Raw genomic sequence first — 118,595 nt, forward strand, 5'->3', positions numbered from 1 at the left:
CCGCCGAAAATGTGTTTCTTGTTGGTTTAATAACCGTTGTTATCCAACATTGTGGCAAATGTATTATATCAGGGTTCGAGTTATGTAGGAGCCAATGGGAGCTAAGCTCCCATAAGGAACTGCAGTCAAGCCAGCCTCCACTCGGGAAAACCTAGTCAAGCCAGCCCGCACGTGATATTGTGGTGCGCGAATATCCTACGGTAGAGTCCTGGAAACACTGCCTTCAAAATAAAAGCACTTACTCGGTCAATAACATATACACCAAAATAACATACCAAACATATTCAATTAACAAATATGTACTATATAATGTGATCAATAATTATTTAAAACAAACTACGTAAAACTACCACATTATAAATGAGTAAATTTAAAACTTAAGGAGTTTTAAAATAAAAGACCTTTGAAATATCTATTGTATATATGAGCTATCATCCCTCTGTTTTTAGATGAGAATAAAACAAAAACTGTCCAGTATCAAAGACTCATCTCACTCCAGGGTGATAGCAGGACACCCCACCTATAGTCACTCAGACAAAATCGGGACATTCTGATGTAGAATAATAATAAATAAAGTTCAAAAAAAAAAAAGGTCAAAATAAAAGACCTTTGAAGTCTCATATATGAAAACAGGGATGATAGCTCATACAATAGAGATTTCAAAGATCTTTTATTTTGAAACTGTACATCAGAATGTCCTGATTTTTTCTGAGTGACTAGATGGGGTGTCCTGCTATCACCCTGGAGTGAGATGAGTCTTTGATACTGGACAGTTTTTGTTTTATTATCATCTAAACACAGAGGGATGATAGCTCATATATGAGACTTCAAAGGTCTTTTATTTTGAAACTGTACATCAGAATGTCATGATATTTTCTAAGTGACTAGATGGGATGTCCTGCTATCACCCTGGAGTGATATGAGTCTTTTATACTGGACAGTTTTTGTTTTATTCTCATCTAAAAACAGAGGGATGATAGCTCATACAATAGATATTTCAAAGGTCTTTTATTTTTAAACTCCTTAAGTTTTCATCAAATCCCCCTCCTCGACTCCTCGACTCCTCGGTCCTCCGGTAGTGACCCGGAAATGAATTTCAGTGCGCCATGTTGAAGGACATCTCATTTCTCTCAATGCACTTCGAGGACCGAGCATCGAGCGTCAAGGAGGCTCTCTGGAGGACCTATAACCGAGGATACACTGATGGGTCCTCCACAGTCCTCCACAGCTCCTTCGTGGATGCATTTCCGGCAACAGAGCTGTTTCAAAGAGTCGTGATGCTCGGCTGGACTTATCTCAGCCAATGACAGCTCTGCATGCATCCCCTGGATATTATTTTATAGAGAGGCGAAGTCCCTCCCTTTCCGGGAGCCTCCATGGGACCCCGGAAGCGTAAAATTATACATTGAAGTCAATGGAGAGAGAAAGGTTATCTTTTGATCCCGTTTGAATTGTGCCACGAATGACACATATGATGTTTGTCAATTTAAAAGAATATTTTGCAAGTCAAAAAAATTAAAATGTGTCGTAAAACTGTGAAGTTACACATTTTTTTGTGTGAAACCGCTCAGTGAACTACAGGTCTCTTGGTCTCGCACAATACGCGTCACCATCACAAAGACGGCCGTCACGTTAGCAAATTTCACCTGTTTCTTTCAGAATGAGAATAAAAGTATAAAATGAGGTGAAAATCACTACAAGTCTGGGCACGTTGAGAGCTGTACATACACGAAAGGGGAGTTAGTCGGTTCTGTAAGAGCAGCGGGACCGGCTTTACAAGGTTTCGGTGAGTAATATGAGTGCAATGTGTAACGTTAATGTCAGCTAGCTAACATTAGCTAACAAGGTACACTAACGTGTTTTGTTTTAGTAACTAGTTTTCTCCTTAAGAACTTCGTGGTCTCTGTGTATGCTGTGGATAACATTAGTGTTCAGAAGAACAAGGTACACTCCCGTGTTTTGTTTTAGTTGCTCTTCAGATTGAAGCGGCCAGTTTTATATCGACTATAGGCCTACAGTATATTCTATACTGTATGTGTGATCTCCTTTTACATCTCGTTGTGTCATTTCAGTTTATTTGCTGTGTGTAGATTCAAGGATTTTGGTGACATGAACATGACCATCGCGGAGGCAGTCCAGTTACCATCCTTCTGTCTCCGTGAGGAGGGTGGGTCATATATCACCCATACTGGCACCAGGTCCAAGGGCAGCTGCACATCACAGACCGGAGTCTCTGCTACTTTGTTGTGTGGACCACGAAGGAGGCGATCATCATCCTCATCCCCAAAGACCCTGCATGGCATGGAAATCTCCTCCTCCTGGAACAATTCTACACCCAGCATATGCTCCCTGTGTTGGCCAGTAGAGAGGAGGACATTTAAATAAACATACTCTTAACACCCTCAGACTCTGCGTTGTGTTTCGTAGGTGTGATGGGGTGTTATGCAGAGGGGAGGAAAACAGGACACAGCAGATTGGGATTGTGGTGGAGACGCTGAGCAGTTACTTAATTGTTGCATGTAATTATTATTATACTGCGTGCTTCTTAGTTATTCCATCTTTTGCTGTAACATGGATCTGTATGTAACTCTATATTTACTTGTTATCTACCACACTTCCTTCTACATCATACACCATCATTATACATGATGGTGTATATAGGATATATATATTTGTATACATTACATATCTGTAAATTGTATAATTTAATTTTTCGTATTTGGGATTGTTGGAAACGTCTTTTTGATCTCTGTCTATAAACACAAACTGAGTAAGATTGACAATAAAGTTGACTTTGAAAAATATATATATTCTTTATGAAAATAGTTGACTGTTGGAGAAATGAATCCAAATGAAACGTTGGACTGAACTACAACTACGCCTTTAAATCTCTACGGACTGTTTTTCAGTGGGATGGCAAGTTCCTATCTTTAAACATTTATTAGTTTTTTCTCAGAACAGATTTGATTTTCTGAAGTTAATTTAACTTTGCCGACCATGTAAGGTCATTATTAAAAGGTACAATCAATTTGTTTAGGGTTGACTAAAATAATGAAAAACATTCATTTGGATAATTTACTGACAGAATAAGAAACTCAATAATGCTCTACTCACCTGTTCCTTTTTATAAAGTGAAACAGTGGAAACGATAGATTTTTAGTAAACTTAAAAACAACCTTCTCCAAAAGCTATCAAGGAATATACCGAATACTTATTTTAGAACGTTATTACATATTATTTGTATATAGTTTGAATGATCCATAATTGACAGAAGCTTGTGTTTACACTGACCTGTTACTCATATATTAATGTCTTTGTAACTTCTTTAAACCACTACCTCACTCATTTCTTTCATTCATCACGGTTCAGTAAACTAAGTGACACATGAACCAGTTTAATAATTATAATAACGTAGGATTGCAACTCTTTGAAACTGTAGGTGGCTCTTAAAAGAGCCGTTGTGTTTGGGTGTGCTGGTCTCAGGTCAGTTTAAGCCCTCTCTCGCGGATGCGGCGGGCCAGCTGGAGGTCCTTGGGCATGATAGTGACCCTCTTTGCTTGGTTCATCTTACTGGGGGCAGCTACATGGATGTCGGTGCAGTCCACAGTCATTGTGCAGTTGAAGGCAGAATGGATGAAGGCAGAATGAATGTATTATTGACTCCGAATGAAGCACAACTTCATGTCATACAAAACATTGACTTTATTTGTAATTGTGTGAAAACATATGAGCATAATGATTAGCAAGCAGGACCTGCAGGAACAGAGCACGGTGATGGATGGAGCTGGGAAGAGAGAAGAATAAAGAAAACATATCAACTTCATTTTCGGATATTAAAAATTCAATTTCAAAACAAGTTGCCGCTCCTACAGTTTTCTAGTGTGTAAAGATGATTTCACATGACCTATGCACAATATCACACTCAATACATGTGTGTCTCTGGGGGGTGCATTGTGCCTTTGATGTATATAAATAATATACCATAACCAAATACGTACAGTGGAAATCAGGTTGCCAGGGCAGGTCAGTGTGCATGTTCCTCAGGGTCTCAGCAGTTACAGGTGAGGGAAAGGAAATAAAAGAGAAAAAGGTCAGTAACAACACTTTAAAGTAACACAACAGTAACACTTTGAATAATTATCCCTTCTAATAATTTTCTCTCAGTAATCACTCAACTACTGTCTTTCCAACAAACAGATTGACTCACCCTTACTGTCATCACAATGAAACACGTCCAGAAGAATCTGTCATGCAAAGCTCCCTGCCTGCCTTCGACTCTCCCTGACTGCTTCCATAGCACCCGGTGGATGGCGCAGTATAGGCTACTCTTCAAATGTTTCACGAAATACTTACCATCTACTCTTACTCTTACTTCATGTAATAAAATAATAACTTCATGGTAAGGCTACTAAAAATGATAAGGCTAAGTAATGTAATGCTAACTAACGTGCTCGCTACTCGTCGCTACTAGCTAGGTAGCTAACTTGACTATATGTTCCATCATGCACAACATGTGTATTACCTGAGATGTCTGATCCAGCGACTCCTGGTCCTTTCCTCAGACGGGAATCGATAGAACGAGGGAATAAATCTGTTATGAGATCTTCTTCTTCGCTTTAATTACGAGTCGCAACCACTTGGAGCATTATCGCCTGTGACATCACTTACGCGAGCCAGAATGGGATTTGGGATTTGTAGTCGCGTATTTTTCATAGTCTTATATTTCAACAGTTTTACGACAAAATGTGACTTTTTTGACATGGAACTTATTGTTTAAGATTGACAAACATCATATGTGTAGTTCGTGGCACAATTCAAACGGGATCAAAAGATACGTGTTCTCTCTCCATTGAATTCAATGTTAATTTTTCGCTTCCGGGGTCCCATGGGCCGGAAGTAGATGGGCGTGACTTCGCCTCTCTATTAACTGCTTTCATCGCGACGCGATGTTTACATTGAGAACAGCTGTGAGGTCCATGCAGAAATCAGAGCAGTGTGTATAATATATATCACTCGTATAACAGGCCTACTCTCTTTATTTGCTTTAGTTTAGTAGATATCTACAAACAAAGAGTCGATATTTTTCTAAAACCATTTAGTTTTTCACAATAAAATACACAACGGCTGTAGCCTGTTTTAGGAACTGTATATGCGTGAGTGTGGTCGTAGGTGTGTGTGGTACAGTGTGTGCGTATGCAGCGGACAGACAGGTCCCAGTTGGTTTGGTGTCCTCTGCTTACTTTTAAATAAAACTTTTGGCCCATAATTTATTTTTCCTCAATGTAGCGACCAGAGGGGGGGGATATATCCAGTCTCTGATAGTGTTATGTTACTATGAGAGTGCTCTGTTTGATTCTGAAATTGTTTATATTTATATAAATATACATATATATATACATATATATGTGTGTGTGTGTGTGTGTGTGTGTGTGTGTGTGTGTGTGTGTGTGTGTGTGTGTGTGTGTGTGTGTGTGTGTGTGTGTGTGTGTGTGTGTGTGTGTGTGTGTGTGTGTGTGTGTGTCCGCATCTGTAGCCTGTTATTGTCTCATTATACCGCACTGTGAATGAATCAAAGTAAATATATAAGTCATCATGAACACATCTGTCCATCAGACAGAGGGCTGCTGTGCCTCCTGTCATCATTAATGGACGTCTCTTTAAAATGACCGCTCAGAGGAGAGGAGGGCTGAAGTCGAATAGTCCATTTAGCTTAGGAACCTTCCTAAAGGAGTGAAATGACCCGGAAGTCCCTCAGTGGCAGCCATGATAAGTGCCGTTCGAATTCTCTAGAATGATGAGAATGATAGGAAAGGAGGTTTCAAACTTCCTTTATAACCTCCTTTAGCTTAGGAACCACTGGACCTCCCTAACCCACAGGAGAAGCGAAAATGCTGCCCCACAATGCCTTGCAGCCGCAGCATTTGCCGTCACTCAACAGTCGGCCGTTCACGGAAACAACCGATTATGACCGAGAAATTATATCATGAAAGTTACGGTGCTTATTAAGCTTTTTAAAACATAGGTGGTAAATTGCCAAAGTGCTTTGTTTTGAACGTTCATCAGTATTATAATCAAAAGAGAAATATGAACGTTAGTTTTCACTGAAATTATCAAATAAAGTCAACATTTCAGTCTTTACTGAGCTGTGTGGGGTTTGTTCAACTTTTAAAAGATGATTGAATGGTGATATACACAGTGATCTATGTTAAGGACTAACGTTTATAATAAATACATCTGTATTGATTTTTAGATCTTTAGTTCATACAATCATACGTCGTATTGGGATCATTTGTATTAATGTGGACCGGAGGGAGAGGGTGACGAGCATAAGTTTCACTTTCCTTTTTTATTTCAATTCCAACTTTGGTCATGAAGAATATGTTTCTCTGTTGTCTACGTTCATAAAGCAAAGCAGCAGCATCAGAGCACGGTGCAGAGTCTCTAGATGAGTTTGCAGTAGTCCCTCGTTCTTATTAAACATCCATGTTGTAGTCCGCTATAGAAAACTGTAGTTTCCATAGTTTCCCCACAGCAGCAGATGCACACAATGACGTCCGCTGGCGCATCATAAACACGTCGGATAGTGAAAGTGCATTCGGATTCTCTAAAGTACCGCAGTCTCTTCTCCTAAGTCCTTTTGAATTCTCCTATCCACTATCCCTTAACCCCGTGACGTTTCACTCAGAGGTCAAGGAATAGACGATAGGGTTAGAACTTAGGAGCTGATTTTTAAACTATCCGACTGCAGCCGAGTTCTCATTTCTCTAACCGCCTGCTGCTTCCCCTCCTCTCTCCTCGGTTCCTCTCCTCGGCTCCTCCGCTCGCATCTCCTGTGGGCGGGACTAAGTATCGAGGATAGGAGTCGAGGAGGGGAGTTAGAGAAATGAGAAAGGGCCTAGGTTTTCCCGAGTGGAGGCTGGCTTGACCGCAGTCATAAGGAGGGGTCTGAGCTCCCATGAAAGCAGTGAAATCATACATCTGTGGGGGTCGCATTGCATACAAACATTATTTTAATCACAAATAATGCATGTGTCAATGTAATGAGTAGGCTATTATTTACGTTAACGATAATGGATCAGGATATTATCGGCTTCGCTTTCCTTTTAACTGCACCAAAGGTCCGTACTGAACTTGGGAAAAGGGCGTTCAGTTACGCTGCCCCTCAAGCTTAGTTGGAACCTGCTTCAAACTGAGCTGAAACTCAGAGAGCTTGTCTCATTAAACACACTCAAAGCAACTTTAACTGACCTTGAAGCAGGCCGCATGTCTGTAAATGCTTTGGCTAAACTTGGTGTATGACTGTGTTGTGATTGTGTGTTTTTTAATTGTCTGTAACTGTAAAACTGTCTGAAACTGTGCTGTTACCATTCTTGGGCCAGGACTCTCTTGAAAAAGAGATTTTTAATCTCAATAGCCGCGTTCACACTGCGGTACTTTTCCCACAAAGGTTCATGCGAACTTAGTTCATGCAAACTCTTTAGTTCGCATGAACTAAGTACAGATCGCGTTCACACCAGTCCCTGGGGGTGGATTAGGCAAATGAAGCCGCTGACGTCACTTCTTCTTCTTCTTCTTCTGCTTTGGGTTTACTGGCAGGCCGCAACCCACTTCACGGCGTATACTGCTGCCCAAAGTCCCCGGCCGGAAGTCCCCGGAGTTGGGGACTGGCTTCAGTAGAAGCTGCTGGGAGTCCCAGCAGCTTCTACTGAAGCCTTCCGAGTAAATCGCCAGAACGCCGACACCTCCTCATCTCCACCGCTCCCATGTTTTATTTTGTGTTGCCATAAGTTAGTCTCTCTGCGTTTCTGCGATGGGCTAATGCTAATGCTAATAATGCTAATGCGAGGATAATAAAATGGCGGCTTCACAAAACTTTTTGGGAGTTTTACGGGGCGGGGTTTGCAATTCGCCCAGCCAATCAGGAATATAGCTCTTTTCTCAAAAAAGAGCCGCTCGAAAGTCCCTGCTTTCTAGCATGAACGCATGAACCTTTGTGGGAAAAGTACCGCAGTGTGAACGCGGCTATTGAGACCTATCCTGGTTAAATAAAGATAAAATAAAAAAATTAAAATTAAACGAGGTAAATAGGCTAAAAGAAAAACATGTTTTCCAAAATAACTAGCATCGTATTCTCTCTTGAATGACAATATGCCTGCACTTCACCTCCTGTGAGCGTGCTGCGCGAGCCGAGATGATGTGTTAGGGTGTGTTCACACCTAATAGTCCGCTCTCTGGTGCGCACCAGACCACAGTTTGTTACATTGTTTCATTTCCATAGAAGGTTCGGTTTGCGTTCACACTGGCAAAAACTCAAAGGGACTATAAACTTTAAACACAAGTCATGTGCACGGAAATGCTGTTCACCCATTGGTCAGACATTAAGGGGGTACAAACGCAAATCCCGGCAATTTCTAGCGAAGCCTCCGCCATGGAGCATCGGCACTTTCGGCAGGTTATTCTCATGCTGGTGTTAGTCTGGAGATCAACAGACATGATTATATAATCAAACAACGTCCGTTAAAAAACATTATTACATGGCTTTGTTGAATACTCGATTCTGATTGGTCAATTCAAAACACGTGACACGTTTTTAATCCAGAACTGACAGACCGCTGTCAAGGATTTATTGACCGTTGTTAAGGACGCTCACATCTGCACAAAGAAGTCCGTTCGATTTAACTGTAGCCTATACAGTTTGGCTGAAACTAACTGACAAGACAAGAGCGACAAGAAAACAGCGGAGAAGTAACGGGCAGAAACCTTCCTTTTTACGCAGCGGTCCATGTCAGACGGCGACACATATTCAGTTGCCAGTTACTTTGGCATCAGGGCAGGGATATCTAGATACTTTCCAAGGTTTGACATAATGAATTGTGCTACTTTTAAAGCAAGCAACGATTTTTTCAAATCTGTAATCAAAAAGCTCCTCAAAAACGCTATTGAAGCAGTTCCTGCCGTTGCTACGTTAGTTCAAACAGTAACAACGGACTATTTTTCTTAGCGGATGCATGTACATTTAAATACAACTATTTTTTAAATCAATAAAATAATTTTCTAAATCCACAAAAGCATTTCAATTAATATTGGGAGTCATGTCGTTACTTTGTTGGGAATGTGGCCATGTAATAAGCGGCATAATGTCCAGCAGCGCGGTCATTATGGGGAAAATAACACCTTCATGCCGATTTAGATCCCTCCGCTTCGCGTCGGGCTCCTGATCAGCCTGTCGGTGTTCTTTTCCATGAGAGACGTTCTGCAGAGGAGGGGCGTTTCACCGACGACAGGTGTTCTTACTTTTATGTAGCTGACGGAGAATTTTTACTTTACACGACACTGTTCAACACTTAATTCTGCTTTACTCTTTAACTAAACAACCGCGGATGTCTTGAAAGACTCTTTTGCTAAAGATTTTTGAAGATATCCGCGTTCTTGTGACACGTAAATACTGCGCTTCCTATGTTTTGGTGTGGACTGCGTTCACACCAGCAATGAACCGCTCCAGAGTTCGCAAGCAAGCGCTCCGAGACCACCTATTTTAGCGGACCAGAGTCCGGTTGTTTAGTTCACTACAGAGGTCTCGGACTGCGTTCACACCGACCCAAATGAACCGCACCAAGCGGCTAAACGCACCAGGGTTCGATTCAACCGGACTATACAAGGCAGGTGTGAACGCACCCTTATGTGCGGGGGCGGACTGGGACTACACATCAACCCGGGACTCTCGACCGGCCCACTTCGGTAGCGCCGGCCCACCGCAGACTTGTATTATCACTGGTCCCATTGTAACCACTAGCCCGGAGCATTCGTCCAAAAAAAATAATCGACTAATAATGAAGAAAATGAACACATTTGTTGCAATAGTAATGTATGCACTAACTATATTACTAGCCTACTTGTACTACAACATTTGAATCATCAGTTCTCATTTTCCTCAATTGTTCATATTTGGTTTATTAAAATAATGATATTGTGGTCATTGTTAAAATATGTCTGCTATTATGAGTATTATTATTTGTATAATGCACTTTCTGCCGTCATTAGGAGTTAGACATGTAATGGCCATGTAATTGATTTGATTAGAGCCTTCATTATTCTAAACTGCTGGGACATTTCGCCAATACCTTTATATGGTCTACTCTTCACTTACTTGTCAGCATAGGTCGGCATTGATGTACAGAGCCTACAGAAGACCTTGTTTATACTGGCATCATATTGAGAGGTGCAGTGACACGTCCTGAAACCAGGAAGTAAGCTGCTGGTTCCCTCGACAAAAAGCAGTGGGATTTCTCCACAGGGTTTTGGAAAAATAGCTGGAAATAAGGTCTGTGGAAAACAAACCTGTTTGATAAATGCACGTTTTGTTCAGCCGGATAATCTCCACATGTCTACCCTATAATTTTCGAATCATAAATCTAATCGATAGATTATAAAAGGGTTTTAGGTATAGGCGGCGTGAGGCTCAGGTTTGGGAAGGCTAAATCACTTTTTTTTACCTGACGCTGCCCGCCTCCGGCGTCTATAGAAAAGAGATCAACTCAGTGAAAGCACCCCCTGCTGAAAAATCAGAGCTCAGTGTGCGGAGTTTAAATCTATCAAGTCTATTACAGGATAAAGGAAATACAGTTTAAACTGCTGTATGCAGAGAAGACGCCAACGTGTCGCACTTATCATTCATATCACATTTAATCAGATCATCAATCATATAATATCATAGCCTATTATCTCCTTATCTGAGTCAGCTGAGCCGTATCTGGCCGTGCAACACTCACAGTGTCACATACTGTATGCAGAAGTATTATTTTAAGCAACACATTAGGCTGACGAAACACTCAACTCAAATGTAATTAAAGTCAGATCCACTCGTGTCTTAGATGGGTCAGTGATATCATAAAACTGTTACGCTTTCAAACACTTGGTAGTTTATTTATTTTTTAACCAGTTGTTCTGTATTCACCTTGCCGGTGGCTTGTATCCTGGATTATTATGTTTAAGTCATGGATGACTAATATTAGACAAATATGAACTTTAAAGTTCATATTTGTCTAATATTAGTTTACTTTTCATTAATGAAGTATGACGCTGCGCTGTCAGTACACTTGTCCTTGTTTGTGATTGGTCAAATGTTGCTAACCCCACCCCTTTCACCGCGCTCTCAGCTGGTGAGAGAAGCCCTGGCTTGATTTACCGAGTTGATATTAACCAGCGTCGAGATCTCGTTTGTTAGGGTTAGTTTAGATAACTCAAACATATCCAGGGTTTGAACTGGCTTCGTAGTACAGGGCACAGGGTGGCTTACAAATATTTGGGAAGGCTTACCCCCTAAACGCACCAGGAGCGTCTGCGCCACGCTGCGACCTCCTCCTGCGACCTCCTCCTGCGACCTAACACACCAGACGCGTTTCAAAACGTTGCGGAAGCGGAGCGTCGTGTGTGCAGCCTCGCAGTTGTTGTTGATTTTGGAATATTTCCTGGACATTTTGTACTTCTACAAGTAAGTAGGCTACGTAGTTAAATGATTTATGTTTGTGTCTGTTTAAATCGGGTTTATTGTTGTTATTTCCTATGTTGTTGTGTTGTAGACTACAGACACAGTTAATAATAATTGTAATATTCCAGTTATAAACGACATGAATCAAAGATGTGTTGCGGTATTTTAGTGGTAAAAAAATATGCATTCATCATCATAATTATTGTATATATATATAATTGACAGTGCTTGTAAACCGGAGGAGAACGCTGCAGTATTCTCCTACTTGAAAGACGGTGGTGGGGGGGAGGAGAAGGAGCCGGTTTTGGGTGCACCCGGTGCACCCCCTCAACCAGCAAAGCAGACAACAAGGTGATTTTCATCACTTCCTGCCTGCGCCGCGCTGCGCCGCTTCAAAAATAGGATTCATCCTATATTTTAGAAATTCCTTGCGGCGAGGAGCTTATGGGACGGCGCGGCGCGTCTGGTGGAACAGCACCCATTGACGAGAGTGGCCGCGATCTTTGCGAACGCCGCGGCGCAGCCGTAACGCTCGCAGACGCTCCTGGTGCGTTTAGGGGGTTAGCCTTCCCTAGCCTACAGCACCCGCCGCCCCTGGTTTTAGGACGCGTCACTGCACCACTCCATAGAAGCCAACTCCATCGATCAAGCTGGCTGAAACTTTCTCTCCCTCTTCTTCTCATGCTCCCTGTCACTCTCCTTTAACTCCTCCGGTGACTTTCTTTTATTTGAAGATTGTTTTTTGCACGGCGCTTGACCGGTTACCGCTGGTATTAAAAACATTTGGCGAATGGTTAGGTGGCGCGATAATCTGTAGTGAAGGAGCGTGCTCCCGCTCACAGGAGCCTGCTCGCGCTGCGCTCCGCAGCAAACAGCTGTTTGCTTTTCACCCAACAACGACAACCGACTCACGGAACGCTATGTTGTAGCGTTAATAAACGAAACAATGTAACTAAATTGCTAGTCAAGATACCAATACCACAGGAAACATTTTTTTTAAAGCAATATGTTTAGTGGCCCAAGCGGGCAAGTGGAAAGTACGTTATGCTTCCGGGCTATGGGGGTTATTCCCTATCTTTATTCAAGAGCGTGGTATTTAAATTTGAGAGCATACTTTATGTATTTATTTCCCTCAAACTCTGTCCTCGCACTCAAATAGTGCCCTCGCACTCAAATAGTGCCTGCTTGCACTTAGATTTGCTCTGCTTGTGCTCAAACTGTACGCTTGCACTCAGATATATTGCTGCTCAGAATTATTCTGTGCGCGCTCGAAACTTTTTCTGCTCTCAGAATTATTCTGTGCACGCTCGAAACTTTTGTGCAACAATCCTGTCAAAATCCCTCAACCAATAGGAGGCCAGGTGTCCTTGCGGGTGCGTTCGCTTTACTTATTACAGCGTCCCGTAAGGGCGGTTACTCTTTGGTTTATAAACTCCCGCCCTCCACGGCTTTATAACATAACATGTACATCACTTCGCTGTACAACTTTTTTTTTGGGGGGGGGGGGGTAAGCACAGTTAGTACATGTTTATAAAACGGACAATTCAAATCAAGCAATCTGATGTTTCTTAGTCGTGATATAATGAGCGTATATCCCGGGTATAATTGTCGTTACTTTTCACAAGTCAGTATCCCTCCGCGTCTGAGAACCGTTACAACCATATGGTTACAACTGTTACATTACATTCGTCACGAAACTAACTAACTAACAAAGCTTAAAATGGAAACATTTAAGGTCGACCTCCGGGGTGGCCTTACTATGGAGGAGTGGATTGAGAAGTGCCTATCTCCAGAAAAAAAAAGCACCTAAACGACGACAATGCTGTCTGTCTAATAGGCTATGTTCTCTAGCTGTTATTGTTGTTGCATAGCAACTGAACATCATTATTTAATAATAAAAACTATTTAAATTGGAGTGTGTATTTTTCTTTCACATTGCCAGCCATACGTGGTAACCGTTTTATAAATGCAATAGCTCACTTCAGGCCGTGATATACGAATATCTATACAATATGGTTGGTTGTCGACACTCCGCTTCGCGTCGGGCCGAACCAAGCCGTAGCATAACAGTGCTGGAGCAGAACAACAGTCTGGAGGAAGAAGTGGGCCGGTCGGAAAATTCACTAGCAATCGCCCCTCCCAGAGCTCTCTATATGGCGCTGCCCCCTCCCCCCGTTGACAATTTACTAGCGATAACGAGGGCCGGTCGAGATTCCGGGGCTGATTTTTAGTCCCAGTACGCCACTGAACGTAGCTATTATGTAAGGTGCTGGTGTATATATATATATGTATATATATATATATATATATATATATATATATACTAACTGTGATCCCCCCCCCCCCCCCCCAAAAAAAAGTTGTAAATCAAACAAGTGAAGTACATGTTATAAAGCCGTGGAGGGCTAGAGTTTATAAACCAAAGAGTAACCGCCCGACGGGACGCTGTAATAAGTAAAGCGAACGCACCCGCAAGGACACCTGGCTGAGGGATTTTGACAGGATTGTTGCACAAAAGTTTCGAGCACTCAGAATAATTCTGAGAGCAGAAAAAGTTTCGAGCGCGCACAGAATAAGTCTGAGCAGCAATATATCTGAGTGCAAACGTACAGTTTGAGCACAAGCAGAGCAAATCTAAGTGCAAGCAGGCACTATTTGAGTGCGAGGGCACTATTTGAGTACGAGGACAGAGTTTGAGGGAAATAAATACATAAAGTATGCTCTCAAATTTAAATACCACGCTCTTGAATAAAGATAAGGAATAACCCCCATACCGGGCCAGCGGGCCATTTAATGTCGAGCCCTGCCGGTTACCGGCCGGCCCACATCGTCCGACCGGCCCACTTCAGTACCGGCCCACCGGGATTCGTCCCGAACGTCCCGATTGCCAGTCCGCCCCTGGTTATGTGCGTATTGAACCTTTTCATATTTAAGTTTGTAGCAAGTAGAGGGCTGCTGCTGCTGTGTGTGTGTGTGTGTGTGTGTGTGTGTGTGTGTGTGTGTGTGTGTGTGTGTGTGTGTGTGTGTGTGTGTGTGTGTGTGTGTGTGTGTGTGTGTGTGTGCGTCTATGTGTGCGCTTGCACGCGTGCGCGCGAACCTTGTATTATATTTATATCATACAAATATGCTGTGGAAATGCAAAATACATTATACACAACCATCAGGTGGCGGTGTGGTGGAATACATCAGCATCTAGGCAGCACAGAGGATGGTACAAGCAGAAAGAGCCCATTTCAATGTTTAAGGAGGTGGGTGAACGTGCTGGTTAAGTAACTGCACAGAAAAAAAAGAAGCTTATGCAAGAAAGGTTAACAACATTACAAAAGCCGAGGAAGGCGCTGTCACTGCCCATCCTCACAATGAAGGAGGGGGCGGTTGCGTCACCGCTGTGCCGCCTCTGATTGGCTGAGCCACAGTTCCAAGGCGGGGCGAGAGGAAGGCGCTTTACGTCACAAGTGGATGTGGGCATGCGTGAGGACGAACGTCAACCCCGTGTCTTTATGAAAGGCGAAATCCTTCTGTGAGCAGCAGCTGTCTAAAGGAACCGTTTGGTGTAGGATAAGAAGAAGCTCGTCTCGGAAGAACCGGGCTAGAAGACGGTATCATCTGTTCACCGCAGTCCGCCCAGCGTTGGTTATCCTTCGGCTACAAGCTAGCTGCAGCCTCCGCCTCCTCACCGTGCAACAACACACACCACGGGGACGAGCCGAGGGACGTAAAGTTAGCCGAGAAGGGAAGTGGGCTCCGGCTTCTCTTTCATCAGGCAGGTGAGGGCAAAACGTGCCATCTTTAATCCCATTAGACACTGATATCAGACATGTGGAGGTGTTGGGAAGCCGCACATGTAGAAGCCCCGGCTCTATGCTAACCGGCGGGAGATAACGAGTAACGAGATGAGATGTTCGTTACCAGAGCGACGGGCTGTGTGACCGTGTGTGACCGTGTGTCGGTCTGTCTGCTGACGCCGGAGTGTGACCGTGAAACACAAGGCCTCATTACTCCTCAGTCGTCACCTTTACCCTATCTAAAACGACAAAATGTGGAAAAGAAAATAGTATTTTCAAAATACCTAAACAAAACATTGCTTATCTTTTTGTAGTGCGTAGCCCAACCGTCTCAAGGTTTACAACTCGACATGAGGGCTTTATTGTGACTTTGTATATGTATTATGACCTAATATAGGAATAATAATCGTGCATCACTTCAAATTCAAAGGATTTATTGTCATATGCACAGTAGCTACAGTGTAGTTATGGCAATGCACATCTAACCAGATTCAATGCAGCATTAATATATAAGACATAACCATTACAATAGTGACCAATGTGCAGGTAAATGCTTAAGAAGTAACCTGTATACATGTAAAATAAGATGAGCTAAAAACAGAATGTAAATTGAATACTGTACACCTGAATAAAGAGTAAAATAACTCGCACCAAAAGAAGCCGAACCACCAGAACTACTACACATATCTGTCACTGTGTATAGTATGTATTATTCGAGAAAATGAAAATGTCAGGTGGGTGAAGAAGTGACAATGATTACTATGGACAATTGAAGATAAATATATGAACTAATGCAGATTGTACATAAGGCAACCATAGCCAGCAGAAGAAGAAAACTGGGACGCCAGTGCTTATTTGGCCATTAGGATTTATTGGCTCCTGATAATGGGGTCGTCCTGGAAACGTGTGCGTGTGTCTGTGTCATAGGCAAACACATTATTATTGGAAGGGTAAATTGAAATGCAAAGTATAGAAGTAATTATGTCATGATGATGGATATAGACGGCGACGCTGTTTTCCAGTCCAGCTTCAACCAACTCATCGGAAGTCCAAGTAATTAAGAACACTGCTGCCAGGGGCTTGAAGAAAACTTGAAAATGTCGAGTCACTCAGAAATTCATTTCATAATCTTCTACTTGATCTTGCTCTATAAATCTCTCTCCTCTGACCTATTTTGTCATACTGGGCTGGCTTACTGGCTGCGCCAGGAGTTAGAACCAAAGCGGTTAACAGAGAATGTTGTAATCCTGCAACACAGACCTGTAACCAGCCCCGACTCCTTTTCCAATAAAGTAAAATCTAAAGAAGTTATGTTTTACAATAACTTCTCTATAACGGCTAAGAGCTTTTATTTTTTAGCTTGGCTTTTAAATAACCTTTGTCTTATCTGGATGGTGAGGTTTTCTCCTTAACTTTTGTATATCTTGTCGGTACTTTTGTAACATTTCCAAGGTTTCTTGGAGAACAATAAACATATTGAAATGCACAATAAACTACTAAAACATATTCTATAACGACAAACTTAAGTGTGACACCAATGCTTATTTTTATCCCAGTCATTAAAAACTACAGGCCTGAATAAGGCCATTATAATATTATTTCTTAAACTATTAATCTAGCTTTAGAGACCACAATTACCTTTTTTTTCTAACTTAATGGAGCCATTACAATGTTTTTTTTTTACACACTAACATTTATCTTGAGTTTTGGTCTCACAGTTGAGCAATTCTCCCACTGGCGGACATACTTTGATACTGGTGTGATGACCATCATTGCACAAACGGTTATCTTTCACTCTATCAGTTAAACTAATTAATTAACAGCCTTCTAATCTTGTAAGTGAGTTTTTAATTCATAAATCAAAATAAATGTTATCTTTACTGGGACAATAAAAGCAATGTGAAAATCTGAAAATATCTTCAGTGTATGAAAAAGGCCTGGAGTTGATGACTGCTTGAAGTGGTTGTAGTGGTTTGGCATACAGGGCTCGACGGTTGCAGCAAACAGCTAAATGTGCACCCCAAAATAGATGAATGTTAATTATGTGTTGTATTAAGAGTGATATTTAATTATTGTTGTGACCAGTCGGAACCTGATACTTAAGTTGCACGTGCATTGGTGTGATTACGGAGCCAGAAAGCAATGCACGTTTACTCGGAGAGACAGCAAGCGCATTTCGTGGCATCTGCAGGCAGTGGCAAATACTTCTATACATGACTTTATCGAACTGATCTGTACACAGGACTGATGATCTGTACACAGGGTTGGGTTGTAACGGAATACATGTAACGGCGTTACGTAATCAGAATACAAAAATCAAGTAGCCTAACTGTATTCAGCTCGCGTTACATTTGAAAAACAACTAATCTGATTGCAGTTACTTTCGTAAACCTGAAGTGAATACATTTTGGAATACTTATTGGAATTATTGGTGGAAAGGTTTCCACACAAAATGTATCCTAATATTCATTACCGGCAGAATTGTGTGCACAGCGCAGCAGCATGTCTGTGAGGCCCCAGATGAGAGAGAGAGATCTCTTTTTAAATATATTGAAAGTTAGAAACGGAGATGGTTCGATAAAACGTGCAAGATAACGTTTATGTAGCATTTCTTTATTGTCGAAATTATGACATTTCATAACGGGATCAAATCAAAGTGAATGCTGCTGCTGCTGAAGGCATGGAGCAAATATAACTGTCATTTGTCTAATTTATAAAGTAAACCTTAGCATCTCACTAGCAGTGGCAACTAGCAGTGGCAACTGCAATCAGTTACAGCTGCCCTAAGTCTTATAACACCAGTGTACACATTGCTGTGTCAATACAGATATTTATTTGTTAATTATTTGTCTTTACTAGTCATCATACACCTGATTTATCGTAGCAAGCAGTGAAAACAAGAAGCGACAATTGCCAAGGGTGTTGCAACCCTCACTCGCCAATATTTCATCATAAATATAGCACGTTTGTTTATTTTAGCAAACCATGCTCCAAGTAAAATTGAATATAAATGATAATGTATAATCTTTTTGAAAAATAGAGATCGCACATCAGTCCTGTGTACAGATCAGTTCGATAAAGTCATGCTTAACAGCGACATTTTACATAGCAGCATTTGCCACGGAAGGCGAGTGGCAGCTACAGTAAATCTTCTCTTACTCTGGCATCTTGTGGCAACTCCCGTTGAGCAGCGCCAGATGCCTCGGCAAGTTGTGGCATCGGTGGCATATGCCGGAAGTACTTGCCACAGATGCCACGGAGTAGTGGCCTCTGTGGCAGATGCCGGAAGTACTTGCCACTGCCTGCAGATGCCACAAAATGAGCCAGGCCCTACTGTGTACTCGCGTGCGCGGTGCGCTGTGTGTTTGTTTTACAAAAAATGGCGAAGCAAAGTTGTTTGATTGTGGGGTAAAAAGTTTGGCCAACTCGTCAACATCTCAAACGAATGTTCAAAGTGATTCAACTGATAAAGCGCAAGATGAACCCGAACGAAAAGCAAAGAGAAAATGTGTAAAGTCTTGGGAGGCGAAATATTATATGTACGTTCTGCTCCGTTGTGAGTTCACTTCCGGTAAAAGTTCCTTCAAAAATAAGAGTCCCGATCTTATTACTATCAAAACGAAACTTTACCATAGGAAAATATTGGCATACAAATATAATCACTTCTATAAAAAGGTAACACATTATAAATATAGTTAGACATATTAAAGGTAATGCAGCATTAATAATTAATATCTAATTCTTAACTGTGAATGGTTTTCATGTATTTAACATTAGAAATGTATTAGCCAATGACATAACCACAATCCAAGACTTCAATGCTGAAGGGCCAATGGATCTGTGGTGGGGGTGATGTTTGGTTGCCAGCCTGGCAACCACTTTTAAAAGTTAGCGTTGAGCCCTGACCATATCAACAGATGGTCGCCTGGTATTGATTAATTTTCAAATTGTACCTTTGATCAAGATTTAGTAGATTTCTTTTTCAATGCAGTTGAAAGGTGTTGATTGTTATTTGTGGCAAAACATCTATTTTCTTGCAGGGGTCTAACGGTTCACAGAATTCACGGTTCCGTACGTAACTTGGTTTGGGGGTAACGGTTCGGTATGGGTTCGGTACAACAAGAAAAAGCAAAAAAAAAGTCCCAAATGCATAACTCCAGGTTTGTTGTTTTTTTTATTTTGAACAGTAATGCAAGTTTCAGTTTAAAAATAAGGAACTCTAACATTTTGAATAATTAACTGTATTACACAGTTAAAAACAAACCACACACTCAGATGCCCATTATTATTATCTATAATGGCTGATGTCAAACAAAAAGGTTAAATAAGCTGTAAAACTAAAAAGAATGTCTTGAAAATATTACAAAATAAATAATAAAGTGTTTCAAGGGCGCATAGCCGTTCAAATATATATGCCAATAGCTTCCGTTATTTCTTTTTGTCTCTCGGCTTTCATGTTTATTGGCTTCTTAAAAACAGCATGGATAAGCTGTTGAACTGCTGTTGTCTTTTGCCGGGTTCCGGTGATTGGCAAATTTGGGTGATGCTGATATGATTTAGCATGTCCGATCCACCACTTGCACTCCATCGTTGTTGTAGTCCACAGGGAACCCGAAATGTTCCCACACAGCTGATTTTAAAAGAAGCAAGTGGGTCTTCTAGCTCCTGTGTGTTATCTGAAATCGCCATACTAAGTTTTCTTCCTTTTGTATTTTGTTCGTTTTGTTGTGTTTTCTTCTTGTTCTTCATTTGTTGTTTAAGGGCGGCTGGCAAAAAGATTTTAGGCGCAATACCGCCCCTGGATTATATATAGTGTAATGGATACTGCCCTGAGTGACAGACTTTTTTCCCACTCATAAAAAAAAAAGGCGTATTCGTCGTGTGACTGCATGTGCCAAACGTTGACATCCGAACCGTGACGGTTACCATTGCACCTCTAATGCAAATAGTTTCTGTTGCACCTGTGCCAGCTGTTTACAATGGACTCATGACTGGTAATTTTTACTGTGAAGCAAGACCAAAGTGTCTGCCAATCCCTATCCGCTTTATTTTAAATACACTGTCAGCTTGAATAAATGTTATTTCTGGATGTAAACCAAGTCAACCAGCAATATGTAATACCAGTATTCTGCACAACATTAAGCCTTAAATCTACTGTGAAAGAGCTTTTCATTCGAACTCAACATTAAGACAAAATAAAATAATATAACTTCACTTTTCCTGACTCAAAGAGTTGCTTAGCAGTTTCAGTACAAAGTACTTTTTATTATCCCGCTGAATAACTGTTAGACCTAATCAAAGAACAATAATACGTTTTATTAGTTGAGTGTGCAGACAAGGACTTTTAAGTAGCTAACAATACAGTACAATTCCAAAACAAGCATTCAAATAAATGATGCCTGGTAATTGACTCGTCACTGTGTCCGATGTAGTTTGATAAATATAGGATTTTGACCGGGCGGACCTCAGAGGTGCAGTTGTCATGTAGAACAATACATATGATCATATGTAAAGCCTTGTAGTCACACCTGATAACTCTAGGGCCCTTTCTCATTTCATCAAATCCCCCTCCTCGACTCCTCGACTCCTCGGTCCTCCGGTAGTGACCCGGAAATGAATTTTAGCGCGCCATGTTGAAGGACATCTCATTTCTCTAAATGCACTTCGAGGACCGAGCGTCGAGGAGGCTCTCTGGAGGAGCTATAACCGAGGATACACTGATGGGTCCTCCATGGTCCTCCACGGCTCCTTCATGGATGCATTTCCGGCAACAGAGATGTTTCAAAGAGTCGTGACGCACGGCCGGACTTATCTCAGCCAATGACAGCTCTGCATGCATCCCCTGGATATTATTTTATTAACTGCTTTCATCGCGACGCGATGTTTACAGTGAGAACAGCTGTGAGGTCCTGCAGAAAGTAGAGCAGTGTGTATAATATATATCACTCAGTATAACAGGCCTACATTACTCTCTGTATTTGGTGTAGTTTAGTAGATATCTACAAACAAAGAGTCGATATTTTTCTAAAACCATTTAGTGCTTCACAATAAAATACACAACGGCTGTAGCCTGTTTTAGGAACTGTATGTGCGTGTGTGGTGTAGGTGTGTGTGGTACAGTGTGTGCATAGATGCAGTGGACAGACAGGTCTCAGTTGGTTATATATCCAGTCTCTGATAGTGTTACGTTATTATGAGTGCTCTGTTTGATTCTGAAATTGTATATATTTATATAAATATTAGGGCTGTCAGTCGATTAAAATATTTAATTGCGATTAATCGCATGATTGTCCATAGTTAATCGCGATTAATCGCAAATTAATCGCACATTTTTTATCTGTTCTAAATGTACCTTAGAGGAATATTTTTCAAGTTTTTAATACTCTTATCAACATATGAGTGGACAAATATGCTTTATGCTAATGTTTATTATCATTTGAACAATGACAAATATTCTCATGAATATTAAACACAACAACCTCTGAACATTACAAATATTCGCCTCAATTCAACCTGGAACCTCTCTCATACAATACAAATGGTGTGTGCGCGTGTGTGTGTTGGATCGTTGGAGCAACTCAAGGCATATGCTCGAACGGGAGCTGCCTGGACGCTGCGATCATGTTGCTGCAATCATGAGTGTGCTGACTTCTCCTACAATGTCCCACTGTCTGACTTCCTGCATAAAGTCAAGTGCTCGGTGCAGTTGTGTGGATAGAGCGCTCCTCTGTTTTCATTTAAACAGCTCCTTATATCCGTTAGCGCAGCTAGCTAGCACCCGATGCTAACAACAACAATGCACGTAAGGTCTCTCTCTCGCTCACTCGCGCCACACAAACACACACCCTCCCGGTCCTCCCGATGGCCAGTCGGTGCCTGCCGGTGAGCGTGGAAGTGTGGTCTGCCATAAGCGGACAGCAGGAGTGGGGCTGTCAGCATCAGCTTGTAGATGGTATTTTAAACTCGATGCACTCTGAAACTACGGGGCGGCCGAGGAAAAAAAATACACATGCGTTAATCGCGTTAAAATAATTAGTGGCGTTAATTTTTTTTTTGCGTTAACGCGTTATTAACGCGTTAACTTGACAGCCCTAATAAATATATGTGTGTGTATATGTCCGCATCTGTAGCCTGTTATTGTCTCATTATACCGCACTGTGAATGAATTAAAAGTAAATATATAAGTCGTCATGAACACATCTGTCCATCAGACCGAGGGCTGCTGTGCCTCCTGTCATCATTAATGGACGTCTCTTTAAAATGACCGCTCAGAGGAGAGGAGTTCTCATTTGTCTAACCGCCTGCTGCTTCCCCTCCTCTCTCCTCGGTTCCCCTCCTCGGCTCCTCCGCTCGCATCTCCTGTGGGCGGGACTAAGTATCGAGGATAGGAGTCGAGGAGGGGAGTTCGAAAAATGAGAAAGGGCCCCGGTGGTGCCAGACTGATCAGCTGATGGTTGTAAGGGTTTGAACACAAGTTGACATTACAGCCAAATGTGGATATAAGCCATGTGTGACCACTAGTTATTTTTAGTGGTGCACGATAATTATCGGTCCGATATTAGGAATTATGATGTCATCCCGATAAACCCGAAGTAATAATAGCCCCGATAATATACAATATATTTTTTGGGTAAAAAAAAAGAAAAAGTACTGCGGTGTGGGTGGATTGGGATGAGGGGCGCTTGTTTTTAACTCGGCTCCTCCCGTTTTGCCAGTACTGTGGTATTAGTGGTTTAGGAAAAGGGGAGTTTTTCACAAATCCAGCGCTCCCTAACTCATGCCTGGCTGTGACGTAAATGGTGTGCGGCCGGGAAGCCAGGACAGTAAACAAACATGTCGTCGGTAGTATGGGACTATTTCAAAGTTTCAGAGTTAGATAGTTCGCTTGCTATTTGTATTAACGAATGCAGAAGTTCCACGAGGAGGGAAAAAGGCAACGAGCTATAATACTTCCAACCTGATTAGTCACCTGAAACATCGCCATCGCTACGATGGTGTGTTAACAGCGTACGAAGACGCCTGCGCTGCTAAACTAGCGGCAAATCCAAAGCCAGCTGCAAAGGCACCGGAGCTTTTACCTATCGACGAGGCTTTTGAAAAAGGCAAGAATTTTGCCAGATTTGTCTGGGAAAATAAATATGGTCACTTTGAAGAGTCAAAACTGTTCTTGGCTTTGTTTTGTTCATAGTAGTAATGCTCATGTCATTTGCTCACTACTAGTCTTTTTTTTTACCACCAGGGGCCTATGCTACGAAGCTGGTTCAAACTAACCTGGATATGTTTGAGTTAGCCGGTTGGCCTAATCCAAAACATACGCGCTCTCGCTAAACTGTACTACGACGCTGGTTATCAAGTGGATCGCTCAAGCCAGCCGTGTCCTATCTAGTTTGGTGCGCGTTCACATGAAAGGGGTGGTATTTGGAGCATTCGACCAATCACAAACATGGAGAAGCGCACTGACAGCGCAGCGTCATACTTCCTGAATGAAAAGTGAACTTTAATACTAGTCAAAAATGAAGAAGTTAAACTTTAAACATCCATGACTTAAACACTTTATCCAGGATAAAAGCTACATAGCTGCACCTGCACGGTGAATACAGCTGGTAAAAGAAAAAGTGTTTGAATGCGTACATTAACAGGTTTATGATATCACTGCCCCGTCTAAAACACGATCTGACTTTAATTACATTTGTCTCGAGTGTTTCGTCAACTTAATGTGTTGCTTAAAATAATACTTCTGCATACAGTATGTGACACTGAGTGTTGCACAGCCAGATACGGCTCAGCTGACTCAGATCAGGAGATATATGATACATTATGAAGTGATATGCCGCGGACTGTACTTAATGTTACTCTGATCCGGTTACTTATGTTGTGGCCGATATGTAAGTAAGCTTTCTTAACGCTAATGTTATAATAGTCAGATTGCTCTGAAGATGGGAGGTGATATTCTATTAATGTTCACGTTCACACAGTCGGTGATTTTTGCCGGCCGTCTTTCCTGCAACGGCAGCTTTTCTGTATTTCCTTTCTCCTGTAATATGACTTGATCGCTTTAAACTCCGCACACTGAGCTCTGATTGGTCAGCAGGCAGTGCTTTCACTGAGTTGATCTCTTAGCCTGCAACCTAACCTGGTCCCGACCAGGTTAGCTGCTTAGCATATATTACCATGGAGATCTAGCCTGCTAAAAAGAGAACCAGCTTCGGATGACCGGAAAGCCGGAGTTTGCCCTGAATTTAGCCGGCTAAGCGAAAATCCTGCTTCGCAGTATACCCCCCAGGTGTGCAAAAACTACAGGTACATTTAATATATATATATATATATATATATATATATATATATATTAGGGCTGTCAGTCGATTAAAATATTTAATCGCATGATTGTCCATAGTTAATCGCAAATTAATCGCACATTTTTGATCTGTTCTAAATGTACCTTAGAGGAATATTTTTCAAGTTTTTAATACTCTTATCAACATGAGTGGACAAATATGCTTTATGCTAATGTTTATTATCATTTGAACAATGACAAATATTCTCATGAATATTAAACACAACAACCTCTGAACATTACAAATATTCGCTTCAATTCAACCTGGAACCTCTCTGATACACACACGTGTGTGTGTGTGTGTGTGTGTGTGTGTGTGTGTGTGTGTGTGTGTGTGTGTGTGTGTGTGTGTGTGTGTGTGTGTGTGTGTGTGTGTGTGTGTGTGTGTGTGTGTGTGTGTGTGTGTGTGTGTGTGTGTGTGTGTGTGTGTGTGTGTGTGTGTGTGTGTGTGTGTGTGTGTGTGTGTGTGTGTGTGTGTGTGTGTGTGTGTGTGTGTGTGTGTGTGTGTGTGTGTGTGTGTGTGTGTGTGTGTGTGTGTGTGTGTGTGTGTGTGTGTGTGTGTGTGTGTGTGTGTGTGTGTGTGTGTGTCAAGGCATATGCTCTAACCGGAGCTGCCTGGACGCTGCATTCATGTTGCCCACTATCCGTGCTGAGTGTGCTGACTTCTCGTACAATGTCCCACTGGCTTCCTGCATAAAGTCAAGTGCTCGGCGCAGTTGTGGTGAAATGTCGCTCCTCTGTTTTCATTTAAACAGCTCCTTATATCCGTTAGCGCAGCTAGCTAGCACCAGATGCTAACAACAACAATGCACGTAAGGTCTCTCTCGCTTGCTCGGGCCACACATACACACACCCTTCTGGTCCTCCCAATAGCCAGTCGGTACCTGCCGGTGAGCGTGGAAGTGTGGTCTGCCACAAGCGGGCAGCAGGAGCGGGGCTGTCAGCATCAGCTTGTAGATGGTATTTTAAACTCGATGCGCTCTGAAACTACGTGGCGGCCGAGGAAAAAAAATACACATGCGTTAATCGCGTTAAAATAATTAGTGGTGTTAATTTTTTTTTACTTGACAGCCCTAATACATATTATATTTTTATCGGTATCGGACTTGAGAAGCAGGAAGTTATCGGTATCGATATCGGTTTCAAAAAACCAATATCGTGCATCCCTAGTTATTTTACCAGCTATTAGGTACATTCAGACCTGTAGTGATTGTTTTTTGTAAGCCAGTGTGATGGTTGAACATCCAAAACAGAAAGCAACGTCACCAGCTGTTTGGAGCAGGTGCTTTGATACTCTTTTGTTGTTTGAAAGTGCTAGCGTGCATCTTCTTTAGGAGTCCTAACTACAGATTCAGTAGCGTGTGGGTTGGATGAGTCGGTTGGAGTCCTAAGGTTGCTCAAGAGGAAGAAGAAAATGGCTTGAAATTATATGGTTTGTTGGTTCCCCAAACCAAAAGACGGATATTAGACGGAAATAACTAACAGATGAAGACTATGTATTAAGAGATGGTAGTGTACCAGTACATTTGTTGAAAATCATATTCGTATCTGGCAGTGTTTAGGGTTGCACCTCACTATTTTCCATTGGTAATCCGATATTTAGTTTCCAGATGTATTTATAATTGATGAAAATGGCATTATAACTACATAGACCCAGTGGCAGTGTCTTTTACAAAAATAAATCAACAGTTGGAAAGCTATAACCTATGAAGGTTGATCATTCTTGCCTGAAAAAACAATGAAGCAATTGTCAGATTTTTGATAGAAGTGGCATATCATTTTTAAAGATGCTACAACAAAACACATGTATTTCACCAATACATTTAACTTAATTGTATATTTTGTATTGTTCTTGTTATTGAAATAGTTAAATTAAATACTGTTTGCATTTGGATTTAAGGTGTGCCACCCATCTTTCCCTTGTCCTAATTTCCTTATAAGTAATGGTTCTGCAGCCTTTTATTTTCTATATCAGCAAACACATAATGTACAGGGTGCATGGGTTCATCAGTGCCACTTTTCTTAACTGGGCATCATGAAGGTAAAGCTACTGAGCTGTGGGTCTTGAGTAGCTGCCTTTACTATAAATCAATCTGTAAACAGGCTGATGAATGCGTAATTCTACTTTTACTGGAAAGGTGCACTAACACAAAGGAAGAAGTTAATCAGCAGTTGAGTTTAGCTTGTACAGCAAAGCCAATTTTTAAGGGTTCTTGTTGAAATGACTTGTAAAAAAATGTGCTAGCAAGTGTGTCAATATATTTAAAAACAAGCTTTGCAGCTGTTCAGAGTAGCTCTCTCTGACTCTCAGTAGGCTAAATGGATACAGAGGATCACCTCACAGGATGTCGGCCAAGGAACAGGCACAGTGAGGTGAACTGGATCACCGTACTGGATTCTTGGCTCTTTCTGCTGCTGCCAGCATGTGACTAAGATTACACTGTAGTACGTCGTCATGCTGGTTCTTCCCACTGTTTCGGGTAAAGGTGTGTGTGGTTATAGGTTATTGGTTATTTTTTGACATGGTCTGCCCTGAAACAATATTTACTTTTTTTCCTTTGCACATCGGTATATTATCTTTGCAGATATTGGTATATGAATTTTGCTGCAGAATAAAGAGACTTCCACTGTTGGCGTCTACACACTGAGCCTTTTGTAATTGTCAATTTGTGCTGTGATGGAAGACATTAACTTAAAAGGACATTAAATGGCCAAAGCACACTATGGCCCAATCCCAAATCACCCCCTACACCAGGGGTAGGCAAGTAAGTTTGTCCATGGGCCAATTTTTTGCTGAGCCACAAGATGGCGGGCCAGAACATAATCCAAGCCTAATTCAATGAATTTATTTTGGTAAGAGGGCGCAGCGCCACTGTTCCCCAGTTCAGAAAAAACTCTGATATCGCTGATAACCCTCCCCATCAACACTCTGATGCGCAGTCAGATCCGCTGATTGGTTCACTGATGATATAGGCGCCCAATCCAGAGCCTCTGGCTAGACCCGCCCAAAGGGAGGCTCGTCCTCTCTAGCCCCATTTCAGTCCCAAAGCCAGGGCTATTATCTGTATTTTAACAGACTTATCTTTTAAATTGAGGTGTATTTATTGTTCTCTTCAAAGTAAATTTTTCTCTGAAATTTTAGGGAGGATGGTCCTCCCTTTCCTCAATGGACGAGCCTCCACTGAGTAAAGTAGAGTTATTAACTAGGTAGCAGTGTTATTTAACACTTTTATTCTGATAAGTATTGTCAAGTTCTCTGGATTTTTGGCATTTATTTGAGTGTTTGCCCACATTTGAGAGGCTTAAGGGGCAACAGAGGACGCATGGACAACTGGAATCCTTTTTCCTTTTCTTTATTTCAACTTTTCAAGGACACATTAGGATTCTTTCAGGTTGAAAACCTTTAAAAAATATTAAAGGGACTTCCAGTTATGGCGCGGTGTTGATCAGACGTAGTTCAGTCGTCGCTCTGCCCTAATATTGTAAATTAACTATTTTGAACATGGGAGGTAAAAGGAAAACGCATTTTACACAATCATAACGGTGTTACTAATGCCTCCACGCAAGAAAACAACTAAAAAGGACAACGTTTTGGAAACTTTATCCGAAGAAGATTGGCCACCGCTGTCTCAACCTGGCCTTACTCCCGGCATGGAACACGAGGCGGGAGAAGAGCTGTCGCAGGATAAATCCTCAAGTGAAATTCTGAGTGCAATCAACAATTTAAAGAAAGACCTGAAGGAAGACTTTGCATCAAAATTTAATACGGTGATACACTCAATACAATCTATCGAAGGCGAACTAAAACAATACTCTGGCCGATTAACGGAGGCTGAGGAGCGGCTTGGAGCGATGGAAGACGATACCTCAGCGCTGAATAAAACAACGAAACATCTGAGACAACAGGTGGAAAGCTTGGAGGCGAAAATGGAAGATCTGGAAAATCGTAGCCGCAGATCTAATGTGCGACTGATAGGCTTGCCCGAAAACGCTGAAGGGAAGGATGCATGCACCTTTCTGGAAAAATGGATCCCTGAAATTCTGGGTGCCGGTTCGTTTGCAGCACCGCTCGCTATTGAAAGGGCGCACAGAGTTCCATCTGGCAGACCGAAGCCAAACGCACCGCCTCGAGCACTTCTGATTAAGTTCTTAAACTACAAGGACAAAACCAAAGTGATGTCGGCTGCATATGAAAAGGGTAAAATCCACTTTGACAAACATCATATCATGTTTTTCCATGACGTCGCTAAGGAGACGGATAAAAAGCGCAGGGCCTACGATGGAGTTAAAACGAGGTGCAGAGACATGGGTCTACGGTATGGAATACAATATCCATCCTCTTTCCGAGTGACACATGACGGCAACTCTCACCTCTTCACCTCTCCTACGGATGTACACACGTTCCTGGAAAAGATCAAGGAGAGGCCCAGAGATTGAACAGTTCCGTGAAAGCACCTGGTGAGATTACCATAAAGAATGGCCTGCAGTATATTACTTGTTACTGTAAAAGGACTAAATCTACTATATACACTGTCAAAGTAAAGGTTTGTCTTTGCAGTATTTAGCAGTAATAATATGTATGTAGGCTATACACTGGTATATAGCTGTTGAAGAAGTGTGTTTTCTGTTATTGATACTGTTAAGAATTGAATAAGTGCTGTCCTTGAACGGTTAAATCTAAGTTATGCCTTTACACTCCCAAATTCACATTTTATATAATTTTCATTAGATATAAAACAAATTCATAATCCACATTTTAGATCCTATAACAAGGGCAGCTAAACTCAGTGTTTACTTATGAATACATTTTTATTTTAAGAGCTTTAAACTTGCTGCCTAGTGAATGAAAACATCGACAAAAAGTGAAATATTTTATAGAAGTGTTTTGTTTTTTTCATTCCCTTTGTTAACATTTCTATAGTTTGTATGGAAATTAGGGCGGAGCGACACTTTAGGGACTTGTTTGTGGACATTTATTCTGTTCCTCAGTTTTGTGGACCAGATAGCTCCATGATTAGAGTCTTTAGGAGGGAAAGGGATGCTCATCGTTTGAGCAAAGGGAGGGGTGAGGTTCGTTTGGGGAATTTCACATGGGGTGTTTTGTTTTATTTGTTTTATGTCATGGTGTGTTTATTTTCTGTTCATATTGCGGTCAGCAAATGGGGTCATGTTAAGCAGTCTGATAGGCAGTTTTATTTCAGTCAGGTGTTTATGGAATTTTGTTATTTTCTGTTTCTTCTAAATACTGTTGTATTTTTGTTTAGATAACAGAATATGACTTCCAATACAAAATTTAAGATAACGTCATGGAATGTACGTGGGCTCAATAATTTATCGAAACTCAAGCAGGTGTTAAATAGAGCTAAGAGGTTGAATTCCAAAATACTGCTTTTACAGGAATCACATTTGCCACTATGTGATATTCATAAGATCCAGAAAAGATGGAATGGTCAGGTCATCGCGGCCTCCTATTCTTCCCATGCTAGAGGGGTGTTAACTCTTATTCATAAATCCATTCCTTTTAACATAATTAGGACTATCTCTGACCCAAGAGGCAGATATTCCAATATTCACGGCACCCTTCTTACAGAAACCTTGAATATTGTCAATATATACGGCCCTAATGAGGATGTTCCCTTATTCTTCAAAAACATTTTTCTAACTTTATCCTCCCTCCCAAGCCATTATATCATAGGGGGAGACTTCAATTGTGCACTAGAGCCCAGTATAGACAGATCAAGGGGGACATACCTGTCTCACACCCAAACAAGGAAAACCCTTAAACAACTGATCCAGGATTTTAATTTGTGTGAAGTCTGGAGGTCATTTAAACCAGCTTCCAGAGAATATTCTTGTTTTTCCGCCACTCACCAAACACACTCACGTATAGACTATTTCCTGGTTTCTATGGGTCTTATGTCAAGGATTACAAAATGTTGGTATGACAGTAGGGTCCTCTCTGACCATTCACCAATTTCATTATTGTTTAATAACTCTGATCTTGTTATGAATCCACCTAGGTGGCGTTTTCAATCCAGATGGCTACAGGATAGAACATTTGTTGAATTTGTAGGAATACATATTGACCTCTATTTTAGCATGAATACTAACGAAACCTCTCCAACTGTACGCTGGGAAGCGTTTAAGGCATACATTAGGGGCATGATTATTAGCTATTCTAGCTCGCAGAACAAAGCCTTTAAATCCAAATTAAATTCACTGGAGGGTTGTATTAAAGATTTGGAGGATAGGATTGTTACCCAAGATTCCCCAGAACTGCAAGCTAAACTTTTGGTCCTAAGGACTCAATATAGTGAATTATCAAGTAACCAGACAGCTGCTAGCTTACTAAGATTAAAACAAAGCTACTACGATCAGGGAGAAAAGGCGGGCAAAATATTGGCTTGGCGTATCAAAAAATTGCAATCTGAAAGGGCTATCAACAGCATTAAAACAAATGGTAAATTAACAAATGACCCTGCAGAAATAAATAGGGCTTTTAAAATGTTTTATGAAAAACTTTATACATCCGAACATGAAGATTCAGGCCAACAGGAACATTTTCTAAGTTCATTAGTTTTCCCCACTATTTCAACTGATTCAAAAGGAAAACTAGACCATATCATAGGAACTGACGAGCTTTCAGAAGCCATAACCAGCATGACGGGGGGAAAGGTGGCTGGTCCAGATGGTCTTCCTATAGAAATCTATAAACGATTTAAAGATAAGCTACTACAGCCTCTTTTGGATATGCTGTTGGAGTCATACGAAAAGGAGGACCTACCACCATCTCTTAGAGGGGCACTAATCACTCTGATGCTAAAACCAGGAAAGGACCCCACTGACTGTGCATCGTACAGACCAGGGGTAGCCAACACGGTGCCCGCGGGCACTTAGTCGTCCGCAGGGGCAACGTGAGTCGCCCGCCGGGCATGTTCTAAAAATAGCTTGCCAAGCAAATCCAAAATGTATAAAATACACAAAACAAAAAAGGAAATGTAATTAAAAGAATCTACCCTATGCATAAACAAAACCTAAATCATAGCGAACTCTATCTACTTACTACAACTCTATAACACCCCTCCCCCACCCCCACAATGAATATCGACCAATCACGTTCTTGCTTGATTTGCGGGACCAGCGTTGCAGTCGGGAAGAAAACCAATGTGGCACCTCCCTGCTGATTTTCCTTCTGGCAGAATCTACACTACACATCAGCCCCATTGAACACAGCCTATCATGCGAGCCTATACAACACATGAGGGGCAGAGTTTTACTCTGTGTGTTGTAACTTATATATTTATTGTACTTGACGCACACACACGCATGGCGTAATTTCCACTGGGGACATGTCCCCCGCACTTTTCGAAATCACCTTTGTGTCCCCACTTTACAAATATGTTTATTATTTTTAACGCAATCCGTCATCGCCGCGGAGGAGCACACGGCCTTTGTGAGCGAGCGAGACAGAGAGAGAGAGAGCTAGGGAGGGAGGGAGAGAGAGAGACAGAGAGACGGAGAGAAAGAGAGCTAGGGAGAGCACACCTTTATCTATTTAATATGGATAAAGTAAGAAATAATTCCAATGTGTACTATAGGACAGTAAAAAAAAACAGTTTAAAAGGGGAGTGGTTAGTAAAATATGCATAAAGAAAAAGAAAGAATGGTAACATAAGATAAGAATAAACAAGTTTAAATGATTTGTTATTGGTTGTGATCATATTCTAAAGATGTATGGATTATTGAAAATACAGCTCCCTTTCATCTGAGTGTTGAGAGCTGTAACCATAAATTCATGTTGTGCTCAAAGTGCACCAGATTGATGCATTTCACTTCAACATTTAAAAAAAAAAATCTTCCATGCATGCTCATGAGGCGGTGAGTTAAAGGTCAGCATATAATAATGTTAAAATGTGCTAAATATATACACTGCAAAAAACAAAAAAAAGAGGAGTAAAGTAGCCCTCGACTTGTTTTATTTTTTGAAAGTAGCCCTCACCCTAAAAAAGGTTGGTGACCCCTGGTACAGACCAATCTCACTGCTTAATACAGATGGCAAAATGTTATGCAAGACGTTGTCGAGACGCCTAAACAAACTACTGCCTTCCATGATTAAAGATGATCAAAATGGTTTTATTCAGGGAAGGCAATGTTAGAAGGGTACTAAATATTCTTTATGAAAAAAGAGAGTCACCTAACATGGCACTGCTGTCCTTAGACGCAGAGAAGGCCTTCGACCGAATTGAGTGGAAGTATTTATTTGAAGTGTTGGAGAGGTTTGGAATAGGCGAAGGCTTTCTCAAATGGATCAGGACGATATATAAGAACCCAACAGCTGAAGTGGTGACAAATAATATTACTTCTACATCCTTCTCATTGTACAGATCTACACGTCAGGGCTGCCCCCTCTCCCCATTGCTGTTTGTGTTAGCAATGGAGCCATTTGCCATGGCTATTAGAGACTCTCCATCTGTATCTGGGATCTCAGTAGGTGACTTGGACCATCGAATATCACTTTATGCGGACAATGTTGTTCTTTTTTTTATCAAATCTTGAGTATTCTATACCATCTCTGTTAGAACTAATTACGACCTTTGGGGAAATCTCAGGCTACAAAATAAATATGCATACATCTTCAATACTTTATCTAAATGAACAAGAGAGGCAGCAACCTAGAATACAAACTCCCTTTTTAGCTCATAGAGAAGGATTCACCTATTTAGGAATAAAAATCACACCTGAAATGAATGATCTGGTTCCAGCCAACTATAACCCTGTTGTAGACTCTGTGGTAGAATCGCTTAACAGATGGACCTTAATGCCAATCTCTTTAATCGGTCGTGTTAACATCTTAAAAATGAATACATTACCCAAATTGCTCTATTTGTTCCAATCAATCCCCTTACCCCCACCAGAGTCATTTTTTCAAAAATTTAAGAAAATATTTACCAACTTTATCTGGAATAATAGACGCTCTAGGCTCCGTTTTACCCTACTTTACTTGCCTTATGACAGAGGGGGTCTAAAACTGCCCAACCTACGCTGGTACTATTGGGCAGCACAACTGAGAGCAGCCATGTGCTACTTCTCCCCAGAGGAAGCTCCAGCGTGGGTCAAGATTGAAGCATGCTCAGCTCAGGGGTTATCGCTTATTAGCTATCTTTATTCTTCTGAGCCAAAGAAGCTAGGGAAAAACACAAAAAAAACCTTTCTAAGAAATACCATACACATCTGGCATGAGGTCCAAAGATATATAGGGGACACCCCCCCACTGTCAGGTTTCACCCCCATATGGGGCAATAGTCAATTTATACCTGGTAGAGAAGATGCTGGTTTTAAGACTTAGGCGAACAAGGGATTAAGCAGGATTACCGATTTGTACAATGATGGAAAATTAATGTCATTTACTGAAATACAAGAAAAGTATGATATTCCTTCTAAGCACTTCTTTAAGTTTTTACAAATAAGACATTTTATCTCTGCATCTCAAAACCGCTCACTCAGCCACCTCTCTCAATGCTGGAAGACATTACAGTTAAACACGTGGTTGGTAGAGGCCAGCTATCGCTGCTCTATAAAATCTTTGTAGACAAGTCACCTGAATTTTCAGAAGATAAACTTAAAAGCTGGAGGCTTAATTTACAAGAGGAAGTCTCTGAAAAAGAATGGTCTGAAGTGTGCCTGAAGGCTCAAACACAAACAATCAACACACGGCTTAAGTTGATACAATACAATTGGATTTTAAGAACATATATAACGCCATCAAAACTACATCACTTTAATCCCAATACCCCAGACACCTGCTTTAAATGTAACGATGCTAAAGGATCACTCTTTCACTGTTTGTGGGAATGTAATGTGGTCAATAGTTTTTGGAAGGAGGTTCTTAACATAATTAACCAGATAACAAAACTGAAAATCCCTTGTCAGCCAAAGTTGTGCATCCTGGGTATTTATCCAAAAGACTTTGTTTCTAAGAAGAGTGAGCGTGCACTTATAGACTTGTCTTTTACAAGCTAAGAGGGCAATAGCTATAGAATGGAAAAATCTGAACAAACCTAGTATGAATACATATTTTCTGTCAGGATCTGTCAGCATGTGTCGCTTTAGAAAAACTAACATACATTACTAAAGGAAAGCTGGCAATTTTCGAAAATATCTGGGGGAGCTTCATGGACTTTCTTACAAATAATGTTTGTTATGATTAGTGTTAATTTCGTCAGCTATTTTTTAATTTAGTTTTAGTCTTAGTCCTGTGTTAAATTTCCTTTTTTAGTTTTAGTCATATTTAGTCACCTTCATCCTGTTTTTATTTAGTCAAGTTTTAGTCGACTAAAAGTCTGAGCATTTTAGTCTTATTTTAGTCAAAGAAAACTAATTATTTTAGTCTACTTTTTGTCAATGAAAACTAAAATCATTGATTATGCGGGCTAAAATCCTTGATTATGCGATGAAACATGCGGGGTTTTTATGTGATTTTATGCGGTGATATTGAGGGAAGTTGCGTAAAGTTGCGAAATATGCGGGAAGTTGCGTAATATGCGGAAATATGCGTTCAGCATCGGCTGAGTTGGAGACAGCATCTTTGTATCGGTGGGCCAAGGAAGACAGTACAGGAAGTCTCTCCTGTACGCCATCCCAGAACACATCCAAATCCACCACGCCAGACAGTGCAGCTCTGAGTGCTGCTGGACCCAGGGCTGTAAAATAAGAATCAAATTCATGTCTTGGCACGTCAGTGAAACCTGGAATGGCCTTGTAGCTTTCTACAGAGTCATCTAGGAATGTGATGTGACGAGGATCAAACACCCTGACCTCCTGGAGAAACTCTATGGCTGGCTGCCCATCGGACATGTACTTGGTGAGCTTTTCTTCAGCATTAACGTATGCCTCGCCAACTGTGCGGAGGATCTCGGTCTTTGTGCGGCGTGGCAGGTCAAACTCCTTGAAGTATTCGTCACATACCTCATACTGCATCTCTTTATTGGCAGCAAAGACCACCTGCAGATCCTCCAGATAATTGAAGATCTTTGTGGTCACTGGGCGTCTGCTCTCGAAGATGTCTAGTAGATTGAGGATGTGTTTGCACTTGTCAGCCATGATATTGATCTGCACATTCAGGGACTGAGGCAGGTTTGGGTCTTGAAGCATGTCCTGGAGTCTCTCCACAGACTGTGGTACACTTCTGCCACACACCTGTGAATGAAAATCACAAAGAGAAAGAAAGTGATTAGGTCAAACATACAGTAAGGCTTAAATGTTACTACATTTTACGTTGATATAATTAACACATTCATGTTTGTGTGTGTAGGTGTAAGGGGCCTAATTGGTGGAGAAAGGGATAATTACTGTTATGTGAAGTTACACATTTATTTACCTGTGTTTCCATCTCGATGAACTCCTTGTACAGTCCAAAGTACTCTGTGGTATTGTACTGCAAAGAACCAGGAGTTCCACCGTGTTGCACAGGGGTTTGGAGGCATGGTCACCTTTTTTGTTGGCAGCTTGTTTGTCATGAAGCAGAGATATCTTCTCTTGCGTGATCCAGCATTGAAGAACATCTGGGAGAAACTCATCATGAAGCTGTTCAACTGAACAAAAGGTTTGCGGAAGGCATTACCGATGAGGTTCATTATGTGTGCCATGCACGTGATGTGCAGTGAGTTGGGGTACAGCGCCTGCAGAGCAGATTTGAATGCCTTCTTCATGTAGGCTGCATTATCTGTGTCAAACACAATCACATCCTCATTTTGAATTCTGTATTCTTGTAGGCACTTCACGACAGCCACAGATACAGTGGAATGATTGCACTGCTCAAGGAACACGGTGTCTGCAAGGTAGGCCAAGATCCGACCAGAATGATCCTTCTTGAGTGGTGCAAGCAGGATGTTCAGCACGCATCTCCCCTCTACATCTGGTGTCTCATCAAATATCACAGAAACAGGTTTTCCTGCAAGAAGAGTCTTCAACTCTTCTTTTTCCTTCTCATATACTGCTCCCAAGTATTTCTCTTGAAGCTGGTGAAATCCTGGAATGGCTCCGCCATTGATTACTTTGTCATTCAGGAATTTCCTCATTGCAGGATGGTCACTCTTAGACAGTGGAATGTTGACAGCAGTGCACGTGGCGAACCAGGCCTCACAAATCTACCAAAAAAAGAAAAGATTTGTTTTTAAATATTGGGCTGTCTTATTTATTCTCTCTCACACACAACCTGCCACTAACGTTAACCCTCTTTTTTCTTTTTGAGTCAGGCACAATGAGTTTACATTTATACAGTCAATATTTATTTTTTTGTTCCCCCTTTCCCTCCCGGTCCTAGCTAGTAAATGAAATAACTACTAAATAAGTAGATACATGTATAGGTAAAAGTAAAGTAATGTAGAAGATAATATTAAAAGAAAATTAATAGATAAGGGAATAAAGAATAGTAACAGTAATACATGTACCCATATACTCACATATACATACATACATGTGTGTACATACCCACACACATGTATACAAAGACAGCACAAATAAATAAAAGTTTACTATTTACTATTCAATTAAACACATTCAATGTTTATTTATTGTAAAAGCAATTGGGCTATTTTAATCACACACACACACACACACACACACACACACACTTCTCCGACTCATTCTGTTTTCATTTACGCGTTCGTTATCTGATCAGCTTCAATCTTGTAGGCTACTCACTTCGTTTCTTGCAACCCTCGAAACGGTTTTGGAGGTTGATGCCTCGGTGAACGACAATTGTTTGGGCGTCTTGTCCGCAGCAGCAGAAAGCCTTTTTGAATGTTTGAGCGAATCGAAGTGGGTCTTCACGGTCGATTTCCTTTTATACTCCAACACACAGTTGCACGGGGTGCAGAACAGTTTCCCCCCCACTTTCGTGCAAGACATCGGGGTACTGCTTTGCCCGGTCTTTAGCTGAAATGTTCGTGGGTAAATGTGATGCATTCTATTTGTTCATCTTGGTGTGTGAATTCCACACTTTCACACGACGGTTTGCCTTCTGTGATGCGCGGGCTGATGACGTCGCGTCATCATCACTACTTTGCGTCAAGACGAGTTCATTTTTTTCCCCTCAACTTTGTGTGGAAAAATGCGGGGATTATGCGGCCTTTTGATAAATATGCGGCCTTTTAAAAATATGCGCCATTTTGCTGATTATGCGGTAAATTCTGCGATCGCAGAATCACGTTTTTCTGGAGGGTCTAGTAATCACCGGACTATGACAGGATATGCTGATGTTTAAAACTCAGTTAATGGGAGTAGGCTACTTTTTATATTGCTTCAGTTTATAATCGTTACAGATCGAAAACTTCAGATTCATTTTTCAATAAATGATACAACAAACAACATAATTATTACATTCAAACAAACTACTTGTCGTAGATGAAGTACATTATTCAAAAGTTTACATTAACTTTGGATAATAACACGGGAGAAACGGATCCTCTCTTTTCCCCTCTCCCTCTCTCTCTCCTGACAGCCCGTCAGTTTCTCATGCAGCGCGCTCAACAGTCGGCGGGGCTTCAGGTGATTATGCAGCATCTGATCTCTCTCGGGTCCGGTTATACTTCACTTGCGTTTATGTCCATATCGATCAGATCCAGCTCTCCTGATCGGCCTTTATAGAGAGCACCGATCAAACTATTAAGAGTGAATATCGGCCGATAATGACCGGCGGTAGATCGATCGGAGCATCCCTAATTAGACATTTTGACCTACAGGTTTTGAATTTAGCGGTTTTTAATGAATTTCACCAGATAACAACCGGTAATTACCGGCTAACAGAAACCCTGATGTGCGACTCTCGGTCCTATGTTGTAAAAAAATAAATAAAAAAAATCTAATTGCGATTTTTCTGACAAATATTGCGATTTCGATTTGCGATATTTGTTTTTAAGCGACCCAACGAAAGTTTATTGTAAAATGCGGCCATATCTCCGGCTAGGAAGGTCGCATCAACGTGCTTCCGTCTCTAGCACCCCCACGGCCCGAGCTACGAGCGAAATAACTAAACTTACATGAAACTTCAAATTACAAATTATTGACCTCTGCTTAAAAATCACAGCCCATTCATTTGGCCTTTCTTTCATGCTTTGCAAAGAAAAAGCAACCTTAGTCCAGATATCTTGCCATGACTCGCGCATGCATGCACGTGCACGGTTGTGGCATGACCACCAAACAGAAAGATATGGACACAAGATATGGGCAAATGCTAGGGCTGTGCGATTATGGCAAAAATCATAATCACGATTATTTGGGTCAATAATTGATATCACGATTATTCATTGACCATTTATTGAACTTTAAAACAAATAATATTTTACCAATAAACAAGATCAACAAATATGTTGGAGCGCACTTCCAAAACCATACTAAACATATATTATTAATATGATAAATAAAAATAAATTAGACCAAAATAAATTAAATATGTTGCAGTGCACTGTCACAACATACTGAAAACTCCTTAACATATAGCCAACATTTTGGTAAAACATATTCATTATTCCACTCAGTTAAACGTTGAAGGCTGGCCAACCGTCACGGTCCAGAAGTAACAAGAAATAAATGTTGAACTACAATTTAAGACCAAATAAAAATGTTTAGGCCACCATGGCAAATGCTGGTAGGGCTGCTCATGTCATCTCTTAAAGATGTTTTGCCAGAAACACCAGCCTGTTTACATGGTCTGGTTTCAGAGACGAGCGCAGACAGGTGACAAGCCACCTGTACTGAAGACCCTCAGCCACGCCCCGACACATGGGGTGACGCCGGCCAATCACAAAGCTTTGATGCGTTCAATTGCATTATTCTGGCACAGGAAGATTATGTTACAGGACATTAACGATAAAACAGAATATTGTTGTTCTATTTTTAGACACATCTCGCGATCGACTGGTTGAGCACCCCTCGGCTAGACCATAGGTCTGTTGTGGTGGCAAAGTAGTCAGCTGAAGCCACATCTCTCTCAACTCACGGCATTTGTCATATAGCGCACGCAGCGCAGACCTGCTGAAATAATACCGAGACGGCATCGCGTAACGCTTGTCCAACATGTTGACATGTTTCTTAAAGCCCTGGTTGCTAACAGTGCTAACTGGGCACATATCTTTAGCGATGTGAAATGTAATGGCACCTGTAATATCTCTGTGTCTCTGCGAGCTCGTCGCGTAGGCCGTTGCTCTGTACAATGTGTCCTGAATCGATGACTGTGATGATGTGGTGGATGAAGTCGAGCGGGCATCTGCTTTTTGTTGTATTATTGCCCGGTCGTATTGCACTTTGTGGTTGTATTTCAGATGATTAAAGAGATTGGTTGTGTTAGCGTGTGGTGCCAACACAACCTGGTAACAAATCCTGCACTGTACATGCTCCGGGAAGTTGAAAGCATCAATCTGGTGCACTTTGAGAGCAAAATTAAGAGATCTATGGATACATCTCAACACCCATATGAAACAGAACTGTAAGCAGATTTACTTTTTCTTTATGAATATTTTCCAAATCACTCTCCTTTCAAACTGTATTCTTGTTTATTAATAACAACTTGTTTTTACTGTCATATAGTATTTTATACCTGGTTTTTTTTGTATAACTATAATGATCATATAAAGATGTGCCTTTACCTCACTGGTTGGAGAAAAAGCTTCTTATATTCGTTAGCATAGCTAGCTAACCAGATGCTAATAACAACAAAGTTATTGACTGTATGATCAGTATGACAGATGAACCGATATCCACTAGGCTTTCAACTAAAGACACAGCCACGCAAAAACTGCAGCATATGTACGGCTCCTTATGGGTGCTGCAATTTGTAAAGTCCTGGAGCGGCATTCTGGTGCTCTCCGTCAGAACTGCACCCCTGTCAGACGAGACATATACCACGTGATGCTCGTGTTGTGTTCAAGGACCATGACCGTTGCCAGGAAAAACAGGTACTCGCTTGTTTAATTATTTTGCGGTCTAGATTTCTTAATTTATTTTCTTTTTTGCGTGTGTTTATAAATTACCTCGAGGGCCACACCAAATGGTCTCGCGGGCCGTATACGGCCCGGGGGGCGGGGGTTCCCCACCCCTGCTTTAAAGTCAAGTTTCAGTTTAAGATTCACCCTGTAATAGATGTAAAACATGTTGTTATGTGTTTGTGCCCTGATCAGGCGCTCCTAGTGTGATGTGTCATGTCTAGCTGTAGTTTCCTGTTATGGTTTTGTAGTCCTTATCGTTTCTCCTCCAGGTGTACCCATTTGTAATTAACCCAGGTGTGTCTTGTCTCGTCATTACCTCATAGTGTTGTCACGATACCAACATTTTGGTTTCGATACCGATACCAAGTCAAGAATTGCGATTCCGATTCTTTTTCGATACTTTTCTTAAAAAAAGGGAAACAGTCTTAAATATAATCAGGGATGCAAACTCATCAGGTATGAAAAAGGTGACAAGGATCCGAGCCCCCGACCCACAGAATATCGGCTTTAAAATTAGGAATAACAGATGATTTTAGCAGTCAGAACAACTAAAGCAGCAGTGTTACTAAGAACAGAAACGCCAAAGAGTCACATCTAATATAAATATATATAAAAGCATTTATTTTAATTGTGTAGCAGTGAGTTTAACATTTTGGCAGCACTGTTGAGCATTTTGAAAATGTATTTTCATGCCTCTGTGCAAGGCTTAGTCTTTCTATCTTTATGGTCAATGGTGTAAAGTAACTAAGTTCATAAACTCAAGTACTACTTGGGTACAATTTTGAGATACTTGTACTTTATTTAAGTATTTCAATGTTTCTTTTGCTACTTTGTACTTCTAATCCACTACAGTTCAGAGGTACATGGTGTACTTCTACTCCTCTACAGTTCAGAGGTACATGGTGTACTTCTAATCCACTACAGTTCAGAGGTACATGGTGTACTTCTAATCCACTACAGTTCAGAGGTACATGGTGTACTTTTACTCCACTACATGTATTTAATACCTTTAGTTACTTTAGATGTGGACAAATGATGTGAAATATAACCAAGTGTTGAATCAGACTTTAGTTCCACCTGGAGTAAATCCACCAGCTACCCTGCAGTCTACAAAGTCATTCAGACTAGCTGCACCTTCACCAGCTTTGAGAACACTTTCATGATCAATCATTATAAAACACATCATATATATTATTCTGAAATGGACCAATCTGCACAATGACTACTTTTACTGTCGCTACTTTTTACTTTTACTGTAACAGAGTATTCCTACACTCTGGTGCTTCTAGTACAAGACCTGAGTACTTATACTTTTACTGTCGCTACTTTAACTATATTTTGATGATAATACTTTTGTACTTTTATTTGAGGATCATTTTGAATGCAGGATTGTTCCTACATTCTGGTACTTCTACTTTTACTCAAGTACAAGATATATATTTATACCACCTCCGTTTATACCCTATGAAAAAACTAATAGAAAACGAAGGCTAAAGCTAACGTTAGCAGATAGTGATGCTAGTTTGCTAGTTAAGTTTGCTCAACGATAATATTGCGACAGAAAAACTTTTCAGTGCACATCATGCTCTGCCGCTCCGACAGGGAGCTCTGCTCTGAACACCTGACTTCTGGCTCGTTCACAGACTTCTGGCGTCTTTTTTGTCAACAAGCCGAGGCGCAGCGGCAGTTTCACTCCCTCTTTCAGCCATGCTTCTAGTTTTCTCACATGCTCTGGCAGCTAGCGCGTGGCCGCGTGCACGAGAGAGGGGAGGGACTTAGAACGTGCTTGAGAGGAGCGGGACTGCAGGCACGGCTGCAGTGCAGCGAGTGGAAGCAGAGCGCTGAACACACACGGCTCTTATTAAAACGGCGCTTTTTCACGGGAGTACTTTTCCCCGTCATTCTTAAAGTACCGATACTAATGAAACGGAGGAATCGTACCGTTTTTAACGGCAGGGTATCGCGGTACCTTTCAAGTATCGGTACACCGTGCAACACTATTACCTCATGTATAAGGATTCTGCTTTCCCCTTTGTCTGTGGCTGATCCTGTCTGTGCAGTACGTGTTCTTGTCTGTCATTACTTTATATTTCCTTTCTCCAACCATGGTGGTAATTATTAATTAAATTCTTCTTTTGACTACTTCGGCTACCGTCTCCTTTATTATGTTGCCTTGACTCGACATTGAGCCTGCTAACAGTCAATGGTAACGTAATATGGGGGCTCGTGCCAAACTGATTTGAGCAGGAATTTGGTGGTGGCCGCTGAGCTTAGTCCACACTTTGAATTATGGTTGACAGTGTCGTGTGTGTGGCCCATGTTTTATACCCTCTTGGTAAATAATTCTCCAATAAGGAGCGTTTTCATCCAGCTAGGGCAGCTGGACCATTTTCTATGGTTCCTTCCTTCGCCTGGAAGACATACCGTCTATGCTGGTCGGGGTAGTAGGAAGACCCTGTCAGGCTCCTCCTAGGCCGGCGTATGTCAGCTAGTTAGTTATATAGGGGGTCTGATAGTGAGGGATGGAAACGTTTAAGGGATGGGCCTTAGTTTTTTTTTTCCTGTTTTGAACACACGACAGTTGTTAATCTCTTGCGAATAATTTTGAGGGTGGATGCTTCAGAAGGTCATACCGGTGCTCTTCTCTATTTAGTGGATAGCGGTAGGGGAGCGGTGGCCAGAGTTATTAAGAACAGACTGTACAGACGTGTAGGGTGAAGCCGGTTTTGTTTGTTTTTTGTGTATATGTTAATTGGTTGGTCGTATATGCTGGTGGAAGCGGGATTGGTTCTTTAGTTTCTTCCTCCCCCGGTGCGACGGTACTAGGGCAGGTATGCCTGTGAAGGTATGTGATTTTGTGGCTAGGCCAACGGTCAACGTGTTGAGCTTGTGCACTAAGGAGGAATTATCGGGGATAGCAGAGCATTACGGTGTCAGGCTTGCCCCGAGCATGAAAAAGCAGCAACAGCGGTTAGCGCTGGTGGAGGCTTTGACCGCCATGGAGGTTATGGAGTCTGTGGGCAAACCTGAGGAGCAGGAGGTAGTCACATGTGACCCGGTTTCTGAGAACCAGGTTTTGCTGAGGAAGATGGAACTAGAGTTTAAATTCGAGCAGCTGAGACATGCAGAGCGGTTATGCGCTCGGGAAGCGGAGGAGGCAGAACGTGGGCGTGTGCATGAGCTTGAGCTTGGAAGGCACTTTTGAGTTTCAGCAATTAAAGTCCATCCTGGTCAGTGCTCCTGTCCTCGCAGCGCCTGTGTTCACAAAGCCTTTCAAGTTGGCTGTGGATGCTAGTGAGCTGGGCGCAGGCGCGGTACTTCTGCAGGACGATGACGGGGGTATAGAACATCCGGTGTCGTATTTTTCTAAAAAGTTTAATATACACCAGCGGCGCTATTCCACAATTGAAAAGGAGGCATTGGCCTTGATTTTGGCTCTCTCCCATTTCGAGGTGTATGTCGGTTCATCCCAGGTACCGATTAAAACATACACCGACCACAACCCGTTGGTCTTTATAGGCAGGATGCGGAATTCGAACCAGCGGCTAATGCGCTGGAGCCTTTTCCTGCAGGCCTTTGATGTTGACGTGGTTCACGTCAAGGGCAAGGACAATGTGTTGGCTGACGCGCTATTACGGCTGTAGACAGGGTGAGGGGGTGCTATTTATCCATGAGGTGGTGTGGGGGTTATGGCCGCCCATACCGGTGCTGTTAGTACAATTTGTATTTGTTATTGTGCTGACAGTATTATTGTTTCTTGTTTCCTTCTTCTGTTTATGTTCATTCCCCCATTTCGCCTTGGGGTTATGGACATAAAGTTGGGTGTGGGGGTGTTATGTGTTTGTGCCCTGATCAGGCGCTCCTAGTGTGATGTGTCATGTCTAGCTGTAGTTTCCTGTTATGGTTTTGTAGTCCTTATCGTTTCTCCTCCAGGTGTACCCATTTGGAATTAACCCAGGTGTGTCTTGTCTCGTCATTACCTCATGTATAAGGATTCTGCTTTCCCCTTTGTCTGTGGCTGATCCTGTCTGTGCAGTACGTGTTCTTGTCTGTCATTACTTTATATTTCCTTTGTCCAACCATGGTGGTAATTATTAATTAAATTCTTCTTTTGACTACTTCGGCTACCGTCTCCTTTATTATGTTGCCTTGACTTGACATTGAGCCTGCTAACAGTCAATGGTAACGTAATACATGTGATGGAGCATTACTAACCTGACTCAGATGGTTTGTTTCACCAAACCATCTAAAGCAACATTGGAAGCCATTTGGAAAGGGCAGGCACTTTAAAAAAAAATATTTGGATCAATCTGTCTATCACCTTCTATCATGGGCCACTTCTGATTGGTTACATGTGGAGCACAGCACTTCTGATTGGTGTGGATAGCTCACACACAAAAAAAAAAAAGGATAAACAAATCATCATTTAAAATCGCGATTTCGATTTAAAATCGATTAATCGTTCAGCCCTACTACACACTCCCCCTCCATTCGCGCGGAGGGTCCGCCATATTAAGTGCTGTTCCAAACCAACGAGTGTGGAGCGGTGTGGAGGGGGAGTGGGCTATCAAGCCCTCAAACAGCGAGTCTGCATCGGTGCTGACTTGAGACCGGTCTCTACCTGACCGGAGTCACGCTGTGTGTGTCCGTCAGGAAACACACTGTTTACAAGTAGTTCCAGCAAACATCCACTGATAAATTGCGATGTTAACAACCTCATGATGACCTCATATGTTTTTAACTTAGGATCATATCTGTGTTTAGTCTAGAAAAAGGTAAATGTGTGCATTTTATAAAGTTGTGGATATTTACAGACTGTTGCAACAACTAAGAAGCTTATAAACATCAGGTTTAAAACCTAAAAGAGTTTTACAAAAAAGTAACACAATGAACAATGTTTGGAGTTTTATTTGAGTTATTAATTTACATTTTTTGTCAAAGAGATGCTGATTTGAAACCGTTGTTACATACAGTTACAGCATTTCCTGTTTCTGCTGGAGAGAGGGGAGTTTGTCCCAAAGCTTGCCGCTGTATTTATACCCTTAACTCTTAATGGAGGGAACTTCATTCAGCTGAGAGTGTGGCTCCAGACGGAGTTTACGCCGTCACGGAGGGGTAGGGTCAAGGGGGTGATTTGGGATTGTGCCTATGTTTCCCCACCTTGAGTAACATCAACAGTAGAATCCCCATTAAACGTTCTCTCACTTTCTCCCGCTCATGCACACACCCTAAGTAATATTTACCACATTAGTTTTAACATTGGAAGCATTAAACATAATCTGCATTAATAAACAGTTAGGCTACATCAATCACTTAAACATAATAATGCAGAGGACAATATTTTTCTCCTCGGTGGCAGAGATGTTTGCTAGCTGTTACTTTAGGTCATGTTTTCAGGGATATCCGTGCTCTGTTGAGGATGTGACCCATGACAAATTCACAATAGCCCTTAGTCTGCCCCCAAACACAGGAATGTCCTTTTTCTCAGTGTAGCTGCTGCTATAGTTGCCTTAAATAACTGTCTATGTGCAGTGCACTGTTTAAAAAAAACAAAAAACATGGGTGCCTAGTTTTGCTGGGCCACATCTGCCCTTGTTTAATGAGTTAGTAAATACATGCAAATTCAATAGATTTTTCTTTGTATTTTAAAGATTTACTGAATGTGAGGGAGGGCGTTTTGTAGAAAGAGACCAGTGGGGTCACTTATTGATTTATTGGAGATCACTAGTAATCAATATTTGGTGCAGATGCTAGTATTTCAGTTGTCCTGAAATATGCTCATCTTTTTGCTTTTAATACAAACAAAACAGAGCAGCTCAATAAAGGGAAATCGATTTGGTAAAATCCAAATAAAATAAATATACTGCTAGAAAGATGAATTGGATCAATGTAATGAATTTTAAGCAGTTGAATTTAAGATGAAGATAATAATGTTCAACGGTTATATAAACATATTTACGTTGTTTGTGAATAGTGTTTAATGAGGGATCTGGCCTCTCAACCTTTTTTGGCTTATTGGCAAGGCAAGGCATATTATCAGTGTAGTTGAATAAATGCCAGGATCTAAAAATGACGTCCATCTTTCTCTATTTAAAACAAATCTAAACAGCCGCATTGCCACAACCAGATTTTGTGACTCAATTTTAGTCAGTTAAATTATTTAAGTATTTCCTTTCAGGGAATCAATTTGGATTTGAAAGTACTGCAGCTGAGCAATGACCCACATTGTTTGTGTAATAATAAACATTTAATCAGCTGCATGACAGATGATGGATTGACATGTAGCAACAGACTAAAGAGCATTTATCATGGATTGATTTACTAACTGTGTACTGGTTCATTTTTACATCAACACAAAGTAGTTGTTTTGTTAATCTAAAAAATGTAAGTAAATTGTGGCAAATGCCAATGACTACTTCCCCATTTTGTCTCATCATTATCTACAACCCAAAGACAAAACATTTAAATATTTATAAAACAGAGAAAGTGTTACGGTTGCTAGTTCTGTCTGCTCATTAATCTGCCTGAGTGTTTTCAGCTGTGCGTGTAATATGTAAATAAGCTGCGCAGTAGCCCTGACGTGATTGGCTGCCCATCCTCTGGTCCGCCTCTGAAGATGGTGATTGGATTGATGTCATCCAATCGCAGCGCACAGCCGGCGCACAGCCGGCGCACACCTGCTGGGGAGGAGTACAAAGTCCGCGGGGACTATCACCTAGTGATGGCAAAATGAAGCTTTGAATGAAGCTTCGAACCACTTGGACAATTGTGTCGGAAATAGGTTCATTTCTCGAAGCTTCAGTTACAGCGACCTCTCCTGGCGAAGTGCAAGGCTGCAGTGGGTTTAACGTATCTTTGCCTTGAAAAATATTCGATGCACACACACACACTAAGACTGAATATCATGTTCTATTTGCAATTAAAGATTGATAATTGTGTGTATTGGGTTATTGAGAAGAGACTAGAGAGTGCTGGACCTTTTTTTGGGCTGAGACGGCCTTTTATCAGTTATTAAAGTATTAAAGTTGAAAAGCAATGATTAAAAGTTTAACTATTCCGGGCTTTGAACCAGCTGCGCAGAGGACATCGCCGCACCCTGGCCGCCGGCTCTATCCACTGGGCTATCTATTCCTTAGACCATTAAAGTGTTTTTAATTTTATATTACTCATTTTCTTTTTGTTCACATTTTGAAGTGTTTCACGAGCCATAACGACCTATCTTTCTTCCTGGCTTGCTCTATAATGATCCAATTCAAATGCAATGCCAACAACAACTCAACAACAACCCACACATTGCGCATTGTTTAGAGCGGTTATAAAGTGTTGAAACGCTCAAATTTGAAACGGTTTCAACCTGTCACCTGTCAGAATCGAGACAAGGCGGTGCATTGAATCGCGTGAATGGACCGTGAACCAGTGAGTTGATTCATTCAGGAAATGAAGCAGTTGCTGGTTCGGACGTCACATGTCACGTGATTTGAAGCAGTTGCTGGTTCGGACGTCACATGTCACGTGATTTGAAGCAGTTGCTGCTTCGGACGTCACATGTCACGTGATTTGAAGCAATCTTCGAAGCACTGCTTCTATGGAATAGGAAGTCCAGGGTTGAAGCTCCGTTCGAAGCTTCAGTGTCAAACTGCCATCACTACTATCACCACTCTGGAGGCTCTGTTGAGTGAACATACGCCTCTCGCTATTTGCTCTTCGTTCTGGGGGTTAACTTGTGTGGACCGTGTTATTGTGATTCGCACTATTGTTGTGATTAGATGTGCTTAGATTAGTTTGATTAGATTAGTTTAGTATTGTTTGACGGTTGTCCGAGCTGTGTTTTCTTACAGCCTTCCTTTGCTAGTTGTACCACTTTTACAGTGAGGTTTTGTTTCCTTCTTTATTTAGTGTGTGAGTATTTAGTTTCCCTGTATGCGTTTAGACTCACTTTTTAAAGTCCTCCCTTAGTTTGGTTGCCCATTTAAACTTGTGGCCTATTTAAACCGGTGTTTGTGGCAATTTGTTTGTTTCAGGCTGCTTACCTGCCATTTTGTTCACCTGTTGTGCATTAAAACAACTTATAACTTTTACCAATCCCATTCTGGTTGTGTTGCTTCCCTTTTGATTCCCCTAGCTCAGAAGGGAACGAAATGGAAAGGCAGAACATTTTCACATTTAGCTCACATGAATTGTTTGTCCTTGTACACTCAGCAAATATATGAACTGCAGGGCATTCGTCTGTGTGATGATCACAACAGTTAAGAGTGTAAACATTATAATAGCCTGCATTTAGTCCTTGCTGCTGGTCACCTTCAGTGTATTCTGACTGTGTACATGTGGATCAATGTGAACTTTGAGTGCGACCAAAAGTCTGGTTCTGGGCCTCTACCATTGACTTCTGGTATCAGGTCTGCATGTGAGGAGCCTCTCCCAGGGTCGCACATGTCTCCTTATCTCTCTCAGCCTTATGGGTTTGTTTGTTATATTATCTGTTATGCCACTACTCGTCACAAGAACCTTATCATATTAATCAAAATAATTAGTAATGAAAATAATTGTTAATTGCAACCCCTGCAGTGTCTTGTATGAGAAAATCAGCATGATCTGAAGTGGCAGATCTCTACTACACACGTGAAGTATCTTAAGCCGCATTTACACTACAGGGTTTTAGCGCGGCTCGGCTTGCTCTTTTTCGCTTTTCCACTAGGGATAGTACCGGCTGACTGGTACTTTTTTAGAACCACCTCAGTCGAGGTTCCAAGCGAGCTGAAAATATGCTTAGCTAGTGACGTACAACACTGCCGACCGCTGATTTGTCAGAGAATCGTCACAATTATTGCGCGAGACAGTCCCAAGCGTCGAATAAGCACAATTCTTTTTAAAAAGAGACGAGCTACCATCAGCAAGTATTTCTATTTTCAACAAAGTATTTTTAATTTCAACAAATCCATAAAGAAATGGCAGCAAAGAAAGCACGCCGCGGTCGTTGGACGAGGTACAGACGTTCCTCCATCTCGTTGCAGATGAAAAAATACAGCGGGGGCGCGACGGTGTAACGCGAAACGAGAAAGTTTACCAGGAGGTCTCTACACTGTTGGACGCACACGTCTTCACAAGGACTTTCCAGCAGTGTAGAGAAAAACTACAAAAACTGAAGAGTGATTATAGAGCCATCAAGGACCACAACAGCCGGAGTGGTTCCAGTAGGAAAACATGGAAGTGGTTTTACACTGTCGTTACTATAGTTACTACCCTCGTTACTAACTGTAATGGAAACACAGCTTAAAGTGAGCCGAACCGAGGAAAGGTGAAACTGCTCTTAGCTAACCTCACACTTAGTAAATCCTCCACATCATTATGAAATTGTGGTGCTGAAGGAAGGTCATCCGTCTCCACAGTTACTGTACGAGCCCATGAAACTGGTTTCCCACTGGGAGCAACATCAGGAGTCTGGGTTGGCTCAGGTAGGCTTAAAAGATTTCATCAACTTAAAGCAGTAATGGATGCCTTTTACTCTTAAATATCCCTGCTGGAGTTGATGGAAAAAGGCCTGAGGCTGGGTGCTGGATATCAGAAACCTTACATTACATGCATTTTTAAAGGTCCATCTTATCTTATTTGTTTCTGTCTAAGAAAAAAGGAAACTTTAGTGTTTTAATCTAACCTTTAACCGCTATTCACACGCTACTGACAGCATGCTGTGTGGGTGTAGGTGTTTTTGAGGGGGATGGAAATGCATTTAAAGGCTGAATCTCTATTCCACTGATCTAGATGTAACCGTCTTCCCCGCTGCTTTGGTTTCTTAAACTAAAGAATGTGTTTGTACCTCACAGCATGTAGTCCACCTGCTGTTAAACTGCTAAAAACCAGGGAAAGCAGGAATACTGGGGCTTTACATTGTCCCAAATTATACAAAAAGGCAGCAGCAGAAGACGACTCATTTTCATGTACTATAATAAAAACTCAGTCAGAATAACATCTCTAGTGGCGCTTTCTGTACAGTTTTCAAAGTACAGCCCCCTGCCACTGTATTTGCCAGCGTTCCTTCTGTTACTGCCTCCATCAGGCTTTTTGTCAAACATCCACCTTACAGGCAGACATGACAGATGGAATCATTTTAAATCAGTACATTTAAATAACAGGTTTTGACAACAATGGTCTCCTTTCAATATAACAATACTGAAGATCCCCACTACCCACTTTCAGCTGTTACTTTGCAAGTTTGTGTTTTTAATAGTGCTGTCAACATTATCGCGTTAACGGCGGTAATTAATTTTTTGAATTAATTTAGTTAAAATATTTAACGCATTTAACGCATGTGCAGAATGGCCCGCCCCATATGTGCCACCAGTGGCAGCGCCAGGGTATGGCTGGGGTAGGCTACACCCATACCAAGAAATTGCTTAGCCCCAACATGAAAAATGATGTTAAAGTAAGCAAAATAAAGTCTGCCAACTCGCGCGGAGTAAATTGCACAGACAGCAGTTGGTAAGATTGATTTCAGTAGCCACGGTTTTGAAAACTTTTGTCACGTAGTGATCGTCTTCTCAATAGAACATCTTTGATAACGGCGTGGTGTTGTTGCAGGAAGTCCCGACGGAGAATACTTTTGCTGTAGTACAGGGCAGAGCCATATAATAGTAATAATATGGCTCTGGTACAGGGGTGCACATAACTGGTACGCAGGTTATGTGCGTAATCTGAAATGCGTACCGTCACTTGTGTCACAAAGCGCATTTGCGTACCGACGTACTTGTGAAGCTTTTCCAGAAGGTGGTTAGATCACCGGACGACAGAGTCGGTCTCCGTGTGCACAGACAGGGCTGCTGTTAACGTCGGTCTGTACAACGGAACTGTGCCAAAACTACGCCAACCGGCTGCGGAGGGAGACTCCCCCCTTCACTGGAGAACTGCGCTAAAACAGCTGATCACAACGTTCACACTCTGTGGTCACGAAGTACTCCACTAGCCCCCCCCCCTGTCGACTTTCCTGAAGTACTCCCCCGTTGATAGAAATCAACACGTAATGAATTAAGACCCCACGGTTTGATGATTGATAGGTGTGTTGGTTGTCTTTCATTTTGACACGCAGAAAAATTTAATAATAAACATAGATACTGTATGTTAAATGGATATATCCGCCTTCTTTCATTTATCTTTCCATTCCCACAACAATATACATAAATAAATGGCATATTTTGGACATAGTTCGAATGGTGATTAATCATGATTAATTAATTGTTAAGCTGTGATTAATCTGATTAAAAATTGTAATCGTTTGACAGCCCTAGTTTTTAATCCTTTTTAAACCATTATATTTCCAAGATTTCTTCTCAAGTGGGACTAAAAAAATACTGAATTCATGACAAAAATGTATGAAGAACTTGAATACATACTTCAGATGTAACTGCTTACTAGAAGTTGGACTTACATGAATCATACACATCTCTGTCAATGAGGGTTGGATGCAGATAATGTCCAACTGTTGAAAAGCATATTAAAGTATTTTAAAGATGTTGTTGATGCTAGTTTGTTCTTCCAGTTTAAGCCTTACTGCAAGGCCAAGTGAAGAGAAAGAATATGTGAGAATTGAAGGTGTATGTAACCAAAGACTGAAGCAGTCAGTGTACCTGCCTTGCCCTAACTAGGACATGTTTCAGATTACTTACTCGAGTTACAAAAAAACAGGCTATTGTTTGCATGACTCGGGAAGTAAATTATAAACTATGCCGTCATTCCGGTAAGTTGTGAAAAAAGTGCTTGCTTGGTTGTCCATTATTTTCACTGACAGCTGTCACTTTTATAGTATAATAATATTCTTAAATTAAGCTTAACCCTCATCTTACTAGTTTATACTTTTCATCATACCATCAAAGGGGTTTTATTCTGTCATTTAAATGTACATTCCTCATTCAATATGGGCCTATTGACTCCATGAAACGTCTGTTTCAGACACACAAACACACATTTCTTTATGTGTGCTTTGTCTATTTTAGTTTTACACAATCTGCAAAATGATGACAAAACATATTTATTCTCAAAGCAGTGTAAGTTTACAATTTGCTCTACTGTTGTTTTGTGACAGAGGTTTATTTCCATTTAGTAATCCTTATGTAATGAGGCTTATGTGTTTGATATAGAAACACAACACAATAAATCACATCCAAAGGGTTGGGAACACAAAGACAAGTGAAATACATGAAAAGAATGCATGAAAAGTAAACTACTTAAACAAACAACAAAAGGCTTTAACATTTGAAATGCAAAACTGACCTTGAAAGCAAGGCCTCCGGTGTGTGGGAACATTTAGGGCAAAGCATTCAACTTCTGAATGGATGGGGTTAATCATTAAAAATGTAAAAAAGAGTTTATCGCCAGAAAATTATTTAAACATTATTTTAAATAGCTTTTCAAGACACTTCTCAACTTCAAATGTTGTTTCTTGTTGTTGAGACTTGTATTAACAATAAATACAGTATAAAGACTTCCTCTTGAGTTCATGGAATTGTAAAGGGTATTTTAAGATGTGATAATAAAAATAAGATGTATTTATTGTAAAAAATACTGCGCTGGTAGAACATGGCTTCACACCCCTCGATTGAAACATGTATTTTGTTGGCCTGCTGCCTCTGTAACTGTTGAAGGCCCCAGCCACACGAGGACGAAAATGGCTAAACGCATAGGATTAACGCAAACACAATCGCAAACAAGCTTCCGTCCACACGCAATAGTTATCCGGATAGTGTCTGCCCACACGAGACCGCTCCGTTTAGCTTCAACCGCTGGAGAAGCTGCAGTACGTATGCAGGAGCCTCTACGTGGCGCTGTGACTTCCTCCACAAAAGCAGCGAAGAAGCATGGTTGTCATGGTTGCCCTTCTGTTTATTCTCCGCGGTGGGGGCCGAGGGAACCGGGCAGAGTTTTTCGCCAGTCAACGTGTATTAAAGTTTAAATCTTCCGGACAAAATTATAAAAGTGCCGGTCAAAGGTCTTCTTTGTTATTTATTGAGCTTTAAAACAAATGAATAACGACTCTATATAATATAATAAAATACACGGAGCCTCTCTTTTTCCTCCCTCTCTTCGGACAGCGTCAGTATCTGTCTCATGCAGCAGCTGATCCAGTAATGAGTGACCCGGCCGACAGTAAAAATAAACATATTTATAACTAGTTTAGGTAGTTTGAGAGGTAATTAAAATAGCTAAGGGTGATGAATGATCTGACTTGAAGTGTGTGTTTTGCTGATGGAGGATCTGCTGTAGATGTTGCACAAACAACTGTAGCATGGTCAATAGCGTCCGGAGCACGATAGCAACTCTGCGATCCGCCATTGTTGTTGTTATTGGTGGCGAAACACTTCAGCAATGGCGCGGGGTAAGCGGAGGTGAGCAGAAGAGGTGGGGAGAGGCGGGGCTATTGCGCAATCACTATCAGTGATCTGAAAATGTTTGGATAGGGTGCACAAACGGAGACGTTTGACCCCCCAGAGAGTTGCGTATGCCGTTCTATCCACCTTGGGACCCGTAATCGTTTCCTCAGTCGTTTAGTGCCATATTCGGTCGTCCTCGTGTGGCCGAATGGTCTATATGACACTAAACAGTAACGCAAACGGCCGTTTTTGTCCTCGTGTGGCTGGGGCTTAAGAGACACACTCTTATCTCCATTCACCTCCACTGCACTGACTGTTTGTTGACCAATGTAAACATGCCCTTGCTTGCTTTTTACAATCCACCCTTTACCCCCCTCCGACACACACACAGACACACACACACACACACACACACACACACACACACACACACACACACACACACTGTACACACATCCTCATTTTAGCCAATGTAAAGGTACTAAAATATTATATGTTCAAATTGTTTCGCAACAGTTGTGAAACAATTTGTGATTTATAGGATTTGTTAATCTGCTTACTAAACTTAACAGGAGGGAAACTGGCCCAGCTTTCCTCAGTTGGAATCTTTCAGCAGACACCACACGGCTGTATTGTTCGCCGTGAAACATTCCAGCGTATTATTCACAGCTAACAATGATAAGCATTAGCGTTCTTCTGTTATTTCCTGTAGTCAGTTGTAACTTTCCATCACACCTGGTCCTATTCAGTCGGCTTTGATGATAGTCGCACTTAAGGGATGATTTTGTCAGTTGTTAATGTGATGACTCAGAAGTTTACAATTGTTCTTCTTTGCTTGTTCAGTCAGTGGCAGTGGCTAAACATCTTTTAGCTGTAGCTTGAATTGAATTGGCCATTATTCTAATAATGGAAACATTTCTCCTCTTTGTTCCTGCTGTTCAAGTGTGATGATTTTGTGCTACTTGTATTTTACGTCATTGTAAACTTAACATCTTTGATCCGCCAAAGTCAGCAACATGAAGACATCATAATAAATGTATCGTGGCCATGTTATCGGCATTTTTTTCACTGTCAGAACTTAGTCCTTTTCAATGGACTATGTGCTGACTTTTTTTGTGAGATTGTAGAAATTCCACAAACTCTCACATTACTCCAAACCAGGGGTGTCAAACTTAAATACACAGTGGGTCAAAATAAAAAAATCGGTACTAGTCGAGGGCCGGACTGGTTCAATGTTTATTGCAAAACGTATTGAAATGAACTTATTGCACATATTAAACCTGGAACTAACAAAGCTTAAATGATTGCCTATAAAAACAACATTAATCATTAAATAATCAGTTGCATTCATTTCTTATGGCTCTATCTGCAGCTTTTCCGGAGTCATTTCTTATGATTACATTTTTCCACAGGCCAACAACAGCTTCAAAAAAACAATTCCCCTCAAAGAAAAAAACAAACATGCACTGTTGTCGTGAGAAAGAAAGTGCAAAAGGGAACATCCTTTGAAACTCAGTTTGCTGCTCGGTGATGCACACTAAGCCAGATACTTGGCATCTCATCATGGGTGCAAATTCATCAATGTCTGGGGTCAGGCTCTGAGCTGAGGAAACCCTCAGGATTGAGTGAAGGTGTGCGTGCAATATACCGGCGGGCCAGATCTAATAGTAATTAGAAATGATCCTGCGGGCCGAAATTCAATTCACCAAGGGCCAAATCCTGCGGGCCTTGAGTTTGACATGCAGTTTAGAATGTGTGTGAACTTTAGACTGACATCTGGATAGTATGCAGTTCATACAAGCACTTATGTAAGCACGCTCACACACACATTATGCATTAGAGATGAACACTTGCGAGGTACAAGCCTGCACATGAGCCACAGATCAGGTTACCATGGTTATAGATCCGGCCTGCTTTTTCTGGGATGATTTAAAACTACCATTGCCGTTGCCTTTGTTTCACCTCGCTCTGGTTTGTCTTCTGCGCTCTTCCTCTAAAACTCTTTTAAACACACACACACTTCTTGCTTTTTTACTTTTAAATGTTGTCTTTAACATATTGTGAAAAGTTATTTATTGTTTATGAAACTGCAGAATTCCCCTCTGTTACATTGGTTCGCTTTCAGTTCTCTCTTCTCTCATAACAGTTCCCTGTGTTTCTTGTTTTCTCCCTCGTGTGAATGTGTGTGTTTAGTCTCTTGGACAACTAGCGGAAAAGGGCTTTTGAGACAATGTCATGCTCATGGATGTATAAAGGGAACGGTCATGCTAAAGTAGCATGTCTTGCTGGTGTTAGCATATGCCTCATCTGAGTTTTTATCACACAGAGGTTGCTGGGATACTTTGTCACACTCTACATCTCACAACTGACTCAGTACTGACGCGAGGCAGCACTCGGTGTGTGAGTTCAATGCTGTGCAGTATGCAGAAATGATCTGATTGGGCCATCGTTTCTATCAAATACAACATTATGCTAGGGCTGCACTATATGTGGACAAAAGGTTGAATATAGCGAGAATTATAGTTATTGTGATAACATATAAATGTGTACTCAGTTCTGCCTTTCTGCTGTGCAGTTTGCAGTATACCTGTAAATGTTATCATTTTGATACTGGAGACAGGACTTTAAACTCTTTAAAATGTCTTAAAAAATGAATAGTGAATTGGATGGTCACCCTCAGATCTTTTTCATCACGGTTTAAAATCTTAAAAGATCATGTGACTGCTCATTTTTCTTGCCTAGGGTATGTCTTAATTTAATTATTTTCTTTAAGTGTGCCAAATTCACAAGAAACAAAAGTCACATTCTTAAAAAGCTAAATGATCTTTTATGAATGAGCCCCATTGCACATTCCTTTTTGTCTGTTTTTATAATATGAAACCACAGGAATATGTATACATAACTATAGGTTACTTACGTAACCCCAGCGTCAGAGTAACATGAAGTGAGATGTCTCACTATGGGATGCGCCTCATCGCGGAGCAAACAGAAGCATCAATCTCATTACGCCAATCCTGATTGGCTGGTAATCTTGACGTCAGCGTCAGGGAATTCACCCCCTATAAGTAGCTTACGCCACAACGCATGCGTCATTCAAAAATAAGCACCTCTTCTCGCTTCACCATAGCAATGAGGGCCGTCTGGTGAGACATCTCACTTCATGTTACTCTGAGAACTGGGGTTACGTAATTAACCTATAGTTCTCATTCATAACACTCCGTTCGATGTCTCACTATGGGATATTGTAGCTCCCGTATTGCCAGACGAGCTTATCTCGAAAATCACCGACCAACCAGAACTTAACAGGTAGAGTCCCGACTCAACAAGGTGCCCAGCACTGCTCGGGCCACGCTTGGAGCGGAGACGTCTAGCCTGTAAAAGCGGACAAAAGTGAGCGGCGAGGACCAGCTTGCCGCTGCACAGATGTTTTGGATGGAAACACCCTTGAACAAAGCCCAGGATGTAGCCAGGCCCCGAGTCGAGTGGGCCCGCAGACCCGAAGGTGCTTGCAAACTCTGACTCGTATAGGCCAAAGCAATTGCCTCCACAATCCAGTGGGAGAGCCGTTGCTTAGTAACAGGCTTGCCCTTGTGAGGGTTAGCCCAGGACACAAAGAGTTGGTCATTAAGACGAAGCTCCTTTGAACTGTCCATATATGTGTGTAAAGCCCGGACTGGACACAACAGATCCTGCTGCGGTTCCCCGGAGGAAACCAGCGGCGGAGGAAATGCCTCGATGTCAATTGGGGTACACGAACCAACCACCTTTGGTGTAAAGGCAGGGTTGGGCTTCAACAACACTCTCGTTTGCCCTGGGGCAAACTGAGTGCATGAGGGATGTACAGACAGCGCATGAATATCCCTGACCCGCTTGGCGGATGCCAGGGCCAGTAACAGCACTGTCTTGAGTGACAGATGTTTCATGTCAGCTCCTTCCAGGGGTTCAAATGGGGTCATTCTGAGCCCATTTAAAACCACTGCCAAGTCCCATAAGGGCACCAGTGACCTGGAAACAGGGAGGAGCCTGCGAGCTCCCTTCATAAAACGGCAGACCAAAGGATGTTGGCTAGCCGTCTTACCCTCAAAGCCCACATGGCATGCAGCAATAGCAGCCAGGTACACCTTGATCGTGGAGAAAGCTCTGTGTTTATCGATCAAGTCCTGTAGAAATGATAAAATCACCCCGACAGGACATTGAAAAGAGATGTGTCCTTCTTGAAGGCACCACTCCTCAAACACCCTCCACTTACAGTCATAAAGAGACCTGTTGGAGGAAGCTCTCGCACTCTGAATAGTGTTTATCACCTTCTGAGGGAGTCCCACTATATTCAGATTGTACCACTCACGGGTCAGGCCCATAGTGCCAGCGCTCTGGGCGTGGGTGAAGGATCGCCCCCCCCGCCTGAGACAATCTGTCTCTGCGTAGTGGGGGCTGCAATGGCTGCCCGCACAACAGCTGATATATCTCCGCCAGCCCGTACGTTGCGGGCTAGGGCGGAGCCAGCAGGATAAGTGTGTGGCGTTGCTCCTTCACTCTGGCCAGAGTTGGGGGTATCAGAGCCAGGGGTGGGAACGCGTACAGAAGACCCGGAGGTCAATCGTGTACGAGTGCGTCCACGCCTAACGGTGCGTTTAAATCGTGCATTAAAGAGAACAGCTGTGATTGAGCATTTTCTCTTTATGCGAACAGATTTAACGCGGCTCTGCCGTAACGCACCCACAGCGGACTCCCGATCCTTGGATGAGGAGTCCAGTCTGCATAGAGTGGTGCACCTCTGGACAGTAGTTCTGTCTCGAGGTGCATCACTCCTGGTACCTGTGTCGCTCTCAGAGAGAGGAGACGTCTGCCGCTCCAAGGGATCAGTTTGTGTGCCAGTGTGTATGACTGGAGACAACGCAACCTCCCTTGGCGGTTCATACACGATACTGTGGTCGTGTTGTCTGTCCTCACGAGGACATGGTGTCCTCTGAGAGAAGGCAGAAAGCGTTTTAGGGTGGGGAACACCGCTAAAAGCCCCGGGTGATTTACGTGCGCCCGCTGGAGGTCTCTGCTCCAGAGACCCCTCACTGGGCGACCTTGGTAAATACCCTATTAGTCTGTCAGACATGCGTCCGTGGTGACCACCTTCCGTGAAAGGACAGCACCCGTAGGCGCGTCCCGTACTAGAAAAGTCGGGTGCGGCCAGTGGCGTAGTGCCACTACGCATTTCATAATAACAAATACGCCGTGCCGTGGCACGCGGGTTTAGTTTTATTATGAGACCCAGGTTGAGCAGGTGCTTTACGAGGACATTTGTCTGCGTAATCTGACTCTGCTCGGCGGGTATTATAGATAAAACCCTCCTTTCTAGGAGAGAGAACCTCTCTCTCAGAATATGGGTTGAGCATCTCCCGCTGTATGCTCTTTAGAGCCAGCTGAGATGTCTCTATTTTTTGTGTTATCCAGTGTCTGAGCACTGTGGTGCCCTATTTCGACAATCCCCACCGACACAGCGCATGCGTGTGGCGGTGGTGCCCCTACGGCTCCAGCCGGCACTGCGCATGCGCGTGACGGAGGTGCCTTCACAGACCCGCCAGTAATCCGCTTTTTGAGAGATGCCGTAGCTGCTCTCAGAAGGGGAACAATTGACGGCTGTTTATTGGTTTTATTGATTTTCTTTAAATTTTTTTGAGCTGCGCCCTCAGCCTGGATGCGTCAGCGGCAAATGTTTTATAACAAAAGAATCAACCAATGTGTGACATGTGTTTGTGCAGACTTGAGGATGGTGTTTAGGCATCTCTCGAGGCGGCGGGAACACATTCACGGAGGGGAGAAGGAGGGGCTGTCACGCCGCTCGCTTCTTCTTCGACTGCTGGCCGAAATTCTGGGTTGGCTGAGCCTGAGCTGCAGCCGGAACCGGAGATTTTCTAGGCCAGCTTGCCCTTGTCTCCAGCCTGGGCTGGAGACAGCTGGTGTGTGTCAGGACTGCTGCTGCGAAGGCAGCGGCTGGACCCTTCGAGGGAGGCAGAGGTGGAGTGCCTCGTCCTCCTTCTTCTTCGTCTCACACCTCCTTTGCATGGAGGCGAGAGAGGAGCCGAAAATTCCCTCGGGAACGATGGGCATATCCAGCACATCCTCCTTTTCCCGGTCTGGGAGGTTGGTGAGGTTGAGCCATCTCGCTCTTTCCTGCACCACCATGATCCCCATTACCTTGCCCGTGGCCTGGACGGCGCAGCGTTGGACACGGAGACAAATGTCCCTGACCGCTGCCATCTCGTCCAGAGTGGCTGCCCCCGTGTTACCCGACAGGTCCTCGCAGAGCTCCGCTTGGTAAGCGGTTAGCAGCGAGGACACATTCAGGGCCCTGGCAGACAACGCTGCACCTTTGGTAGAAGGTGGGCCGCTACCAGCGGTTCCATGGGCGGCATGCGGAGCAGGCCGAGCTTCTCCATTCCGTCGCAGTCTAGGGAGGAAGCACCCTGGATTGGGACCTTGTTGCTGAAGGGCCGGTCTCTCCACGAGACCGACACCTCATCCAACATCTCCGGGAAGACCGGAAGGAGTTGCCTCTTTTTCCCCGCTGCTTGGGGAAGATGTTTTCCCTCGTAGGGGGACCTGGAGGTCTCCTTGGCCATTTCAGGCCACGGGACGTTGAGTCTGGCCGCAGTGCGTTTACACACGGCCTGCAGGTCCATGCTCAGACCGGGCGAAGCTGGTGTGCTATCGCCCGGGAGAGCAGCCCTCGCTCCAGGCTTTGCAGCCTGAGCCGATGACATGAAGGTGTCCTCTTCCTGCTCATCGGACAGGAGGAACGCCAAGGCGTCCTCTTCTTCGTCCTCCTCGTAGTCCAGCTCGAGGACATCCTCCGCGGGTGAGACCATGGTGAGGTCTAACCGGGAGCCCCAGCTTGGTAAAGCGCGGGGACCCGCGTGTCTTGCCGTCACCGGGTCCCGGGATTCCGGTTCTGTGGCCATCGCAGATAATGAGCTCCAGACCGACACGGAGAGGGGTCTTGACTGCCGGCCGGCGGGTCAGTGGACATGGGGGGTTCCTGTTCCGACAGGCTAGCTTGTCGTGCTAACCGTCGGCGGAGGCTCTTTACGGTGAAGCGGACACAATGTCCGCACGAGCCGGGGTTGTCGATAGCGCCTCGGGCGTGTTCCAGCCCGAGGCAGGACGAACAGACCTGGTGTGTGTCTGTGCCCGAGATCTTCAACCCGCAGCCGCAGAGTCGAGCCACCGAGTCCCTGACTCCTCTGGTGTGAGGGAGAGGGGCGTCCATCTTGTTCGCCTCGTGGCGTGGAGAGGGCCCGCTCTCGACAGGTAGGATGGGAGAAAAAGATGTTGCCACCTTATCCTTAATCCGGAGAAAAGGACGGTGTGGGTCTTTTATTCCCAGAGAATACTGACTGGTGTGACAGTATGCTCTTTAAATCCTTTCTTCCTCCGTGGGGAAGAGAAAATAAAAAACTTCCTCGCTACCGTGGTGTCGATAGAGAGGGAGCGAGCTAGCAGCAGGTGTGCTGCTAGCTTAAAAAATCAGACATACCTTACTTTCTCGGGGAGAGAAGGGCGAGGTCGATTTTAATACTAACTGCGTTAGTACTACCGTCTTCCTGCGAAGCAGAAGGAGTAGCCGGCGAGCGCCCGTCGACCGAAATGGGTATTTGGGTTCAGTCTGTGGACCGTTGAGCTTGTCCGGCTACTGTAGAGATGTGCTCTGAAGCGAGAAGAGGTGTTTGAATGACGCATGCGTTGTGGCGCAAGCTACTTATAGGGGGTGAATTTCCTGACGCTGACATCAAGATCACCAGCCAATCAGGATTGGCGTAATGAGATTGATGCTTCTGTTTGCTCCGCGATGAGGCGCATCCCATAGTGAGACATCGAACGGAGTGTTATGAATGAGAACTCTAAGTAAGTATTTGATCAACAGTTCTTCTTTAAATTAAACAGAACCTCTTAAATGGCATGTCTTTTTAAGTGTGAAGTTAAATTAAAGACCTATATTAGCGAGTCCATCATGACTTGGCAGTTTGCCTAGGCTTGCCTGGCTTCATGGTTTTCTTTCTGTCCTTTAACTAAAAGTACAGGCGACCTTTATACTGTATGTGGAAGACCTAATTGGAACTCTTACCGTCTCCCTAAAGCCATATTTCACCTAAGAATCTGAGTTTTAATGAACACATCAGTCATACGATACACACTAACTTTTGTTTGTGATTAAATGCTGTCTGTCAAATTAACTTATGTCTCGCCTCCTCCTCCTTCCTTTGCCTCCTCCCCCTTCTCTTCTTCTCTTTCCTTTCTTCTTCTCTTTCTTCTACCTCCTCCTTCCCCCTATCTCTTGCCCCTTCCACACAGATGCTCCCAGCCGCCCAGCTTGACAGAAGTGATGGGATGTGTCAGCTAGGTATTACACCTATCCCAACATTTTACAATTAAAACTAATTAAATTACTTTTGGAAAAAATAAATATACGGCTAGGTATCATTGCCTTTTACTTTATTGTGTGTCAATTCATCTCCAAGTCTTTATGGGCCTTTTCTTTTACCATGAACAATCAATAATTAATTAACGGAGTCAACGGTCTCGGACTAAATGTTTTCTTGAAATGTTTACATCTTGTCAGATAGTAAATAATTAAGTTAAACTAAAAGTAACAGTTACTCTTGCCGTTTGATTTTAGTTTTTTTATCAAATGGTAAGACGTTTTTTTAATTTACAGTAGATTTGGTAATGTGAGTCTTATTTTGGCCAATATACCTAAAAGACGTAATTGGTTGTAGACACAAGCACTCTGCAAACACTTTTAAAAGTATGTTAAGCACAAATGATCAGAGTATGAAAAGCAATGGATGTCATACTCCTCTCCTACCATCTAAGCAGGCGTATAATGGTAAATGAGAAAATGATGATCTAACAAACAAGCACATGGTTACTTAGTTTGTGTTTTGTGAAGCGTTTGCTTAATTTCTTAGTATGATAGATATGATATTACCTTTCATGTAATAAACTCGCTTTGCTTTGGTGCCCAGGGGTATGAAGGAAACCGGATCCATAGGTCACCTGTCAAAGAATATTTACGTAAAGGCCAAGGTCAACATCTGAAGGCCTCAGTGATCCTTTAGAACTTTCTTTTCGGTTTCAACACCTCTTCTTAATAGAACCCTGATCTTCTTGTGTCTTTGTGTGAGTCACTTTATATCAGCAATGCTCACTTAATCCAGTGTGTGGCAAAATATTTATTCCAACTTTCTCATACTTCTGTTTCTAATACGTTTGGTAACTGACAGTTAGTGATAGATTGAACAAGAGGCACTGACTGTTACAAAGAGATTGCCAGCGTCAGCCAAAGGTCAGGTGTCGGATAATGCTACATAACTTACGGTTTGTCTTACACTAAACACACACCATGAGGAATTAGACTATAGTGCTCCATCCCTTCTAGGACAAACGTACTCCTCTCCACCAAACATCCGTCCATGGTGCACTCTTTTCCAACTCCTTGCATTATTTCATCTCTCTGTGAATTAGCTTTCTCCTCCGTTCTCAAACCTGTTGTGGACATTGATTAAAACATAAACCTTGACACTTTTATTTGAAAGAGAACAAATTATTTAGCAATCATCTTTTTTTATTATTATTTAAGGATTGTTGTAGAGCGGCAACTAACAATTACTTTTAGGAGTAATTATTCTGCAGATTCATTATTTGATCATTCTGCAAATAAAAGTCTGTAAAATGTCAGTTAATACAAAAACTAAGACCATTATTAATATTTGTATGACATTAGATAAAGCAAATCCATTCATCTTCACAATTGAGAAGCTAGAACTAAAACAACTTTTGGCAATTTTGGTTAAACATACATGATTAATCAATTATCAAACTATTTGATAACATGTTTAAGTTCTACATTGATTAATTAACCACAGTAGTTAAGTTATGAGAGCTTAAACTTTTTTATAATCTACCCACCGACAAGCAACCACCAAACCGACAGGTTCTACCACCAGGAAGTAGAAAATACCTCTCTACCGCTTCTAAGACAAACTGTCATCATCTCTCTTGCCTTTCAATCATCTTCATCTATAATCACTCTGTTCATCCTTTCCATCAAACATGTGTTCTTGCTTCACTATTTGATGCGGCATATTGAGTTCTCTCTTTCCTTCATATATGGTAAATTGTTACCGTTAACATACTTTTGTCATCCAAAATAGACAGGACAAAAACAACAAGAGAGCTGACATAAGTTTCTAATCGGCAAGAAGTGCGGCCTGGCAGCCTCTCAGGATTAGAATATTAGAGCCCATAAAGAAATACATCGAGATATTAATCTCTCTGTTTGTATGTCTTTCCATTTCCAAGCAGACGAGGCAGTCCTCTGTGATGTAATCGGACTGAAGGATTCATCTACTGCATTCACACCGGAGCGAGACAAAAGAGGGACAGAGGAGGAGAAGGACACGAGGATGGGTGTGGGACAGAACACCACTTCTAAGTCCATGGACAGCAGCAGTGAGGGAGGAAAACTTGAAGAGGAGAGAAAGCATGGCACAGATTTCTACCCTATTCCGGTAATCAAACGTGTTATTTGGATGTTTATAATATTATAAAACAATAAGACAAAACCATGAACGGGTCTAGTGGCTGTACACATGCTGCGTTTTTGTGCTTAAATCCTTTGTTTCCAATGAAGATGTAGAGAAGGGCCAATGTCGCGCTGAGTTAACGCAGCAGAACACACCACATGTCGTGACGAGGAACAACCAATCGCAACTGCCGGATACATTTCCTTTCTTTAGTGAACATGGAGATAAGGTTATTATATTAGTTCAGGGTGACTCAAGAGTTTCGGATAAATAAATGTTGGCACAATCCAGCGTGGGAATCCAAAGTTTTGAACAGGCTCTAATTAAACACGTTTTTAAGACGGGTGTTGGTACCTTTTTGTTTTGTGAAAATGATAAAACAAAACCAATAAAATAAATCCAGTGAATAGAAAAACCAAAGTATATATTTTTAACTTTTTTCTGGTCTTTAATGAAAAGGCAACTTTCTCCAGAAAGACTATTAATATTGATACATTAAGCTAATTGCCTAATATTCATTTTTTAATTCCTTAAAGCTTAAATATTTTGTTCCTATTAACAATGCCTAAAAACCAGTGTGACGCCCCCTCCCTTAGTTATATGTAGGCTCTTTGTGTCATTCAGCCGATTGATTACTTTTTCCCACTTTACCGTAACCCTAACCCACAAATATGACACCTGCAAAGAGGCCATGTCTTTTTGTATTGCAGGTTTGAGCAAAGACACACTGAGCACTGCTTTCAGGACACTGAGGGCTGTCTAAATCACTAACAACGCAGTGAAGACAGGGTGCTGGCAGTTGATTTATTAGCGACTTTGCATTAGGGCCGAATATTCGGTCGTTGGCCTACTATTCGGTTTTCAATTTCGTTATTCGGATAATCGTATTTGTTCTTTTTTTTTAGGCATATATATATACAACTGCAACGAAAGTAACAAACACAATGCAATATATATATGTATATCTTTATTTAATCGTTTATTTGGCAGGGACAATGCACAGTAATGAACACTCAAAAACATTCAAATGTATCAAGCGTAATAGTGCCTGATTTAGCTTTGAGCTCATTTCCATCCGCAGTCCCTCAAAAAAATATCCCATTCAATTTCAAAGAACACAAATTGGGTTATTTACATTAACAAATAACTATAAAACAACAATACTGTAGAACAACAAAATGAATGCCTTGAATAAACCGAAATACATGCGTTGAAGCGTGCGCACCGAATATTCGCTGCTGATTACAACCCGCCCCCCCCCCGCGCGCCGAATATTCGCTGCTGATTACTACCGAATATCCGGAGCCCGAAAAATGGTATTCGGGACAGCCCTACTTTCCATACCTGCATGTCTTCGCATCTTGTCTCTCAGGCATGAAGATATTCAAACTCATATAATCTTTAAATGTAAGTTTAAATCATAATGTGTGCTGTGACACAGATGCTCTCCGGAAATACAGGAAAAGCACACACTTAATTTAATCACACAGACTTGCACACACAGTGGGCAGAACATATTCAGTGTGAGAAAAAGTTTTTAGAGAGTACTTGTCCATGGACAATTGAGTTTGGCAATTTACTTGTCCGAATACATTTTTCACTTGTCCAGAATGGACAAAAATTGGGGCCACTGGAATCTTCTTCTTCGTCATCGTATTTTACACTTTCCCACGGTTTTTACAACACCGCTAACGTAAGTGAGCGGTGAGATTTTACTGCATCACACATAGGGTTGGGTATCGTTTGGATTTTAACGATTCCGGTTCTGCTTTTCGATTCCGGTTCTTTGAGAGGGTAAAAATAAGTCCCATGACAAACTGGGAGAAAAATATATTTATGAAAACATTAAGTCAAATCTGTATTCCTATTTACAAATCACTTCATACTGTTGCATTTCTTACGGTTATTGAAAACAATTATATAAAAATAATCTCTGCATTGTTTAGTTAGTTCTAAGTGGTGCAGTTTGAGAATGTACAAAGACTCCAGCTCATTCAAAACTCTGCAGCTAGACTACTGACTAATACCAAAAGGAGGGAACACGTTAGTCCTGTTTTAGCTACTCTACACTGGCTTCCTGTAACTTTTAGAATTGATTTTAAGGTGCTTCTCTTCATATACAAAGCTCTGAATGGACAAGGACCCAGCTACATGGCTGACTCTCTAATGAACTACACACCTGCCAGAACACTGCGATCATCAGATGCAGGTCTATTAGAGGTCACCAGAAAGAGTCCTAAGAAGATCGGTGATGCAGCCTTTGTAAACTACGCCCCAAAACTGTGGAACACGTTACCCAACAATATTACGGAAGCCAATACATTATGCATTTTTAAAAGGCAGCTTAAAACCTATCTCTTTAGCAAAGTATTTGACTGATTTTACACTATTATACTGCACTATTCTCTGTGATTGACATTGCACTATTTCTCTATGTTTTATTCCCCATGTTTTTATTTTTAATTATTTGATTCCCACTTTATGCTTTGCTCTTGCTGCTTGTTTTACACTGTTGAGCTGCACCGTGCAGCGATCAGCTGATACGGAGCATAGAGAGAGCTGCAGTCCGCGGGGCTCGGCCTCGCCTCCTGTCCTCACAACTCTTATTAATCCCAGGACCGGACAATTGTTATTCGTTCCTACTCTGAACCGAGTTTTGCTTCCCAACCCGGCCACTGTGCTACACTTCCCGCCCCGCTCCCGTCTAACTGTACAGAAAGCAGCGACATGCATTTCCTTAGGAATCGACAAGCAGAACCGAAACTAACACTTCTAAACGAACAATGGCGGACACGGACAATTTGCGAATGAGTTCTGCCTTTTGTAAACGCAATGTATCAATGTGTCAATAAATCGAAGCGAAAAACGTCACTTGTCCACCGGACAAGTCAATTGAAAGATCTACTTGTCCGATATTGTAAATAACACGTCCCGGACGGTGGGACGTGTACTTTTTCGCACACTGATATTTGTTTGTAAAGTGAGAAGTTTGCATACTGCAGGAAACCAATGTTCATGTGCAGCTTGCAGCTTTTTAAGCCATAAGGTTTTTCGAGTGTCATTCATCGTTTCCCATTCTCCGGAACGCTTTGAGTAATTCTTAGCTAATAATGACACATTCACACAAATGTCTGATATGGTAAAATAATCATGTGATGATGTTTTTGACGTACAAGGATTTAATCTCCAACTCTGACTGTTTTTTTTAGTTTCTTTGTTCATTACACTTTAGAGTCGACAGCTTAGCACACAGTCGGACCCTGACACTCTTTATTTTTAATCTTTTGTTGTGGTTCTGCAGGTCTTGCAGCATTTTGTCTACACTGCCAGTATCTGCAGTCTTTCTTAATACATTGTAATTATGCATGTCTGTTTGTGTGTTAAGGTGGTGGTTAACGGCGTGGGCGGGGCCAGTGGAGACCAGGATACTGAGAACACAGAGCTGATGGCCATCTACACTAAAGATAATCAAGGAGCAGAGAAGGTAACTGGAGTTAGAAAATGAAGAAGTGAAACACACGATCCTCACATGTTTTTATTCATCCAAAGTGCTGTTTTACCCCAAAGTAACCCTCTACAGATAGTCACATGGTTCCAAAAGCCTACTTGCAATCGCACTTTCAATGGCTTTCCATTTCCTTCCTGATCTTTCCCCAACATTTTTAAGATGTAATCCCTCAGATTTCAGTCCTAGTGAGTTTATAACTTGTGGTTACTGTAGTAACATCAAGTGTGTTTTTCAGCCCACACAAACTTGAGCAGCTTTTCTTTAGAAAATGCAACAGAAAATCAGCTGGCGTGTCCGTTTACATTGAAACTAAACAAACGCACACTGTTATTAAGGGAGTCAGAGTAGCATCCCACCCAACAGCAGAGCACAACTCTCCAACAGCTCACTGTGGCTTCTCCTCCTTTATTCATGTTTTTGACGAATTATTGAAAGTGGTTAGTTTATATGTTGTATATTTCACTATTTACCTCATTCTTAGTATTTAAAGCAGGGAAAGTGGGAGGCTGTGGCTCAGTGGATAGTGTGCTGGACTTCGAATCAGGTGATAACAAGTTCGAATCCCACTGCAGTCAGCATGTCGTTGTGTCCCTGGGCAAGACACTTCACCCCAAATTGCTCCTGTGGGGATTGTCTCTGAATGTATGTAAGTCGCTTTGGATAAAAGCGTCTAACAAATGACATGTAATGGAAACACAAACACTTGCCGGCACAGATTCTCAAACAGTCTCCGTGTGACGTTCCCTCTTTTTCCCCTGTCACTGTGACTGTGCATTTTTCTTTTCTAATGGATTCATGCGTTGCATTTTTCTTATTTTTTTCTGTCACTTTCCTGTTTAGTTATACATTCATAAAAAATCAGCTAAGATGTGCTTTTTTCTCATAAACACTTGACATGAACAGGACAAATTAAACATGTTAAAAACGTTTTGAATTGACATGACATCGATCTTATTTCTTTGTGTGTGTAGAGCTCAATGTCTGAGACGTTGGAAAGCACAGACAGTGTTGACGCACGGAGGATGGATATGATCTATACCATTGAAGACACCCCACCCTGGTACCTGTGTGTGTTCTTAGGCTTACAGGTAGATCTACTGATTTAATTTATTTTTGTGTCATGGCTCATTTGCAGTGTCTAATGTCAGTCATCTACTGTATAGGCGAAGGTGTCTCACGATATGAGAGCGAAAACATGCACTCACTCGTCCTGTACAGTAAAATCAGGCTTTGTCAAATCCTTCACTGTGGTCGTACTTGTCACCTCAATGCAGTATTTTTCATCTGACTGTCAACAGTACTTATTACACAACCGGACGTCAGACACAAAAATAGTCATATGAACACAGTAATCGTCATGCTGGACGTTCAGTGTGGTAATGTTTTCACTGTGTGATCACAATGTCTAAGGGAAAGATTCACCAAGGCTAAGCCATCCTCCAAATTAGACCGTCGTACAAAACACTTAATACTGCTTTACCTGAAGACAGTTATCACATACATTAGAAGTGTACATCTGGACACAAATCCACTCATTGTAGAATATTTTGGCTTGATACTGCTCTGAATGTTCTGGCTCAAAATGCCAAAGAACATATTGGCCTGTCTGTTGAGACAGATTAGCAAAGGGTGATGGGTATATATACCGGGGCGGTGGTGGCGAAGTCGTTAGGGACTTGGCTTGGCAACTGGAAGGTCACCAGTTCAAGTCCCGACAAGACCAAGTACTACCGAGGTGTCCCTGAGCAAGGCACCGTTCCCTAACTGCTCCCCGGGCGCCGTTCAAAATGGCAGCACACTGCTCCTAACACTAGGATGGGTCAAATGCAGAGAAACAATTTCGCCACGGGGATTAATAAAGTATATCAATATCAATACCAGTTCATTTAACACTGTTACTCACCTTCATTTTTCACAACTATATGAATTGGATATAAATGTAGATAAAAATGTAGATATATCTTAATTTAAACACATTGCCCAAATATACTAATGATTCAGTGTTTTTTCAACTATGGAATATGTAACTAATACAGCCGATAACAAAAAATAAATGCAAAATTGTTAAGGAGAGAAGCATACATGTGAATCTGCCTGCTTCTTTGTTCAGTTTTTTCTTAGTTGTGCAAGATTTCTTTAGATTCAGGGGTTTCACCTACACAAGGCAGTCAGGTGGGTAAGGTGGATGAAGATTAGACTGGGAGCAGTATTATGGAGACATAGTAACAGTCATGCTGATGGCAATGAAAGAATGGTGATCAGAGGGCTATGTATTACAGGGAATTGTAAAAACAATGTAAGTGAGTCGGCCTGTTAATGCTGGTTTTCTCATAGTTAGGTTTTTTCAGGTGATTTCATCAAAAGGTGAAACTCCTTCATATTTCTCCTGATATACCAAATGAGCTGTTAAAGAACAAAACTTTTAGCAGTAAATGTTTTCCAAAATGGATGGTCCTTTTCAGGACAAAGCCCCTAAAAGATTCAAATCAAGCCAGAGGGTCACCATTGGTTCTATTAAAGTAATAAGGCAACATGTGAAGTGGTTTAAACACAGCTACACTGTATTCTCCTGGCACAATATGTGTGGCATTAATATGTTTTTAACTAAAAGGGAATCACAAGGCTATTTACAAATGGGTAGGAGTTTTCTAAATGTACCTATAAGATAAGGATCTTAAAGAAAAAAGGTTTATACTGATGATTGATGTATTTTTGGAACATGCTCTATAACTATGGTGTTTTTGTGCTGAGGATACAATCAGTGTCCGTAGGTACTGACTGTCACACCCCCACCCCCCCCCCGCTGACTGTGGCTTCTTCTCTTGCAGCACTACCTGACATGTTTCAGTGGAACCATCGCTGTGCCATTTCTCCTGGCTGATGCGATGTGCGTGGGCTTCGATCAGTGGGCCATCAGCCAGCTCATTGGGACCATCTTCTTCTGCGTGGGGATCACCACCCTGCTTCAGACTACACTGGGCTGCAGGTATACTCACATCACTGTCTCTAAATACTTAGGGAAAAGCTGTCCTAAATAACAAACACACCCCCAGGTATACAGTTTGTATGTACAGGTTTTCTACAATTCGTACATTGTATTCTGTCTTTCACTTCCTCACCTCCACCCTTTCTATTCTCTCCCCTTTCTTCTCCCTCTCATCTCTAAGAACCACTTAAAGATGAGGGTCATTGTCGACATGAAGTACCTCTTTCTCCATCCTCCCTCTACATGTCACTTTGGAGTGGGCTTAAGTGTGTTTGTGTGCACATATTTTAGTATATGCATACACGTCCTTTTATTAGTCAGATTGAATACATATTTGTATTGTAAATATCTCACATAAATAAAGCAGTGACAGTTCTCCTGTATGCATTAAATGACAATTGCAGTTCCTTGTTTTGTTCATATGACTGCAATTGTAAAAGAGTATAAAGTAAATCTCCCAAGAAGTAGCTTTTTGTTTCATAATTGAGACAACAGAGAAAACTTGTAGGTCCCCCCTCTGGTCTGCGGTCAAAATGAATTTGACCGCAGACCAGAGGGGGGACCTACAAGTTCAATGATTGCGTGACTGGACAAGCTATAATCAATTAAACACACAGTCACATGTTTTTTGTTGCACCATATTAACCAAGAAGGAAGTAGCCTGCTTGAAGCCATACCAGGAACTCTACATTTTACTCAGTTCTTCCAAGATTAATTACAATCGGTTGAATAAGCACCTGCCTGAAAATATTTCCCATAATATTCACCCCTCACATGTTCCTCCTCCCTTCTTCTGTCATGTTTCCCTCTCAGTACTTTTCCTACCTTTGATGTTTTTTGAGTCATTTTCACCCTACACAAACCCAAACAGACAGATACTCGCTTTTCTTTTTGACACCAACTCCATGTCCTCGACTGGTGCCTCCATAAATGATAAATGGTCTGCAAGCATTGTCTTATTTTGTTTTTATTCTTCATTTGTTTTCCTTTTTAGGATCCTCTGTTTTTAATGGTGCCATGCCGTCCTTTCATGTTTCAAATTAATAGTCTAGTCAAAATTGTTGCAAAAAGGTACAAATATAATGCCTTTCAGTCTCTGACACAGTATGGCTCAAAATCCAACAATGCAGGATCCCTCACTTCCCATAATGCAACTCACTAGCATTTGTTTTTAATGTTGTGTTCCATTTACACAGGAAGTCAGATATCGGAGCTGGGACTCACGCCATATCTTAGTTGCATCAAGTGCCAGTACAACAAGTCAAGAAGACGGTTACCTTTTGTTAGCATTACCAGTTGATAACCAACCCATTACGCAAAGCCAGTAGCAACATGTCTACAGATAATAGTGGAACAGTCATTTTTGTGTATGTGAAGTCGATGTGCAGCATGCTGTCATAGCAACAAACGGGACATTGTATGATCTCTGGCGGTCTTTCTCTTGGTATTTTCCTTGCTTTCTGACACGAGTCAGACTCATTGGGAACAAGCAGCTTTACAAAAGGGTTATAATTACACGCACACAACAATGGGTCCATCCCAATGTGATTTTTGTCATGTTTTATTTGAAAATACATAACATCTGGAAATCAGTTTGTAGTCGGCGGACAGGTTAAACTTCAAATAAGCAGGTGTACTAAATACTATATCTTCACTTCCTCTTTCTTAAGAACATAAATGTTCTTGATCCCTTTTTTTCAACTTATTCACAGCCTTTATAGATGTTCATTGCATTTGAACTTCTATGACCTCATAGGAGTTTTTGTATTATTCTCTATCGTTTGATCTTTTTTGATATCCCTATACTGCCACCACCGCTTATTACAGTTCATTAGAGGTCAGCCTTACTATAGAATGTTGCGGACTAGTTTCTGGATCTTTAAGACGGTTACAGCAAATATATCATGTACTTTAGTCTGTAGTGGGTATGGGGTGGTTTGAGGGTAAAGAGGAAGATAAAAGGGGAAGGAGAACATTTGTGATATCAATAATTATTCTTCCTACCCTATCATGTGATCTCACATGATCCGGACAAAAGGTCAGGGTTATTCTTACTTCACATAAGTTCATCAACTGTGTATCCCACAATGATGACTCACCTGAAATGATGTCGCCCAGTGACCCTGCTTTCTATACTTGATTTAAACACTCCTTTGTTATAAGTTTAAGTGAATATACATGTTTTTTTTAATAGTGCTTTCCTTTGTTTAGGTTGCCTTTGTTTCAGGCCAGTGCTTTTGCCTTCCTTGCACCAGCCAGAGCAATCCTGTCACTGGACAAATGGAAGTGTAATAACACAGGAGGTAACTAAAGAGTTTTGTCAATACAAATAACATCAGATTGAAATTCTTCCTTTTTAGATCTGTTTGTTGCTGGCGAAACGGATTATCGAGTTATCATTTAAAAATGTAAATAGACCAAATGGTTTGTGAGGGTAGATATGATAAAAACATATTATACATGTTATTTGATCTTTGTTTACATTGATCCCAAATGTTGTCAGCATCAAAGCTTGCAGGGACTGTAGGGAATACATACGTATATAGTGAGCTAATGAAGTTCTCCCCTTCTCTAATTATTCATCTCCCTGTCTTTTCCATCATCAGAGGTTCCACTATTCAACAGCACAGAGCTTCTGAACACAGAGCACATCTGGCACCCCAGGATACGAGAGGTGAGCGAAAGACAAATTAAAGAATTTAAAATATGTTGTTGTTCATGAGTAAAGGAAACTGAAGTCAAGAAAATATGAGAGAAAGATGTCAGTCAGCTTAATAACTCCTTATGGACATTTTTACACAACTATGGGTAAACTAGGAGAGGGCACGCTGTACAGTTCAGGATGGACTGTGTGTACTGTGTGTATGCATGACAGTGGAAATATAAGAGACAATATGCAGGTTACATTAACATCAACAGTAACTATAATAGGAGCCTGAGAAGATGGGTTCTGTTGTAGTCAGCGCTTGGTTAACTTCGTCATTTGCTAGTGATACATACGCAGATACAAATCTTCCCTCATTAATAATAATCTACTACTTGTTTTTTTTTTTACAAATAATGGTTTGGTCTATAAATTAGTGTAAAAAAACATCCCAGTTTCTCAAAGTCCAAGTCTTGAGATGTTTTGAAAAATCAAATACATTTGATTTAATATGATATAAAACGGAGAAAAGCAGGTCATCTCTGTATTTTAAAGGTTGAAAACAGTACTTTCTGCTACTTAAGCATGAATAATGACCAATTATTTTGTTATCATCAAAATTTTTTTTTTTTCTTATAACCTATATATTGTTATGTATCTCATATGGCAGAGTTTAAATGTTTGTGTGTCTGTGAAGTCAAATCTCTACGTGAGCGGATGATAAAGCGGTCTATTCTAAATATCAAGTCCCCATTCTGTATGGCTTCAGGGTGTAGTTTCCGTGAAAGAAGCTGTTAATTTGTATTAACCTTTTTCCGTTAGCGTAAGCCTTTTGAGCAATTGATTTTAATGTGACGCATGAATGAGACTTAACTCAATCCGGCCAAATACAATTGTTGAATGAGACATCAATGGTCTGAGGGCAGGATGTGATAAAAAGTGAGCGGAGTGAACACAAAGAAGGATTAAGACAGGACTAACAGGATTTTGATTCTGTAACCTCATCTCCTCCAACCAAGAAAACAATGGCTCCTTAAATGTGATTTCCCAGGATTTCTTTAAGGATTTCTTTTTTTGGGTTACACTTTAATAACAAATCCAACATGCTCATTCTGATTTATTCGCTGCTTTTTGTTTTCATTAATACATTTTGTTCATAATGATGTATACATCTGTCTCTATAATTTCAATGTTCTGCCAGATCCAAGGGGCTATCATCGTGTCATCTTTGATCGAGGTGTGTATCGGAGCGCTGGGTCTGCCTGGGCTCCTGCTGAGATTCATCGGACCTCTGACCATCACCCCGACCGTGACGCTCATCGGTCTGTCTGGGTTCCAGGCTGCGGGGGAGAGGGCCGGAAAACACTGGGGCATCGCTATGCTGTAGGTTCAGACTTTACACAAAGAAATGCACATTCAGGTGTCCAAAAACGTCCTAATAGTGACCCTCATCTGGGAATATTAGTGATCCCTTTATGTGTTCAGTACATACTGAGGATACAGATGGTAGTTAGTGGAAATATTCAGGAACACACTAAATATACCGACGATCTGCTATAGTAGACAATGCTGTAGGAATGCTAAGTGTCTATAAATACATGTTGTCACCATTGGAAACCGCTGAAACTCGGCATTCCTTTCCCAATTTCAGAACTTAACTGACAGCTTTTTACATCAAAATACTTTATACTACATATTTTGAGTGTTGTCTTAAGCATTTGTACAAATATGAGTATTATATCTGCATGGTAGCCTGTAGCTCAGTGACTGATTTACAGTCAAATAAACTTTCGAGTGCTCTTCCTTTACAAAGAATATGTACAGTTAAAAATAGAGACATAAAGAAAGCGTTTGTTTTTCCTTAAGGATAGAACATACTGTATGATGTAAAGAAACAGAGGATTGATTCATGGGGGAAGATCCACTTCAAAGCTGTGATATTCACGTGTTGTGACATCAGTTCCTGCTGTTTTGCACTGTAGCCGGGGGCCTCCTCGTTTGGCTCCACAGGGAGAGGGGATATGTGCCTGTAATTGCCACTGATTTGCTTATTCACCGGCAATTAGGATAATTGATTGGCTTTGAAGCCTCTGGGGTCTGTGTTGGACGTAGATGTCTGGAACATGTTAGCACAGGATAAGCTTCCTCACAGGAGAATATTGTGTTGACTAGAGAAAATAACAAGTTCATGTTTCTGTCTGCAGGACTATCTTCTTGGTGCTGCTCTTCTCTCAATATGCCAGAAACGTTCACTTCCCTCTGCCCGTCTACAAGCACAAGAAAGGCTGGACTTTATACAGGCTGCAGGTCTTCAAAATGTTCCCTGTAAGTACATAACCCCTCCTACAGTTACATCAGGGCCGCCCCTGGCCAACTTGTGGCCCCACGCAAAGTTGTGTGATGAGGCCCTCTGTGTCGCGAGCGTCGAGGGGGGGGGGGGGGTGCTAGTGGAGCACGTGCGTGAGCGCCGAAGCCTCTGAACTGTTGCGCTTCTGATGAGGTTCCCTCCGCAAGATGAGGCCCACGCCACGAGGTGAGGCCCCACGTAGTCTGCGTGATCTGCGTGTAGGGAGGGGCGGGCCTGAGTTACATGCATACTTTAGCTTGTTGCCTCTTGACTGGTAAATGTTCACGTTAGATGAGTTTATTTATTAGCATCTTCCCCCCTTGCCCTCACTAATAACTGAGTTCCCCTCTTAGTCAAGAATATTCAACAGAGCTAATTTAATTCTCCCTTGGAGCAGGTGCAAGTATTCCTGTCTGCATGCGTATGTGCAGTATATGAACCACCAGTCCTCTCCTGCCATCTGGTGACACATTTAAATATAAACTCTCTTAAATTCAGTTCTCTATTAGTCTGATGTAAGCACACAAACATACACATTTAATTTACCATAGTTGAAATGTGCTGGAAAAGCTTAAAAAGTGCTTGGTTTTTTTACTTTGGAAAAGCTGTAAATCTGCAAACAACTTAAATAAAAATGTTCTCGCTGTTATGAGTTAAATCAAGTAAATTATTAAAGTTTTAAGTCATGGTAAAGTTAAAGATAGAGCATCTTTATTTTCAGTATTTTTAAACGTTATATTAGTCTTATATAGTTTGACATTAAACCAAACACTGTTCTAGATTGGAATACTATATTTTACCAATAGGTGTCGCACTTTTTTTACCCAGCAACTGTTTTTACAGGAAGCGAAAAGTGATTTTTTTAATGTGTTCCTCAAAAATATGAATTGATTGAATATATATATATATATATATATATTGGTGTTGCATGTACACAAATTGGTGCAGGACTCCAATGAATAAATAGTTTTTATTTATTTAACTTTATCTGCAATATGAATATCTAATAAGCGTTGTTTCTTTGACCCAGATCATAATGGCCATCCTCGTGTCATGGCTGCTGTGTTTCATTTTCACTGTGACGGACGTTTTCCCGCCGGAAGTAGACAAATACGGTTACCAAGCCCGCACAGACGCGCGTCAAGGAATCGTCCAAGCCGCCCCGTGGTTTAAGATACCGTACCCATGTAAGTGTTTGTGAGGAGGAACAGATTGTTGGTGTTGTGCTGTGTTCGACAATTTTGTAGGGAGCACTGAGAGGAAAATAGATTAAAAAGAAATCTGGTAATCGATTTTCCAAGTCTTATCGAAATACTTTTCTCTCCTTAAGAACATGTGAAAATGCTTTAACTATGATATAAACAAGTATATATCACAGGACTCTACTGACAGAAACCAATAAATAGAACCAAAGGTAAAATAGTTGGAGGGAAGGCCGATCATAGTGTTGTAAATCATACCATAATGAATGCAGCTGTTTCTCCTCTCTGACCCACTCTGTGTTTTACCTCCACAGTCCAGTGGGGCTTCCCGACAGTAACGGCTGCAGGTGTGATCGGCATGATGAGTGCTGTGGTGGCCAGCATCATCGAATCCATCGGAGATTACTACGCCTGCGCACGTCTCTCCTGTGCTCCTCCACCCCCCATCCACGCCATCAATAGGTGACCCTTCAATTCAAATAGTCTCTGTTCATCATTGTAACAATTGAGTTTGTTTGGAAATCAAGTGAAATTAAAATAATTTCATTGTTTTCTATGTAGGGGGATATTTGTGGAGGGGATCTCCTGTGTGCTGGATGGTGTTTTCGGGACAGGAAATGGCTCCACCTCCTCCAGTCCGAATATAGGCGTTCTTGGAATCACAAAGGTAACAGTGTTTGCTCACTGCAATTAATAATGTTATTTATTTACTGTGATGGTGTATTTGTGTAAAATAAATAAACAGGAGCTGAGAGGGTAAGTGAAAAATATGAAGAAAGACAAATAATGTTCAACTGTTTTAACCCTAACTCTTTTCAACGGAAAAAATACCTGATTTGCGGATTCTCTTAAATGTGAGGATATTTTTCCTTTTCCACTGTTAAAATGAAATATGATCGGGTTTTGGGTGTTGGTTTGACAAAATGTTTGCTCGGGCAAAATGTTCATGGGCATTTTTCACAATTCTCTCATTTATAGATTACATTTTAGTCACATAAATTCATAATGAGAACAGTCGTTATCGTTTCAGCCCTACATTGCAATAAAAAATCTCAAAGTTCCTCACACTGATCTTTACCCATTAGCCCTTCTTACAAAGTGTGATTCTGTTAAAGTAGAGGTACAAATACACTGTGATGCTTCAAAATCATGCCCTGGAAACATCCGTCACTAATACTATACATAAGGATATTGAATATTTTCATTCAGCTATTTTATAATGTTCTATAAATAACATAATGTGTAGCATCACATTACCATGTGCTATGAACTGGTTGGTGGGAGCATTATTTGTTGAATTGATATTGTAGCCCACCCTGGCTGACCTGTCTTTGCTCCCTCTGACCTCTGATTTCTGATTGGTCCCCCAGGTGGGCAGCAGACGTGTGATTCAGTATGGAGCTGCCATGATGGTGCTGCTGGGGCTCGTGGGTAAATTCAGCGCCCTGTTTGCCTCCCTGCCCGACCCCGTCCTGGGAGCTCTGTTCTGCACCCTGTTTGGGATGATCACAGCCGTGGGACTCTCCAACCTGCAGTTTGTTGACCTCAACTCCTCCAGGAACCTCTTTGTTCTTGGCTTCTCCATCTTCTTCGGCCTGACGCTTCCCAGCTACCTCAAAGAGAACCCATTGGTCACCGGTAAGTCGGGGGCAGATACACAAGAAACACAATGGCCGTGTACTTAGAATTATCATGAGGGATAATTGTGACTCACATTTAGCTCAGTACCGATTAATGGAGCATTTCAAATATTGCTCTGCACAAGATTCTCTGTACCCTGCACCTCTTTTGAATTATTTGTGATTAACAGGAGTAACATACTGAGTTATGACTACTGAGTTATGACTCTGAGTAACTTTGGTTTAACACATACAGTGGTCAGTGAGAGAGAAAGGAAATTAACACATGCCCAAAAGGAAATGATACCGTTTCCAAACCTAACTTTGCCATACAAATCATTGAAATGTCTGGTAATACTGGATTTTGAAGGAAATTTTACGATCCTGTCCGTCAAAATCCGACGGGCAGCGAAAAAATCTAGCGCAACCTCTGCTTTTGTGTCTGACATTTTCAGCCATGTTTTTTTGTTACTTCTCAGCCACACTCGCATTATTGATCAGTTTCTGCTGTAAGCATTTACATTTATCACATCGTTTTTTCCCAAGTCTTGCACATCTGGACCTCCAACTGCATTCTCTTAAACATTTTGAGATATTTTTTGTCGCGGTTACATTCAAACTGCTAACACTTTGTAGACTGATCCATGAATGACTTGTGAATAAACAAACCCAATAGATGCAAATACATCCAGTGAGTAGTTTCTCTGGATAAATCACTGACTGGCTGTCTTAGGAGGGAATTTACTGAACTATAACTGGTATAGTTTAAGTTAAGTTTGAGTTTGTGAGGATATTCCAAAATGTGTGTTTCTGGTACTGAAATATGACTGAAACTGAGAGACATTTAATTGTTTTTTTGAAGAGTAACTAAGCCCCTGTCTTTTTTCATAATTTGCAGGAATAGTTGGCGTAGATCAAGTGTTGAACGTGCTCCTCACCACTGCCATGTTTGTCGGAGGCTCTGTAGCCTTCGTTTTGGACAATACCATACCTGGTAAGGGGTTTCGTACTCTCTTTTTCGTACATCTGTCCAACTCAGTATTTTTAAAAGAAATGCAGCCTGAAATGATCTTTGGGCTATAAATGCAATGGCTTTATCAACTTGACAATGTGTTCATTTGACAGTTTTTTTTGTATGTAGTGCAAGTCCTGTGTCAAATGTCCTTTTTCATTTATATTATAAAAAGTGAACCTTTTTTATACAGTGTTTATTTTTACACGTTGAGTGAAAAGCTGGGCGTTAAAGTATGGGCTGGCTGTTTCGTGTGAACGATGGAAAAAATGTCCAGTGATTAAAATGTTTAGTCATAGCTTTCTTTCGGAGCAGTTATATCTCCAAAGTAAAAACTATGATTAATCTGTCTTTCTTCTCTGCTCAGGCACCGCTGAAGAGCGAGGCATCGGGAAGTTGAAGCGTGGCACTGGTGTCAGCACAGCAGAGCTGGAAGGGATGAGATCGTATGATCTGCCAGTTGGGATGGACTTTCTCCGCAGACACCCGGTCTTCAAGTACTTCCCCATCAGCCCCACCTTCCAAGGCTACCAGTGGGGGAAGCTACAGGGAGCCTGCAGGAGCAGAAAGGGACATGAGGATGCAGTGAAGGGGGGAGGGGAGGGAGGCGCAGCTCCAGGGGAGAGTGGGGTATAGCCAACAGGCTGGGGCCACAACATCCAAAATGTGGCTGAAGTTGGGGAGCAAGGGATGGTACAATAAGGTAAATGGACAGGACTGAAGCGATGCAGGATTCGGGACTGTGTGTGATGCACAATCCCCCCCCCACCCCGCCCCCAGTATGTGTTTTCTTTAGCTCGTGCCAGTCTTTTCCCACTTCCCACTATGCTATTTAAAGCATGCTATAGCAAGTCACAGCATGCTATAAAAGATGTCACCATGCGGAGGTTAGTTGGTGTGTGTGCATGTGTGTTTGCCTTAAGAGAAAAACTTCTTTTGTGCATTATTTTAATTGCACTATAATCCAGGAGGAGACAGATGGACATCAAACATTCATGCTGAATGTTTGGATCATTACTTGCTAATTTAACAACATTATAAAACATATTTTACCGAAAACTCAGTAGATTAGATTATGTCAATCGAGGATTATGCAAAATTCCTGGTATGGATCATCCGCCTCTTAACTTGTTATGCTCCCTCATTAGAGACACACACACAAACACACACATGTGCTCACACACCTTCAGCCTCAACAAAACTAGCTTGAGCGCTACAATGCACGTTGGGTCATACAGATTGATGGGAGTTGTTCGTCAGGTGCCCTTAGCCATGCAAAGTGATTGTGAGTTTTTTATTTTTGCACTATCTGCCTCCTGAGTTCAAAAGCAGAATGTCTCTCCGCAGCTCATGCCCCCGTTTCTTCAGTAAAACCCACTCAGAGACCTGTTCAGCACACAAAACATCCACTCATCTCGCGGTAAAGAAACTTGCATCCCCCATTTCTCTGAAGCAGTAGACGCTTCAGTTTGATCTTCACAAAACCAGTTTACATCTCTTCAATGTGTCAATATTATGCATCAGTAACTAAAATGACTTTTCACACTTATGGAACAAATCCTTTTTGTATTACAAAACTACAAAACAAGCTCTACCCATAAATAGTACCCCACCGACACTTTCCAAACCCACTTTACATGAGTACATTCAGTAAGCCTGTACATGATTGTACTAGGAAGTAAAGGTGGTGGTTTTGTCTGGATATGGAGTATTTTCAAATAACAGAGGGATTTGGGAGAGTTTAATGTTATTGCAGTTTGATGATTATTAATTTCCCTACATTCCTCCTCCTCCTATTTGCGCTCCCTCGCATGCCTCCCACTTTTATCCCTCTTTAATTAACTGCTGATGTTTGTCTCTGTCTGTTGTAGTTCAGGTTGTGGCGGTACATTTAGCGGAGTAAAGTTTAATGAGTAAAGTTTCAGAGCATCAGCAGCCTGTTACTTATTAGGCCTGAAGAGCTAGTCTCTAATTCGACACTTTGTGCCTTTTGTGTTTTTAATTGGAAAAACAGCAATTTTAAAAATGCCATTAAAGAGTTTGCAGAGATATAATCTTGGTAAATGATGAAATGATGAAAGTATTAGAATGAGAAAAACGACAGCTAATACACTAAATATTTAGTTTTCTACTAAACCTAAAAGCTCTTTATTTGTTATTTCATCTGATTGCGTGTTTCCCACATACCAACACTTCTTTTACAAGTATTGGCTTTTTATTGCTATTTAGAAACTTAAAAAGAAATTAGTTTGACATCTCTTCCCAAATGTCCTCACTTTTTTTATCTACAACGTTAAAGCTATTTATTTATTTATGAGCAGAAAGTGGATGTTTAGAGATTACCTGAAGCAGTTTTCTGTTACAAAATGTTGAAAGTATATTTATTAATCTACTTGTTCATGCCCCCTAAAGATCGGTGTGATGACGATGGACCACCCTCAGCTACAGGCGCGCGTTTAGAAACTCACAGCTGGCGTCAGCATTTCTTTCTAAAGATGGTTCCTAATATAAGCTGCTTCTATTTCATTCCATTTATATCATGATGTTTTAAAAAAGAGAAAAACACTTAAATGTTACAACTGGATAGCTTAATCAAGCTTCATTATCAATGCCTTTTTGCTACAAGTACTGTTTGCACATGTAATGGTGCCAACAAGATCAGGGTGTCAGAGTGAGAAACCCTAAAATGTCAAAAGTATAAGTATGAACGTTGTTTTGTTTAATGACCTGAAATCAAGGGGCTGATTGTGATTGAACCGTTTTAGACCTTTGTCTATAACAGCATGGTTAGCTGTGGCCCCAGTTATGACTTTGACACCTACAACAATACTATTCTTGTGATTCGATCGCAAAAAGAATCAAAACATTAAATTGGGTCTTTAAAGATATTTAGTGATCTTGTAAATGTCTTGTACCGCTGGGTATAATAAAAATGTTTGCCCAGGACCAAGTTAAAATCTTATATTTCCACAGGCTGTGATGCTCCTCCTTGCTCTACTACTTTGCTAGATAACATTGAACTAGCCTGTAGAACTATGAAATCGAGGCTGTCAAAATGTGTTTGACTTTTAATCACATACATTGTTTGCAAATTTAAATATACTTTATAAAGAAATCTTGCAAATCTAGTGTACATTCAGGCCGTACCAACGTACACAAATTCAACATACTATGCAGTTGGAACGCACTACATAGTCATTTTATGTAATACTTCGTGTGAATATATATATTCGACTATATATTTGTATGCATTTTGAACACAGCCTAAAGTCCAGACACTACAGGGGCACCATTTTTCAGGTGTATGTAATTTAAGTTAGAAAATGGTGGTAATAATTGCTGAAATTCAGGTCACAAATTGATGGCTTGCAGTCTGTGGAAATGTTTGATTTAAATGTTGATCTCATGGCGGAGAAAGAAAAGACTGGTCAGGTCACAAAGTAGGCTTGACAACCCGCTACTGATGTGTGCAGAAACTGAAAATCTAAAACCTCACGGTCATCATCTTAATATGTGCTGTGGAGATGATGTTCACGTGAGAGGACAGAGAGCAGACCCCTCATCCTAATGCTTCTTCTTTTACAGAGGAGAGCAATTGAGGTGATTTGACTTTTTCAGCACACCTTGCAGTGATTCTGTAGATCATGGCATGCACAGATAAAAATCACATGCACAATGTGTCACTTTGTTTTCTGGGTCAAATGTTCCTCTCCACACTCGCATACAAACTCTGTTGAACCCCTCAGTCCTGCAGTGTACTGGTGTCCTCTTATGTTTACTGTACCTGGTTTTCTCCCGGGAACTCTTACTGTTAATGTTACTGGGTGCAGGACACCGGCTGGCCACCTTATTAAGATTCTGTTGGTTGTTGTGAGTGAACCTGCCTTATCACCTAACAGCAAAATGTATGTTTGCCCACAGGCAGCTTCCTCTTGTTTTTAGCTTTTACCCTCCAGTTTGTATTGTACTTTCTTATTGATCACATAGTTGTTACAGTTAGAGTGAAAACTCTTTGGATTTCACAAGCACAGACTCTCTCGTCCTTGAATCACACACGAGTTAGAATAACCAGCAGCTCTTAGGATGGTGGCCATAAGGTGAAAAACACAAATAAATCTATCCCTTTCAGTTATTTTGAAGGGGGTGCTACTTTAAGAATATACTTGTGTAAAAGTGTTTTGTCTTTTTCAATATATATTTTTTTTTATGTCAAATATTTGTAAGAAACAAATCATACCTTTTTAATCTTAAATCATGCTAGAAAACGCACCATTATGTTGTACTTTTTATTTTAAAAGTAAATACATGTCGATCCTATTTTGAATCTGTGGTTTGGTGGAATCCTTTCTTGTGTTTTGTTTGGACCTTTTCATATCGCATTTTTTACTCTTAACATTGCTTTCTGTTCATGTTAACACATTACCAGTATATATATAAAATAACAAGATGAGACTTTAAATAGATGTAAAAACATGTATATTTAATGAAGTAAAGTTTGCTAAACCTTCTGGAAGAGAAATTGTGTAAACTAATTGTAACAACAAAATGTTTTATTCGTTGTTCCTAAATCTATTTAATAAGATATTGCTGAATGAATGCAGTCTTTTGTCTTTTTTGCAATTAAACTCAAATATGTAGCCAGTTCTGTGACTGTTAGAAATGCATTTTAAATACCAATACAGCATTTCTATAGTATACAGTGTAACCCTGTTAAAGAACATGATTCAGATAGCAAAGCCTTTTTTCATTTAGATACAAATATAGAAGAATGTACCCTTAAACAATACAAGTAATATTGTACAGTTGGAGATAAAAAATAATTGCAATTGGTGTGGTAATTTATTGTGATTTTTGTTTTGGAATATACACTTATAATTATGTACATTAAAGGTGGGGTAGGTAATTTTGGAGAAACCAGCTCGAGTGCGCTAGAATTTGAAAATACACAACCGGAAAAAATCTGCCACTTCCTCACAGAGCCCCTCCTCCAACACACACGAACGCGCACATGACCAATGAGGGCACGAGATACGTTTGTGCACAGATGGAAGGCTGACAGGCAGGTAGGCCATCCAGTTACTTTAGCCAGGCCGGCTAAAATGATTGGTGGTGCTTTTTACAGTACTACAGCTTCCACAGATGACTTTTTTTTTTTTTATGGATTTTTTGTCAAAGCACTTATATTCATTGCTATCGGGATGTTAATAGCATTCCATGGAATATAACAAAAAGTGTATCTCGAGCCGGTTTCTCAAATGTACCTACCCCACCTTTAAAGTGAATTTTTCTTTAACAAATCTTGAGCTCCTCTCTTGTTAACGGGGTGTTAAAACTAGTCCTTGGTCTGCAACTAATGATTATTTATTGATGACTAAAGTCTATGAAACATGAAGCTATGAAAATCACCCATCACAATTCCCCAGAAGCAAATTGAAGATAAAATGTTTTTTTAACCATCACCATCATTGCTAATGGTCCAAGATCAAATATATTAGTATTTTATCAAAATGTTTGTCATTATTGTGGAAAACATGTATGGAATGTTAGCAATTACCAAAATATCGTCAGATGTTTAAACAAACTCAAGCAAAAATAATGACTATCAAATTATGTTGAAACAAAATGTTGACTTACCTCAAAACTGAACATTTGTTTATTATTTTGAATAGGTCGCTTGAGTTTATAACGGGACATTTAAGATCAAATGTAAATGTCTCCACACTGCGCATGCTCGGTTCTGCCATTGTTTTCATGTTCATTGATCTCCGCACGCTGCGCGAACAAAGGGGCGTCAGGGTCGCGATCTGATTGGTTCGTGGCCGGGCCCCACTAAGCTGCTGTGCGCGAGCTCCGCCACAGCAGATGGATCTCTCGCGCTCTCCTCCTGGATGCACGCGCCCCTGTGATTGTTTCCGACGACAGGAAAAGCGAACGAGTTAACCGAGGATTTCACCGTTAAAAGACAGGCCAGCCGTACCGAGGAGGAGAACCGGAGAACCTGCGTTTACGGAGTTGGGTAAGCCGAGATATGAGCTCTTAAGGTCGGCAGGAATCACGCTGGAGCCTCGTTGTAGCGTGATGCAGTCTCTGCGTTGGTGTGTTTTTACAAGAAGAAGACTTTAAAATGTTTTCACGACATTAAATAAAAATTAGATAAATGTATTTATTGTATAAAATCACACTCGATAAATGTATGGAGTAAACAATCTATAGTATGAGCTGTGTGGTGAATTGAAATCACATGCAGTAATGACAGGCATGCTCGGTAGCACTGATGTCTAAAATTAGGGCATAAAATGACAAAAAAAACCTCTGTTTTAGTTACATTTGGTTTCTTGCAGGGAGTGTGCATACAGCTGTGCGTTAGTAAAAACGGGTTACATAACAAGCAATAAGACTCCTCTCAGCACACATAAGGCTGGATAGACAGAAAGTGAATAATGTGCAGGCTTTATACAGCGTGTGAACCGATAACAGCCTTTCCATAAACAAAACCTCCATGAAGCTTGTAAGGCTCAGTGTTTGTTCAGACTGTTTCAGAGAGGTCTGCATTCAATCATACAGACAAGCTCCAGAATGACTGTTCAGTTGAATTAACAACCCCAAGTATTAAACAAGACTATAATTAGGATTCTTTGAAGCAGTGTGATACTAGACTGCATTAGTTTTAGGTAGGTGTTTGAAAAGGTAGTAACTGAGTGTTCTCTTAATCTTTAATGAAGTATCCAGTCAACAACGACTGCAATGGATAGCAAAAAGAGTCCATGGTGACATCTTACAGTGTCTTTTTTGTCCGACCAAACAGTACAAAACCTGAAGATATTTGATTTAGCATCATATAAGAATACAACATTATTACATTTTCACTAAAAGTTTGAACTATTCCTCATTAAAATGTCTAAAACCGTTAAATATATACTGTTAAGTTGCGTATTTACCAACTGTAATGTCCAATATCCCAAATGTTTCCAACAAATATCAAATTTTAAGCAAAATAACGTAGCATTTCAACTGTAATTCCTGTAATGTCGACTGTTATCCTTTGTATACTTTACCTAACCAAGACAAGCTGACTGCAGTTGCAAACTCCCATGATCCCATGCTTCTTCAGAATGCCCCAAAACTGTCTTTCTTTATTGTTTGATCAAGAGACCCCTAGTTGCAGATAATTAAAGACTGAGTGTTAGAAATCTAGAACCAGTGAATATTTAGCCATTTATGGCTTTGAAAAACACTGTAATAATGATTGATCAATCACCAAAACAGCTGCAGAAACACATCTTGTTCCAAATCGTTGCAGCTCTACAGTCAGCAAGGGGGCACAAATACTTTCTGCTTTATCGAGAACATCTGGAAGCCATATTTAGAGTCTTGCAGCGCTTTCTGACAACCTCAGTATTCCTAACGAGGAGCAGGAGACACACACACACACTATTTTTGGCTCGATGCTGTGGACTAGTTTCTGGAGCTCAGATGTTTTTCGTGTTGCTATGACAATGCTGACAATAGTGAGGCAGAGCAATAGTAATGTGGAGGCTGGAGGCAGGGGAGGTGGTGGGTTTGAAAGCGGACAGGAGGAGGTTTAGAGCCATTCATTGTGCATTTCAGCCAGAGACTTTGACAGAGGAGGTTCAGAGGCAATAGGGCAAGAGGGCATAAAACAAGCCTGCATGTGTGTCAATGAAAGAGAGAGGGAGAGAGTGGAGGGGGGGGCGGGGAAGTCAGGAAGTTGTGGTCATGAGTTTTAATAGCATGGTGGATGGCTTTTAGTCTTTCACAAGGAAATCACAAAGGACAGAGCAGAGAACTGAATGGGGAAAAACAGTCCAGACGACGGGAGAGGACATATTTCACAAATCTGAAAAAAAATGGCTAAATCAAGTGAGTGAGGTAAGGAACAACTGGACAGATTAAGGCAACAAGAGACGTAAAGATACGGAGAGAGGAGGAGATGGAGGCTGAGGATTGGCTGATGTTTTAATGAGGCACAGGGGGATTCAGGAAGTCAATGAGATCCACATTTGGAGAAGAAACAGGACTGGGTCAGCTGTCTGCGTCTGGCTGCATTTATTTAGCTGCTGTTGGTTTCTATCGAAAGGCAGAGATAGCGGTGGCTTTCTGCAGCCATTAAATGTCACACAGATCATCTCCACAGAGACCAGGACCTCTGGTTATAACTTGAGAACAGCTATTACTGGTCTGAAACTGTTTTTTGTTATGCATCTAGGTAACCATACAAGTATTCAAAACAATTACATCTTCAGAAGACTCTAAACTTGAAGTAAAAATGTCAAGGCAGAACTTGCTTTTGCTGTTGCTTTATGAAAGCTGCATGCATTTTAAAATGTTTTTCTCTATTCAAGGGAATACATGGTATACATGTCTGCTATAGATGATATGACCTTTATTCTGCATCCTAACACCAACAGCAGATACTTAACATTATTTACGACAGGGAATGACACTCATCAGCTTTAAAGGTTAAATGTCTGATTTGATCTTTATATCCTGAGGTAACATCAGAGAGGGATCGCTGCTATCAGATGTTAGATAGTTGACTCTAAGTTCACGTTGGTCTTGTGACACAATTAAAACATTGTGTTGGTTTGACAGCCGGCCACCCTTCTGTCTGACCGCTGGTTCAGACGCTACGAGCACAGCGCCCTTGACCACGGCGGCAGTATTAAAGACTAATGATTCCTTTGTGTCGCTGAACGGCGGAGCTTCTGAGCGCTTGACAGGGCTAATATAGGTGCTGAAATATTGATAGGCCTTGGCAGGGGGCTGGGCTGATTGGTGTTTAATAATTAATGAATCCACAATAACTGAACACATTTATTTCAGAGATTGACAGGCTCTTGATATCAGCACTGTGTGTTGAAAGCTGCTACATTACTCCACATGTCAGGTTTTAAATATCTTTGTTTACAATGTTTAGGCATGTGTGTGACCTAGATGAGGATATTGGCAGTTATGTCAATCAATCGATCGATTAATCAATCAATCAATGTTTATTTATATAGCCCAATATCACGAATGTTAAATTTGTCTCCGTGGATTTCACAGTGTGTACAGAATATCAGTATGACAATACGACACCCTTAGACCCTCACATCGTACAAAGAAAAACTTCCGGAGAAAACCCAGTTTAAAGGGAAAAATGGGAGAAACCTCGGGGAGAGCAACAGAGGAGGGATCCCTCTCCCAGGACGGACAGACGTGCAATAGATGCTGTGTGTAAATCGAAGAGATAATACATTTACAGCATAGGTAGTCCAAATGTTTGGAAATGCATGTGTCTATAATAAGAAGATGAATCCACGAGGATGTCAACAATCCTCAGGAAGGACCGCAGAGACGGGTTCAGCCACGACTCGAAGTCCAGAACTCAGATCCAGGACTCAGGATCCAGGACTCAGGATGCAGGACTCAGGACCACAGTAACAGGATCAGCCACGACTCAGGATCCCGACATAGATAGACATCAAAAATAAATGTGGGGGAAGCTGGGTTATTCGGAACATGAGAGTACACAGGTACAGACAGACAGAAGGAAGAAGCAAGGTGTCCCCCGACAGTCTAAGCCTATAGCAGCAAAACTAGAGGCTGAATCTAATCAGCCCTAACTATAAGCTTTATCAAAAAGGAAGGTCTTAAGTGCACTCTTAAAAACGGATAGGGTGTCTGCCGCCTGAACACAAACAAGAAGCTCATTCCACAAATGTGGAGCTTGATAAGAACATAAAATGCTTATGTGTGTGTATTATACATTTTTCTACCTGTACGCCTGTGTGTGATAACTATTTGTTTGGCTGTGCATGATGAATCATCCGAGCTGCTTGAATTGAGGAAGTTTTGGGCCATGTCAGGGCGAGTGTCAGTTTCCTGTGTGACTGACTGAGCAAAGGAGGAAGCGATTTAACGGAAGGGGAGCACTTCCTTTAAACGCCCCCACTTCTTCCTCGTCTGATCACTGTCACAAGAAAAGACGTTTGAAGACAACACTAATCTGCTAATACCTGAGGATACGTAAAGAGACCACCTACCTAAACATTTCTCTCTCTCTCCAGCGCCCTCTCTCTGGTGAATCAACAACATCACACCGTCATCACTACGGTAAGATCACTGTAGTCTTGTTACTGATATTTACACCATGTTTATTTGGCAGCATGTCTGGATATTTGATATGTTATAGAGGCACTCACTGTGTTCTGCACTTTAACTGTAACAACGATCATATTAAAACCAATGAGAACTTGATGTTCACTGCAATGGATTACACAGCATACACAAATGTCTCAAGACCCCTCATTTATTTGAATCCTATACCAGCATGAATGGAAACCATTGGTACCTTTGTACAAAAATAACTCAAATAATGCTGAATCAGGTCATGGTGATGTGGAAACAACATGGACGCTACAAAGCAGATGTGAAGCATTTCATTGCTCAGTGAGTCTAAACAACATCTTTTAGTCAATTGTTTGCCAACACATTCTCCCTCTCATATTTCCTTATCTAGGAATATCTTGAATTTGAATAAACTCACTCAATGTTACTAATACTTTCAACACATTTAGTGTTTTATCTACATAAGCACTCATGTAAAGCCACTTTATAAAATATCTTATTAGATGTGATGATAAAGGCTTTGGGAGTGAGTCAAATGTTGCTTGAGGTACATTGTAAGTGCTTGAAGTGCTTTAAAAGACAGAGAGAAAACAATATTCGTTCCAGGAAAAAAAAGTCTAGACTAATTTTTTTGGGAGTTGGAGATGACTCCTCTTGGATGAGTCATGAAACAGCTTTTTTCATTCCTCCATTACTTTATGTCACAGATGTACTGCACTTACTGTGTGCATGGAAACACATGTGATCGATAAATGCATATGATGGTTTGCTCTGGGATAAACGTTAAAGCAGCTGAAAGGATTTGGCGGCAGAGTGGCACAGCTGTCCTCCACCTGTTCCTCTCCTTCCGGTCCTGCCTCCTCAAAGACGGAAACACACTAACACCAAGCAGAGAGGGAAGGGAAACTCTACAGGGCGATGGCTGAGTGCCATTTAAAACAGCTGCAAGTGTGCACGAGGAGAGAATCAAAGGGCTGAAAGGAAAGAGAATATATATTGTAGGAAAGAGGAGGAAGAGAGCAGCTGTCTCCCTCCATCACACACCAAGTGTTTGGATTGTCTGCTGTTAACTATGAGTTGATCTGTCTCCTGAAGGAAATACGTTGACAGGAAACTAGATATGATCTGCTGTTAATGTTAATGTAAGGAGCTCCTCCTCCTCCTCCTCCTCCTCCTCCTCCTCTGTGGGCTTCTTGTCTCTGTGTCTGTTGCTGGCTGCTGGTCATGAGGAGTCATGAGACTGTATCAGATGGATGAAAAAGTTTGAACTCATCTCTGTGTTGCTTCTTTGTCCCTCAGCTCCTCTCATGCTGGCTGACGATGGATGATACAGAGTATGGGGTTCAGATCGGAGAGAACAAGTTCATCAGGAAGTAAGGATTAAATACCTTGTTGTTTCTGACCCTTGTATACAAACGCCTGCTTATAACAGTTTATTTTCCCCATTGTAAACCTATGTTAAAACATCCAATGTATGGTGTTGAATCACATTGTGTGAAATAATGATGGTTTTACAGCCTGTTCATAATTTCATGTTAAAGCTAACTTGTGCATACTTTACTTTACACTTCTGACAATTTTCCGAACATGCATACATTTATTGATTGATTTAAGGATGCAGTAAATAAGTATTTGACCAGTAAGTACCAGCCCATATACTTTAGAATTACGAGACACCAACAAATATAATATTTTCAAGAAGATCAAAAAATAAAAACGTCTATGCGCATGTAAATCTATGTCAGTTTTTATGAAGCACTTATATATTTACAGTTTGCTTGACATTTTAATTAAAATATACTTGTCAGTTAGAGTAAGTTTGCTTAAAAGACGCAGCATACTCCTTTAAACAGTATTTCCTCCTCAGTGATTCAACATCTCTGTCTCCAGGGCAACCGTCCTCTCACATCTGAAGACGTACAACCTCTACTATGAAGGACAAAATCTGCAGCTCAGACACAGAGAGGTGTGTGTGTGTGTGTGTGTGTGTGTGTGTGTGTGTGTGTGTGTGTGTGTGTGTGTGTGTGTGTGTGTGTGTGTGTGTGTGTGTGTGTGTGTGTGTGTGTGTGTGTGTGTGTGTGTGTGTGTGTGTGTGTGTGTGTGTGTGTGTGTGTGTGTGTGTGTGTGTGTGTGTGTGTGTGTGTGTGTGTGTGTGTGTGTGTGTGTGTGTGTGTGTGTGTGTGTGTGTGTGTGTGTGTGTGTGTGTGATTTGAAGGTTTTCAACAGAGGCTCTCCTCACCGTCTGTCTCCCTTTTTACTTGCTCTCTCTCATTCAGTGCAATTTAATATACCCTACCCATTATAGGCTGCATCCCAAAGGGGTAATAAACGTCCATTGTGTGTGTTTATTTATGTGTTTGCATTGACCACGGCTCCTCTCTCTTGAGCAGGAAGAGGGGGAGCTGATCGTCGAGGGCTTGCTGAATATCTTCTGGGGCCTGCGGCGACCAATCAGGCTTCAGATGCAGGATGACCACGAGCGGATCCGGCCCCCCCCCTCCTCCACGTCCTGGCACTCGGGTTGCAACCTGGACAGTCAGGGGTAAGAGGTCCAGGCGGATCCCGTTACACCTCTCTGACCGGAAATGGTGATACACAGGGGGTCAGCGGGGCGGCAGATATAGATTATGTATCTGGTTTGTCTGATGGAAAATAAGGTTTAATAAGATGTATTGATTTCCTCAGTTTGCTAAATCCTCTTGGCAATGCTACAGAGACAACAGTGAACCTTTTAACCCACGTCTCTGGCTCAGTTTTGGATTTTACCCTGAGCTTCCACAGATCAAGTTGTGTCATTAGACTTCAAGCCCCATTACTGCTCTGTAATCCCATTCATCTGAAGAAGCTATTCTTGTTGAGCTCACGGGCATGCAGCTGACATTTAAAATAACATCAACCCTTCATATGAAGGGACGTTAACCTTAAAGTAACTAAATCACAATTAAATCAAAGCTGTTAAGTTGCTGTTTATTAGGGGCATTGATTACTGGCAACTAAAAGGTCCCACCATCAGGTTCAAGAAGAAACATACATACAAGCGCTTAAACAAAAAGTTTCATAGAGGCCAACAAACCCATACTTAATATGCTTGAACATAAATTCAAAAATAAATATTACTTTTAATATCTAAGGAAATACCGTCACAAAATACTGTATCAACAAAGAGGAACAGCTGTCACAAGATGAAACTAAACGACAGGGATGTACCTTAACTGTGTTTAGGTGGTGTGTGTGTGTTTGTGAAAGACTGTGGAATTGGTGTTGACGTTATTGTCTCTCCCTTCTCCTTGTTGAAGTTCCCCCAACGGCACTGATGGTCAAGAGACGACGCAGCAGAGCCCCCCCACAGTGGAGGTGACAGCCCCCGACAGCCAACCAGAGAACGGCGGAGAGATGGAGGAAGAGGAGGCAGAAGGTGAGGGGCTTCATTTTATATCATTTCTATTTATATAACATTATAAATATGTAAACATATGGTATATCAATCTCATGACTATGGGATACCGTGAACAAAATGAATCCCAGGCAAACTGTATTAATAAATCATTTTCATTTGTTTTATTTGGCTTGAAAGTCACGACAAAAAAAGACTGCATTACGCCATCAGAATAAATGAACTTAACTTTAACAAAGACACTGGACCAAATCTCTGATTAACCCTCAGCTGCTTTATTTAAACGTTGCTGTGGGGTGGAAACCTCTTGCATCTAAAATGGCATCTTTGCATGTGGAAGGAATTAAAGCCTATTTTCAGTCTGTCTAGTTGGATCAGAGGTTCTCAACACTTAAAGGAGTATACTGTATCATTTCATGGGAGTACAAGGTTTGCGTAAGACAGTGGTTCTCAAAGTGGCAAGAAGAACTGCAACCTTCGGGCTTGCCAGTTTAAGGTGCTCTGCAGTGATTCGGTCAGAGCCGCATGCTTTGTTATCAGCTAGCTGTGCAATTGCTCGATAAACCTCTTTAGCTGTGATTCCCACTGTGTCACTTTTCACAACATTACCAACTTTGTAGGGGTCACTTTTAACACAATTAAGTATAGTAGAGTAATGTTGCCTCCACAACTCAGCTATGTTATCGGCTCCAGATACTCCCTCTATGGTACATGGTAACGATGTACTGGCCCTGTTCAGAGCTCTCACCTCCTTCCAGAAGCCAGTCACATCATTATGAACGAGCTTTTCAGCCATAGAGTCCGCTTTCAATGCTTCTGTATGTTTGTTGACATAACGAACAGCGTATTTATGACAGTAAAAAATGAATAAAGTTTAAAAGGGGAGTGATTTGTAAAATATCCATAAAGAAATAGTAAATCTGTTTACAGTTCTGTTTCATATGGGTGTTGAGGGAGGTATCCATAGATCTCTTCATTTTGCTCTCAAAGTGCACCAGATTGATGCTTTTAACTTCAATATTTAAAAATCTTCCCGGGGAGCTTGCCCCCGGACCCCCCTATGTGAGGTCCACACACCACCTATAAAGATAGCACTTTACCCCTGCTTACACCTATATGTGGCCGTGAGCTGATTGTCGAGCTTTCATTGTAACAGTCGCGGGTACACTGTATATGCGTGGGGATTGTTGCAGTAGAAAATTCCACTGTAGCGACCGGTACATTAATGGGAAACCCTAAATGTTTGAGCACCCTCTATGAAACGTCAAGCTACCCCACAGCACCCCCAAAATAAATCTCCGGAGCCGCCACTGAGCCTGACTATTTGTGTTGGGGGGGGGGGGGCCCGACTTTTTTTTGTATCCAAAGGGGGGCCTGACAGAAACCACTGGCGTAAGACAATGGTGATACAAAATGTTACATTTCCCTCCAGTGAAGGTATTGTCCATTTATCATACATATTTTAGCAAGAACAAGTGTCTTCCAAACAGGAAAAGTCAGTGTAATAATTTCCTTATTCCAGTGGTAGACATAGAAGTACATTTACTCAAGTACTGTACCTAAGTGCAATAGTGAGGTACTTTCCTTTAGTTTTTCCATTTTATGCTAGTTTATTTCTAAATTGAATATTGTACTTTTAAATGTTATACATTTCATGCACATTATTAGTAACTAATCTCTGTGCAGATTTAGATTATTAATTCTAACATAAATTCAAATACAAGCAGAATGAATTAAGTTGAATGAGTACTTCAAGTAAATTCTGATGTCCGTACTTTAGTTCCTTTAAGCAAATATTTCAATGAAGACTTTTTTTATTTATTTATTTATAACAGTATGTTTACTTGTACTTATGTGAAATACATAAGTACTTTGCCCACCACTGCTTAATTTAACTGTAATTTAACTGTAATTGAACTGCGAGGGAGTGTGGTCGCCTTTCAATCGGGAGGTTGTGGGTTCGTTCCTAGCCATGTGGTCAACATGTCGATGTATCCTTGGGCACCTAACCCTCAGTTGCTCCCGAAGTGGCACGTTGCTCTGTGTGAAGGGGTGAATGATGACTTGTAGTAAGTAAAGCGCTTTGAGGGGTCGTAAAGACTGTATAAAGTGATTCAAAGGTTTTAATGTCATATGCTCATAAGTTACAGTGTAGAAATGGCAACGAAAATCTTGAAGTGCTCTATAAATACAGTCCATTTCCCATGAATTAGCACTGATTGACTGTAATACTGACTGTTGATTGGACAGAGGACAGTGAGAGCTCGGCTCAGCTCCTCAGGACGAAGAGCGACGCCGGCGTCTTGAGACGGGGGCAGCGGCGCTCGCCCAGCGACCAGAGGAAGATCAGACGCCATCGCTTCTCCATCAACGGACACTTCTACAACCATAAGGTGATCGAGCGGATCTCTATAGAGTCTGGGACATGTAGTAAACACTGGACAGATGTTTCAGGGAGTTTAAGCTGAGGCTGGGTTTGGCAAAATCTGTTCACAAATATACACACATGAAGTTATAAAGAAAGCTCAACATGTGTTGTTTTCTTTGCAGACATCGGTGTTCACTCCTTCTTTCGGCTCAGTGACTAATGTCCGGATCAACAGCTGCATGAGGACGCCTCAGGTGCTGCGAGTGCTCCTCAACAAGTTCAAAATTGAAAACAGCCCCGATGATTTTGCGCTCTACCTGGTCCATACAAGTGGAGGTGAGTGTCCATCATTCTGTTTATTTCTTGTTTGTCAAGGGAAAGAATTGTTAATGAGGAAAATACTTCAATGGTATTTGTTATGAGTAGTTGTTGTTGTTCTGTTGACTGATTTCTCTGTGTGTTGGTGTTTCAGAGCGTGCGAAGCTGAAACGCACGGACCACCCTCTGGTGCTCAGAGTGATGCAGGGTCCCTGTGAGCAGGTCTGCAAGGTGTTCCTCATGGAGGCGGACCTCGGAGAAGAAGTCACATATGATGTAAATCCCAGCATTCATTGTAACAGAGATATGAACATGTCTTCCTCCTTTCCTCTGTGTTCCTGTTACCTCACATTAGTCTTCCTGTTTTTGTGCTTTGTCATTATCTTTCTGCTCCCATCCACCAGGTGGCGCAGTATATCAAATTTGAAATGCCGGTCCTGCAGAGTTTCATCACTAAACTGAAAGAGGAGGAGGACAGAGAAGTGCAGAAACTCAGGAGAAGGTACAAGAAAATATAATTTAGGTTTTTTCCTCTTAATCCAAATTACAACACGTGTATCGGATGTTATGAGCGAACTAAAAATGTAATCTACAGTTTCTCTTGATCACTGAGACACGCTTTAGGAAACTGGGATCCAGAAGACTTCTCTTGCAAATGTGTGAACACTTTTTCTTTGTTGTCACACATTTTCACGGCTTCTCTGTAACAGTAAACACAGATCTCTTAGAAATACCTACAACTCTATTGGTGTGTTGAACAAAAGCACAACAGCATTAAATCTGTTAATGGCTAATGAAGAAAGATTGCAGTACAAAAGCTATACCATAATTAATGTTACAAAGTTCAAATTCACCGGCATTAAAATACCTAAACACAAGAACAAAATGAAAAGAGCATCTAAAAACTGCAACAACAACAAAAAAACTGCATCTTTGGAGAAATAATACAATCATGTTGTAATTTGCTTGCTTGCCTTTTTTGTCAAATACTATAACTATTTCTAAGTATCAACAAATGGCGCGTGAGGCTCAGGTTTGAGAAGGCTAAATAACTTTTTTTACCTGAGGCTGCCCGCCTCCAGCGTCTATAGAAAATAGATCAACTCAGTGAAAGCACCGCCTGCTGACCAATCAGAGCTCAGTGTGCGGAGTTTAAATCTATCAAGTCATATTACAGGATAAAGGAAATACAATTTAAACTGCCGTATGCAGAGAAGACGCCAACGTGTCGCACTTATCATTCATATCACATCATCAATCAGATCATCGATCATATAATATCACATATATCATATATTTCCTTATCTGAGTGAGTCAGCTTCTCGAGCCGTATCTGGCCATGCAACACTTACATTGTCACATACTGTATGCAGAAGTATTATTTTAAGCAACACATTAGGTTGACGAAACACTCAACTCAAATGTAAATAAAGTCAGATCCACTCGTGTCTTAGATGGGGCAGTGATATCATAAACCTGTTACGCTTTCAAACACTCGGTAGTTATTTTTTAACCAGTTGTTCTATATTCACCTTGCAGGTGCAACTCTGGGGCTTGTATCCTGGATTATATGTTTAAGTCATGGATATTTAAAGTTCATATTTGTCTAATATTAGTTTACTTTTCATTAATGAAGTATGACGCTGCGCTGTCAGTACACTTGTCCCTGTTTGTGATTGGTCAAATGTAGCTAACCCCGCCCCTTTCACGTGAAAGCGCTCTCAGCTGGAGAGAGGAACCCTGGCTTGATTTACCGAGTTGATAACCAGCGTCGTAGGACCGCTTAGTGAGATCTCGTTTGTTAGGGTTAGTTAAGATAACTCAAACATATCCACGGTATGTTGAACTAGCTTCGTAGTACAGGGCACAGGTGGCTGCATAGCAGCGCTAATGTCAAAGACACAAACATTATGCATTATATTTTTATTTTACCAGGATGCGACAAAAATATTTGGGAAGGCTTAGCCTTCCCTAGCCTACAGTACCCGCCGCCCCTGACATAAAGCATCAATTAAGATTAAACTGGTTCATATTGAAGGCTTTGGATGTCCATTGGGTTGTGGCTGATCTGAATAATATATTAATTTGAACACGTGTTGTTGTTTTTTGAGTCTAAGGCTGCGGCCACACGAGGACGAAAACGGCTAAACGCATAGGATTAACGCAAACGCAATCGCAAACAAGCTTCCGTCCACACGCAATAGTTATCCAGATAGTGTCTGTCCACACAAGACCGCTCCGTTTAGCTCCAACCGCTGGAGTAGCTGCAGTACATATGCAGGAGCCTGTACGTGGCGCTGTAACTTCCTCCACAAAAGCAGCGAAGAAGCATGGTTGCCCTTCTGTTTATTCTCCGCGGTGGGGGCCGAGGGAACCGGGCAGAGTTTTTCGCCAGTCAACGTGTATTAAAGTTTAAATCTTCCGGACAAAATTATAAAAGTGCCGGTCAAAGGTCTTCTTTGTTATTTATTGAGCTTTAAAACAAATGAATAACGACTCTATATAATATAATAATAAAATACACGGAGCCTCTCTTTTTCCTCCCTCTCTTCGGACAGCGTCAGTGTCTGTCTCATGCAGCAGCTGATCCAGTAATGAGTGACCCGGCCGACAGTAAAAATAAACATATTTATAACTAGTTTAGGTAGTTTGAGAGGTAATTAAAATAGCTAAGGGTGATGATCTGACTTGAAGTGTGTGTTTTGCTGCAGCGGGAGGAGCTGCAGGTGAGCAGAGCTGCGTGTCTCCGTCCTGTCAGATTAGACTTCACTCGCGTTTAGGTCCATATCGAGAGAAAGATAAATAATCTGAATTCAGTGTGCAGTTTACTTTGACGCGGGGGTGAGCAGCAGAGGTGGGGAGAGGCGGAGCTATTGCCTCATCATTATCAGAAAATGATCGTATAGGGCGTACACACGGAGCCGTTGGACCCCCCAGAGCGTTGCGTATGCCGTTCTATCCACCTTGGGACCCGTTATCGTTTCCTCAGTCGTTTAGTGCCGTATTCGGTCGTCCTCGTGTGGCCGAACGGTCTATATGACACTAAACAGTAACGCAAACGACCGTTTTCGTCCTCGTGTGGCCTAAGAACCTTTTGCTAATAATTGTGTCACACATCACCCTTATTTAATTATTCTCTCTCTTAATGTCTCTGCTTTTCCTTGCAGGTATACATACCTGCGGTGTATTATTGAGAAGCAGCTGGGGTGTCTTCCAGAGGGCTCAACGTGTATGTGATCTCCTCTAACTGTCAGAGGACCACACCCCCCACCGTCTGTGACAACATGACAAGAAGTACGTGTTTCAGTGGTCACCCTGCTCCTCCTGAACTCCTGCCCTGCATGGAGTCCTGTTTTCTCTAAACCCTTCAATCAAATCAACCTACAGACAAAACTTTAACATGCTTTATTCATGTGCATGTTAAGTGGGACCATCTCAGCAATAGTCTTCTTTTATATTTGTCCTCACACACAGAAAGACATTCCTCTACTTCAGTGCTGTATTTTTCAAAATGAGACACCCATCTTCTGTTTACCCTTCAGATTGCAAGCTGATACCCACAATGTAAGCACAAACATCATGTAATTTGGCTCTAATAAGGTGCCTGTAAATGGTATTCTTAAAGCACAAATGTACAAACTAAATGAAACTGAAATAAAGTCTCTGTAGTGGTTTCAGCACAACGTCAGACCGCACAGTGTCTGTTGGTGTGAAACGACCAGCTGCGTGCCTTTCATGTTCCTCGCTCTTTGAGAACGTGGTAATGTTGTGATTGGAGGAATTGAACCGACCCTGAGATTATTCAAGGTCGAGTCAACACGTAATCTGTTTATGTTGTGACCGTCAGTCTGTTGTTCTGCTGCAGACGTTCAAACTGAAAGTTAAGGACATTTTATGATTGAGGTTAAAGAAGAAAAAAAAAATTGAGATTGAAGTTTGGCTTTTTGTCAAATACTTTTTTGAATAGAGTTGAATGTTTCTTGTATATTTGTATAAAAACAGCTGGTTAGCTTAGCACACCACAAAGACTGGAAACAGCTTGCTCTGTAGGTAATAAAACCAGCACAGCTCGACAATTAACAGCAGTGGGTAAATAATAAAAGTAGAAGAATAATTTGTTGATGCTGAAGCTGGGTAACCATTCTGTGTTGTTTGAGGCAAGGCAAGCCAAGTTTATTTATATAGCACCTTTCAACACAAGGCAATTCAAAGTGCTTTACAAAAAACGAAAGACATTAAGAAAATGGCATTTAAAATCAGTCATTAAAAAGAAAAGATAATAAAATAAACATTAAAAGAAAAAAATACATGGATAAAAGTTACAGTGCAGTTTAAGATGTGAATAGTTCAATTAAAAGCAGCGGCAAAAAGAAAAGTCTTTAGTCTTGATTTAAAAGTAGTCAGAGTTGCAGCGGACCTGCAGTTTTCTGGGAGTTTGTTCCGGATATTTGGAGCATAATAACTAAACGCTGCTTTTCCATGTTTAGTTCTGACTCTGGGGACAGAAAGCTGACCAGTCCCTGAAGACCTGAGAGATCTGGATGGTTCATAATTTAGCAGTCGGTCAGAAATGTATTTTGGGCCTCAACCATTCAAAGCTTTATAAACCAGCAGCAGTATTTTGAAATCTATTCTTTGACACACAGGAAGCCAGTGTAAAGACTTCAGAACTGGAGTGATGTGATCCACTTTCTTAGTGTTAGTGAGGACTCGAGCAGCAGCGTTCTGAATCAGCTGCAGCTTTCTAATAGATTTTTTAGTGAGACCTGCAAAGACACCATTACAGTACTTTACTGAAGATAAAAGCATGGACAAGTTTTTCCAAATCCTGCTGTGACATTAGTCTTTTAATCCTAGATATGTTCTTTAGGGGATAGTAGGCTGATTTAGTAACTTTTAATGTGACTGTTGAAACTCAGATCAGAGTCCATGACTACACCTAGATTTCTGGCTTTATCTGTTGTTTTGAACATTGCAGACTGAAGCTCAGCGCTAACTTTTATACGTTCTGCCTGCTCCAAAAACCATTACCTCAGTTTTATCTTTGTTTAATTGGAGAAAGTTCTGACACATCCAGTCATTGATTTGTTCAATGCACTTACTCAGTGTTTGAATTGGAGCATAGTCTCCTGGTGAAATTGTTACGTACATTTGTGTGTCATCCGCATAGCTATGGTAACTTATTTTGTTGTTTTTCATTATCTGAGCCAGTGGTAGCATGTAGATGTTAAAGAGAAGAGGCCCCAAGATGGAGCCTTGAGGTACCCCACATGTCATATTTGTCAACTCAGATGTGTATTTACCTATAGAAACAAAGTTTTTTCTGTCCTTTAAGTAGGATTCAAACCAATTTAGAACTGTTTCCGAAAGTCCCATCCAGTTTTCCAGTCAGTCTAGTAATATGCTGTGGTCAACAGTGTCAAACGCAGCACTGAGATCTAATAATACTAACACTGAAGTTCTGCCACTGTCTGTGTTTAAGTGGATGTCATTGAAGACCTTTACAAGAGCAGTCTCAGTGCTGTGGTTTGGACGAAAGCCTGACTGGAACACATCGAAACGACTATTTAAATGCAAGAAATTACTCAACTGTTGAAAAACAACTTTTTCAATGATTTTACCTAGAAATGGGAGGTTTGATATGGGCCTGTAATTGTTCATTACTGAAGCATCTAGATTATTCTTTTTTAAGAGCGGTTTAATGACTGCAGTTTTCAGGGTCTGTGGAAAAATACCTGAGTGAAGAGATTTGTTTACTATATGAATTAGATCTGAGGCCATGCAATGAAAAACATCTTTGAAAAATCCTATTGGAATAATATCAAGGCAGCAGGAGGAGGATTTCAGAAGTTGAATAATGTCCTCTAGGTTTTTATCATTAATCTGATGGAATTGTGTCATGGTGTTTGAATTGATATTAGGTGGACATAGGGACAACACATTTGCTGTACCTGATGCAGAGGCACTGACTGCTTGTCTGATTTTCTGAATTTTGTCAGTGAAGAAGGAGGCAAAATCATTGCATGCCCTAGTGGATAGAAATTCAGAGGCTACTGACACTGGGGGGTTAGTTAGTCTGTCGACGGTAGCAAACAAGGCACGTGCGTTGTTTTTGTTTTTGGTAATGATGTCAGAGAAGAACGATTGTCGTGCGTTTTTCAATTCCAAATTATAAAGGCCAAGTCTCTCTTTATAGATTTCAAAGTGAACCTGGAGATTTGTTTTTCGTCACCTACGTTCAGCTTTTCGACACTCTCTTTTTTCTGCTCTCACGGTCATGGCCTTTCTCCATGGAGATATTTTCTTCCCAGTCACTTCCTTTACCTTAGTTGGAGCAATGGCATCTATAACATTTTTAATTTTTGAATTAAAATGATCTACTAGCTCATTTACTGAGATGTTAGCAGGGGCAAGTGTGGAAGAAAAATTCTGAGTAAACATTTCCCTAGTATTTTCAGTTAAATATCACTTTGTGGTTACCTCTTTTTGAACATTCTTGTGAACAGAAATAGAGCTCTCAAAGAACACACAGGAATGATCAGAGAGTGCAACATGAGTCACCACAACCTTAGAGATATTCAGACCCTTTGAGATAATTAAGTCCAGAGTGTGCCCCTTATTGTGCGTGGGCTCCGTCACATGCTGAGTCAGTCCATAGTTATCAAGAACACAAAACAGTTCTTTAGCCCCTCTGTCCTGGGGGTTGTCAACATGGATGTTAAAATCACCAACAATGACTAGACGGTCAAAGTCAATACACACTAGACAGCAGTTCAGTAAAGTCATAAAAAAATCTTGCACAGTAGTTGGGTGGTCTATAGATATGTACCAGTTTGAGAACCCACATTTAAAACAAAGGAGAATAATATTAATTATTTAGGGCTAGAAAAAACAATAAATCCTGTCGATCACTGAAGAGATATCGTGTGGTGAAAGTATGATCTCCTGTCAGCTCTGGGCCTTTCCGAGATAGAAATCCAGGCCACTATTCTGTAACACTCCTGGAGTATTCATACTGCTGTTTCCCCTCTAGGTGCCACTAAAACTCACACACTGCCCCTTTAAAAGAAAAGTGGGGCCCCTGTTTGATTTCTGGACTGTAGTTCTCACTTGCAATCCTGCCTTATGAAAGATGACGAGAAGATGTCATGATGAGGTTTCAAAAAGCACAGGAAAACACGTTTCAGCATCGCCTTCACACAATGACTCCTGGACAGGGTTGGACGGTCTGCACAAAATAATATTCATGGAGGTCATTTTCTTTCTTTTTTTTTGCATCCAACACAATGAAATCCCACAAGACTGTGAACTAGCCAATGATCATCTTTGTTGGAAGAATGTTTTTGCCTCCACATGTACAGCGCTTTGCTTCTGTCTGCCTGGTATCAGCATTGTTGAAAATCTTGCCGTACAATGCATTAAGTGTCATCAAGAGAGTGTGAGTGTCAGTGTGTGTGCGATTCTGAGAGCGTGCATGTTATATTTTTAGTGACTCTGAAGACTTGCCTGCTTTTGTATTGTCTTTTTACAAAACAATGATCTGTAAAATGAGAAGAACTCATGCCACTACTTGGAAAATGTAGTTTTGTTTCGTACAATGATTATTATTTAACAAATAAAGAGGTTTCCTTGAGAAAGAGTTTGTTGTGTGTATCAGTAATCTCTCCTCGTTCAGGTCTGTGGGTCTCCATATTAGGTTGAATAATTCAAACGAAAATTAATATAATCAAATTCTTGTATTAACCCACAATGAAAATGCATTATATTTCATGTTGTTCTATAATCACAGTATATTCAAAACACAATTTGTGGGTTAAATTGAGTTTAGAGAAGCCTATTATAGTTTCACTATATGGGTGTCACTGTTTAAAGAGGGAAGACGGTTGTCTTCACTCACAGTTGGATGTGCACAGGGGGGGGGGGGGGGCCTGACGAGAGCCGCTTTCACACCAAGTACTTTGCCGTACTTAGTTCCCAGCACTTAGACCCCATTTACACAGGAACGTTTGCGTTTACGCACCGTATGCGTTTTCAAAAAAGTCTTCCGTTCACACGCATTCGGCTCAATTAACGTGTCCCTTCACACGAGACCGCTGGAAACACTGTAGTACATATGCCGGGCCTGTAATTGGCGTTGCTGCCGCCACAAAATACACCCAAAGCTGCGAAGAAGACCCCGGAGCATGGTTGCCATGGTTGCCCTTCTTTTTATTCTCCGCGGTGGAAGGCGTGTGCTCCTGCTGTAAATCTCTCCGGTAGTCCACCAGAAGATGAAAAACACCCACCTCGTCCGAGGGATGAGGGAACCATGCGGCAGAGTTTCCGTTAAAAAAAATTTCAACGGTCAACATGTCCGTTAAAGTTTAAATCTTCCAGACAAAATTAGAAAAGTGCCGGTCAGAGGTCTTCTTTGTTATTTATTGAGCGTTAAAACAAATTGATAACGACTCTATATAATAATATAAGAATAATAAACTGAGCCTCTCTTTTCCTCCCCCTCTTCTGACAGCCCAGCAGCTGATCTCTGAGCAGGAGACGTGGGGAGAGGGACGCGGGGCTATTTCATCGTCATCAGAAAATTATCGTATAGAGGCGTAAACACTGAGCCGTTTCCCCCCCCCAGAGCGTTCCGTTTGCAGATCTATCCACCTTGGGACACGTTATCGTTTGCGGGGTCCGTTTCTATCGTTTTGTTACGGCCTCGTGTAAACGAAAGGGCTATACGCAAGAGAAACTATGCGGATACAACCCATCATCATTCCTAGCATTAGCATTTAGGTCCCCACCACATTATATTTTGTATTTAAAAAGGTCTAATGCTTATTTTTTTAAAAGCTTGGTTTTAAATGTTTATACCCTCTACCATTAAACAACAATGTTATTTAGCCAGGATATTAAAATTTCTAAATAATTACTAATAATAATTACTTAATGATTTTTTTAGTCGGAAACAGTACCGAAGGAGTGGCAGACCGGGGTGGTGGTTCCCCTTTTTAAAAAGTGGGATCAGAGGGTGTGTGCCAATTACAGAGGCATCACACTACTCAGCCTCCCCGGGAAAGTTTACTCTAAGGTACTCGAAAGGAGGGTCAGGCCGATTGTCGAACCTCAGATTGAGGAGCAACAATGCGGATTCCGTCCTGGTCGTGGAACGACGGATCAGCTTTTTACTCTCGCAAGGATCCTGGAGGGGGCCTGGGAGTACGCTTATCCGGTCTACATGTGTTTTGTAGACTTGGAGAAGGCTTATGACCGAGTTCCCAGGGAGTTACTGTGGGAGGTGCTGCGGGAGTATGGGGTGAGGGGGTCTCTACTCAGGGCCATCCAATCTCTGTACTCCCAAAGCGAGAGCTGTGTCCGGGTCCTCGACAGGAAGTCGGACCCATTTCCGGTGAGGGTTGGCCTCCGCCAGGGCTGTGCTTTGTCACCAATCCTGTTTGTAATATACATGGATCGGATTTCGAGGCGTAGTCATGGGGGAGGGGGTCTGCAGTTCGGTGGACTAAGGATTGCACCACTGCTTTTTGCAGATGATGTGGTTCTAATGGCTTCATCGGTCTGCGACCTTCAGCACTCACTGGATCGGTTCGCAACCGAGTGTGAAGCGGCTGGGATGAGGATCAGCACCTCCAAATCTGAGGCCATGGTTCTCAGCAGGAAACCGATGGACTGTCCACTCCAAGTAGGGAATGAGTCCTTACCCCAAGTGAAGGAGTTCAAGTATCTCGGGGTCTTGTTCTCGATTGAGGGAACAATGGAGCGTGAGATGGGCCGGAGAATCGGAGCAGCGGGAGCGGTACTGCAGTCGCTTTACCGCACCGTTGTGACGAAAAGGGAGCTGAGCCAGAAGGCAAAGCTCTCTGTCTACCGAGCCATTTTCGTTCCTACCCTCACCTATGGTCATGAAGGATGGGTCATGACTGAAAGAACGAGATCGCGGATACAAGCGGCCGAGATGGGTTTTCTCCGCAGGGTGGCTGGTGTCTCCCTTAGGGATAAGGTGAGAAGTTCGGTCATCAGGGAGGGACTCGGAGTTGAGCCGCTCCTCCTTCGCGTCGAAAGGAGCCAGTTGAGGTGGTTCGGGCACCTAGTTAGGATGCCACCTGGGCGCCTCCCTAGGGAGGTGTTCCAGGCACGTCCAGCTGGGAAGAGACCAAGGGGTAGACCTAGGACCAGGTGGAGGGATTATATCTCTTCGCTGGCCTGGGAGCGCCTTGGGATCCCCCAGTCAGAGCTGGTTGATGTCGCCAGGGAAAAGAAAGTTTGGGGCTCTCTGCTGGAACTGCTACCCCTGCAACCCGACCACGGATAAGCGGGAGAAGATGGATGGATGGATTTTAGCACAAGTAGGCCAAATTGCTATGTCCCCAATCATGTTTGCTCAACTTCTGTAACAGATATACAAAAAGAAATAAAAACAAATTCTACATTTGTCAGTGTTGTATGACCCTTTTGCTAATATTCCTCACCAAATTGAAATTGTTGTTATTAATTCATTTGTATTGAAAATAAAGTGTGTGTCCCCTATTTGAATGTCCCCCCTGTTACTCTGATTTGAATCCCTCTGGACACGCCCCTTTACTATTCTACTATTTGTATGACTCAAGAAGAAGAAGGATACATTTTGAGTGGGAAATCATCTTCAAGAAGCAGAGTGAATGCGTTCTTCCTTCAACATTTTAAAGAACTTAACTGTTGCTGTAAAGCATAAAATGTCCACCCTGCTCATTTTTAGTGGAACTGATCATTTGTTTTACATTTAGAAAATATATGTTTCTGTTGTCACCAAGTGCTAGCTTGATTATCATCACACATGTAGCAATAGCCAAGTTTAGCATAAAATGTCCACCCTGTTACTATTTTTCACAGTAACAGGGTGCACACACAGTAACTGGGGATGGTAAAAAGAAAAGAAAATGTAAGCATAATATCCTGAGCTTGACCAAAATATTTTTCTTATACTTTAACAAGCCATCATTCAGATTAAATAAAAAAAAAAATGGAAAATTATGTTTTTTATTTTTGAATACCCTAGCTGAAATGGCACCGAATGCTAGGAATGACCCCCGTATATTCCTCGTGTACATGTCGCGAGTGAGCCCTCTATGTAATGGCCCACTTGCTGGCACCCAGTTCTTTTAATCCCCCAATTAACCCACACACGAGGAGCAGGCAGATATCAGGTAACACAATTATCTTTATTATAAATTAAGTTAATAGTAAGGGACCATATCAGCCAAGCTTCTCACATGGAAATGTATCACAAGGCCAAGTAATGCAGTGCCTATAGACCACCCCGTCATTCAGGCTGTTACTGCTCTACCTTACCCCCTGCTGGCCGGAGGGACTATCAATGGTACAACTAACAGTAAAATATCACAAAGCATGCAAATAACGCAACACATGGCACTTCTATTAGGGAATCACTACACACATGACACTTCTATTAGGGAATCACTACACACATGACACGTCTATTTAAAGAAAGCACTGCACACATCACACAATGAACATGCTCTCCCACTCACTTGCCACTAAGGAGTCAAATGGAACAGTCACTGGCACTGGTGGGCAAATGACAACGAGTGGCACTATTTGCACCCCATACTCTCCTTGTTCATTTAACCAGTGACAGCCTGCCAAGACATGGCCCGAATTAAAATAGTTATGGGTCCGCTCTCGTTCAGGAACCCCTCAGACCGAGAGGAGTTAAAAGTTATTTCTCTCACCCTTCCTTATGCGCAGCGTGTTTCAATACGGAGCGACCCCGGAATTTGGTCGGAAGACAGCAGTTGGAGACTCGGCGTGCGTCTCCCAATAGTTCGGAGCGTGTCCGACTCAGATGCGCACTGGCCCTGATAGGAACAAGCGCACGGTGCGAAAGACAGGAACTTGAGGACGTTGCAATGATCAGGAACTTGAGTGCGTTGCAATAGACAGGAACTTGGGAGCGTTGCAATTCTGCCTTCAACCGACCCGTCGATCAGCGGCTGGCAGCCGTACAGCAAATCGCAGTGCAGCAGAACTTCCACAGTGGACCTTCGCCTCACGGCCCGTCTACACTACAGGCATAAAAAAATCTTGAAGCTGGGCGTGTCTGAGGCTTGGCGATTTCTCGCGACCAACAACCAATCAGGAATCTCCCGCCCGCCCCCGGCATACAAAGCAATAGCAATGTTAAAACGAAGTAAACTGGATATAAAATTCCCAAACAGGCGAAAACCTACCAGTTCCACCCACTGTCTCTGCCACCTCCCTCCATGCCTCGCTCCTCCGGTTTGTATCTCGGTAGATGAACAGAGACTGATCATACAGCACCGGGTGATTCACTACCGCTCCATTTTTTTGAATATGAGGAAATGACCTGCGTAGTCTCTCCCAGCATACACGCGGTTTGATTGGCTAGCGCTTGTACTGTCAGATTTGCATACGTGGGATTTGATTGGATTTGATTGGCTGATGCCAAGCCGATAGATGCTCATGATGCTTGCAAAGCCATGCCATGCTCCCCACAATGCAGTTCGGCGAAGTTTAAAAATCTTCTACGTCACCCCATTCAAATGAATGGGCGAAGCGTTGAAAGCATTTTTCGATGCCTGTAGTGTAGACGGGCCGTCACGGTCGCTTCCTCGTCGATCCGTCCAGAGCCTTGCTTCCCGTTTCCTCTTCACCTCGTAGCTTCACCTTTTCCGTTCTCCCGGCTCTCCCGGTAAATGTCCCGGCTCCTCGCTTTAACCAACGTAGCTTCCTGGAAGGCTGGGCAGGCAGCAGCCAATCACGCTGCCCTCATCCAGCTGATTCACACCAGCTGCGACAACACACATACTCCGCCCACCTGACAGGCTAACTTTTATGAATGGAAACACACATTTGTCCCCACTTCTGCTTAAAATACATATACACACAGTAAATATAATGCATCATCATTTGACATACAAAAATCCCATCCCTACTGGCGACATACACGGGGTCTAAATTCCCCCATGGAACTAAAGAGCAGATCACGTTCACACTGGAATAAGTCCCTGAGGGAATATTACGCAAATGAAGCCGCTGACGTCACTTCTTCTTCTGCTTTGGGTTTACTGGCAGGCCGCAAACCACTTCACGGCGTATACTGCCACCCGAAGTCCCCGGCCGGAAGTTCCGGAGTTGGGGACTGGTTTCAGTAGAAGCTGCTGGGACTCCCAGCAGCTTCTACTGAAGCCTTCCGAGTAAATCGCCAGAACGCCGACACCACTCCCATGTTTTTGTTTGTGTTGCCATAAGTCAGTCTCTCTCCGTTGGTGCACGGGGCTAATGCTAATGGGAGCAAATACAATTCTTACACACACACATACGGGTTTTGTACTGTACTTCCGGTATCCGCCATTTCACGTGAGGTGCAAGCAGAATATCATAGTCTATTGCCTTAATCAATATAGTCAACTCTAAAACACCACATATATGCATTGGCATGATAATATTATTGTGAAAAGTGGGGTATTCACCTGGTGTTTCCAGAAGATAGACGTAGATGCTGCCAAAATCGACCGAAGGCCACTTTCGAGAGTCGTTTTTCCATACATCTGCAGGCAGTCTGTAAGGGCAATCGGACAACCGACACAGCTCTAGTTTACGCTGGTAACATCCCAAGAGCACACCCCTCAAGTTCAGAGATGTAATCCGAAGACATGCAGCGATTTCTTCGGTCGTTAATTCAGAAAACAAACCGAGTGCGCTCTGCCTGGCTATGTTAGCTAGCTGTTTATATTAGCACCTCCAGGATATTAGCACCTCCAGGAAAATGGCGTATTTATATATATATATATATATATGGCGCGCGTTGCATTGTGGGTAGCTCGTGACGTCACTGTGTGTGAAAGAATGGCGGCTTCACAAAACTTTTCCGAGTTTTACGGGGCGTGGTTTGCAATTTGCCCAGACAATCAGAAATTGGAACTTTTTTCTCCCCAGGAAAGTACCTGCTCTAAAGCAGGGACTGAAAAGGGGGGACAAGTTCTCATGAACTAAATTCTCTTTTTGGTGTGAACGCAACATCCCAGGAACTATCGGAACTAAAAGGGAAAAGTACTGAAGCCCCAAAATGTGTTTAGGCCATAGAATATGTCTGGACATGTCCAGTCCTGCACACCAGAGGCCATGACCTTTTCCCACATATATGGGTATGAAGGAGGTGTCTTTGGTTTGCTGTCCCTGTGTGGATCATAAAAGCACTAGATGAGGGAGAAAAGCTCCAGAGCGGGGTTTTTCCCCTGGTAAATTCTCTCACCTTGGTAAGTTCTCTCAAATTGACTTTGGTTTTGAGTGAATTGTTGAATGAAAGTTTGAATGTGTTAGATACCACTGACCATTTATGAGGAGATCCCTCTAAATGTTGTCGGACTCGAGGCTTGAATGTGTTATTAGCACCGGCGATTTATGAGAAGATTCCTCTGGATTCTGTCGAATTAGAATGTAAAGTTTGAATGAGTTTGATAGCACCGCCCATTTATGAGGAGAGTCCTCTAAATTCTGTCGGAAGACTTTTTTACAACTGAAGTAGGCCAGTTGAAGTTAGAATTGAAATGTTACAACTTAAGTGGGCCAGTTGGAGTTTAATGTCACAACTGAAGTGGGCCAGTTGAAGTTAGAATTTAAATGTCACAACTGAAGTGGGCCAGTTGAAGTTAGAATTTAAATGTCACAACTGAAGTGGGCCAGTTGAAGTTAGAATGTAAATGTCACAACTGATGTGGGCCAGTTGAAGTTAGAATTTAAACGTTACAACTGAAGTGGGCCAGTTGAAGTTAGAATTTAAATGTCACAACTGAAGTGGGCCAGTTGAAGTTAGAATGTAAACGTTACAACTGAAGTGGGCCAGTTGAAGTTAGAATTTAAATGTCACAACTGAAGTGGGCCAGTTGAAGTTAGAATGTAAACGTTACAACTGAAGTGGGCCAGTTGAAATTAGAATTTAAACGTCACAACTGAAGTGGGCCAGTTGAAGTTAGACTTTAAATGTCACAACTGAAGTGGGCCAGTTGAAGTTAGAATTGAAATGTCACAACTGTAGAGGGACAGTTGAAGAGATTCTAATGTATTTGATTTCACACCCGGTAATCCATGAGGTTTTCCTCTGAATACCACCGGAAGAGGTTTTTAATACAACAGAAGAGGGACAGTTGAAGAGAGAGTGACAAAATAAAATAAGAAATGTAAAACTGTGAATTGAGGTTTCATATTAGTAATTGACCACAGCATGATATGTTTTGTATGATTGTCATATTGTAACGAATGAAGGTCAAAACCCTGTAAAAGTGTGGACCATTTTCTTCAAATAAAATCATCCTACCTTTTTGGATTGGGATAATTTAAAGAAATCTGCGCTCTCCTCTCCTGCTTAAAAGGTAAGATTGCACAACTGCCACACTCACACTTAGGTAGGGCCACACCTCATTACTGATACCAAAATCCTTCGGGATTGCTTAAACAGATTTAGTGTGTTGCCTGAATTGAAACAGCAGTTAATTCAACCTGGTTCTTCAGGAGTTAATAGAGGTGAGATCTTGCTGACCTTGGTGGATCTGAGCCGAGCTAGACTCAATAGCTTCTGTTAGGTCAATTAATAGGTCTGAGTAATTGCCAGAATAAATGACCAGGCCTCCCGACTCCAACAGAGGGAAAAGCCCAGCACGTTATATCGTGTCTAAATCTGGTATCATTTAAAATGGACAGACAAGTTGGTCGAAGCTTCGGGAGAGTTTGTTATGTGGTCTGGTTAAATCATTGTGACGAAAATAAACACTCGAATGTACGCACAGACAGGTATTTATGTGTGCTGTCAGTGGCTCAGCAGCCAATCAGCAGGTGATCCTCTGCACCTGATGGAGCTTGTAGTCTGGAGGATCCCACATCGACCCTGAGATACTGTCAGAAGCTTCGAAACACTTAGAAGAGTCTTCATTTCTGACGCAAAGAAACGTTCGACAGGTGAGATGTTTATTCTTGTTGTTTTTTATGTAATGTGTTTATCAGGTTTGAACAATGTTTTCTGCTCATTTTAGTTAATTTACTGGACTATTGAACATTTGATCGTACTTGAGTCTTTCCATTTCATGCTTCTTTATACTTCTACTACATAACAGGGAAACAATGATCTTTTTACTCAACATCATTATATGTACTATACTACCAATCTAGCCAGTTGTATACCATGTATCAATAATTGGAACAACATTGTTTTTGTAAATATGTTTATTCTTTTTAAAAAAAAATAAAGAACTTTAGATGCAACAACTACATAAAAAGGCATAATGAGTATTTTACTTTCAAAACTTTGATTTCATTTAGCTATCAATAGGTTTGTGAGATGTTAAATTCAGCACTTTGACTTGAAGGGTTATTTTAAGGACTATGGCATTTCTTCCAGGTTATTTTAAATGATTTGTATGACGTTCTCTTGTTATTTAATGTGTCTTATGTTGGGCATGTTAGGGTCGGTCTCTGGAAAGCAATAACACTTAGCTGGTGACCTCATCAGAGCTTCAGATTCATGATGAAATGTTCCATCCTCCTTGTCTATGAGTCAGAGTGGCTGTAGAGGGGGGGGGGGGGGGGGGGGTCAGTGAATGGATTACTCTCAATCTAAGTGACCCAGTGTAAGAATAGCTCAACTCGAAGAGAACACAGATTAGACTACGTCATGTTTGTTTAACATGTTTGTTTAACATAAATTACGTCATGCTGCTCACTGGTGGAAAATGTACTCCATACCACTATTATCAATACAATGGGTAAAAGTACTTGGGATGCAGAATAGTTTATCTCGGTTCTTTTATTATTATTATCATTATATTATTCGACCATTATTGTTATTAATTAATATATAGGCAGTACTTTTGTTTTGGATTTGGTCAACGTGGGGCCAATTTTAACTTCTTAATGTACAGTTGGTACTTTAATCCACAATAATGCATCACATTTTTCAAATTCAACATATATGTTCAAATAATTAGCATATTTTGTATCTAAAAGTAACGAGTATCTACAGCTGTTGAATAAATGTAGTGGAGTCAAAAGGTTTATTTCCAATATTTCCCTCTTAAATGCATTGGACCAGAAGCATAAAGTAGCATAAAATAAAACTCAGTATAATTTTGAAGTACTTTCCTAACTGAGTAACTTTCCACCTTTTCCTAGCAATATATTATAACTGAACTATGTGTATGTTAGATATTCTTAAAACTCTTAATTTATTTTATTTAGCACTAAAGATTAATATCTTATAATGTATATTGTGTTGTATGTATTCTTGTACTATCAGCAGTACACACATGGCTGCCTGAGTTGGCTGTCTCTGGATTTCTTCACACATATTTAAGTGTAGTCCTCAGATCTGGAGCCAGACTCACAGTAGACCCGGATAAAAAGGCTCTTAGGGATTATGAATCTGATCCCGGGTCAGCTGAGTGTTAAACAGTGTGCAGCAGTGACGCTGCTTGTGTAAAATGTGAAGCTGGATTAAGAGCTGTGATCTGTACTGCTCTAAATTAACGTAAAAATAACACCCAGCAGGATGAAAGCTGCAACGAGAACATCTCATCAGTGTGTAAGACAGTCTTAGGAAAGCTATAATTACTCATTACATACTTTAAAATATATGATCAACTTAAAAAAATAAAAGGATTATTATTTAAAGACTCAACAGAGTATACGTTTGGTTAAAAGTATCTCCTTTAAAACAAGCACATTTTAAATGCTGATGGTGATATTGTATATAATAATAATAATAATAATATACTCCTGAATTTGTCATTTTGCAGTATGGAACAATTTAGCTTTTTATACTTTACATTTTTTATTTCTAATATTATATTGTTAAGCTTACTTGGCGGTAGTTGTTGGTTTACTTCCTAATATTCAAAACATATTTTTTTTTTAGCATACTTTCTTTGGTTTCATTTCTTAATTTTTCTTTGACAATTCACTTTTTTTGGTATATTTTGAGTATGTATGTATGTGTGTGTATATATATATATAAATATTTGTTGTGTTCTTAATGAATAATGGTATCTACATTATGCACCATTTGAATACTATTTATTTTTCTGGGATTGTCTTTTAAATCTCTGGGTAAAGAGCTTTGTGATTCTTGCTTGTAAATACCCTTGTCTTGAAACACATTTCTGATGTACTATAACTACTTTAAAGTAATTATCTAAATAATACATCGTGTCAATAGCTGAACTGTCAAGACTCAGAGGATAACCTCTAACTGACAAAGTAAATTTCCTTTGTCTTATTCTTTACAGATTATAAAATGGCGTCTCTCCTGCCGCGCCCCCCCCTCTCAGCGGCCCTCTGCCTGCTGCTGCTGCTCGCCACCCTGCTGCCCAGCTGTGAGGCCCGGCGGGGGGGTGGAGGTTTTGGAGGTGGGTTCGGCCGAGGTGGAGGTCGGGGCTGGGGCCGTGGGGGGGGCCAGGCCTACAGACCGGTGCAGAGCAGCGGCCCCAGTGCAGGGAAAGTAGCAGGGGCCGCTGCAGCGGGGGCCATCGGGGGGGCCATGATCGGGTCTGCCCTCAGCCGCCCTGGGTATGGAGGAGGGTATGGAGGAGGCTATGGTGGAGGATATGGTGGAGGATATGGTGGAGGATATGGGGGGTATGGTAACTCAAGATACGGTGGGGGCGGCTATGGCCGCCGGCCCGGCTATGACCCGGAGGGCTCTGGAGACATGGAGTACTACGCCGGGGCCTCCAGCGGCCCCATCTACAACAGCATCATCGTTGTGATTGGCTCCCTGATGTCCCTGCTGTTAGGATACTGGGCAGCCGGCATATAGAGACAGAGCTGCGCCCCAAACACACACAGACTGAAACAACAACCCACAGCCGACAGGAAACAGAACTAGTCGGATGTGACCTTTTAATACAAGCCCTTGAATAATGTGGCCAATTTGTTTTCCCAACACTTCAGTGACCCTCGATAAGGACAGGAGGAGAAATGTAATGAGTTTAACCTCCACAACGTGTCCGTGTGACGCCAGCCTGCAGGTGTGCAGATCAACAAACCTCCCGTAGGAATATGTTCAGATAGTTTTCGATCAGATGTTTCCCAAATTCATATTTCTCTTTCTAAGTGTCCAGTCTTTTTATACTTTTGATGATTGCATTGATGATCAAAATGTTTTCTCCATAGGGAGTCTGTAAAGATAGCGCAGGTATAAATTACATGTATAGTTAAGACTACCTCAAGAAGTCTTGTGAGTAACAGAGTTAAAGAGCAGCTATACACTTCATATGATAATTCCATTTATCAGTATATTATGTAACAAGTGTGTTTTTAGTTTGTTTTTTTGAATCTGTGAGTCTGTGAAATTCAGGCCCGGTTCTATGGGGGTGCATAAGGGTGCATTGCACCCTCAGTTGAGTCGTTATGCACCCTCATTTGAAAAATTAAAAGTGAAAAAAAAAGAAGTGAAAAATAGTAGGCCTACATATATAATAATAATAATAGTAGTAATAATAAGAAGAAGAAGAAGAAGAATATAGTTTAAATAAAATAAATTGTAATTGTGGTTAAATAACATTGTCTGCTGCATTTATTTGGTCAATTTAAACGGTAAGTAACGTTATTATGTCAGGTGCTCGTGACCTGTGCGCTGCGCGTTCGTCATCTGCAAGGTGCTTACACAGCAGTCAATGATGGACATCAGAAAATGATTAAAACAACCAGCCCTTATCGCCAGCAGTAACACTGCATCTACTGGTAATAACAGTTCAGATCATGGGGACATTACGTTACCCGCGGCCACTGTCGTGAACACTAACGTCCTTCCGCCCGCCTCGCCGGCTTTGCCCGCCTCGCCCGCCTCGCCCACGGAGGCAGAGCAGCCACGGCCGTCTTCGTTGCCCCAAACACCGCCACCCCTCGGCGGCCCGCAAGTGCCAGGGGACCTCGGCAAAACAGAGCCTGCATGTATATTTAAAAAAGTACCCAACTCGCCTGTACAGTGGGGTAAGGCGCTCATTTTGCAGCTCATGGTTTCAAAACAGAGATTGGCTGCAATATTCATGTAAAAAAGATGCCATCTTCTGCTATGCATGTAGACATTTCGGTTCAAGTAAGTCAGATGCCTTCACCACAACTGGCTGGGACTAATAAGGGACTGGGAAGGCATGAATCAAGCAAAGAGCACATAGATCCATAGATCTCTTAATGTTGCTCTCAAAGTGCACCAGATTGATGCTTTTGACTTCAATATTTCAAAAAAAAATCTTCCCGGGGGAGCATGCCCACGGGCCCCCCTAGAGGAGGTGAGGACCCCCCTAGAGGGTATTAGGTCCACTCCCCACTTATAAAAATAGCACTTTACTACTGCACCCTCTCTAATCTCAGATGCACCCTGAGTCATTTTGTTCTGGAACCGGGCCTGGTGAAATTCTCTGAATATTGGGAGAGTTACATTTTCCGTACATTGCTTGTATATGTTTATTTTTACCTAATTCAAGTTTTTATGTAAAATGTAAAATGTGCTTTCACGTTTATTATTGTTATTTAAATAAAAGAATATTAGAACAAAACTGTGCGTTGTATTTTATTTTGAAAAAGACACCACGATTGGATTGGATTGGATATACTTTATTAATCCCCGTGGGGAAATTGTTTCTCTGCATTTGACCCATCCTAGTGTTAGGAGCAGTGGGCTGCCATTTTTGAACAGCGCCCGGGGAGCAGTGTGGGGAACGGTGCCTTGCTCAGGGACACCTCGGTAGCACTTGGTCTTGCCGGGACTTGAACTGGTGACCTTCCAGTTGCCAAGCCAAGTCCCTTCGCCACCACCGCCCCAACACATGACGTCTCTTTATCACAAAGTTAAACAGAATGTCAAGAGCTTCCAGGTCATGTGACCCAGTGACTCAAAATCAATGCAGCATTTTATTTCTACACTAGGCAAGTAAGACACACCTCTTTTTATGAGATTCAAGCACTTCTTCTATTTTAAATAATTATCCTTATGAAAAAAAAAATAAGTAGAAGAAGCACTGAAATCTTGTGTTTCCAGTGTACTTATATTATCTGGCACACACGCACACGCACACACACACACACACACACACACACACACACACACACACACATGTATGACCATGACAGTCACACACAAATAATTTAGGCTTAATAACCCCATCTATCTATCTATCTATCTATCTATCGATCATTATCTTATCTTTCTTACAGTGCAGACGCTTTTCTGCTTGCTCCTGCCTCTGCTTACTTTTTATGCTGATTTTCCTATTCTTATTCTCTGAAAACTTCGAGCAGCGGCTCCTGGACATTAACTTATCACTGGGACAGTTCATCTTCGTAAATAGACGGAGGTTTTCAGCCATATTTCAACATTTTTACGACGACCTCAGTCTTACAGTAGCGTGGCCTAGCAACAGCTAAAGCCTGGTAGGCTACTGAATGCTATTTAGCTTAAGCTAGTCGGTAGCAAAATGCCTCCGTTCTCTACAGATGACTTCCACAAACGTATACAGAAGATAGCTGTGTTGGAAATGAAAATGCAACGGTTGGAAGTTAACGTGGAAGTGAATGGACTATGTCATGGGAATGACACCACTTTACCAGTGTTGCAAAATAATGGAATAGGGCATGCTAACTCACAGCTAGTTCGCAGCTACAAGGATTCCAAGGAACAGGGGGGCTGTGTACTGGGTAATAAATCTACAAGTGGTAGTCCTCCCTGGAACTCTCTGGGTGCAAAGCCTAAGAGTAAATCATTTCCATGGGATTTGGGAGGACGGATAACAGGCAGAGCCCAGAGCTCTGAAATCTGTGATGCGACCGGCTGGCCTGCATTGTTATCACCCAGGAAGAGCGCCTCTTCAACCCCTAAACAGCAGTGGACAGCTGCTAAAGGGAGAACTACAAAAGATCCTCCTAAACCACCAAGTGTGCCAATCCAGAACAGATACGCTCCGCTGACCGAGAGCCGGAGATCTCTTTCTGATGACCTGGATAACCTGTCCTCTTCACACAGCAGAGTAAAGATCAATAGCTACTCCAAAAGTAAAAGGCTAGAGGGAAAGCTAACGACTGGGCCTGAAACTCTGATTGTGGGTGACTCTGCTGTAAGAGATGTAAAAGGTCTGTGTAGTAAGAACAACACCAAAGTACTCTGTTTTCCCAAGGATACGGTCTCTGACTTGGCTGAGAAGATCCTGCATATTAGGGCTGAACATCCGACTGTGAAGAATGTGGTTCTGCACATTGGAACAAATGATGTTGTGAAACAAGAGTCAGAAGTGCTGAAAGAAGACTTTAAATGTTTGTTGGAAACTGTCAGCTCTCTAAATGCAGAGGTGTTCATCAGTGGCCCTCTACCGCCAGTCAGAAGAGGAGTGGAGAGATTCAGCAGATTGTTTGCACTGAACACCTGGCTTTCAACTGCATGTATTGACCATTCTGTCAATTTCATTGACAATTTTAACTTTTTCTGGGACCGCAGACATCTTTTCAAGGCAAATGGAGTTTGCCTGAACAAGTCAGGAGTG

General features: G+C 41.7%; 2 protein-coding genes across 12 annotated transcripts; both read left to right on the forward strand.

The window, feature by feature from the left end:
• The first annotated feature begins 15,054 nt into the window (after positions 1-15,054).
• On the forward strand, positions 15,055-84,673 carry slc23a2 (solute carrier family 23 member 2). 9 transcript variants are annotated; one of them, XR_004552744.2, is made up of 18 exons: positions 15,169-15,255; positions 36,379-36,444; positions 62,292-62,340; positions 64,302-64,510; positions 67,911-68,009; positions 69,005-69,121; positions 70,862-71,019; positions 73,231-73,322; positions 73,626-73,693; positions 74,865-75,046; positions 75,868-75,988; positions 77,041-77,197; positions 77,527-77,674; positions 77,774-77,879; positions 78,583-78,850; positions 79,730-79,825; positions 80,211-80,546; positions 82,256-84,673. XR_004552744.2 is itself a non-coding variant. In XM_034090318.2 (17 exons), exons 2-17 carry the CDS (start codon positions 36,409-36,411, stop codon positions 80,477-80,479), a joined length of 2,175 nt encoding a protein of 724 aa, XP_033946209.1. In that variant the 5' UTR covers positions 15,169-15,255; positions 36,379-36,408; the 3' UTR covers positions 80,480-84,673. The 9 variants fall into 9 exon arrangements, 8 of the variants coding, with proteins under 8 accessions (XP_033946212.1, XP_033946213.1, XP_033946211.1 ...); XM_034090318.2 differs by having other exon boundaries at positions 80,211-84,673; XM_034090319.2 differs by having other exon boundaries at positions 64,305-64,510; positions 80,211-84,673.
• A 976-nt stretch (positions 84,674-85,649) lies between these two features.
• rassf2b (Ras association domain family member 2b) lies at positions 85,650-103,693 on the forward strand. 3 transcript variants are annotated; one of them, XM_034092095.2, is made up of 11 exons: positions 85,650-85,859; positions 89,914-89,959; positions 91,274-91,347; positions 91,865-91,940; positions 92,365-92,516; positions 93,271-93,389; positions 95,619-95,761; positions 95,919-96,072; positions 96,209-96,330; positions 96,459-96,556; positions 99,222-103,693. In XM_034092095.2, the coding sequence occupies exons 3-11, from the start codon at positions 91,295-91,297 to the stop codon at positions 99,289-99,291; spliced, it is 987 nt and encodes a 328-aa protein (XP_033947986.1). In that variant the 5' UTR covers positions 85,650-85,859; positions 89,914-89,959; positions 91,274-91,294; the 3' UTR covers positions 99,292-103,693. The 3 variants fall into 3 exon arrangements, with proteins under 3 accessions (XP_033947986.1, XP_033947987.1, XP_033947988.1); XM_034092096.2 differs by lacking the exon at positions 85,650-85,859 and adding an exon at positions 87,603-87,733; XM_034092097.2 differs by lacking the exon at positions 85,650-85,859 and adding an exon at positions 87,603-87,724.
• The last annotated feature ends 14,902 nt before the right edge of the window (positions 103,694-118,595 follow it).

Source organism: Pseudochaenichthys georgianus, chromosome 9 (assembly GCF_902827115.2).
Source record: "Pseudochaenichthys georgianus chromosome 9, fPseGeo1.2, whole genome shotgun sequence".
NCBI classification, from domain to species: Eukaryota; Metazoa; Chordata; class Actinopteri; order Perciformes; family Channichthyidae; genus Pseudochaenichthys; species Pseudochaenichthys georgianus.

What these genes read in the sequence shown, in the direction of transcription:
- slc23a2 (XM_034090318.2), top strand. Translation starts at nt 36,409, where the DNA reads ATGATTGCACTGCTCAAGGAACACGGTGTCTGCAAG. An exon ending in AGGAACACGGTGTCTGCAAG is followed by an intron (nt 36,445 to 62,291) that starts GTAGGCCAAGAT and finishes CCTTCCACACAG; the next exon opens with ATGCTCCCAGCCGCCCAGCT. An exon ending in TGATGGGATGTGTCAGCTAG is followed by an intron (nt 62,341 to 64,301) that starts GTATTACACCTA and finishes TCCATTTCCAAG; the next exon opens with CAGACGAGGCAGTCCTCTGT.
- rassf2b (XM_034092095.2), top strand. Translation starts at nt 91,295, where the DNA reads ATGGATGATACAGAGTATGGGGTTCAGATCGGAGAGAACAAGTTCATC. An exon ending in TGCAACCTGGACAGTCAGGG is followed by an intron (nt 92,517 to 93,270) that starts GTAAGAGGTCCA and finishes TCCTTGTTGAAG; the next exon opens with TTCCCCCAACGGCACTGATG. An exon ending in GGAGGAAGAGGAGGCAGAAG is followed by an intron (nt 93,390 to 95,618) that starts GTGAGGGGCTTC and finishes TTGATTGGACAG; the next exon opens with AGGACAGTGAGAGCTCGGCT.